Source organism: Ascaphus truei, chromosome 3 (genome assembly GCF_040206685.1).
Source record: "Ascaphus truei isolate aAscTru1 chromosome 3, aAscTru1.hap1, whole genome shotgun sequence".
NCBI classification, from domain to species: domain Eukaryota; kingdom Metazoa; phylum Chordata; class Amphibia; order Anura; family Ascaphidae; genus Ascaphus; species Ascaphus truei.
In genome coordinates, this window is record NC_134485.1 from 102,006,046 (window position 1) to 102,115,854 (window position 109,809).

At 44.6% G+C, this 109,809-nt stretch overlaps 1 protein-coding gene across 1 annotated transcript; it reads left to right on the forward strand.

Moving 5' to 3' along the window:
- The first annotated feature begins 17,003 nt into the window (after nt 1–17,003).
- On the forward strand, nt 17,004–90,499 carry LOC142490658 (acetylserotonin O-methyltransferase-like). Its single transcript, XM_075593075.1, has 8 exons — nt 17,004–17,124; nt 20,232–20,359; nt 22,772–23,008; nt 58,958–58,976; nt 67,749–67,895; nt 68,719–68,859; nt 82,937–83,059; nt 90,150–90,499. The coding sequence occupies exons 2-8, from the start codon at nt 20,288–20,290 to the stop codon at nt 90,359–90,361; spliced, it is 951 nt and encodes a 316-aa protein (XP_075449190.1). The 5' UTR covers nt 17,004–17,124; nt 20,232–20,287; the 3' UTR covers nt 90,362–90,499.
- The last annotated feature ends 19,310 nt before the right edge of the window (nt 90,500–109,809 follow it).

Below are 109,809 nucleotides of genomic sequence, written 5' to 3' on the forward strand. Positions count from 1 at the left end.
TCCAGAGACCCGCCCGCCATGAGTGTTCAAGTGCAGCCCGCTTTCCAAAAACCCGACAGAAGTTACGCGTATTTGATATGGGCTGCGATTACGGCAACAGATGATAAGATGGCAATAGTTGCTCAAATTTATTAGTATTTTATCGAAAACTATGACTTTTACAAATTTTCGCCAGCTCCTCATACGTGGAAGCGTGCAATAAGGAAAAGGTTATTAGCGATCCCTGTTTTTATCGTATTGAGCCACAATTTGTTGGAGGGTATTGGTGTGTATCACCGGCTTTTTCCTGTATCTATGATCATGCAGACAGCAAAAGGCGAAGGGTCATGTTAAAACCAACTAAGAAACGACAGTCGCTGCCAAGCAATGCACCAGCACCTGCTTCCAATGACGGTCCCGCCGTCAGTGACAACACTGAGCCTGAGCCGGATTTTGCGGGCAGTTTCGATCAAGCTTGCATGTACCTAAGCAATTTCCAGCCTCATCAGCTGACAACAGGTGGACTAGTCCCGCTGCAAACTATCGACATGGATGATCAAGAACGCTGGATGGCAGTGGACCGGCGCCGGCGCCAGCTGAATGGGAAATTCTATGGTGAGTATTGTTGCCGTATTATTTTCTGTGTTTTTTTTATTTTGACAATACAGTATCAATATCGGTGCGATTCAAAAGTCAAGCGATTCTCCTGTAAGCAATATTATTGGCTGAGTGGCTTCTACAGTACTGTACTGCAGATACTGAATTATTGGTGGAACGCTAGGCGCATGCGCATTGGAGCCTTCTTGAAACGCATACAGTATGCGTGTCATTACATCGACGGTAGGCGCATGCGCATGTGAACAGAAGACGCCCCCCGAGAAAATTATTGGTGGGACTGGCTGAGAACTTCTTTAGACCATTACAGTAAAACTTTTCTTTTTGTTTTTCCTCAGAAAAGAAAACGGCTAATGGAGGGATTTCGATGGATAATATCGCTTTGTTTAACAATGCCTGCACATTGCTGAATCGGATTTAAAAACCCACGTACCGGAGTCTACAGTTTAGTGGCTGATGTACACTATGCTGATGTTTCCGGCCGTACAGTATACAATACCTTTTTATAAACAGTATAGAGGCATACCCCACATTAACGTACGCAATGGGACCGGAGCATGTATGTAAAGAGAAAATGTACTTAAAGTGAAGCACTACCTTTTTCCCACTTATCGATGCATGTACTGTACTGCAATCGTCATATATGTGCATAACTGATGTAAATAACACATGTGTAACAGGCTCTATAGTCTCCCCGCTTGCGCACAGCTTCGGTACAGGTAGGGAGCCAGTATTGCTGTTCAGGACGTGCTGACAGGCGCATGCGCGAGCTGCCGTTTGCCTATTGGGCGATATGTACTTACTCGCGAGTGTACTTAAAGTGAGTGTCCTTAAACCGGGGTATGCCTGTACTGTGTAATAAACCCGAAAAAAATAAAAACTATGCATTTATTCTACATGTATTACAGTAGTGTACATTCTATAAACACTGTATTTTGTTACAGTAGCAAAGGAGCCAATGGAACAATGTAAAACAAATCAATATGTTCTTTTATTGGTGGAGTAAGTACAAAAACATTTATTTACAAATATTGTACAATGTAGAAACATTTAAGTGCACAGCAATTCTAAACATCAACAGGTGTATGGTTTACTGCTACAGTTGTCAAAACATTTATGTATAGAAAGTAAAAACATTTACAGTCAGTCAGTATGGTTTACAGTCACATGTTTTAAAAACAAATTCTTTATGCATAAAATATACAAAATGCAACATCTCCTTTATTAAAGAACGGCAAGTCAAAACATATACAGTGGGATGGTGTGCAAAACAGTCTGCACCAGTACAGTCCTCGAGGGCAGCAAACAGGCCCGGTTTTCAGGACAACCTTGAAAACCGTACCTGTTGTGGCCCTCAGGGACTGGAATTGTGCAGGTCCTGTGTGTGTGTACAGCAAGTTAAAACATTTCTGTATAAATACAAGTTAAAAAACACACAACAACATCTTCTTTATTTAAGTACAGCAGGTCAAAACATGTACAATACAATTCAGCACAACAGTATGGTCTTACCTGTGATTAAAAAAATTCTTTATTCATAAAATACAGTATACAAAACGCAACATCTCCTTCATTAAAGAAACATACAGTATACAGTACAGTAGGATGGTGTGCAAAACAGTCAGTCAGGTCTGCACTGTACAGTCCTCGAGGGCAGCAGACAGACCCGGTTTTCAGGACAACATTGAAAACCGTGCCTGTTTGCGGCCCTCAGGGACTGGAATTGTGCAGGTCCTGTGTGTGTGTACAGCAAGTTAAAACAGTAAGTTAAATACAATACAGCAGGTCAAAACATCTCCTTTATTTACAGTAAGTTCAGCAGGTCAAAACATGTACTGTACAGTACAGCACAACAGTAAAGTCTTACAGTTCCCGTGATTAATCCAGAAAGTCCACCACATTGTCCATCTATTGCCGATTCCTTGCATGGCGCAAAACGCCATTAATGCCGTCTCGAACGCCTTTCGATCTGTAATTGGATAAAAGCGCCGCATTTCATCCAGAATGTTCTTTCTGAAATTGGCAGGAAGCGCCTTTTTTACGCGATTTCCGTCGTAGTTCACTTTGAAGGCCCAGTCGCAGTACAACGAGTAGGGAACATGGTGCTTAAAAAGTAACAAGGCATACTTGTGGGGTGCACCGGCACTCATCACCCTATACTTCTCCCTGAGCACCAGTGGCAGATCGCACAGGGTGATGTCATGCACCGTATCGATGCGAGCGAATGTAGGTCTTCTGCGTGTGGGTGTGCTTGAGGCGATGGGCGATGGTTGGTTGTCTGGGAGGAAGCTTTCCTCCGGTCTTGGTCGCTGTGTTGTCTTCTGTCATGGTCTTGATGGGGTTGTCATGTACTCCTCAACGGCATACATGTACACTACATCTTCTGGTGGAGGGGGTGCGCTTGGTGATGGAAGGGGGTCGATGCTCCCATTCATCACATCCATGTCACCCCCCTGCTCCGGCGTCGGGGAAACAAGGGCATTAACACAGAGCAAACGATGTATACCCGCTATGTCAGCCTCTACCTTCTCCATCCGTCGATCCACCCGTTGATCCATATCTAGCATCCGTTGATCCATATGTATCATCCGTTGATCCATATGTAGCATCCGTTGCTCCACATTTAACATGGTCTCCAGAAGCAGATCTATCTTTGCTAGCACAATAGAGTTCCCGGGGAGATCCACACTTATCCCATTCAGCATCCGGTCTAACGAGCTGCTTCTTGTGCATCGCATGTGGACATCTGGGTGGATGGGTGCAACGGAGGATGAGATTCGGGTTCCATGGAGAGAAGCAGCAGCGACATCGAAGAAGGGGGGAGGAGGTGACCTGTGGATATCCGGTAGAGGAGAAGCGGCAGCGTCATCGAAGAGGGATGGAGAAAGTGACCTTTGGATTTCCGGGCGAGAAGCAGAGTCATCTAAGAGAAAAGGAGAAAGTGATCCTTTTAACTTGGAAGGTCATTTCACTTGCTGCAGGAACAAGACCCATTATGGTCCTTCCCCTCTCACAGAGGTAAAAGGAAGGGTTCACAGGGTTCACAGTGTAGTGTAGGACCTGCATTATTTTGGTTATACCTTGACATTGGTATGCAGGCTTATGACGCCTTTGGCCAAAGGGTTAACTAAATAACCAAGTATTTTATTGTTATTATTGAAGTATTTTACTTTATACCTTTCATTATATATGTTTTGTCAATTGGATGCAGCATTGGGCACCCCCTGTCTCTTGTTATATACAATTGCCACGCTCAGTAGCTCTCTGGTTGACATAAATATATATTCACTTTGTGGTGGGTGTGGGTTACCCTATGTCTGACTGCTAGCAGTCAATTGGAGGCTGTGGCACCTCCCCCCAGTGCTCACTCCTCCTCCTTCACCCTTTTAACTTGGAAGGTCATTTCACTTGCTGCAGGAACAAGACCCATTATGGTCCTTCCCCTCTCACAGAGGTAAAAGGAAGGGTCCACAGTGTAGTGTAGGACCTGCATTATTTTGGTTATACCTTGACGTTGGTATGCAGGCTTATGACGCCTTTGGCCAAAGGGTTAACTAAATAACCAAGTATTTTATTGTTATTATTGAAGTATTTTACTTTATACCTTTCATTATATATGTTTTGGCAATTGGATGCAGCATTGGGCACCCCCTGTCTCTTGTTATAAAGAAGATGAGACGCAGCATTGGATGGAAATGTGGACGTGTGAGGTTAGTACTGGACAGTACAGGAGATAAAAGTGTTGTTTAGGAAACTGTACTGTACCGCTAAAATTATTTATTCCTTTTCATTACAGAGCGTACCTGTAAGGAATCCGCTCCTCGACGGCTCAGGAACAACTCCTGGTCCCCCAACTCTATGAGTGGTCTTGTTCGCCCGTAAGGAATCCGCTCCTAGACGGCTCAGGAACAACTCCTGGTCCCCCAACTCTATGAGTGGTCTTGTTCGCCCGGAGGTCTCACGTGAAGGGGGGGGGTACTGTAAGGAATCCGCTCCTCGGTTTACTGTTTCCCTTGCCTTGCGGACTTGTGCAGTCCTGGAGCACTTCTCCTGGTGTTTGCTGCAGCCTGGATTCACTCACCGAGGTAATGCTGCCACGCGCCCCTTCTGCCATTGGTTCGCGGACCTTTGAGTGTTGCCTTCCCGTGGTGCTCCCGGCCGAGCATAGTCCTTCCTGGATGTCTCTGTGTTCTGCCATAAGCCTTGTCTTGCCTGTCTCCTTGGTTCCTGAGACCGGCTGCTAGTGTCACGCAGCGGTCTGTTCCTGTGCTGAAGCGGAGTACTCTCCTTGTTGTCTTCAGCTCTCTGGTTCCTGTGACCGGCTGCAGGTCTCATGCAGCGGTCAGTTCCTGTTTCCTGTGCTGAAGCTGAGTACTCTCCTTGTTACTTCAGCTCCTTGTTTCCTGTGACCGGCTGCTATATTCATGCAGCGGTCTGTTCCTGGTTTCCTGCACTGAAGCGGAGGTTTCCCTGAGTATCTTCAGCTTCCTGGTTCCTGGGGCCTACTCTTTCCCTAATCTAGAGAGGCCGTGTCCTGGTTCCTGCGCTGAATCGGAGGATTCCCCAGCCCGCTCAGGACTCTTGCGCTGAAGCACTGGTTTACCAGTGCAGCTAGGCGGTGTGCTAATCTGGTCTGTCTACCACCTCCTGAGACCAGTACCATGGGCCATGGTCACCGCACGCGCAGAGGCCACTCCCGCACTCCTAAGCTGAAGCGGGGCTCTCCTGACTACCTGTTGCCGAACTCCTGCTTGAACAACGTTTACCCTGATGTCTCCAGTCCTGACCCTGGCGTGTCCACCGACGATGCTGTCTTCTCCTATCCTGATCCTGCTACGTACGACTACGAACTGCGCAATCCGGATCAGCCTGCGCGGTCTCAGGTCGGTGCTTTTACAACCCCACCTCAGCCACGCGGTCCGACCCAGGTTTGTGGCGAGCACAGTCGTGACAGTATGCTCGGCCCCACAAAACCGGACCGCGCCGTGGCGGGGGTTGGTAAATTTTTTACTGTCCCAGGCTGCGGACCAGTTCCAGTTTGGAAGACCATACCTGTTTGAGAGACTGCCTCCGCCTGAGAGTGCGTTCTTGTATGAAGGTTTAACCCCTCAGGAAAGACTGATTCGTAAAGAACTCCTTACTAGATCTCAGCAATTTAAAGAGGAAAGAAAGTCTCAACAGGCCCTGCTCTCCCAACGGTCCCGGGTTTTATCCTCCTCAGAACGAAAGACTCTAGATCAGATTCTAGATGCCGCCTGTGTGTTATACCAAGATTTTGACTTAATCATAAGTGAGCGGGATCCTCTTCTCGCTGCCTACGCACTTTCTAATCACAATTTCTATGCTGCCAGTCCTGTTACTAAACCTGTGGGGTTACCACCTCCTCCTAAGGAAGGCAAAACCATCTCTCTGTCACTCCCCGCTAAGGAAGAAGCTGCCACGGACCCTAGTCCTGAGTTAACTTCCCTGGGTTCTGTCCCTGAGGTTATTCCGGTCTTAACCCCTGCTGGTCAGGCCTATGAGTCCCCCACTGTAAATCCCTGCATCCCCCAGGTCAGTGTGTCTTCCCTAGCACCAGAGAATGAATCCTGTTTGCCCTCTCTTTCTAACCCAGTATTTCTAAGCTCTGTTCCTGAGGTTTTTCCTATGTTAACCCCTGCAGGTCAGCCCTATGAACCTCCCTTGGTAAATCCCTGTAGTCCGCCAGTCAAGGACACCTCCTTAGCTTCAGAGGATAAACTCCTTATGTCCCCTGACTCAGCTAAAATTCTCGGGGCTACGCCCCCTGACCTTTCAGCTATAATACTGGCTCCAGTTAAGAGTATTCTGGAACCGTTTGTTTCCCTAAGCCTGTTAGCAGAATCCCCACTCCTAGGTATGTCGCTGACCCCGTCTGTCACTCAGAGAGCTAAAATCCCTGCTTTTGAGCATAGACCCCTTTTCGTGGAATCTGTAGTCGTTTCTGATGTCCCAGACACACTTTCCCAAATACCCACTTCAGAGACCAGCACAGTTGTGGTTGCCCCCCTTGTACTGTCTGTGTTCTCCTTTTCTCAAAGCTTGGGGTTAAAAGCGTACAGTGGTCAGTATGCCCCTCCTGGGGTTCATGTGGGGTTCCCAGGAATGTTCGCTGACACACTGTTTTCACTCAGAAGTGATGCTTTTTCATATGTGCTAGCTAGAAGCCAGTACACAGTTTCCCCTCTCTCTGAAATTTGCCTTGACGGTCCGGATACTCTAAGAGGTAAAAACCTCCCTTCAGAGTCAGAATCTCTTCCTATAGAGGCCGTCCTTGCTGTTGGTTCCCCTGATTTCTCTGCCCATGCAAACCCTCCAGGGATCGGCATATCTGTTGTTACGCCCTTAGTACAGTCTAAAAACCTGTCCCGGCCTGAAAACCTGACCCTGTGGGAAAAAACGACACAGTCTGGAAGATGGTTTACACTCTCACGCCAGAGCGTGGGAGAGATGGATCCCCCTCGGGCCAGCTACGCTGCCCTGTCTCAATCCCTTAGCACTGCGTCTAAATATGCCCCAGCAACCGTTGGGTTACTTGGGGTAAAAATTAAAGTTCCTGTCTTAAAGGGTATTTTTTCACACATGTCCAGCAAACCTAGAACCTCAGTGATCGATTCTAAGTCACTTATCATTATATCTGATTTTCTCACTAGTCAAACCCAGACACTCTCACCACTGGCTAGGAGTCCTGTTATCAGAATTTTTGCACTAGTAAACACGCCTATTCATGTTTTTGTCATGTCAAGTACCCCTGTTGTTAGGGCCCTTGCAGTTTTGGATAAGACTCCTTGTGCTCCTAAGGTGTCTGCCATTAAGAGTTTCCCTGGTTCCTACTTGCCGCTTGTTGTCTCTCAGGCCCCTGTCACTGAAGTACAGACTTCAGCTTCTGATGTTGGCTTCCCTCCCGCCGCTACCCTTGCTCTGCCTTTTTCTCAAGCTCCTGATATTAAAGTCCCAAAGCCTATTCCTAATCCCCAGACTGTACTGTCTCCCACTGAGGGTTCCCCAGTATTTTGGAGCTCCACTGCTGATTGCTTCTCTGCCTCTGCTAAACCATGGTTTTCCCCCTCGGAACCTTCTGTTGCCCCTGTTATGTCCTCTGAGTTGGAAATACTCTGTACGTATCCCAAGATTTCGGTCTCTAGGCCTGGTTTACTGCTTGCCTTGTCACCTTCCATACCTATACCGGGAAATGCTCCCACCCACCCTATACCCTCGCTGACCACTACCTGGGAGACCTCTGGAGGAGAAAACCCCCTCAAATTCCTACATGCAGAGGTCAGCCAAGACTTTGTCTGTCCCGAAGGTCGCCCTGGTATATTCGATCATCTATCGATGCCGCTTATCCTAAACTCTGGTCCCATTACTAAAAACTGGGCTCCCAGTGGGGGTTCTTCTGCCGTTTCTGCTCCGGAACCTCCTGGTTCTTCACAGCCTTGGATTCCCAAGCCATCTCGCGTGGCGAGCCACATACCAATGATGTCTCTACCACCACTCTCATATCCTAGAACAGTACTCATCAAGGAACTGCTCGTTTATGGATCCCCTTTCCGCCTAAAAAACTTTAGGAACAACTCGATGTCCCCGAGACCCATGGATGGCCCTGTCTGGCCGCAGTTCTCTCCGGGGGGTGGGGGTACACAAAGGAGTGACCACGAGTCTCTGGACCTTGACTCTAACACCAATCCTAGACAGCTCAGGAACAACTCCTGGTCCCCCAACTCTATGAGTGGTCTTGTTCGCCCGGAGGTCTCACGTGAAGGGGGGGGGTACTGTAAGGAATCCGCTCCTCGGTTTACTGTTTCCCTTGCCTTGCGGACTTGTGCAGTCCTGGAGCACTTCTCCTGGTGTTTGCTGCAGCCTGGATTCACTCACCGAGGTAATGCTGCCACGCGCCCCTTCTGCCATTGGTTCGCGGACCTTTGAGTGTTGCCTTCCCGTGGTGCTCCCGGCCGAGCATAGTCCTTCCTGGATGTCTCTGTGTTCTGCCATAAGCCTTGTCTTGCCTGTCTCCTTGGTTCCTGAGACCGGCTGCTAGTGTCACGCAGCGGTCTGTTCCTGTGCTGAAGCGGAGTACTCTCCTTGTTGTCTTCAGCTCTCTGGTTCCTGTGACCGGCTGCAGGTCTCATGCAGCGGTCAGTTCCTGTTTCCTGTGCTGAAGCTGAGTACTCTCCTTGTTACTTCAGCTCCTTGTTTCCTGTGACCGGCTGCTATATTCATGCAGCGGTCTGTTCCTGGTTTCCTGCACTGAAGCGGAGGTTTCCCTGAGTATCTTCAGCTTCCTGGTTCCTGGGGCCTACTCTTTCCCTAATCTAGAGAGGCCGTGTCCTGGTTCCTGCGCTGAATCGGAGGATTCCCCAGCCCGCTCAGGACTCTTGCGCTGAAGCACTGGTTTACCAGTGCAGCTAGGCGGTGTGCTAATCTGGTCTGTCTACCACCTCCTGAGACCAGTACCATGGGCCATGGTCACCGCACGCGCAGAGGCCACTCCCGCACTCCTAAGCTGAAGCGGGGCTCTCCTGACTACCTGTTGCCGAACTCCTGCTTGAACAACGTTTACCCTGATGTCTCCAGTCCTGACCCTGGCGTGTCCACCGACGATGCTGTCTTCTCCTATCCTGATCCTGCTACGTACGACTACGAACTGCGCAATCCGGATCAGCCTGCGCGGTCTCAGGTCGGTGCTTTTACAACCCCACCTCAGCCACGCGGTCCGACCCAGGTTTGTGGCGAGCACAGTCGTGACAGTACCCCATGATAAGGGACGCAAACAAAATCAAAAGAGTGGTCCAGGCCAGGCATGGATCGACAGTGGGGAAACTTTCCAGGATTGCATCTTCACTGACGAGTCTACTGTGTCGCTGGAGAGATTTGCAAGCTTTGCATTCCACATAAAAGGCCGCATATATTTGAAGTCGCGGCCAAAATACCCCGTTAAGCTGTATGTGTGGGTTGCCATCTCTAGGTGTGGAACAGGATGCATTGTCATCTTTGAAGGTAAAATATATCAAATATAATGTAGCCTTATGCACTGTACTTTACTAGTGTAGCCTTACTGTATGCACTGTACTGTACTATTGTGCAGTTTTTTGAGCACTTTTCTTTTCTTGCTATAGGAATCATGAATAAAGCTTTCTTCCATGACAACATTGTCCCTGAGATAGTGCAATACATCACACGCGAGTTCCCGAATGGTCACCGCTTCTACCAGGACAACGATCCGAAGCACACCGCGTCAACAGCGCATATCCTTGAGCGCGGTATCAACTGGGTGAAGACGCCAGCGGAGTAAGTGCGGTAACCGTGTCTCATTTGTTTCCCACAGTTTTTACTGTGTACTGTATCTCTTAAACTAATTGTCCTTTTTTTCCAATGAGAGATCGCCAGACTTCAATCCGATCGAAATGGTCTGGCATCAGCTGAAGGACCATATCCGGAAAGTGGTGAAACCCTCCGAAAAGGATGAGTTGTTGAAAGGCATAATGAGTTTTTGGAACGATGTACTCACCGTGGAATGCTGCAATAAATATATAGACCATATTGCCACTGTGTTGCCCATTGTGATCGCGCATAATGGGCAAGCATAAGGAAAGTAGTACTGTGCTGTAGTATTGTAAGTACAGTATGATACAGGTAAGTATGGCACAGATATTTTCTTTCCAAATAGTCAGAGTATACAGTAGTTACAGTTTTTTCTTTACAGAGAGATCAGCACCAGCCATCTGGTTACATAGTATTTAACAGTAGTCAGAGTATTCAGTAGTTCCAGTATAGACTAGTTTGGCAGTAGTACAGTAACTGCCTACTAACTGCTCAATTTTTTTCTTTCCAGAGAAAGCAGCACCAGCCATCTACAGTAGTACTACACATCACACAATGCCATAATACAGTACGCATATAACTGCACTAATTTTTTGTTTTCTCGTCGTTTTAGGAAAAAAAGTGTGGCCTGGGGGGAGGTGGGGTGTTGTGTCCAGTCTAATCTGTCTGTACTGTAAAATGTACAGTATATAAACAGCAGTAATCATGTACACAAAACCTCTCCTCTCTCAATGAACTACTGTACTGTACACAGAATGAGGAACAAGATAAAGACGGAATAAATAATATTACTATATATATATATATATATATATATATACAGTATATTATACATTACAGTATATATTATTAAATAATAGTCTTTTAAATGTGCATTATTCATGTTTCCCCATGTTTTAGAAAGGTTTTCTAAATGTTTATTCAATTTCAATCTGTTTATTCAATTTCAATCTGTGGGGTGTTGTGTCCAGTCTAATCTGTCTGTACTGTAAAATGTACAGTATATAAACAGCAGTAATCATGTACACAAAACCTCTCCTCTCTCAATGAACTACTGTACTGTACACAGAATGAGGAACAAGATAAAGACGGAATAAATAATATTACTATATATATATATATATATATATATATATATACAGTATATTATACATTACAGTATATATTATTAAATAATAGTCTTTTAAATGTGCATTATTCATGTTTCCCCATGTTTTAGAAAGGTTTTCTAAATGTTTATTCAATATTCAATCTGTACTTTATAAAAAGTACATTATGTATTATTCATGATTATTTTTATATTTGTATTTTTTGCTTCCTGATAAAATAAAATAAATATTTATTTACATTCCTGCTAGTCATAATCATTTACAACAACCACAACCCCCCCCCCACCCCTACAGTACACCAATGAATAACAATGAATGACAAAACAACATGAATCAGTTAATGGTTTTTTTTAACTCTCAATTCTCACAATGCTGTGCAAATCGGATTTACATTTCAAAATCGAGAAGGGATTTTCCAAAGCGTTACCATAAACAAAGCCTCAAAGGGTTGGGGGGAGGGAGTGGCGTGATTACATGCAGGCGCACTGAGGCTTTGTAGCTCAGCTATGGACGGATTAAGAACACAATGGCAATATTCAGAAAGATAACGACTCTGTGGAGAGAGGGGGTTGGGTGACTCATGCGCAGTAAGTAGCATGCTCCCATCTCTAAAAGGATTAGAGTACACGCAGGCGCAGTGAGGCGATTGATGCTCGGCTAGGGATGGATTAAAAACACAATGACTAACTAACTTCAGAAAATGAATAACTCTGTGGAGGTGTCTGTCGATAAGAGTTTGTGTGTGCGTGGAGGAGGGATGAAGGATTAGTTGTGCAGCAGTTCAAAGAAATAACATACTGTACTGTACTGTAGAATACAGTAATTTCAAAAGGCAGTTCATCATAATACTGTAATTTGATCCCTACACCCCCAAATACAGTACATAAAAAGCACACAAATCAACCATGTGCAGGCAAACGCACAGATTTAATATCGTAATATCAAGATTGTTTTTGCAAGCTTGTGGATAAAATAACAGTTAAAAAATCATAAGTTAAAATTTTTTGGGGGCACTCAAGCAAGCAGTGGTGGGTGAAGTTAGAGGCGCATGAGCAGGAGTAAACTAGCTCCCATCCGAAAGAGGATTACACACAGGCGCACAGAGAGGTGATGCTCTGTGCAAATCAAATTCAAGAAGGGATTTTCCAAAGCGTTGCCGTAAACAAAGCCTCAAAATTCCCATCTCAAAGAGAATTACACGCAGGCGCAGTGAGGTTCTGTAGGTCGGCTATGGACGGATTAAGAACACAATGGCAAGATTCAGAAAATTAACAACTCTGTGGAATTTCAAATCCTTGAGCTAGCATTCGTGGGGGAGGGGGCTGCAGGGTACAGCTGCATGAAGTTCAAAGCTAAAGACATACTTTGATTTCAAAAGGCAGTTCATCATAATAATACACCCCCAAATAAAGTACGTAAAAAGCACACAAATCAACCATGTACACTCAAACGCACAGGTCGCAGTCAAAAGCTACAGCGCAGATTGAGTATCCTAATACAGTAAGATGGGTTTTGCAGGCTTGTGGAGAAAATAAAAATAAAAAAATTACAATAACATTTTTTTTTTTTTTCATTTTTTTTTTGGTCACTCACTCAGGCAAGCAAGCAGTGGTGGGTGAAGTTACAGGCGCATGCTCAGTAAATTCCTGCTGTCAAGCAGGAATGTGATTGAAACCAGACACACGTTCAAAGGAATGGTGTGGGAGAGATGTACTGCATTGCACAGAAGATAAGAAGTTGAAATAACCTGCAGTGCAGTTAATTATCCTGAGCGAGGGGAGAGCGCTGTATATGCCGAAATGTGACACTGTTACAGTACTGTACACGCCAATGCGTTTCAACAATTTTCAAATGTGACATACCTTCATTACTGCTTGGGACATCCAGACGCTGGTTGCGGATACCATCACAGACGCAGATGACTGCCAGAGCCAGCAGGAGATGATCCACCAGAGCTACGCCCTCCAATCATCCACTCTGAAGTTTTGCTGTGTGGTAACTTTCGTGTATTGATACACGTAAATGCGAATTATATATGTTTCAAATGTACGCAGAATACTCACCATTTTTTACTAAATATAGAAATTGACATACTTCACTATTTGCGTTTTGCGCTTTTTTCTTGTTTTTATCTTTAGTTCTTGAAAGTGCTGAGCCACTCTCTGTTTAGAGCAGCATATGCCTATAACCAACGGTTTTGTATGGTTTTTTCACTTTTATCACTTCCACAGTAAGGTTGTGCAAGATACCATTCACCAATTAATCACCTAGTGTTTTTTAAACACAAATTACTAGTTTTGTATGTCTCACTATTAGACATTGTCTTATACACTATTAAGTTGTATTCTGGGTTGCGCACTTTTATTTTTGTTTATATTACTGGCCAATAATGCCCTGGCTGGAAGAGTTGAAGGCCTAAGGTGAAGCCGAGGGACTTTAATCCAGCCAGGGCATTATTGGCCAGTATTGCCCTGTTCTGAATGGATTATTACTATTATAGGCTAAATGTAGGCTTATTTATTTATTTTTAATTTTTCATAAAAAAGATACATTTTGTAGTCATTGATTTTTATCAGTGTATATACCTGTGTAGGAAAAAGAAGTAAAGTAGAAAATTAGAGTGCTGTGGGGTTGGAGAGAGAGAGAGGTGGAGGGGGGAAGAGAGGTGGAGGGGGGGTGATAGAGATTTGGAGGGGGGGGAGAGAGTTGGAGGGGGGGAAGAGAGTTGGAGGGGGGGAAGAGAGAGTGAAGGAGCGGGAAAGAGAGAAGAGGTGAGGGGTGAAGAGAGGTAACGGGGAAAAGAGGGAGGTAAGGGGAGAAAGAGGGAGGTAGGGGGAGAGAGGTGAGGGGGGAAGAGAGAGGTGAGGGGGGAATAGAGAGGTGAGGGGAGAGAGAGGAGGGGTGAGGGGAGAGAGAGGTGTTTGGGGGGAGAGAGAGGTGTTCGGGGGGAGAGAGAGGTGAGTGGGGGGGGAGAGGTTAGCAGGGTTGAGAGAGAGTTGAGGGGAAGAGAGAGAGGAGAGGGGGAGAGAGAGGTGAGGGGGAGAGAGGTGAGGGGGGAGAGAGGTGAGGGGAGAGAGGTGAGGGGGGAATAGAGAGAGAGGTGAGAGGGGAAGAGAGAGGTGAGGGGTGGGGAAGAGAGGTGAGGGGGAGAGAGGTGAACGGGGGAGAGAGGTGAGCAGGGGGGAGAGAGGTGACCAGGGGGGAGAGAGGTGAGCAGGGCGGAGAGAGAGAGGTGAGGGGGGATAGAGGTGAGGGGGGAGAGAGAGAGGTGAGGGGGGAAGAGAGATAGGTGAGGGGGGAAGATAAAAGTGAGGGGGAAAGAGAGAGCTGAGGGGGGAGAGAGTTGAACAAGGGGAAGAGAGAGGTGAGCGGTGGGGGAGAGAGAGGTGAGCGGGGGGAGAAAGAGAGAGGCGAGGGTGGAGAGAGGTGAGGGGAGAAAAGAGGTGAGGGTAGAAAAGGGGTGAGGGGGAGAATTGGGGGGAATGGGGGGGAGGTGGGTGGAGGGGAGATGGGGAGAGAATTGGGGGGACAGTGATATTAACTACAACTAAATAAAAAGAAATACAAATTACCTTACTGTAGCACAGGCAATAATGTAGATGTGGTGAGAAATATTACTTTGTTGCAAGCAACAAAGTTACCAGTTTGGACATGGCAGCTTCTGACAGCACTAGCAGCTGTCAGAGAGTGAGAGAGGCTGCTTGTGCTGCCATGTTCAGTGTGCTCAGTGAGGAGAGGAGCGGAGGGGCTGCAGTTAAGTTTTAAACTTGCCTTTTTTTTTTCTCAGCGTGAGCCGCTGCATCTCTGCTTTGATGTGACTTGGCAAGTTGTCAAAAATTCCGGGCATTACTGAATGAATAATGCCCAGAATTCTGACTAATCAGAGAGCATGGATTTCAGTAATGCCCGGAATTTTACTGCTTTAGCCTATAATACTTATTATATCACTAATACTCTACACAACCTGGTGCATGGCTTTCTCTTAGTATATACAATTAATCTCATATTCACTTTAGAACTTTTATTGCTATCCTGATTTGTACTACCCAGCTCCTGTGTTAGATTGCTGCCAGGGTGGCACTGAGTGTGCAGGTGCTCATCCGTGGCAGCACAAGCGGCAAATTCAAATTTGCTTGCCTGGCAAGCAGCTAAGCACCACGCATGCTCAGGCGCTTGCTCACGCTAGGCACACACATTGCCGCAATGTGTTTCATGGCGGCCAGCATGTGTGCACCTGCCCGCTCAGTACCACCCTGGACAAAGCCTTATGTTCACTATACACCTTTGGTCAGGTGTTTATCTACCTCTGCGCAGCAGCTATCTACTTGTTCTCTATCAGCTATCTGCAGGGATATACTGCGTTAGATTACCCTAAGTCTAGAGATCATTTGTATATAGACCCTGTAGGCTCACTGTCGTCCTACAGCCTCCTACACACCAATACTTAGACCCTGGCACTTCTCTTGCTGCTGTTTCAGGGTCAGTAGAGTGTCGATCGTCATCATTTTCCTCTATTATTTTAATTCAGTTCTATTAAAGTGTTTTCAATAGTATCGTCATATCAGTAAACACACAATCACAGCAAGCTCAAGAACCCCAAAACCCACCACATTTATACAGCATATATATATATATATATATATATATATATATATATATATATATATATATATATATATGTCAAAAAGGAGTGCTAATGAGCGTGGCCAAATGTGTACAGCAAAAGACAGAAATGCCCAATGCTACATCCAATGTGACAAAATACATACTACAATACTTCAGTGCTAATATTCTCATGAGTAAGGGTCATTTAGTTAAACCCTTTGGCCAAAGTGTTTTAAGGCTGCAGCCATGTCACGGCATAACTAGTTTTGCAGGTCCTTATACTCTGGTAAAAATTATTATTTTCTTCTGCTGGAGGGAGAATGACAACATTGGATCTGTCATACTCAGGAACATGAAAAATCTACTACTTGATAAGTGGGGCTTGAGCTTGCTGGGATTGTGTGTTTATTCATTTTGATGTTCAACTGGTATCAGTTGTTTGGAGGTTGGTGGCCCCTCCCCCCCAGGTTTTAAGCTCGCCCTGCCCCGTTTACCAAGTAGCCGTTTTTTATGTTCCTGTGTATAACAGATCCAATGTGGTCATTCTCCCTCCAGCTGAGGTAAATCAGAATTTTTTCAGGTAGTGTAAAACCCTTGTGTAGTGTCACCAAGAAACTACAGGTATAGGATTAACTATGATCCTAGTCTTTTAAGACTGATCTTTATTGTACTTACTACAAATTAACTTATATAACTAACCTTTTGGTTCAAAACTCATGGTCCTATAATAATAAAGTTGGCAGACATTAAACATACCCAGTTTCATACAAAATGAAAAAGAATAAAACAAGGTAGATTCTTATGTCATGTAGAAAGGAGTACTCTGGTGTACTGAAGATCAAAGAAATCCCTTAATGGTGCACTACCTGTGTACACCTGTAGTGCACCATTAAGGGATTTCTTTGATCTTCAGTACACCAGAGTACTCCCTTCTATATCCATTACTTCCCAGGTAGCACACACTGATTCTTTACATATCATTAAATCCAAAAGTCACGAAACAAGAGTCTCGAATTAGTGCTACAAAGCTGAAGCAGAATCAATGCAATAACAAAAAGTCAATCAGTAGAATTAAAATAGATTAATAGGGAATGCAATCCAGGTGCAAAGTGAGTATGAATGTGTGTTGAGCTGTTAACAGTGTAACTTCTGTAATCCAATGACTAAATGTACACAGTCCAGTAATCAAGAAAATAATGAGGTTTAAGCAACAAACACTGCTGGAGGGGAGGGTAGAGATTTGGTAGAAAGTCTTGGCAGTCTGGTATGAATTCAGGATGGCCTGAAACCACTACCTCCTCCGCAAACAGTCATAAATCATCCCTGCTGAGCCAGATAAAAAGCACAAGAACTTCACAGACAATGACATATGAGCAGTGTATGCTTGTGATGCAAAGCCGTACTTACTGCCCCTCTGAGAACCTGTAAACCCGACTTTGTTGGCGTGGGATCCAGATAGGATTTGCCGGTACAACAGGTAAGTTTATTTGCAGGAAGGAATCCCTTGCAACATCGGGGTCGCAAAAAAAGCTAGTCCTCTAGAATTCACAAGATACATAGTGAATATGCATCTTTGATTAGCTCCTTTGCTCTGTCTTGTTTACGTTTCTGTAGACATAGTTGTAGGTTGCTCTTAATCTGCTCAATTTGTAACAAATTTGTGAGGTGCATGTCTCTGCCGCAGAGAAAGGCCGCGCTTATAGTGACGGCGACAGCATTGCGACACTGACGTTACACTGTGGTTGCTGTAAAAATCAAATTGAAATTACTTTCAGCGATCGTGACCAAGCCGTCGTGCTTACTATGAGCGCGCACGACGGCGTCAATGCATTTTTTTTGACACGACATTGCGTCGCTGTCGCCGGACTAAAGTGCTGTGAGTTACCATTGCCTGCTTTTTGACAAAAGTACGCTACCCACAATACCCAACAAGCCAAGTACTGTATGTAGAAAAACACAAAAAATATATGTCTCATTATTTGGCATGACGCATCACTTTATTCTACTTTGGTTATGCATAGCAATAATTATTTGATGTATTAAAAGACATTTTAATTAAAATGTGATCTTACCAATACCCTATACATCCAGGTATTGGTAACTATGAAAACTTAACCCATTACCAATCAGTCAAATCTTTGTTAGTCCCAAGTAATATGTTTTTTAACGGTGCAAAGAGATACATTAGCTTGGACGCATATTTTTAGTAAGCCAGATAAAATGTAGGTATATCTAGGAGTGCCCCTATCTAAAGGATATATCGCTTTCCTCTTCCCCATTTCACTTGAGTTTTCTTGTGCAGTAACTAAGCTTGCTAGGAAGCTTAAATATTCTGGGTGAGCACAATACAGGTACAGTAGAGCGAGCTATTCCTATTTCCTTGGTGAAATGTGTTTTACTTCTGTCTATTATATCTTTGTGTAAGCACGAGACTTTTCTTCCATTAACACTTGTAAGATAAGAAGCTTACAATGGCAGATGGTGCTGGGGATAAAGTTATGAGGAATTCCATATGATTACAGATTTCCCTATTATGATGAATATGTACATTTTGCCTGATAGCTAGAGTAGGTAATGACGCTTCATGCATCTTTCATTTTGCGATAACAGGTGATCCACTCTGGTTCTTGCAGGTGGCTGGTTCTGGCAGTCTAGCTCACCTTTGTGAGAGGCTACAAAGAGACAATTCTGATGACATGTCTCTTTCTTCCATCAGAGATACACAGCAGTTATAAGCAGAGGTATTTGCTTACTGTTGTTTCCATCATTAAAAGACCAACTCCTGGTTTATCCTGTAGGGAATTTCTACTTAAATATACAGCCCACCCTGTGCCATCAATAAATATTGCTTTTGGGGAACAACAATCTCTGCTCCTAATGTAACTGGGGGTAGTGCAAGGAAGATGGAGCAACTTTTACATAAGTTGTCAGAAATGCAGCAGCAACAAATACTGACACTTCAATACCAACAGCAGCTGTAACAATATGAAGAGCAACAGCAGCAGTTTCTGTTTACAGCTTTAGTCCTCTGTTACGAAAGCTGTGTCGTAGAGAAGCATAAGGCTGAGATTATACCCAAAAATGCGTGCGGCATTTCGGTAGCAGCATGGCGGAACAAGAATTACCTTAGAACCAATAAAACTGCTTATACCGCAAGCGATGGTCGTGGTGCATCGTACTGCAAGGCGGGCGGCTTGGGAAGAGATTGAGAATTGTTTATTTTTTTTTGCGACAGCTCGGCGGCAGCGCTGGATGACGTCACAGAATAGCGCTGCCGCCTTGCAGCACTAGGTATAATCTCAGCCTTACTCTTAACCCATCAACATAAATCAGAAGTAAATTGGATCCTAAAGAAGACATTGAGGTTCTTCTACTTAATTTTGAGCATATAGCCAGAGAAACTTAACTGCAGCACTAGCAGGGCCGCCGAGTGCGGGTTCAGAACCCCGTGGGAAAAAAATTTGGGCCCCCCAGCAGCTCTTTTTTTCCTCACATAGCCGTTTCCTTGCTGCCGCCCTCCTTCTCAAATATTGCATCATGTTCCCATGGTAACGCAACATCCATGGCGTCATTTGACGCTGCGGTTCAGAAAGAGGAGGGCCACAGCAATGAGGCGGCCGCCATGGCCAAGTGCTTTCCTATCAGGCCCGATAGGCCCAAAAGCGCAGCAAATGTATATGTAGTCAGGCCCCCTTCTGGATCACAGGGCCTGGTCATTTGTACCGACTCCTCCCCTCCCTCGTCGGCCCTGCAGTCTACTAACAAACTGAAACTACAGCTGCGGCCGCTTTAATTTTAACACTCTCGGTTATTTTCCGGTGACTTTTTCAGAATGCCACGCGCTTGACCGCGTTCATGCCCCATTCATGCCGTATTCATGCCGCATTCATGCCGGACGTCACCCGCGCTTGATCTTTTTAATGAAAATGGTTCGGATTTAATTGGATGCAATTTTTCACGTATCCGCCAGGTGGCAGATATTCATGAATTGTAATGAATTCTAATATTTACACTACAGTACTGTACATGTGCTTCAGTAATGTGTTGACTTGCAGGTGTTTAAAAAATACCACAGTGGTTCATTGTGAATTGACCTTGGTACTGAAGAAGTTACAATACTGTATCAATTTAGGCGTTTCATATTAAAAACTAAATGCACAGTGTCTGGTGTTCTACAGTATTGTTCAGAGTTCCGAGATGAAATATGCAGAATGTTTGCAACCATACATTGGCCCTCCCTCTAACCTTTTATGTGCCACTGTGTTTTCAATGTTTTCATTATTGTTGTGGCACAATAATGCCATTTTAAATTGGCAGCATTAGTCAGAAGTGCCACAAATGTAAAATGTTCGTCCTTTCTATCCCTATCCTTTATGGGTTAATTGTTTTGTTGTATGGTACATTGGGCCAAAAGATAAAAGCATTAGTTATTTTGCCACACTATACTGTATGCACGAGGAACATGTGCTAAGCTCTGACGGGGTCAGCACATACCATATGCGTTTACAAATACAAAATAGGCAGGGTTAAGTTTGCAACTGGCTGATATGCTTAGTTAATCATTGTATGCCTATACATCTCTAGGTATAAAACAGCTTACACAGATAAAGAACAGCAGAACTGTTGTAAACCACAACAATATGAACTCTTCAGAAGATCTCGACTATCCAAAGCAAATCCTTGAATATATGGATGGCTTTTTTATCTCTAAGGTAAGAAATAAACCTCTTCCTAAACTAGGATTATTCTATGCAGCTGATGTTATAAATTACTGTTAATACATACACACGAGTATATGTTATCATGAACCACTGTTACTTGCAACATTTTGATCTAATTGGATGGCTTTAAACAATTTAGTGTGACAGGTAAAAAGCTTGTGAAATTTGTCATTGTTAGTTTCAACAGAATGAGAAATGACGCTACTACATACAGGGCCGGCCCAGGACTAGAGTTACGACAGGGGCCCCCCATGTCAGTAGTCTTGGAAGCCCCTCCATTTCACAAATTGCGACCCCCCCCTCTTCCCATGTATTTCTCTGCCCTCCGTCTCACTCTTACCCACTCTCTTCCACACTCACTCCCACCCCTGACTCCCTCTCTTACACCCCCTCACCCCTCTCAGTCTCCCCCATCCCTCCATCAATTACCCCAATCTCACTCAATCCTGCTCGCTCAATTATTCCCTCCTAGCCCCACACACACAATCGTTCCCACAAAATACATACAAAAAACTTCCCACCCACCAAAAACATACAACACCTCCCATCCCCCAAATACATAAAAAAAAACACAAATCAAATACATACAAAAAACCACTTCACCCCTCAAATACATTTAAAAAAACCATCCCCTAAATATATATTAAAAAACACCCCACCCGCCAAATACATACAAACAAACAAACAAAACCTCATCCCCAAATACATACAAAACACACCCTCACCCCCCAAACACATACAAAAAACACCCTCCAATACATATAAACATACTGAAAACCACCCACCTGCAAATATATCTAAAAAAAACATCCCAGCCCCAAATACATACAACCCCCGCCCAAAAATACATACATTCCACCCCCCAAATAAGTACAAACTTACCTACCTTGGGGATGGTCTCAAGCCTCTGCCGTCCCGGCTCAGCCTCAGCTTCTGTAGGCCTCTTGCTGGGCTTCCCTCTCTCCCACGCTGTGTGTGGGCCTTGCTCCCTCCCTGACTGTCCTGCCCGGCCTTTTCTCCCATGCCGGTGCTCATGCCAATGTCAGAGAGAGGCCCTGCGCATGCCAATGCCAGAGAGAGGCCCTGCGTGGGACAGGGAGGGAGACAAGCAGCAGAGGGGAGCCGTGGCCCGGCGGACCAGACAAAGCAGTTGACTTCTTGGCCCAGCTGCCGGTACTCTCATTGCCACCAGGCCCCAGATCTCCCCAGCATCACGCCACCATCACTGACACTGTCCCCCACCAAACCTATGAAGCCGGTGCGTGCTCAGCCTATTTTATCATGCCTGTACGCACCCGAAGCTGGGCCCAGCTTTCTTCCGATGCGTGTCGACATCAGAGAGCACCGACGCAGGCCGGTCTCAGAGGCTCAGTGTGGGAAAGTGTTAGTGAGGAAGGCCTGCAGCTGGGGAGAGCTGGGGCCTTGCGACAACGAAGTTACTGGCAGCTGGGACCAAATTCCAACACTGGCCCCCCGCAGCCACCAAGCCCAGGACACTTGTCCGGCTCTGCCACTCTCAGAGGCTCTGACTATATAGTATCTAAAATTAGACTGAGGTGAGGAGGAGGGGGACTATTTTAAACAAGAGGAATTACTCAACCATATCTTCAGAAACATATCACACCTGCTTTGATCTTTGTAGAATGGGAAGCCTCTGTCTATACATACAGGTTGAGCTTGATGCCAAGAGACCTCCCCTGGTACTGCAGTTTGGGATTTGGCGACTGTAAAAGGTGGTGCACATTTGCCAAATTCAATTCTATGTTCTGTTTTTAGCATCAAATACACTGATGTTGGGTAACATAAAGCTCTCTCTGAAATCCTTGTCCTCCCTATAATAAATGTAAAAAAATAACTTTACCAAGTTTAAGGTGGCATAACTTTCTGTCTTCTAAAGATCGGCACCTAAGATATTTCTTGAAGTAACTGTGTTCCAAAAAATTGTAAAATACATCACCAAACACTTAACTAAATCCAAAATTACTTTACTACAGGCATACCCCACATTAACGTACGCAATGGGATCGGAGCATGTATGTAAAGAGAAAATGTACTTAAATTGAAGCACTACTTTTTCCCACTTATTGTTGCATGTACTGTACTTCAATCATCATATAGGTGCATAACTGATGTAAATAACGCATTTGTAACAGGCTGTATAGTCTCCCTGCTTGCGCACAGCTTCAGCACAGGTCGGAACCTGGTATTGCTGTTCAGGACGTGCTGACAGGCGCATGCGTGAGCTGCCGTTTGCCTATTGGGCGATATGTCCTTACTCGCGAGTGTACTTAAAGTGAGTGTGCATAAACCGGGGTATACCTGTATATAGGTACAATGCTCAGTTTATTGAGAGTGCTAGATATGAAAGAAAATATTACTTAAAGTGATTCTTTTCTCTTGTAGACCATGTTTGCAGCATGTGAACTGGGAGTTTTTGATGTGTTGCATGAGTCAGATCTAGCCTTGTCTGCAGCAGCCGTCGCTGCTCGCTTGGGTACCAGTGTGGATGGGACAGATCGGCTGCTCAGTGCTTGTGTAGGATTAAAGCTCTTGAAAGCAGACATGAAAAATGAAGAAGGTAAAACCTGTTTTCTTGTAAACTATACAGTCTATTCGCATGCTTTGCAAGACTCATTTACTGTACAGTATATTAGGGGTTATTAGGGGTTAGTATACTTTGTTAATAAAAGGAAGACCAATGTACTTATGTGACCCATGCTTTTAATGACTTTCATAAAATGTATTTGCTGTAAACAAAAACCATCTCAAATACATACATAGAGAAATAGAAAACTTAATTACCAAATGCCAAACCCAAGGTGTGTTTGCCAATTCTAAGATTCAGTTTATACCAAAAAAACAAAAATTACCCCCCCCCCCCCCCCATGTTCTCCCCCTACACACAACACCAAGACACTTGTGGGTGAAAATAGGCACAGCATTTCTTTCACATTCTGATAAATTAAGAGGACCTTGCCAGCACACAAAAGTCTGTCTGTCTATCTGTCCCAGAATAAAACCAGACAAGCCCAGTGGGCCAATCCAAATTCTATAACCAACATTCCATGACAGGACACCACCACTCCCTGATGTTCAGCATTAAGTATTAGTACTGCCTCTATTTCTATAAGGGGATAACACCAATATGTTGCATGTTAATACAGTAACCTTAATTGGTATAAACAAAATCATAGAATTGGCAAACACACCTTGGGTTTGGCATTTGGTTATTAAGTTTTCTATTTCTCAGTGTATTGTTGGTCTGGGCACAAGCCCAGTGTTATTCTTTGCAATCTCGAACTCTCATTTTTTGTACGTTGACGTATTATTTTAAACTGTAGAACATTGCCATTAATCCAGAATTGCATACATACAAAGGGCATGTCATCCCTGTTCCATAAAAGCTTTACAATATAACCTTCTACCTTACTACTTCCTGCCTAATAAACAATTGTAATGACCCTAGCGCTCAACCTAATACTCAGATATTAATTAACAGGATGCAATAGGAATATACTGATATTGATTTACAAGTTAGGTCTCAAAAGTGGGACTTGAAAAGATCCTATGTATAGCACACTCTGTGGAATATAATATATAGACTAGTAGTCCATGAGATATCAATATCTCCACAAGGGGGCAAATGACCATAGGCTGAATTAACAACGATATATATATGATGCAGAGGTATCAGTACCGTGTTTGCCGACCTTTAATAATCAAAAAAGAATAGACGATATCGTTCTGTGGCTAACGAAATGCTTTTATTCTTGCAAGCTTTCGAGATACACTGATCTCTTCTTCTTTTGTTTAGCCCCTGTCCCGTCTCACATATATATATATAAACTAACACAAACAAAGAGAAGCGCTAAATTGTGAAACTAAACCAGGTGTTACTAGAAATATGTGCATGTACAGTATTGTTAATAAATGAATATTGAATAATCAAGATAAATCGTGCAACACCAATATATATATATCAAAATATAATAAGTGTAATAAAACCAAACACGTAAAGTTTGCAGATGAAAAGTCCAGATCAGGAACCAGTCTGTATGGGGAGGCAAAGCTTCTTGATATGATCTCGCCAGATCACAGATATCTACAAAATACAAAGAAAAAGAAGTGCCAGCTCCATAGCATAATACTGTAAAAATCGAGGAAATCTTTATTTAAGCATAGAGTAGTCACCAGGACCTATACTCACATGGTGGGTAAAAACACAATCATTTGAGACAATCTGTGACAGCAGTGGGTCAGCGCAGCTGGATGGACAGACAGGTTGCCAGGAACAGTGGGTTAAAAGAAAGTCACTAATCGTGACGAAAATGTGTTGGTGTGTGATGTCAGCACGCGGTTACGCGCAAACGAGAGGTGGAGCTAGGCCAGGACCGAAGTTTGGTGTGTTACTATCAGGAAGTTTTGCAGTCTCACAGCTACCTCTTCCCTCTGCTCCTCGTGGTGCCGCCATTGTTGTGAGGCACATTGATTCACAGCAGCCTTGTTTACCAGCTGCTGCTGATGAGAACGCAGCGAGGAGATATCTTATCATCAAAGGAGGACGTGCCACTTCACACTCCACAAGCTGGAGGGAGCAACATTGTGCTGCATAGATCATCACTGCATTAGAGGTATTCTGTGGACTGTTCTCCCACACTGACTATTGACTTTTTTATCCACTGTTCCTGGCCACCTGTCCATTCATCTGCGCTGACCCACTGCTGTCACAGATTGTCTCAAATGATTGTGTTTTTACCCACCATGTGAGTATAGGACCTGGTGACTACTCTATGCTTAAATAAAGATTTCCTCGATTTTTACAGTATTATGCTATGGAGCTGGTGCATTTTTTTCTTTGTTTTTTATATATATATGTATATGTAGCGCACTTTCCCCCACCCTATGGGAGATATGGCAGCTACCGTGTATGTGTGGTGCAATACCTGTGGCTCACAGAAGGCCAGAACCTCTGTGCTGGGAGCCTGGGGTGTACCTGATTTATCTGGTGACAGCACCGCCACCTGCAAGGGATCCCAACTTGGTGGGATAAGCCCCTTACAGGAACAATACCAATAATACACACACAAGTATATACCAACAATCTTTACTGAACACACTAACAGAACCCTGTGCCACACAGTAGAATAGGCCCAACCCAGTACCACCAATGAGTGTTCCAAAGTACATAGGGTGCTTAGCACCAATACACTGATGTCCTTTTCCCACAATGTCAGGGCCACCCAAAAGTGTTGGTGATAGCACTATCCGGTAAAGTGTTGGTGCACTTAGTTGGGTACCTGCCCGGGGCTCCACCACCCGGGTAATGCAGATTAACAAAGGGGATCATTCTGATCCAACATTGTCGTCCGCCTCTGCGTGGGGTGTATTCCAGCATGGATAATATCCAGCAGTGGGATTCAGCCGGTTCGCACTGGTTCGTGCGAACTTGTTCCTAAATTTTCCTCCGTTCGCAGAACCGGTGGGAGAAGGGAGAGAGCAGAGCTTCTGCTAAGGGGCTGGGCAGCTTGTGCCATCCTGATTGGCTGCTTCTGTGTAATGCAGCCAATCAGGAGGAGATGGCAGGAGCCTGGGGGTAGGGCCAAAGAGCAGAAAAAAAGCGTGCAGCAGAGAGAGGTGAGGATGTGTCCTGCGTGTGTCTCCTGCCTGTGTGCTGTGTGCTGTGTGCTGTGTGCTGTGTGCTGTGTCTCCTGCCTGTGTGCTGTGTCTCCTGCCTGTGTGCTGTGTCTCCTGCCTGTGTCCTGTGTGCTGTGTGCTGTGTCTCCTGCCTGTGTGCTGTGTCTGTGTGCTGTGTCTCCTGCCTGTGTCCTGTGTGCTGTGTGCTGTGTCTCCTGCCTGTGTGCTGTGTCTGTGTGCTGTGTCTCCTGCCTGTGTCCTGTGTGCTGTGTGCTGTGTGCTGTGTGCTGTATCTCCTGCCTGTGTGCTGTGTGCTGTGTCTCCTGCCTGTGTCTGTGTGTTGTGTGTCTCCTGACTGTCTGTCTCCTGCCTGTGTCCTGTTTGCACTTTTTGTAGGCTGCACTTATTTGCTGTGGTTCCCTATGGTCTGTCTTCTCCCCCTCCTGGTCTCTCTGCTCCACCCCCCTCTCTCTCACCCCTGAGAGATGTGAGGGGGTCAGGGAGAGATGTCAGGGGAGGGGGGGCTAGGAGAGATGTGAGGGGGGGGCTGGGAGAGATGTGAGGGGGGCTGGGAGAGATGTGAGGGGGGGGCTGGAAGAGATGTGAGGGGGGGCTGGAAAAGATGTGAGGGGGAGGTGGGAGAGATGTGAGGGGGAGCTGAGGGAGATGTGAGGAGGGGCTGGGGAGATGTGTGAGGGAGCTGGGGGAGATGTGTCTGGGTGGGATGTGAGGGGGGCTGGGTGAGATGTGAGGGGGGCTGGGGGAGATGTGAGGGGGGGGCTGGAAGATATGTGAGGGGGAGCTGAGGGAGATATGTGGAGGGCTGGGGGAGATGTGTGAGGGGGCTATGTGAGATGTGTCTGGGAGAGATGTGTGAGGGGGCTATGTGAGATGTGTCTGGGAGAGGTGTGGGGGGCTGGGAGAGATGTGAGGTGGCTATGTGAGGTGTCTGGGGGAGATGTGAGGGGGGCAGGGAGAGATGTGAGGGGGAGCTGGGGGAGATGTATGGGGGGACTGGGGAGGATGTGAGGGGACTATGTGAGATGTGTCTGGGAGAGATGTGGGTGGGCAGGGAGAGATGTGAGGGGGAGCTGGGGGAGATGTGAGGGGGAGCTGGGGGAGATGTGAGGGGGAGCTGGAGGAGATGTGTGAGGGGGTCTGGAGGAGATGTGTGAAGGGGCTATGTGAGATGTGTCTGGGAGAGATGTTGGGGGGCTGGGAGAGATGTGAGATGTGTCTGGGTGAGATGTGAAGGGGTCTGGGGGAGATGTGAGAGGGGGCTGGGGGAGATTTGAGGGGGAGCTGGGGGAGATGTGAGGGGGAGATGTGAGCGGGAGCTGAGGGAGATATGTGGGGGGGCTGGGGGAGATGTGTGAGGGGGCTATATGAGATGTGTCTGGGAGAGGTGTGGGGGGGCTGGGAGAGATGTGAGGTGGCTATGTGAGATGTGTCTGGGGGAGATGTGAGGGGGGCTGGGGGAGATGTGAGGGGGGGCTGGGGGAGATGTGAGGGGGGCTGGAGGAGATGTGAGGGAAGTTGGGGGAGATGTGAGGGGGCGCTGGGGAGATATATGGGGGGACTGGGGGAGATTTGAGGGGGCTATGTGAGATGTGTCTGGGTGAGATGTGAGGGGGGCTGGGGGAGATGTGAGAGGGGGCTGGTGGAGATATTAGGGGGGGTTGGGGAGATCTGTGGGGGGCTGTGTTCTGTGTGTGTCCTGCCTGCCTGTGTCTGTGTCCTGTGCAGTTTGCCTGCTTGTGTAGTTTGCATGTGTCAATTTGTATTTGCACTGGTTGCAGGTTGCACTTATTTTCACTGGTTCCCCCTGGTCTCTCTACCCCCCCCCCCCCAACCTGGTCTCTCTAACACCCCCCCCCCCTGGTGTCTCTGCCCCTCTGGTCTCTCCCTCCCTGGTCTCTCTCTTCCCCCGTCTCTCTCTGTCACTCCCCCGTGTCTATCTGTCTCTCCCCAGTCTCTCTCTGTCTCTCCCCCCAGTCTCTCTCTGTCTCTCCCCCCAGTCTCTCTCTTGCTCTCCCCCATCTCTCTTTCTCTCCCCCGTCTCTCTCTCCCCGTTTCTCTCTCTCTCCCCCCCTCTCTCCCCCCCCCCCCCACATCTCTCTTTCTCCCCTCCCCTCTTTCTCCACCCCAATCTCTCGTTCTCCCCCCCACATCTCTCTTTCTCCCCCCAAATCTCTCTTTCTCCCCCCCTCACATCTCTCTTTCTCCCCCCCCCACATCTCTCTTTCTCCCCCCTCACATCTCTTTCCCCCACATCTCTTTTCCCCCCACATCTCTTTCCCCCCACATCTCTTCCCATCCCCACATCTCTTTCCCCCTCCACATCTCTCTTTCCCCCCTCCACATCTCTCTTTCCCCCCTCCACATCTCTCTTTCCCCCCTCCACATCTCTCTTTCCCCCCTCCACATCTCTCTTTCCCCCTCCACATCTCTCTTTCCCCCGTCCACTTCTCTCTTTTCCTCCTCCATATCTCTCTTTCCCTCCTCCACATCTCTCTTCCCCCCCTCTTCTTCCCCCCTTTTCTTCTTCCCCCCTCTTCTTATTCCCCCTCTTCTTCTTCCCCCGTCTTCTTCTTCCCCACCCCTGTTCTTCTTCCCCCCCTCTTCTTCTTCCCCACCCCTGTTCTTCTTCCCCCCCGTCTTCTTCCCCCCCCCCTCCATGAGAGAGAACCTGTTGCTAAAATTTTTGAATCCCACCGCTGATAATATCACCATTGAGTCTCTTACAACCAAGGTGCTCTGGTCCCAGACAACAGGCCACAATCACCATGTGGGGTCTTCCTCTGTGTCCTTGACACTACTCAGTAAATGGGGAAGCGTCCCTATATAGTGCCCTCCCTGAAGCTATCACAAGCTCACTTGAGTGGGGGCTATCTGGGACCTAAGCAGATTCTGTGGCCTAGTCTGAGTGCCACTGACACTCAGACCCTACCTTCCCTTTCTCTGTCCTAGCTCCGACTGACTAGCGTGGTTGAAGCGCACCAAGTGTATGAATCACTGTGCAGGGAAAAGCGGCAACCCTATTGGCTGTGCTGGCTCACATGATCGGCAGCCCTGGTGCATCATGGGGCATGTAGTTCCCTTGAGGACCTCTGATGTAATGGCCACCGCTTCTGCTGTGTCTCTGCGCATGCGCAAAGCACTCCAATGGCCGCCGAGGTCGGGAACAGGTCTGCGCATGCGCAATGAGTCTCCTGCACTGGTGCCAGTCCCAAAATGGCAGCCCCCGCTAGCCGAGTGCGCCGCAGAGCCTCCAGAGCACTCCCTGCTTATGGCCTCTGCCTTTCTGCCTAGCCGCCGGGTCTGCCGCTGACTCCGACTGCTCTCTTACCACGTGCCGCACTCCCGGAGGTAAGGTGGGGGCAACAGGAGCCCAGAAGGGAACATAGCCACATTCTCCCCTGGTTAAAAGACCAATGTCCCCACTTGGGAACATTGCACACAACCATCAACAGATATTCTATAATAAAAATGCATAACATGTATATACAACTTAACACACATTGCTATGAACATCACAATCACAGATTGGATTTTGCTCCGAGACCATTGCTGAGCCTCATAGTGGGGTGCCCCAAATGTATCGTAGGCTATCCAATTGGGATGGCGCCTTACTCTTTGGCTTCTCCGAAGCTCTTCCTCAACTCTCTCTGGAGAGAAGTACATGTAGTCTTGAGGCTCAGCCTCCCTCATGGGAGGTACAACTGTCTCTGAACTGTCTCTGGTTGGTATGAAACACGGACTACTTGGGTCCAGAGGAGGGCTCATTGGAGCCACCTTAGTCAGTGTCTGTGAACTGGGCCCATTACCCGGAGCTTCTTTGGGAAGTGCCCCTTGATTTTGTTCTGTACTACTACAGAGTCCTTCCATAGGATCCTCGCTTGATTCAATTACTGTCTCTGAATTATCGTCTCATCCGTCGGCCTCACCGGCCAATGGTGTAGTTTGTACTTCTGGATAGTCATCCCTCACTTGTGGGATTGGCAGGAGATGATTGTGGTGCCAGACTTTACCCGCCCATCCGCGCCTTTTATGTGGTAGACCGGGAAGCCCGGCATCTGTGATTCGACTTCATACACCCCATCACGCCATCGGTCAGCCAGATTGTGTTTGCCAGGGATCCCTAGATAGTCGAGGAGAACGGCGTCTCCGGGACGAATTTCCCAATGGCGGAACTTATGGTCATAGTGCCATTTGTTACCAGCGTTCAGATGAGCAGATGTTTTCTCTGCTAGTTGTAAGCTTGTTGTAGGCTGTCTTGGAGCCGCTCTACATACTTGAAGTGCGTCCTGTTGGGTACCCCATCGGTAGATACAGTAGAGGCAACGTTTATTCTAACATTTGCCGTAAACTAGCCGGGTTACATTCTGGGTATGTGCTGGGTATGTGCTGGGTATGTTCTGGGCTAGTTTGAGGCACGTTTAAGGCATTTCTGCATTGACTAACGACCCATAGGATTAACACAGCAGGGATCCCTGGCAGTCCAATTCAGTTTGAATGGGACTGCCAGGGACCCCCGCTGTTAATCTGATAGGCCATTAATCAATGCAGAAATGCTGGGGCTAGTTTATGGAAAGTTTAAGGCATGTATTCAGAATGTACCTGGGTGTTTCCTGGGTTTTTTGGGGAATTGCCACTGGTTTTTGTTCGAATAAGTGTTGCCTCTACTGTACCATCAGACGTACAGGATATCCACCGGTAACCGTGCTTCTCGCCCGAACATCAGAAAGTAGGGAGTGAATCCCGGTTATTCGTGGCGGGTGCAGTTATAGACATGAACCAAGGACTCCACGTGTTTACTCCACTTGCTCTTTTGAGAGCCTTTCAGGGTGCCGAGCATGTCAAACAGAGTTTGGTTGAACCTCTCCGGCAGAGCATCTCCCTCCGGATTGAAGGATTGTTCGGGTCTGCCGCTGATTTTGACGGCACTAACGCCACCCGCCGCAGTCCCGGAGGTAAGTGGGGGCAAGAGGAGACCAGAGGGGAACCTGGCCACATATAATATATACGTCCACATAGGACTAAAAAAAAAATAATACCATTTTAATAACATCAAAAATAACTACATGTGAACTAATATACAGTGTGCAAATTAAAATCTTCTATGGGGTGGTGATCTTGGATAAATGCAATCGGGTAAGTACTCTGACACCAGAATTAGGTATTAGTATAAGTATGGTATCAGAACAGTATATGTGTGTACAAATCAATATAATATATGGAACGGTGTGGGAGATTTGGCCATTACTACGGTGTATGGTACGTAAAACTGCTGGTAACAGGAGGACTGAGTCATCCGCCGATGGTAGCGGGGACACAGGACTAGGCTTCTGGGGTTCATACCCTACATATTTTTTAGCAGTGCAGCGACTCCATCTGCCATAGGCTCCAGGGAACTGACGATGATCTCCCAAGGTAGAACCGATGTACTTCTCCCCCTAGTAAGATCACACACTAGGCCGGAGGTATATGCAAACAGGAACGGTTTATTGTCTTCACTGTACAGCACAGTAACAAGGCAGGTTTCTGCCAATGCAGTCTCCCAACTACCACTGAATGATGGTCCCTAGACCTTCACTGCAGGCCAAGGGCACCCCCAGCAGACTCAGCTCTTCTCTGCCCCTCTAGCAGGGGCAGAAAACAGATGCAGCCACCAGTATCCGATCGATTGCCTGGGTAAAAACTAAGGCATCTCACAGTAAATGCCTCAACATTTTTGTGAGATTCGTAATGGCCCATCGGATTGAAAAATCAGGGGTCCCTGCAGTCCCATTCAGTTTGTATTCAGTTTGAATGGGACCGCAGGGACCCCCTGCTGTTTTAATCCGAAGGGCCATTAGGAATCTCACAGAAATGTTGAGGCATTTACTGTGAGATTGTCCCGGATATTCCAAGGCAAGTGATCTAATACTGGTGGGTGAATCGTATGGTACACACTCACTCAGGGAAGAGGACTGGAGAAGGCCCAATAATCAACCTCTCTAATGTGTGACCTGCCTTCCTCAAGTGGAGGAAGGCACTACTGAATTTGGGGCAGCACTGCCCTTAAGTACAGCCAGGAGGAGGGCACCCCGTCTGACTCATGACTGGTCATGCCCAGGCCTGATGTCACTACCTCCTGCTGTCACTCAAGTGCAGCTCCTTGGAGGGGGATAAGCTCATATCAACTACTGACAGCCTGATTGTACCATGGCTTACTGTCAGGAGGGAAGCAGACTAGTAGCCACAGATGGCATGGCTACATATAATTGAGGCAGCAACAGTATAGTATATGCATCAACAAATACAATTCCTAAAACAGACCATAATAACTTCAGCACATACAATCTAAACCATACTGTATATAGCAGATACTGGTATGGAAAATGATCTCTGATATATAGTAGACTATAAAGATGGCATATAAATAGGTGCCACAGTTGAAATATGTAATCTAACACAGGGCCAGCAGATCTATCCCCATAGGTAATAAAGGGAATGTGTATGTAGTGAGGTGGCTGATTCAGCCTAGTAGGCTGTGATACAAGCTGTGTTCCTGTACCAAGATGGCATTGCCGTGCTTCCAGACATCACCGTCGGGACGATGTTGTTTCCTCGACGCGTGTTTCACTTCACAAAGTCTGCATTTCACTTTAATAAATAGTGAGGGACCCACTTGCTCAGTGTCACGGTAAGGGGGTAACCAGGCCATCAGTAAAGGTATTAGGTCCGGCTGGCTACCTCTGAGCCATATTTGGGAGTTCAGCTCTTGGACGCATTTGTTGTACATGAAATGAATGGGATTGTGCAACAATAAAGAATGTATGTGTTGTGCTTTTCCAGGTTGCCAGCAAGCAGAGATTGCTGGCCTGTGAGTTTCAGGGGGATTTTTTTTTAGAGAAAGTCTTATCAGATTGTGCCTAGATAGTCGGGGTCCAGAGTTGTTGGCCACCCCAATAATGTCTCCTCTGAGATTTTGAGCGCCAAGACAGCAGCGGGAAATTTGAAATCGCAAAGAGATGTTCTGAAAGAAATAGCAGCGAGCCAGCTTCAGAAAATTCAGGTCGAAATATTTTCTAAGTCCAACTTTCGCGGCCACGTTCTGAGAATTGAACGTAGCGGTCGCGGCTGGGGATTGAAGCCAATCTGAGTTACAGGACGTTTGGGATTTACTCGTGGTCAAGTTATTTCAAGGCTCCGGAGCTCGTAAGTCCCGGTCAACTAAAAACTTTGTTTTACGTCCACAGAAGCTAGGAAAACCTAGTTTTGTAGCCCAGACCCAAGTATATGTGTTTTCTCTTGTATTTTGTAATCCACTGTGTGTAGTCTGTTTCTATGGAATAAATAACTATTTGTTTTATTTCTCGTTTTGCTCAATGAATGATCCTGATAAAAAGGTGTACATACCCGTGACACTCAGCCTTAGGAAGGAAAGCAGTCAGAGTGCACTAGGGTTATTTAAGTAGCACAGGGAAAAGGCATGTCTCTCCATAGACAGAGAGAGTGTAGAAACACTAGTAATATGCCCTCTCTCTAGACTTTCTATAATTTGGAATAATCATAAGAGCATACCAATGTACTGAGACTAGCGGGAAAGAAACTGTAAAGGGAATAACTTGATCTTATTGGGTTAAAAACTTGACTTTAATGATAAATATAAAATAAATGGGGCAAATTAAAAACACATTTATGGGCCTCGCGTAATTTAAGAACAGGCCACCACGGACTGGTGCCGGCCCCCTTACACAGTTTTCATCTCACTTTACCATATGCTATCCCTTCTCCTGCCATATCTGATCTATTATTTATTTCACCTTGAACCTAATCCTTTTTGGCTACCGGTCATTTGAACCCGCACTCATTCTCTCTGTGCGCTTATGGCTCTCATTTCTCCAGTATCCCATTCTGTCTGTAGTCTCTATTTTTATTTGCCCCAGGTTACTTTGCTACCTATGTTTCCAGCTACTTTAGTACTAGGGAGTTACAGAAGTGAACAGCAATAGCAGGACCAATGGCATATAGAAGCAGAAGAAAGGGAGATGACCTGTGAGCTGTAGTTTGTTTCCTTTCTATTACTTGTGTAGATGCTGCAGTTACACTCATAAATATAGGATTTAGTGATAGTTGTTTTTGTATCTTACTACAGCAACTAATCCAGCTTTATATAAGGAAATGTAGCAGATAAGGGTTTGGAGTCGCCTCTGTCAGTACACAGTTCTAATCTACTTGGAATTCTTTCCTAATCCCTGTATAAACTTTCTTATTGATCTTTAAAAAATGAAAAGTGAAGAAGCTCATGTCCTAGGAGTTCCCTAACAAAATACAGTTGCACTGCTTTGTGCAATGGACTAAAAATATACTTGGCATCTAACAGTGACATGAAAATGACGAGGTACAATTATACATGTATAATTGTATAAAAGGCCTAATGTCAGTTTTATTCCCCAAACATCATTGAAGATCTGGGTCTTGATAATTCATAACTTTATTAGGAAGAAATATCATGCAAGCAATTTAACATAACTTAATTTATAAACATACAAATGTGTAGATGAGCAGTGTTTTCAGTGCACTATAATCTTTCTTGGATAAATAACAGTATGTTACCCCTGCTTCCTATCACTAGCAAGCTGTTACTATGTGCTGTGTTACCTGCTGGCTCACAGGGCCTAAGTTTATACCACGGAGAGCCTGGGGTGCATGCAATATATATATATCAGGTGCAGCGCCTCCACCTGCGACAGATCCCGCCAAAGGGGGAGGTAGTCTTCGCAGGACGTATATACAAGAATTACACAGCCAAGTTCTAAAACCAATCTCTTTTACTGATAGGCCAAACTCACGATATATTACATGCCATGACATTTCGGTATGCAGGTACACATTATATAACACGCCACGGCGGACGTCACAATAACTTGCGCCTCGGCGGACGCCAACAATAACTTGCGTCAGCGGACGCCAACAACAATCCCCCAATCCCGCCACCGGGTGATCCCACACCGTGTCCAAAAGATGCTACTCAGTCTCCCGCTCACAACAGGCCTTATGTGTGTGTATGGGTGACTGCGCAGCCACTATGTCTCGGGTGAATGAAAGTTACAGTTGGTGCATTTGATGAAATACCTGTCGAGCACTCCGGTGCTCGGAACTGCCACAATCTTCGAAAAGGGTCTCTGTGTTGACAACGCTCTTTCCCTCGCTAGGGTCCGGGCGCTCCCTCTCGGACTCTGGCAACTCCAAAGGGGTCTAAGCCCAGATCTCCCTCTCGACAGAATAGTCTGGGCAAAACTGACAGTACGGGGGTAAGACCCTTACTAAGGCAGTCCCTAGCTCAGCTTGTCTCTAAGGTGACTCAGAGCTAGCTAGGCCTGGGGCACCTGGCCTGCGCCTGGGGGTACAATCTCCCCGTGCAGTATCTCCATCTCCTCGTCTCTCAAAACAGCTCTGACTCCACGTGCGCGCAACCACTGCCTATATCTCTTGCAACTCCTCCGCCCATAGGCTAAACGCTCTCACCTGACCCAACCCATAGGGCTGCTGACTCAAGGGACTGCTCCTCTCCCGCCAAATGTACTCTCCTCCTTCGCGGGCTTTTGCAACTACTCTTTGCAAGCGCAACCTCCATTCCTTGAGTGAATCAGGGGTCACGGCTACATCCTCCCCCCTGTGAATTCCAACTTCCCCGAATGGAAAACGACAACAACACAACCATTTATATAATAAAAAACACTAATACATTGGTTTCTCTATCAACTTGTACATTTCACTGAACATGATAATCACTGATTGAACCTGGCTGCGAGCCCACTGCTGAGACTCATAATGGGGTGCCCCGGACTGATCATAAGCCAACCTTGTGGGAGGTTGGCCAGCTCTTTGGCTTCTGCGAATTGGCTCTTCCGCTACCTCCTTGGGGGAGTAGCAATTCTCATCGGGTGTTTCCAACTCGGCCCTTGAGGGGCGGGGTAGGTCTGTAAAATCTCTTTGTGGCACAAAGCACGGGCTCTGGGGATTTAGTGGCGGACTCACTGGAGTCAGTGTCTCTGTCATGGGGCCAAGGGGCTCTTTGCCCATAGCTCCTTCGGGAGATGCCCCCACGGCCGGAAGGTTCCTTTGAGAGGTTCCTTCCTGTGGATCTTCCAGATTTTCATGTCCTGATGACAGTTCCCCACTCAGGGGAGATGTAGGCCACTCTAAAACTCCTTCTTCTATTTGGGGAATGGGGAGCAGATGATTTCGATGCCACCTCTTTATCCGACCCTCCGCGTCTTTTATCCGGTAGACTGGAAGGCCAGGCATTTGAGAAACCACTTTGTACACCCCTTCTCGCCAACGGTCAGCCAACTTATGTTTTCCCAGTACTCCCAGGTTGCGGAGCAGTACGGCATCGCCAGTTTTAATGTCTCTATGTTTTACTTTGTGATCATAGCGCCTTTTGTTCCCGGCATTCAATTTTTCGGTGAATCTCTCAGCTTGCCCATAGGCCTTCTGTAGATTCTCTTGCAATCTTTGTACATAGCAAAAATGGTTGGAATTGTGCACCCCATCGGTGGAGACTCTTAACTGTATATCAACTGGCAGACGGGCTTCACGGCCAAACATAAGAAAGTAGGGTGAGAACCCGGTAGATTCGTGTCGGGTGCAATTATAAGCATGGACTAGAGTTTCCACATGGCGACTCCACTTAGTCTTCTCGACACCTGTTAGCGTGCCCAGCATGTCCAGCAGAGTGCAATTGAAATGTTCGGGCAAAGCATCCCCTTCCGGGTGGTAAGGAGTAGTACGGGACTTTTTAATGTGCAAGAGGTTCTTTTATTAGTCTTCTTTCAAAGTCCCATCCCTGGTCGGAGTGCAGACGTTGAGGTAGTCCATAATGCATGAAATATTTCTCCCAGAGGACCTTAGCCACCGTAATAGCTTTTTGATCCTTGGTTGGAAAGGCCTGGGCGTAGCGGGTATAATGATCAGTGATGACCAGCACGTTCCCTAAACCATGGGTGTCGGGCTCGATGCACAAGAAGTCCATGCAGACTAAATCCATAGGTCCCGTACTCTTTAGATGACCCATGGGGGCAGCTCGGGTGGGCAGAGTCTTGCGTTAGATACACCGCACACACCTACGACAGTGATGCTCTATAGATTCTCTCATTTTTGGCCAGAAAAATCTATCTCTTACTAGTCCGAAAGTCTTGTCTACCCCCAGATGTCCGTGTTCATCATGGAGAGCTTTCAACACTAAGTATTGTAGTCGTTTTGGCAACACTAGTTGGCGGCGATCCGGGTGGTCATGATACTTCACCACTCGGTATAACAGCCGATCTTGGATTTCAAATTTGTCCGCCTCCCGCATTAGTATACCTCCGACATCCCCTGGAGTCTGGCGAAGCAGGCCCCGTCGCTTTGTCGAATGGCATCCCGGATAGTTCCTTCGACCGGATCTTGTTCTTGATAACGTACCATGTCTTCCCAAGCAATGATCTGATTGGGGGTAACCTGCATCCCACTCGGGTCCCGATAGGCTGTAGGTATAGCGGTGGGGGTGCACCCTTGGGAGTCAGCCACCCGTAATTCCGAAAAGGCTACTTGCTCATCTATGATGGCTGCCGTGCCACAGAGGGCTCTTATTCCGGGCCCGGGGATCTCTTCCCACTGATCCTCGTCATTGGTAGGGATCAACCCCGGTCGCCTCGACAAGGCGTCCCCCCAATGTTTAATGGCCCAGGTTTGTATTTCAATGTGAAGTTGTAATTGAAAAGCGCGGCCAACCAGCGATGTCTGGTCGCATCCAGTTTGGCTGAGGTCATGATGTAGGTTAGAGGATTATTGTCGGTGCGTACTTCGAACGACACCCCGTACAGATAGTCTCGAAGTTTATCCACTATGGCCCACTTAAGGGCCAAGAATTCGAGCTTGTGTACAGGATAGTTCTGTTCACTGGTGGTGAGGCTGCGGCTGATGTACGCTACGGGTCGCAACCCCCGGGATATTTTTGATGCAACACGGCTCCTAGGCCACTCAGGCTGGCGTCCACGTGCAGGATGTAGGGTTGGTCGGGATTGGCGTAGGCCAAGACCGGAGCAGCCGTCAGGCTCTGCTTCAGGTCGTGGAAGGTTTGGTCACACTCGGGGGTCCATTTATCCCCAAAGGGCTGTTTGGCAGAGTGGGTCTTCTGGCCCGTTTCAGACGGGTATATGCGGAGCAGACTGTTGAGGGCTTTGGCCCTTCGTGAATACCCCTCCACAAATCGCCGATAGTAGCCGCAGAAACCCAGGAATGAGCATAGCTCCCCCACATTCTCGGGACGAGGCCAGTTAATGACAGCTTCTATCTTAGCGGGATCAGTGGCGATTCCGGCGCTGGACACTATGTGCCCTACATACGTTACTGAGGTCCGACAGAACCGACATTTGTCCAGAGAGAGTTTGAGGCCTTCTGCGGACAGCCTATCCAGTACCTTCAAGAGACGATTCTCATGCTCCTCCAAGGTTTTCCCGAAGACTATGATGTCATCTAGGTACACCAGGCATTCTCGGGGGTTGAGGTCACCCAAGGTCTTCTCCATTAAGCGCTGGAAGGTGGCGGGCGCTCCGCATATGCCTCGGGGCATGCGGGTGAACTGATAAAACCCAAGGGGGCAGACGAAGGCTGTCTTTTCTTGATCCTCTGGGCTCATCTGGACATGATAGTACCCAGACCGTAGGTCCAGTACGCTGAACCACTGGCTCCCGTGTAGGGCATCTATGATCTCTTGTATACGAGGGAGGTTATACTGATCTGGGAGCGTCCGATTGTTCAGCGTCCGATAATCTACACACAGCCTCACAGTTCCATTTTTCTTTCTCACCACCACTATTGGGGAGGCGAAGGGGCTTCTGGACTCAGTGACAATCCTTGCGGCCTCCATGTCATGGATAGCGCTTTTACATTCTCCACATCCCGGGGAGTGAGTCGACGAGAACGTTCTCTGAAGGGCTTCTCATCCATCATGCGAATGGTGTGCTGGGCATTGCGGCTACACCCCACATCCATCCCCCGGTAGAGAATACGGACCGTCTTTTTTCCAGTTGCGCCCGTAACCGGTCCTTCCAGGTTCCAGGCAATTCGGCCGAGCCAAAATCGAAGTCCAGTGCCGTCCCTGTTTCTTTCACTCGGGTCGTATTTACTTGCACGGCTTCTTCCACTGAACTAACAGGATAGATTCTTCCTATCTGCTGGACCACATCGATGACCAGGGAGAAGGGTGATAGATTCTGCACCATCACATCAATCCATCTAGGAATGGTGCCCTGCCAATAGCGGAATTCGGGTACGAGCCGATACCCTCGCCTCACATCTTCTCCGGGAGTACTCTCGAGTGAGAATTGTTGGTCTTCGGCTAGACGCTCTGCATAAGCACACCAAGCGGAAATTCTTTGCGTTTCTCCGGGAAAAAGCTTTGTCCACCCCTTTCGCCCACAGAACAATTGTCCGTAGTCATCTGGAGGAGAGGAAGGCTGGGCTGGGTCAGATTGAACCAATTGCAGCTGTAGACTGGACATGGGGAGCTCTTTAGTTTCGTGCAGATAGGCCCGGATGACCGCTTGTACAATATCGGCATTGGTGCCGAGGATAATAGGGTACTTGGGGGTGTCTCGGGATTCCGGACACACCAAGGCATCCACTTTCATGGGGTGAGACTTTCCCATGTTGAGCTGTTGTATTTCCAGATCCACTGTCACTAACCCGTCGATGGGGTAGTCGTCATTGCTCAGCCCGCGTGCCGGTCGCAGCGGACGCTTCTGAAGATGACAATCATAGAACCCTCTGTATATGATGGTAACTTGGGATCCGGTGTCTAGTAGTGCAGAAGTGTAGATTCCATCCACTATAACTCGGATCAGCGCTACCGGTCCCACTCGATTCCCATCTTCTACCGATTCGGCCCTCCGGACGGGGTTCCGTCTGTATCTGCATCCGTCGCATACACCCTGCAGACCATAGCCTGGGACGGGAATTTTGGGGGTGAGGGGCTCCGGGGTCGAGAAGTGGCCAGGCGGCAATCGTATGATAGATGTCCTCGCTTCCCACACTTGTAGCAGGACATATCTCTGGGGATAGCCCGGCGATCCGGCGGAGGGGACGACCATCCCGCGAAAGGCGATTTCTCGGAGCCAGGCTGGTCCGGTGGTTCCTCTTTCTTCTCTGTACTTCCTCTGGATTTAGCGCCTCTGCTAACTTTCGGCCTCTGAGGAGAGTGAAGCATTAGATGCGTCTCGTGTTCCTTCACCTGTTGCAGTAGATGGATGAACGAGGGGGGGGGGCCCGGGTGAGGTGATCACAAATCATGCTGGCTATTGGGTGAGAAGGACTGGATCAGTGGAGGTACTGCTTCCGGAGATACTCATTCATCTGGGAGGGTAGTACATATTTATAATGCAGCAGCGGTTCGACAGATATTTGCACACGGTGTATATAGATGGATAGCTCTTCCCCATCCTTCTCGTTTACATCATAATTCTTGGCCCACAAGGGCCCATCATCCTCTTTCGCGCTATAGGCTTCAGCCAGGAACTCTATCATCAAGCGAGAGGTTAGATCGGGGTACTGTTCACGGTGCATTCCGATCAGAGTGGCCGCCGGGGGCCGCAGGCACTCCATGAGCCTCTGGCGTTTTACTACATCGGTGCACGACAACTCTTCCATCACTCTCCTCTTGTGCTCTTTCCACGTTTCTAACCCATCTTCCCGGTAGGCACAGGGAGGGTCCCCGAGAAGGCTTTTAGCTTCCGGTAGTTCTGGGCGTGGGTGGCTAAGGTAAGCGCTTCGACTAGCGGCGGAAAACTAGGGGGGCTAGATAGCAGGTCTATTTTGTCATTCAGTTTTTTTTAGGATATTACTACTCTCTCCCGCCTCCTTGGATGCGCTGGATCCCGGGTCACTGGACATGGAGCGGCAGCTACCGACCTCACTCTCGGCATAGTGGATCAACGGGAGAGTGGGGTCGTCCTCATCCAACGGACGTACGGGTGGATCTCGGAGGGGGTAAATGAAAGGACTACCGCCGGGCGGTGCATAGGGCAAGACCAGGAATTGCGGAACGGCAGGTTCGAGCGCTAACAGGTTACGCCGACAGTCTACAAGTAAGGTATTCCACTTGGAGTCGTGGTCTACCATTACATCTACCAGGCGAGCTTTGTCAAATCCCGAGAGTTTTCGCAAGGCCATCTGTAAAGTCTCTAAGGGTAAGGCCAGGGGCACTCATGCCAGCGCTACGGCGCAACGAGTAGGCGTGCGTACTTGACGGGCCCAGTCTCGTATCTCGTGATGGGTGGGCAAAGCCATGGTGATCACAATTTAGGCTCGAGGGGCACCCCAGGTCTGAACATCTCAGCAGCGCCTCCAAATGTAACCCTGCTTCCTATCACTACCAAGCTGTTACTATGTGCTGTGTTACCTGCTGGCTCACAGGGCCTAAGCCTCTGCCATGGAGAGCCTGGGGTGCATGCAATATATATATATATATATCAGGTGCAGCACCTCCACCTGCGACAGATCCCGCCAAATAGGGAGTTAGTCTTCACAGGACGTATATACAAGAATTACACAGCCAAGTTTTAAAACCAATCTCTTTTACTGATAGGTCAAATTCACGATACATTACATGCCATGACATTTCAGTATGCAGGTTCACATTATATAACACGCCACGGCGGACGTCACCAATAACTTGCGCCTCTGCGGATGCCAACAATAACTTGCGCCTCGGCGGACGCCAACAACAATCCCCCAATCCCACCACCGGGTGATCCCACCCCGTGTCCAAATATGCTACTCAGTTCTCCCGCTCACAACAGGCCTTATGTGTGTGTATGGGTGACTGCGCAGCCACTATGTCTCGGGTGAATGAAAGTTACAGTTGGTGCACTTGATGAAATACCTGCTGAGCACTCCGGTGCTCGGAACTGCCACGATCTTCGAAAAGGGTCTCTGTGTTGACAACGCTCTTTCCCTCGCTAGGGTCCGCGGTGCTCCCTCTCGGACTCTGGCAACTCCAAAGGGGTCTGAGTCCAGATATCCCTCTCGACAGAATAGTCCCGGGCAAAACTGACAGTACGGGAGTAAGACCCTTACTAAGGCAGTCCCTAGCTCAGCTTGTATCTAAGGTGACTCAGGGCTAGCTGGGCCTGGGGCACCTGGCCTGCACCTGGGGGTACAACCTCCCCGCGCAGTATCTCTGTCTCCTCGTCTCTCCAAACAGCTCTGACTCCACGTGCGCGCAACCACTGCCTATATCTCTGGCAACTCCTCCGCCCATAGGCTAAACGCTCTCACCTGACCCTCCCCGTAGGGCTCCTCTCCCGCCAAATGTACTCTCCTCCTTCGCGGGCTTTTGCAACTAATCTTTGCAAGCGCAACCTCCCATTCCTTGGGGTGAATCAGGGGTCATGGCTACATGTATAATTGTAACGCTTGCGCTCACCACGAACAAGGCGGGATCCGGTACTGAGGTGTGAAAGTGTAAAACTGCGCACCAACAGCAGCCTGGAGGGTGGATTGTTAGTGTAGCTGGGTCGGAGAGAGCAGTATATATATGTATATGTATATATATATACATATATACTGTATAACAACAACCCCTATAACCCCTAACATACAGTACTGTACATATACAGTACTGTATATGCACATCAATGATACTGTAGGCCGGCGGGGGCGAGATGTGTTTGCAGCAGAGAGAGAACCGCTGCTCTCTCTGCGCAAACATCAGCACATTAAAAATTATTTCAAATACATTTTTATTCATAGTGTAGATGTGCAGGGGGTCTCCGGAGCTGAACCGCGTTGGTTTCAGGTCCGGGGACCCCCTGCTCCCCGAGATACAGCCCCCTTTATGAGGTGCCGGTATCCCTCAGTATTTAAAGGTCCCGATCACGTGACCGCGACATGTAAACAAAGCAGAGGGATACCGGCACCCCCTAAAGGGGCCTGTATCTCGGGGAGCAGGGGGTCCCCAGACCTAAAACCAAAGCGGTTCAGCTCCGGAGACCCTCTGCACACCTACACTATGAATAAAACACATATATAAATAAACACTCGTTCCTTACCTTAGCGGCAATGTGCTATGGTAACGAAGCAGCATTTCTGTATTTTAATAATATTGTACAGTGAGCAGGCGGTCCCCTGAGCCAGAAATTAATGCTCAGGGGACCCCCTGCTCCTGCACAATATTATTAAAATACAGAAATGCTGCTTCATTACCATAGCTGATAGCCGCTAAGGCAATGAAGGGGTTAACCTACCGTGCCCGCTTTATTGTGGGTAGCGGGGGTGGGTGAAGGGGGTATTTGGCCCTTGGTGTGAGTTTAGGACTTGCGGGGGGGTTGCGGGTGCACTTAACCCCTTCACGGCCGTAGCAGTTAATACCGCTACGGTCATGAAGGGGTTAACCCCTCCCGCTACCCCCCGCAAGCCCTAAACAACCATCGTTGGGGCTAATTGCCCCTTCACCCACCCCCACTACCCACAATAAAAAAAACACACAGCAGCCGCCCAAAAAATAAATAAATAAATATAAATAAATAAATAAATATAAATAAATACATTTAAAATACATTTTTATTCATAGTGTAGATGTGCAGGGGGTCTCCGGAGCTGAACCGCGTTGGTTTCAGGTCCGGGAACCCCCTGCTCCCCGAGATACAGCCCCCTTTATGAGGTGCCAGTATCCCTCAGAATTTAAAGGTCCCGATCACGTGACCGGGGCCTGTAGAAGGGTTATCAAAACCATACTGTCCTACAAATAACACTTCTCCATACAGACACACTACATTACAATGAATTTCGTTTAATAATCCTAACTGATCTTACAATCTAAATCATCAAATGACAAAGAAAAACCTCACATTCCAATCCATACATTGCATTTACATTGTATTTATGATGCATAAAATCTATGCACCATATACATTCTGCAAATGAATGTGAACTATATCATTGCAAGCAAAATACAGATAACTCCAAACAAGTCAACTATTTTAACCAATCAAGTAAACAAAAATCAATATATACTGTAAGTACCAACCAGAAAACACAATTTAAAACCAAAGCTAACCCTTACAATACCAAGGATTACATCTATCTAATTGTAAAAAACATTATACATTATACACACATTGAAGCATTGCAATAAACAACATACAGTACAGTACATCCCCTGTATCTCCCTGCCTTGAGTGTAATCTGTGTAAAGCCCCCCTCCCCCCTAATGTTTCTGTAAAATATCTCTGCCTTCAGTGTAATCTGTTTAAAGCCCCCTCCCCCCTAATGTTTCTGTTAAATCTCTCTGCCTGTGTTGCTGTGAGTGCAGTTTATGTAAATGTGGGGAGGGGGAGTGAGTTATAACCCCACCTCCTTGACTGTGATCTGTATAAAGCCCCCTCCCCCTAATGTTTCTGTTAAATCTCCCTGCCTGTATTGCTGTGAGTGCAGTGTATGTAAATGTGGGGAGGGGGGGGGGGACCCGATGTGCATACTGTGAGGTCTAACCACCCTCACCCCCTACCCACATACCGTTACACCCTCATCCTGGCCATGGCCCCTCCGCTTCTGCAAAACAGACACAAAAATTAAAACATCCAAAGTAATGTCCCCTAAACCCTTAATCACCATAGCGGTTATTAACCGCTATAGTCATTAAGGGGTTAACCCACCCTCACCCACCACTCGGGATGCCTACATACCCTCCCACACTAACCCCCCCCCCTGTGAGGCCTAACCACCCTCACCCAGTACCCACAAGGGAGGCCTACCCACATACCGTTGGGGAACCCCCCCCCACCCCCAGTACCCACAATAAAAACAACAGTGACCCACAATAAACATCATTCTATTTATTAAATACATTACCCACCCCCTTTGCCCCCCCATAAATACATGATTTATTATTTTACAAACAGGGTTCATAACGCAGCCCCACGCGAGTCCCCGGTGGGCTGGCGGGGCACCTGGACAGACCTACAGGGTACCAGCAGCCCTTTTCAAACAGGTTCTGGAGGCCTGCTGGTGGATCCCGCAGACCCACAGGTGTCGGTGGGGCCTCGGGTGGTTCCCACGGGGGTCTGGGGAACTCACGGGGGCTCACTACGGGTCCGCGGTGCCCCCAAGGAAGTGGGACCACACATCATCATCCCCGCACCTACGGGTCGGCGGTGCACCCACAGAAGTGGGACCACACAGCTTCATCCCCGCAGACTACGGGTCCGCGGTGCCCCCACAGAAGTGGGACCACACAGCTTCATCCCCGCATGTGTCACCCGTGGAACCACCAGCCTGGTACCCGTGAGATACCCTAGGAAACCACAGGTGGTCTCCAGAGGTCTCATGCGGAACCACGGAACAAACCCTGAATGTAAACAAATAAACCTGGCCTATACATTCAATACATACACCCCCCACCCAACACCTACAGTACAATAATGTGCAAAATAACTATTATCCAGATATGGATAAAAGATTAATTGCCCATTATTAAAACCATTAACTAGCATATTCAAATAAATAAAGTACTACTGACCTCATCAATATGAAGTGTCCGTCGCCAGCAACATCCTTGTCTTGTCCACAAAATACATTGCCAAAACAAAGCCAATACATTGAAATTACATTCAGATATCAATGAACCCCTTAAACACCTTATTGGATAATAACCGCAAAGGTAATTAAGGGGTTAAGCCACACTGGCCCGATACCCACCCTTCACCCATGAATTTGTACAGTGGCTTCATCATGCAACTACAGTATATATACAGTATATATATATATATATACAGTATATATACACATGATGAACCAATATACAAATAAATATAGAAGGGTTATCAATACCATACTGTCATACAAATAACACTTCTCCATACAGACACACTACATTACAATGAATTTCCTTTAATAATCCTAACTGATCTTACAATCTAAATCATCAAATGACAAAGAAAAAACTCACCTTCCAATCCATACATTGCATTTACATTGTATAAATGATGCATAAAATCTATGCACCATATACATTCTGCAAATGAATGTTAACAATATCATTGCAAGCAAAATACAAACACTTCCAAACAAGTCAACTATTTTAACCAATCAAGTAAACAGAAATCAATTAGCAATCATTATTTACATCCCTAAACAATTGACAGTCCATCCCGAACAATGAAACAATTAACTAATTCACACCTCGAGCAGAACAATTCAGCATGTGAAAAAATATACAAACTTTAAAACAAAGGCTAGCCCTGACCTCCCTCAAACACACAATACAATATCAACAATTACATCTATCTAATTTTAAAATACTTTAAACTCACAATAAAGCATAGCTGCATAGTCAAATTAATTTAAAACACATGAAAGAAAGCTTTTAAAACAACATCATTTCTTACCCTGTATGTATATATCTCTCTAGACATATATACATACATACATACAGTGGCAAGAAATGATATACCACAAAAAAAAATAAAAATACACATGTTAAAAAAGCTTTTAAAAAAATTAACAAGTTAAATAAAATACATTTCTTTAGTTCACTTACCATTACTTGCCCCCACCGACTCCCACTGCACAGCTTACTCACGTACCAATCCACGAACAGGAACCCATAAAATAAAAAACCATACAAAAAAATAAACATTAAACTAAAAATCCAAATCAATCCACGGGTCTTCTACTTGTAATCCATCTTTACCTTCAACTGTATTCTTCTTTCTTCTATCTTCTTCCGGGCGGGGCGGGGTCTTCTTTCCATCTGCGGCCACGCCCTGGTCTTCTTTCTTGTCCGGAGGTCCTTCCTCCGCGGCGTCTGGCTTCAAAATGAGACGACATAGGCTTTTAAAGGCCTATGACGTCACATTTTTCGTCATGGTTCCCACGGTCCTGATTGGGCCGTGAAAACCATGTGTTTTGGCCGATAAAAATAAAAATGATGACGTCACTTAAAGGCAATGAAAGCACAGCCAATCAGAATGGCTTTGCTTCAATTGCCTTAAAGATGACGTCATGAAAAGGCACATGGCCACCCTCACATGGTATGGTAGCCAATCACAGCGTGGGAACTCCATCCCTACTCTGATTGGCTCTAGTATACCATGTGACAGAGGCTTGGGGGGGAAAAGGATGTGACGTCATTGAAAGCTTGTCACATGGTACTATAGCCAATCAGAGCGTGGGAACTCCATCCCTACTCTGATTGGCTGTAGTACGTCACATCCTTTTTCCCCCCAAGCCTCTGTCACATGGTATACTAGAGCCAATCAGAGTAGGGATGGAGTTCCCACGCTCTGATTGGCTACATTACCATGTGAGGGCGGCCATGTGTCTTTTCATGACGTCATCTTAAAGGCAATTGAAGCAAAGCCATTCTGATTGGCTGTGCTTTCATTGCCTTTAAGTGACGTCATCATTTTTATTTTTATCGGCCAAAACACATGGTTTTCACGGCCCAATCAGGACCGTGGGAACCATGACGAAAAATGTGACGTCATAGGCCTTTAAAAGCCTATGTCATCTCATTTTGAAGCCAGACGCCGCGGAGGAAGGACCTCCGGACAAGAAAGAAGACCAGGGCGTGGCCGCAGATGAAAAGAAGACCCCGCCCCGCCCGGAAGAAGATAGAAGAAAGAAGAATACAGATGAAGATAAAGATGGATTACAAGTAGAAGACCCGTGGATTGATTTGGATTTTTAGTTTAATGTTTATTATTTTATGGGTTCCTGTTCGTGGATTGGTTCGTGAGTAAGCTGCGCAACGGGAGTCGTGGGGGCAAGTAATGGTAAGTGAACTAAAGAAATGTATTTTATTTAACTTGTTAATTTTTTTAAAAGCTTTTTTAACATGTGTATTTTTATTTTTTTTTGTGGTATATCATTTCTTGCCACTGTATGTATGTATGTATATATGTCTAGAGAGATATATACATACAGGGTAAGAAATGATGTTGTTTTAAAAGCTTTCTTTCATGTGTTTTAAATTAATTTGACTATGCAGCTATGCTTTATTGTGAGTTTAAAGTATTTTAAATTTAGATAGATGTAATTGTTGATATTGTATTGTGTGTTTGAGGGAGGTCAGGGCTAGCCTTGGTTTTAAAGTTTGTATATTTTTTCACATGCTGAATTGTTCTGCTCGAGGCGTGAATTAGTTAATTCTTTCATTGTTCGGGATGGACTGTCAATTGTTTAGGGATGTAAATAATGATTGCTAATTGATTTCTGTTTACTTGATTGGTTAAAATAGTTGACTTGTTTGGAAGTGTTTGTATTTTGCTTGCAATGATATTGTTAACATTCATTTGCAGAATGTATATGGTGCATAGATTTTATGCATCATTTATACAATGTAAATGCAATGTATGGATTGGAAGGTGAGTTTTTTCTTTGTCATTTGATGATTTAGATTGTAAGATCAGTTAGGATTATTAAAGGAAATTCATTGTAATGTAGTGTGTCTGTATGGAGAAGTGTTATTTGTATGACAGTATGGTATTGATAACACTTCTACATTTATTTGTATATTGGTTCATCATGTGTGTGTATATATTGTGTGTATATATATATATATATATATATATATATATATATATATATATATATATATATATATATATATATATATATAGTATATACTGTATATGTATAGGGAATGTTATTATATATATATACTGTATATATATACATATATATTTATTTATCTTCATGTATTTATATATTTATTTAGATTTATTTATTAATTGTGGGGCTGCTGTGCGTGAATTTTTTTTATTGTGGGTAGCGGGGGTTGGTGAAGGGGATGTTTGGCCCTTGGTGTGAGTTTAGGACTTGCAGGGGGGTTACGGGTGCACTTAACCCCTTCACGACCGTAGCAGTTAATACCGCTACGGTCGTGAAGGGGTTAAGTGCACCCGCTACCCCCCGGAAGCCCTAAACAACCACCGTTGGGGCTAATACCCCCTTCACCCACCCCCACTACCCACAATAAAAAAAATTCACACACAGCAGCAGCACAATTAATAAATAAATCTAAATAAATAAATTAATTTAAATAAATACATTTAAAATACATTTTTATTCATAGTGTAGATGTGCAGAGGGTCTCCGGAGCTGAACCGCTTTGGTTTTATGTCTGGGGACCCCCTGCTCCCCGAGATACAGGCCCCTTTAGGGGGTGCCGGTATCCCTCTGCTTGGTTTACAGGCCGCTGTCACGTGATCGGGACCTTTAAATGCTGAGGGATACCGGCACCAAATAAAGGGGGCTGTATCTCGGGTAGCAGGGGGTCCCCGGACCTGAAACCAACGCGGTTCAGCTCCGGAGACCCCCTGCATATCTACACTATGAATAAAAATGTATTTTAAATGTATTTATTTATATTCATTTATTTATTTATTTATTTAGATTTATTTATTTATTTTTTGGGCGGCTGCTGTGTGTGTTTTTTTTATTGTGGGTAGTGGGGGTGGGTGAAGGGGGTATTAGCCCCAACGATGGTTGTTTAGGGCTTGCGGGGGGGTAGCGGGAGGGGTTAACCCCTTCATGACCGTAGCGGTTTTAACTGCTACGGCCATGAAGGGGTTAAGTGCACCCGCAACCCCCCTGCAAGTCCTAAACTCACACCAAGGGCCAAACACCCCCTTCACCCACCCCCGCTACCCACAATAAAGCGGGCACGGTGGGTTAACCCCTTCATTGCCTTAGCGGCTATCAGCTATGGTAATGAAGCAGCATTTCTGTATTTTTAATAATATTGTGCAAGAGCAGGGGGTCACCTGAGCATTAATTTCTGGCTCAGGGAACCCCCTGCTCACTGTACAATATTATTAAAAATACAGAAATGCTGCTTCGTTACCATAGCACATAGCCGCTAAGGTAAGGAACGAGTGTTTATTTATATATGTGTTTTATTTATACTGTACATGTGCAGAGGGTCTCCGGAGCAGAAATGTTTTTGTTTTAAGTCCGGGGACCCCCTGCTCCCCGAGATACAGGCCTCTTTAAGGGGTGCCGGTATCCCTCTGCTTGGTTTACATGTCGCGGTCACGTGATCGGGACCTTGAAATGCAGAGGGATACCGGCACCTCATAAAGGGGGCTGTATTCGGAAAGCAGGGGGTCCCCCGCCCTGAAACCAACGCGGTTCAGCTCCGGAGACCCCCTGCTCATCTACACTATGAATAAAAATGTATTTTAAATAATTTTTAATGTGCCGATGTTTGCGCAGAGAGAGCAGCGGTTCTCTCTCTGCTGCAAACACATCTCGCCAGGGGACGGCCTATAGTATCATTGATGTGCATATACAGTACTGTATGTGTATGTTAGGGGTTATAGGGGTTGTTGTTATACAGTATATACTGTATATATACAGTATATACTGCATTACAATTCATGAATTTCTCGGCTTCAAAGACAACAGCTCGCAAACGCCCCCATGCATTTTTACACGGCATTGCAGTATTGCAGCCAGCGGGAATAAAATGCTTAAATCACTGGCGCGATATAACGCTATATACCCCGGGAGAAAACGACACAAAACCGCAGATAACCGGGATACTACGAAATTCACGGAGCTAGCCAAGTAAGAATAAAGTTGGTCGGTAGTGTCGTTCTCCCTACCCTCCGTGATGATCTTCTGGGTGGTGGGTTGTGGAATATATCTTCTTGTTGGCAGTGTGAGACACTGTTTGGAGAGAAGGAGGGGGGGAGAAGAAGGGGCTAGCCTGCCTCTCCTTCCTATTTCTCCATCGGTTCAATCGCCCCTCTTCAATATGTCCGTGTATCAGTGCTTTCCGCCTCTCCAGACACACTGCTACCCTCTACCTCAATCTCCTCCTCTGTCGCTGAACTAGAAATCTGTACTTCCAGTGTCTCCAGATGTGCGGCTTGCCTAGACCACACTCACCGCTTCTGCATCACGTGGGGGAGCCTCTTCGCGTCTCACAAGACGTTCAACTTAGAAACTGCACCGTCAAGCTCAATCAACACTGCAGTCTATTTCAGCCTAGTCTGCTGTGAAACAGAAATAGGAAAGGGGGACAATCCTCTCACAGTAGTGTTCCTCTCTCAGATGATTAACCCTACGCGTTTCAACTTAAAGGTTTTCATCAGATTTGAGCATTCACTTCAGGCCCGAATAATTTTCAGCTTTTTATGGATGCACAGCGGTTTCTTCAAAAACTGACAATCAAGCGCTTTTTTCAGAGTAAAGAAGTTGAAATAAGAACACATGAAAATCAAAATGTAAACAATCAAGGAATAAACAATATGCCACATGGAGTTATTGCCCCTAATTTATCCATTCAGGTTTAAAATCTGCATCTACATTCAATCCAAAGCACTGTATGGGGAAGAATTTGGATGTTTTTTCCCAAATGATTGTAAGAGATTTCGAGGAGTTCACATCTAGAGATTCCAAATATAAAAATAATATTACAGAACAAGAAAGGGAAGCTCTAAAAATTCTAACAGACGACTCCAGCATCGTTATAAAAGCAGCAGATAAAGGGGGGGGTTAATCCTGAATAAAAGTGATTATCTAAAAGAATCATTAAAAATTTTGGATGACTCTAATGCATATTTAAAACTTACTAAAGATCCCAGCCAAGATTTTTTTAAAGAACTAAGGATCCTTTTGGGCAGAGGTAGGGATGTGGGAATTCTCTCAGAAAAAGAATTTAAATTTTTATGTAAAGACAAACCGAGACCCCCCATCTTCTACTACCTGCCCAAAATTAACAAAGATCAAAAAAAAAACCCGGGAAGGCCAATAATCTCCAGAATCGACTCATTGACCTCTAATATATCTGTGTATATAGAATGTATATCTACAAAAATACATGAGGTCAATGAAGTCGTATCTGAGAGATACTACTGACATCTGGTAAAATGACAAAACAGGTGTGGGAGGGAGACATGCATTTGGTTACATGTGATGTAGCCTCTTTGTACACCTGCATCGACCATCAAAAAGGATGCAATGCCATTCTCAAAGTTTTATCTGAAGATAAAGCGATACCCCCAAAACAGGTTAGGTTCCTGGTGCATGGTAAACGTTTTATACTCCAACATAATTATTTCTGGTTCGAGGACGTATTCTATCTTCAAGTCTGTGGAACCGCCATGGGTACAAAGTTCGCCTCAAGCTTCGCAAACCTCTTCATGAATATCTGGAAGGAGGATAAGATCTGGCCATGTGCAGGGCATGGCGCGGGCTTGGTCCTATGGCAGAGGTTCATAGACGACATTTTCTTTATCTGGAAAGGGGAAAAGGAAGATCTGAAGAAGTTTATTATGTACATTAATGGGAATGACCAGAATCTTAAGTTTACTTGTAACTATAGCAACTGTAGAGTAGACTTTTTAGACTTGACTGTGTACAGACAAGGCCACGATTATCCTAACGCTTGTTTTAAACTAGCCGGGTTACATTCAGGTTATGCTGGGGCTAGTTTAAGGCACGTTTAAGGCATGTATTCAGGCTATTCCTGGGTCTTTTTGGTGATTGCCACTGGTTTGTGTTAGAATAGTTGTAGTCTCTACTGTACATTGATGAAGGGACAATAAAGACAAAGACCTTCTTCAAAAAAGTCGACGGAAATAGTTATGTATTGCCCTCTAGTTGTCACCATCCAAGTTGGACAAAAAATATGCCATATGGTCAATTTAGGAGGGTAAAAAGAAATTGTAGTGACCCAAATGTCTTTGAAGAACAAGCATCCCTTTTACAAGAAACATTTCTAGATAGAAACTACAGTGTAGATGTAGTTCAAAAATCTAAAGAAAGGGTTAATGAACTAGATAGGAAGCAAATTTTGGAGACAAATAAGGTAAAAAAAAGACAATAATAATGATTTTAACTTTGCGTTTTTAACCCAATATAACAGACAAGCCAACCAAATATCAGATATAGTAAAAAAGCACTGGCACATTGTAAAAAGTGATGTTATCTTGGGGGAAATAGTTCCAGAAATTCCAAAAATTATCTTAAAAAGGGCCAACATTAAAAAAAAATAAGTTGGCACCACGTGCACTGCCAAAATCTAAGAAAGCCACAAACATCTGGCTTCCACAAGTGAAAGGCTTTTATGGTTGCACAACCTGCAAGGCTTGTAGCTTTAGAGCCAAAGATAAATTTAATTTTGTATCGAATGTAACCAAGAAGGATTTCCACATTTCATCCCATATAACTTGCCGGACAGATTATGTTATTTACTTAATCGAATGTCCGTGCAAGTTACAAAATGTTGGTAAAACTTCAAGGTCAGTTAAAACTTGAATATTACAACATGTGGGCAATATTAGGAGAAAAGTCACAACACATTTTCTGTCACAACATTTTATTGCACACCATCAAGGAGACCCCTCAGGACTTTAGTTTGTGGCTATAGAACATGTAATGCCACACTGGAGAGGAGGAGACAGGGATATAGAACTTACCAAACGTGAATCATTTTGGATTCATAAACTAAAAACCCTGGTACCCAAAGGTATGAATGTAGATATTGACCTGGGGGTTTACCTTTGATATGTTCTTCTCTTTTATTCACACCCTGCGTGTTCCTTTTTAATAGTGCATGCCTCTTATATTTTGAGGATACACTGTATAGATTATTACAATATCTTCTGTATGTGAGCTCTTTTATGTGTTTATATTAACTATATCTATTTTCTTTTCCATTGCATATATACCTCATGGCCCCATGTATGAAAGACCACAATCGTCAAATCCAAAAGTTTTAAAAGTTTTTAACAGTATTCTTGCAAGTCTTTGTTAGTGGGGAACATACAATAAGTACTGTTTAGTTAACTTTTATTGATGCATTTCATTTTTATATATTTTTATTATTATGTGTATAAATTTGTATGTGTGATACATTTTATTCTTATGTGTATAAATCTGTATGTGTGACCACACACGCATTATTTAGGCTATAAGCAGTGAGATCTCATTACAGCTAGCCAATTAGATCACATCTGGTTAAGAATCTGGGTATATAACCCATGAGCAATGCATTAGATAGCCAACTTGATGAAGCTGCCAATCAAGCGCAGCGAAACACGTTGAGTTTTTGGACTATCCAACGATCCGTAGAGGAGGAGAGAGAGGACAGAACCCGGAAGCAGCTTGCTTGTCAGCGTGGATGTTCAACTCGTGAAGAAGAAGAGACGTCAATCGGGGCCGTGGACGCAGAGAACAGCCACAGCGAGGTTGCGACGAACTGTAGGCTGTGTTGCCTTGTATATCCTATGCCCGATGTTTGCTGACACCATGTAAGCCTCCACTTGTGTTTTATGTGCTGATAAAATTTATGTACTGTCTGCACTATGGTTCTCCCCTTCTGTTTTTGAGCTCGTGAGGATCGTATGCATCATACACACCACTCAGAAGAATCTACTATTGTGTTGGATTTCTGCCTTGATATTCTGCTCCACTTGTGAGTAGATCACCTATAGACCACTTAATTTTCTTATTACCACATTTTTATTGCTATATTGCACTATGTGATTTTTTCTTTATTTTATGATACCTATCTGGCTCCCCTATTGTTTGGAACAAATTGTCTGTTGAGCTTTGGAAACAAGCTTTAAAGGGTAGAAGTAAGATTTGTTTGCCTCCACTTCACTACTGTTTAATATATATATATATATATATATATATATATATATATATATATATATATATATAACAAAACAAAAACATTAAGGAGCGCCTACTATAACAACCTATAAATTGTGAGTGAGTTAGCTACTGTGTTGAAACAACCAATGGGGTGGCCAGGGGGGGGTAATAATATAAGATGGATCCTATGTTGAAAAATATATCACATAAAAACTAATAAAATTTTAATAAAAAATGCTATAAAAAATATATAAAAGTATACAAAAAAATATTTAACTAAAAAATAAAAATGAATAGCTTTAGATGTATACCAAAAACCTTAAAAAACATAGAGTCCCGTTCCAATAGAGTGCATCCAGGTAAAGGCAGCCCGTTTGAAAGGGACACAACTCCCTTGGAAATACCTATGAGAGAAAATGAGAAAAAAAACAGGCGCACACCTAGTGCATTAAAGTATAACAATCATTTTATGGAACATTAAAAAATAGACAAATGCCCACTCACAAATCAAACAATAAAAAAGAGCAGTTATGAGATTGGCCCTCATAAGCCACTGGCAGCGTCTCGATCAGCAATGGAGTTTTCCTCCTCCACACGTGTAGTACAGACTCCTTCACCGGAAGTGACGTCCTCCCGGCGTGTGCCCCGCAACAGGAAGTCCCTCCGGGAACCAAAGATCTTGCCTTCTTTCTTCTGGCTGTTGTACCATCAGGAGTAGTGGAGATCTGCCAGCTGCTTCTTGTCTGTCTCGCCACTCACGATACTGCGTCCGCAATCTGCTGTGTTTAGTGGGAAAGTGCCTCCTCCGTCTCAGCCACGCCCTACGCGTTTCGTCATCAAGGATGACTTCATCAGGGGAACCCATTGGTTGTGACCCCACAGTACTTATAGACAGGTTAATTTGCATACATGATTAGAAAACCTATTACATCGTTAATTACATGATTTTGACCTTTCATAGATATGGTGTTTCCTCATTACACTGATAGCTATAGAAAGGTTATGAGGGCACCACTGTTCTTGCAAAAGATAATAAAATATATATATAAAAAAATTCAATATATAGCTCATTTGTATATAATATTTATTTAAACTATATTTCAATAAATAATCAAACAATATAAAAAAAAGAATATGTTGTAATATAAATATTTAGATAGGGATAACAATTATGATGTCCAGATAAAAAAAAAAAATTTATTTCATATTTTAAATAAAAATTAATTTTTTGAATGAAAATAAAAACAAAATGTTTATGAAGCATGATATAATATATGATTTTAAATTCAAAGTCTCAAGAGTTGGAGAATGATGGTGAGGGCGAATACAAAACTACCCAGTTAACCCACTAGATAATTGGTTTGTCAATCATAATAAGTGAGAATATATATATATACCTGTTATTATCCATTATGGAAAAAATGAAAAAATGAACATCAAGGATTGCAGTAGGAGCCAGAGGACCAGCAAAAAATAGTTGTTGTCAACGACAGAAGAAATATCAAAACGATATGTAATGTATCTAATAGTGAAAATGATTGTATAGTGTATGTGTAATGAAATAAAAATACGCATAAAATATATGTGATTGTGTAACTATATGTATAAGATATATATTGGTGCCTAAGCATATACTAAATGGATGGTGTATGAATGCAAGAAAGTAGTGTACAAGTGTATATGTTGTGAGATGAACAATGTCAATATATGATGAAAAAGAAAGGGCAGGACCAGTCCCCGGACCTGAACAGACACACCAACAGCAAGTTGTAATAAAGTGTATGGTGCACCAGGAAAGATATTTATAATGCACAATGTATTTGAAGACCTGACATGTAACTATAGTTCAGAGGGAGTGCTGCATGAGCACTCAAACCAGACCTCCGAAGGATCACCCACTATGAGTGATCCCACTATAGTACTAATGTCAATGTGTTCATTGTGTCCCTTTGGGTGTAATGTATCCAATATATATATCCAGTAAGTCTCCCTCATGCATAATCTTTTGAAACGATCCCCACCCATAAAGGTTGGAGGGATATACTCGATGCCCATAACTCGTAGGGACCTAGGATCTTTTGAGTGTTTATTACAATAATGACGGGAGAGGTTGTGTGTTTGACACCCATGTATTATGTTTCTTCGATGCTCTAGAAACCTCGTGCTTATAGCTCTCGATGTGCGGCCTACATATTGTAGACCGCACTCACATGATATTAGGTAGATTACGTATTCACTGAGACAATTCATGTATTCCACTATGTCATGTGAAGTGCCGTTGGAGAAAGATTTAAATTTATTTGTTTTAATCAAATGTTTGCACGTAAGGCATCTGCTTCTCCCGCATCCAAAGTTCCCCTTAACCCTAAAGGGAATGGATCCATCTATTCTAGAATTATTAAATACTTTGGATGTTTTTAGTTTGCTGGGTGCAATCATTGTTTTAATATTCCTAGCTTTCTTAAAGATCACAGGAGCATATTTTGGCAATAGATGACCAATTTCTGGATCGCTGACCAGAATGTTCCAATGGTCATTCATTATTTTTTTGATCTGTTTGGCGGATTGATTAAATTAAGTAATACATTTTGGCACCGCACCATAGGATGTGACCTCATTTTTTGTTGTTGTTGTTTTTCTTTTGGATTTTTCCAACAAAGATGTGCGATCCAGTAAACTGGCATCTAAAAAAGATTTGTTGACAATTGCCATATCATAACCTTTCTCCTGAAACTTTAAAGAAAGATTTGTGCCCTGGGTGAAAAAATCATTGTCCCTTGAACAGTTGCGTCTTAATCTGTGGAACTGACTCTTTGGTACATTATCTAACCATTTTTTGTAATGATTGCTACCATACTGTAGGTAGCTGTTTGCAGCCACAGTTTTGAAATGTGTTTTAGTGTGAATGTTATTCTGAGGACCCACAAATAGCTCTAGATCTAAAAATACTATAGTATCTGGGTGAATATTGTAAGTAAATTTTAGTCCCATCTTGTTGTTATTAAAGGACTCCAAAATTGCCTCCAGGGTGCTCCTCTCACCATCCCAAATAATAAGAATATCATCTATGAAGCGGCCATAGAAAACCAAACCCGCCCCCAGCCCAGCATTCTCCCACACATGGGTACTCTCCCACAGTCCCATATATAGGTTGGCATAGCTGGGAGCAAATTTGGCTCCCATGGCCGTTCCACAGATTTGTAAATAATATGTGTTTCCAAAAAGAAAATAATTGTGATTTAACATAAACTTAATGCATGCTAAAAGAAAAGACCTTTGTGAAGAGTGTAAACTGGGATCTGATTGTAAAAAGTGACTAATAGCCTGGATACCTTTTAAGTGCTCAATACAAGTGTAAAGTGAAGATACATCACAAGTGACCCAGTGATAGGTATCCTTCCACTTGATGTCAGAGATTGAGTCAATGACATGCAACGTGTCCCGTATGTACGAGCGCAATTTGATGACATGAGGCTGTAAATAATAGTCTACATACTGAGACACGTTGGACGTCATCGAGCCAATCCCCGACACAATAGGCCTCCCAGGTGGTTTAACTATATCTTTGTGCAGTTTGGGAATGTGATAAAAAATAGGGGTTCTAGGGTGTTTAATATATAAAAACCTGTGCTCTAATTTGGAAATGATCCCCTCAGAGAATGCACCCTGGAGTAAATCCCGGAACTCCTTCTGGTAACACTCAGCAGGGTCCTCGGTGAGAATCTGATATGATGTGGTGTCAAGGAGGAGGCGATGGGCCTCACAGAGATAATCCGACCGATCCTGCAGGACAATCGCCCCCCCCTTGTCTGCTTGTCGAACAATTAGATCATTATTGTTTTTTATATTTAATAAAGCTTGATTTTCTTCTTTTGTGAGATTGTTAAATTTCAGTTCCACATTGTTAAGACACAACTGTTCTAGGTCTCTCAGGACTACTGTATAAAAAATATCGATGAAATTTCCCTTTGATTGATAAGGGAAATATGTCGATTTTGGGACAAATGGTGACGGTTTATATCTCAATAGACTGTCCTGATCTGTTTCACTTGGGCACAAATAGGATTCTAACAAAGGGTTTGTATCTTCCTCATGCATAGTAATATCCAGAAGTATGTTATTGGTTGAAACTTGATTATCTACCATTGATCTTTTTATGGATGGACCCATAAGTGTATCAATAGTACCAAACTGTTGTGTATTCTTATTCCCTAATTGGTCTGATTCCATCAAAAATGAAGTTAGAGCATCTATACATTCTCTTTCTTGTGTGTTAAATACAGATTCCAAATTTTCATCCCCCTTTAGGGCGAAGTGTCGCATCAAGGTAAGCTTACGGATGTATCTGTTCAGGTCCACGAACAGGTCAAACCGATTCGGTGTACTGTTAGGTGCATAAGAAAGACCTTTAGCTAGCAAAGATATGTGATGTGAAGTGAGTGTGTGTGATGAAAGGTTGTAAATACCATATTTGTGTGGTGTATCAACCATCGTCTTTATTTTCTTCTGTCTTTGCTTTTTTGCTCCTCCTCTGACTCCCCTGAATCTCTTTTTCTCCGGGGTGGTTGTTGATTCTGTTTCTCCCACAATGGATATTTCTTTTCCGTTTCTCTCTGTTCTAAAAAAGAGGTGGATTTATTAGATTTAGGTGAGGTATAGTTTTTTGAATTAGAACCCTTAGTGCTGGTTTTAGATCTTGCCCCTTCCCTATATTCTACTGCAACTTGTTCATGGGAATCCCCATTGTCCTCACAACCGTCCCCCAGGACAGAGTAACGATTGGAGGTTGAACAACTTGCAGAGGAAGTGGTAGGCGGGACTTTGTGATGTTCTTTTTCTTTCCTATCCATCCTAGCTTCTTTAATTAATGTGATAATTTCATTTTTTTCTTTTTCATTAGATATAGGTTTTTTATTTGTTTTAGAATCTCTATTTTCTTGTCTGTAACCTGAACTGGATCTCCCATACCTACGATGTTGGAAAGAGTCACCCTTCCTTCTCCAATTTCTAACTCTATCATTTGCGTAGTCGTCCTTATCACGTTTGAGCTTGTTTGTTTTCCTATCTATAATTTCTTTCTCAAATGACAAAACCCTTTTGTGTACTGTTTCATCCAAACGGACGAATTCCTCTGTACCTTCAAATGATTTAATAGTTTCTTGTACTCGAGCTATCTCTTTCCCTACTTTCTCCAGTCTTTCTTTTCTATAAGAGATTAAGAGGTTAATGAGAGACACTGAACATGTTTCTAAAATGGAATTCCATTCTTTAGTAAACACTTCAGGTGCCTCAAACGTGGGTTTCTTTGTAATTCGCAAACCCCTTGGGACTAATTTGATGTCTATATAGTTCTGCAGAGAAAGTAGGTCTAACCAATTTCTTGTTTCATCCTTTGTGTAATTCTCCAACTCCTGAAAATTATTTTTGAGGTCTATATTACTCTCTACAATGTTAGTGGTGTCCTCATTTACAATGTTTGCAAGTTTATTCCTTCTAGCTAATTGCTGATCGAGACGCTGCCAGTGGCTTATGAGGGCCAATCTCATAACTGCTCTTTTTTATTGTTTGATTTGTGAGTGGGCATTTGTCTATTTTTTAATGTTCCATAAAATGATTGTTATACTTTAATGCACTAGGTGTGCGCCTGTTTTTTTTCTCATTTTCTTTCATATATATATATATATATATATATATATATATATATATATATATATATATACACACACACTGTTAGGTCCGGGTATAATTGGACACTGATACAAGTTTTGTTATTTTGACTGTGTACCAAAAATAAATTCAAGTTACAGTTAAATAATGAATATGGGTTTAAAGTGCAGTCTATTAGCTTTAATTTGAGGGTATTCACATCCAAATTGGAGGAAGGGTATAGGAATTGCATCTCCTTAATATGTAGCTCCCTTTTTTTCAAGGGACCAAAAGTAATTAGGACAATTGACTCAAAAGCTGTTTCATGGACTGGTGTGGACTATTCCTTCGTTATTTCATCATCAGTTAAGCAGGGTAAAGGTCTGGAGTTGATTCTAGGTGTGGCATTCGCATTTAGAAGCTGTTGCTGTCAACCCACAACATGTGGTCAAAGGAGTTCTCAATGCAAGTGAAACAGGTCATCCTTATGCTGCAAAAAAAAGAAAATCCATCAGAGAGATAGCAGGAACTTTAGGAGTGGCCAAATCAATAGTTTGGTACATTCTGAGAAAAAAAGAATGCACTGGTGAGCTCTGCAACACAAAAAGGCCTGAACGTCCATGGAAGACAACAGTGATGGATGATCGTAGGATCCTTACCATGGTAAAGAAAAACCCCTTCACATCATCCAGCCAAGTGAAGAACACTCTCCAGGAGGTAGGCATATTATTATCCAAATCTACCATAAAGAGAAGACTTCATGAGAGCAAATACAGAGGGTTCACAACAAGGTGCAAACCATTCATAAGCCTCAAGAATAGAAAGGCCAGATAAGACTTTGCCAAACAATATCTAAAAAAGCAGCCCAGTTCTGGAACAGCATTCTTTGGACTATTGAAACTAAGATCAACCTGTACCAGAATGATGCGAAGAAAAAAGTATGGAGAAGGCTTGGAACGGCTCATGATCTGAAGCATACCACATAATCTGTCAAACATGGTGGAGGCAGTGTGATGGCATGGGCATGCATGGCTTACAATGGCACTGGGTCACTAGTGTTTATTGATGATGTGACAGAAGACAGAAGCAGCCAGATACATTCTGAAGTGTATAGGGATATATTGTCTGCTCAGATCCAGCCAAATTCAGCGAAGTTGATTGGACAGTGCCTCACTTTAAAGATGGACAATGACCCAAAACATACTGCGAAAGCAACCCAGGAGTTTTTTAAGGCAAAGAAGTGGAATATTCTGCAATGGCCAAGTCAATCACCTGATCTCAACCCGATCGAGCATGCATTTCACTTGCTGAAGACAAAACTTAAGGCAGAAAGACCCACGAACAAACAACAACTGAAGATACTATAGCTGTAGTAAATGCCTGGCAAAGCATCACAAAGGAGGAAACCCAGCGTTTGGTGATGTCCATGCGTTCCAGACTTCAAGCAGTCATTGCCTGCAAAGGATTCTCAATAAAGTATTAAAAATTAAAATTGTATTTATGATTGTGTTCATTTGTCCAATTACATTTCAGCCCCTGATGTAAGGGGACTGTGTATGAAAATGGTTGCAATTCGTAAACATTTCATACAATATTTTTGTTCAACCCCTTGAATTAAAGCTTAAAGTCTGCACTTCTATTGCATCTCAGTTGTTTCATTTTAAATCCATTATGGTGGTGTACAGAGCCAAAATTATGAAAATTGTGTCAGTGTCCAAGTGTGTGTGTCCGTGTGTGTGTGTCCGCGTGTGTCCGTGTGTGCGTGTGTCCGTGTGTGCGTGTGTCCATGTGTGTGCGTGCGTCCGTTAGTGTGTGTGCGTGCATGCGTGTGTGCGTGTGTGTGTGCATGTGTGCGTGTGTGCGTGCGTCCATGTGTGCGTCGTCCGGGTGTGTGCGTCCGTGTGTGTGCATCTGTGTGTGTGCGTCCATGTGTGTGTGTGTGCATCCGTGTGTGTGCGTCCATGTGTGTGCGTCCGTGTGTGCGTCCGCATCCGTGTATGTGTGTGCGTCCGTGTGTGCGTCCGTGTGTGTGTGTCCATCTGTGTGTGTGTGTCCCCATCCATTTGTCCGTCCGTTTGTGTGTGTGTCCGTCCGTCCATTTGTCCGTGTGTGTGTCCGTCCATGTGTGTGTGTCCGTCCGTGTGTGTGTCCGTCCGTGTGTGTGTCCGTGTCAGTGTGTGTCCGTGTCCGTGTGTGTCCATGTCCATGTGTATCCATGTGTGTCGGTGTCCGTGTGTGTGTGCGTCCGTGTGTGTGTCCGTGTGTGTGTGTGTGTCCATGTGTGTGTGTCCGTGTGTGTGTCCGTGTGTGTCCGTCCGTGTGTGTCCATCCATGTGTGTGTGTCCGTGTGTGTCTGTCCATGTGTGTGTGTCCGTCCGTGTCCGTCCGTATGTGTTGTGTGTGTCCGTGTGTCTCCGTGTGTGTGTGTGTGTCCGTGTCATGTGTCTGTGTGTGTCCATGTGTGTCCGTGTGTGTGTTTCCATGTGTGTGTGTCCGTGTGTGTGTCTCCGTGTGTGTGTCCGTGTGTGTGTCTCCGTGTGTGTGTGTGTCTCTGTGTGTGTGTCTTCGTGTGTGTGTCCGTCCGTGTATGTCAGTGCGTCCGTGTCCATGTGTGTGCATGTCTTAGACAAGTCTGCAACCCTGTCTTTCCCCATTATCGCCCAGCACACAGCACTTTCACTGCAGCAAGGGATTCTGGGAAATGACATGCAAATGAGCACACAGTGCCACCTTTTATCTCAAGCTCACATTACATGAACAACCCTTAGCCAATGCATGCTGTTTTAAACATAGCTTTTAAGCAAGGACTTGGGAGATGCAAAGTCCGTTAACCCACTCACAGACATGTTTCAACCTTGATGGGTATCATCAGTGTGAGATTGGTTGCTGACATTTGCTCATTTGAGATTAAAGAGTAGGTAATCACCACATTTATTAAGGTTATGGTGGGTAAAAAAAGTGACAAAACCCTCCACGGTATAGCATATAGCAACTGTAAATATTCCTGTAAATTCATTTGCATGTCTTAGACAGGTCTGCAACCCTGTCTTTCACCATTATCGCCCAGCACACAGCACTTCCACTGCAGCAAGGGATTCTGGGAAATGACATGCAAATGAGCACACAGTGCCACCTTTTATCTCAAGCTCACATTATATGAACAACCCTTAGCAAACCTCATGTAATGTGAGCTTGAGATAAAAGGTGGCACTGTGTGCTCATTTGCATGTCATTTCCCAGAATCCCTTGCTGCAGTGGAAGTGCTGTGTGCTGGGCGATAATGGTGAAAGACAGGGTTGCAACCTGTCAAAGACATGCAAATGAATATACAGGTATTTTTACAGTTGCTATATGCTATACTGTGGAAGGTTTTTGTCACTTTTTTTAACCACCATACCTTAATAAATGTGGTGGTATGTATGTATGTATGTATGTATGTATGTATGTATGTATGTATGTATGTATGTATGTATGTATATTGTGATGTCTCAGTCCCAGCGTTGAATCTTTTGTCCAGATCAAAGGCAGGAAACACTGTACTTTCTAAGTAGGGGTTTATTTACAGGGTACAAGGCGGTACAGGGTTAACTCATAACACAAAACAGAAACAAAAGACCTAACTCCTTCCAGGAGTACTGACTAATTCTGCTTAGTCCCTAACTAATCGTGGGAGAACTAAACTCTTTCCCAAGTTTACCCAGTGTACCTACAGCAGGTCTCCTTTCAGTCTCTCACAGGGCTGTCTGTGTGTGTCTTCAGATCAGTCTAGCAGCAGCGTCTCTCCCCCTCTCTGTATAACTCTCAACAGTTTGTGTCTGGCAGCATGGTTGGGGGGGAACCTCTGTATCACTTCCTGACTATACAGGCTAGGCTAATTAGCTCAGTAACTCACAGCTGAACAGACCTAACCAGAATGATTAACTCTATGAAAGCTTCCCTGATGAAGAAACCCTCTGGTTTCGAAACGCGTTGGAAAGTGTGCTAGTATTTTGCCTTAAACATGCTGCCCCACTACTGTGAGCTGATCCAGCAACCGGCGCGAGTACCGGTGAAAACCCTCCAGTGACGTCACCAATCCGGAAGTGCCTGAACGGAGGATAGCGAGAGGAATCCAGCTGGTGTGGAGTTCCGTTTGAAGCAGCCATTCCTGTGTGAGCTGCAGATGTGCTGGACTCTCCATGTGAGCAGGGACTTTGGTGGACTCCATACCTACCCAATAGGAACCGGTGGTCACGAAGCAGTTTCCAATACCTGTGATGACATCTAATCCGGCTTCCACGTGGTGTTTGGGTAACATAAATCCCTGAAATGCTTGTTTAACATCACCTTGATGTACGCACAATACTTACCATATTAATTGTTTGTGTCAATATCATTTTTAATGCACTATGAGCGTTGTGCGCTGTGTTTTTTGTGTTTTTATGTGGAAATGCATAGTTGCTGGGACATAAACACAAAAACAACAGTGAACATACAGGTGTGCAAATAAAGTGCAGCGATGGAAAATACATGGGATCACTGGTAGTCAAATATGATGTTAAACAAAACACAACATGCACATGCAATGAAGGTAGACCGCGCATCAATGTTCACAGAAAGCACCCCAATTTCAACTCTTCATTGAGGCCACCGGGAGCCACCGTCCGTAGTTCAAAGATAAGCCTGGCCTCTTGCTGTAGCAAGGTTTTGCCCCTGTCTCCTCCCCGTGTAGGTATCGGGACCTGCAGAATAGGCATACACCTGAGTGTTGCCAGGGAATGTCTCGCTTCCTTGAAATGTCTGGCGACCGGAAGGCATTTTAGGTCCATGTCATCAGGCCCACTCGCTATAGCTTTTCTGATTGTCGTCCGATGCATCGCCATTCTTTCTTTAAGCATTCGTACGGTCTTGCCAATATACAAGAGTCCGCACGGGCATTTGATGTAATAGATAACGAATTTGGATTCACAGTTTAGCGCTTGATTGAGTTTAATGGACCTGCCAGTGTGTGGATGGTTATAACTCGATCCCAGCTGCATAAACTGGCAGTTTGTGCACCCGTGGCAGCGATAAGACCCGGGTTTCTTAGCCAGCCAGGTTTTTGAGGTAGCGTATTTGTCTATAGGATCTGAGCCAGTGACCATATCCCCTACAGTATGTTGGGCCCACGTCGAAAGCAGAACAATGGAGGTTCCTTGGCATGTATGCCCACTCGCTCGTCGTTCTCCAGGATGCGCCAATTACTGCGTATACTACGCTTGATCCCATTAGACGCAGTACTGAACATACTAATGATGTTCATTCGGTCAATGACCTGTTCAAGGGGTGCTGGTGTCAATAAAACACTCCTGTCAACCAGTGCAACCTTCTGCAACGCGCAGCGGATGTCTTGAGCATCATAGCCTCTCCCACGAAAATGCGCAGCCATCTGTATGGAGTGCCCTCTGCATCTCATCTGGATCAGTAGTGATACGCTTCACTCTTAGGAGCTGTGAATAAGGAAGACTCTTCTTCAGAGGAAGTGGGTGATGGCTGGTGGCACATAGAAATTAGTTCTTATCAGTGGTTTTTCGATAGAGCTTAGTAGCTAACATGCCATCAGATTTGTATACTACAGTATCCAAAAAAGCGATTGCATCGATGTTGTAATTAAGGGTAAACCGTATTGTGGATGGAATACCGGTCGGGCCGTCACAAATGCCAGCAACTCCTTCTCACTGCCAGCCCAATACATGAACACATCGTCGATGTAACGAAATTATTTAACAATGTGCTGTCCATAGATCTCATCATGAATAATATGTGTGCGCTAATATAGGTCCATGAAAAGGTTCGCATAGGATGGCGCCATGTTTGAGCCCATGGCGGTCCCGGTAAGTTGTAGGTAGTGGTGTTTCTCAAATCTAAAGAAGTTTTTCTGCAGAATAACCTCTATCAGCAGCATTAGGAATTCCATTGGTAAACATAACCATATACATAACCATATAGCGGTTAATAACTGCTAAGGTGGTTAAGCGGGTAGGGGCATTAAATTACATTTTTATTGTATGTTTTCTTGCAATGAGGATGAGGACTCCCTTCATGCTGGCAGGGGTAAGTGCAAGTTTTATTTACTTTATGCTGCTGGATCATGTTTAATTTTAAATGGGCAAATGCACTATTATCCATATGTGGATAATAGTAATTTTGCCCATTGCTGAGCTGTATGCATCGAGGGCGGGGGGTGTATTTATATCCATGTATTGCACTTTTAATTTTTTCGGAACAGGGTTGGTACCGTAGGCCAGTGGGCACCCGGACACCCGCGGTGACCACCTGGAAGCCCCTGGACACCCGTGGGAACCACCAGAGGACCCCCAGACACCTGTGGGGACCACCTGGAGGCCCATGGTCACCCACGAGGACCACCCGAGGACCCCTGCCAGGCTCTGGTATCAATCCTGTGCTTAAAAAATAACAAATGCTTTTATGTGGGGGTACAGGGGGTGGGTGGGTTGTGTATTGGTGGTTAGTACATATTGTAACGTTTATTGGGGCAGAGGGGGTGAGTGAAGTTCCAAGTACCCCCTTCACTCACCCCCTCTGCCCCCAATAAACCTGCTGTTGTTCCTTAACCCCTTCATTGCCTGAGCGGTTAGCTGCTAATGTAATGAAGTTGCCTGTAATGCAGTTTTATGACACCTGACACGTAATGGGTGTTTCTGGTACTGATATTAATGTGTATAACCCCCGGCGATTCCCGGCATCAATAAGAGTCAGGAAAAATGCATTTTTTTTTCTATGTCCTCTATCGGCACTTCTCAGTAGTTTCTCACCACCCTCAAAGCAACTAATCCTGGCGGGAGGATTTTGAGAGGAAATCGACATTCTTTAGCCGCGATAGGCCTGATAACGTACTCGAGGCTTCTAGAATTGCACTATGTGAAAACCTGCCGATAAGTGGCTTATCGCCGCTCGTTTGGCGTCAAAGGACCCCGCAGGATCGTGTGGTGTAATTTGACGTCACGCTACCATGGCAACCGTGACGTCACATGACCCTGGACGTCGCATTGCCATGGTCAAGCGTCCTGAAGCCGGCTGATCCTCGGTAAGCAGAGGTTGCAAGGCATAATTTAAATGCCTTGGGGAAGAGCGTGGGACCTCTGCAACCGACAGCACCCCCCAAAAAAATATTGCGCCCCCACAGTTTGCGCACCACTGGTTTATGATATAAGCCCCATAGTTTGTTATTGAAATGATTTTTCATACACAGTGGCATGTTACTTGATACAATTTAAAAAAAAATTAATGTCTATATTTTATTTATAGTCAGTAGTACATTTATGACTCTTGGTACAGTACAGAGGTTGAACATTTTAAGCACTCAAACAAACTACCAATAACTATATACTGACACCCTTCCATGATGTTTGATGTTGACCTTTTTTTCTTTACAATTTCCAAATGTAATGAATATTTAAAAAATATTATTAAGAACTAATAGATTTTATTGATTACTGCAGGTCAGAGGATCAGATGAAAGCCTTCATGGATTTTATGGACTCAATGTGGAATATATGCGGAAAAGATGTGATTGCAGCTTTTGACCTCTCTGTTTTTAGCACAGTATATGATCTAGGAGGTAAAGTCATGTATATTAAAAATTATATTATTAGAATTCCAATAATTAGTGATAGTAATTTAACCTTCTCAGTGACTGAGTTTAGTGCAGTGCACTAATCAGTATCACTAAAGTGCATGTCAGATAAATTAAGAAATTAGATGATGCAAGAGTATTTCTCTACTAAACAATTTTATGAGCAATCACATAGACTAATTTCTAACAGCTCAAAGATCTACTTTATCTCTGTATATCAAACTGGTTAGAAAATCAGAGCTCATTTCATTTTGTGAAAGGATCATTTTTAGTTTATAGGACAGAACATCAATATTTCCCATTAACTCATATGTAATCTGGACATATTTGAACAGTTATAACAGCCGTTATTGCTCCAGCTGGCACGCTGCAGCGGGGGACACACAACGCACGAGTGCGAGCAACCACCCTTCTAAACGCACTATTGCTGGTGCACGCAAGTAGCTGCGATAACATCTACATCTATATTTGTTCATGATGATGAAGCCAGAAAAAAAAACTTTGTGAAGAATCATATATTTTGGGAGTTATTTGCGAGAATAAGGTAGCTTATACTGTACAATATTGGTCATTGCACTGCGATGGACCGCATGGGACCATATTAAATAAGGCTCTTACTGTAAATATTAGTCATTATCACTGAGGTGGCAATTCTGTCTACCTTTAAAAAATCTTGTATAATAGTATCCTCTAACTTGACAAAGATGTATGTTTCCCTGAATTTGTATGACTATATGGAACAGTAGCTTTAATTTCTGTTTATCAAACAACTCAATCCAAAACCCTATCAATTTGTTTGTTTTGTTAGGATGCTCAGGATGTCTGGCCAAGCAATTTGTCTCTGTTTATCCTGAATCAACAGTTACCATTCTGGATATGCCTAAAGTAGTGCAAATGGCAAAGAAACATTTTATAACTGACGAGGAACATCGGATATCTTTTCATGAAGGTAACATTTTATTTGTAAGATAATTCCATAAACTAATACTATTGGAAATACAAACAATGCTGATAATTTAAATGAAAATCAAATCTGCTTCTGTGTTTTTGCCAAATATCCTTTTACTAATGTTTTTATTACATTGGGCATTTCAATTAAGATCCACTTTGTGATATAAATGTCAGGGTTACAGAAATTACTTTTTTTGGACTAATGGCAGTGGCCAGTTTAATCAGTTAAATGTAGTGAGTGAAATTTTTTAAACAAATCCGACATCTATAAGTATTTTCATGTTTTTTTTTATCTTTTAATACTTCCGTAGTAACCAAAAACTTTGGAGTGGTTTTACGATCGTTTCTTGATCTACCTTGTGCCTGTTTGTAAACTGTTGTGTTTGGAGGTAAATTGTTTTTTCTTTTGTTGGTTTGTTTGCCTAACGATGGCAACATAATTAGTTGACTAAGAAGGCCAGTTACACTGATACATTTTATTTTGCCCTTTAATTATATGGCACTGTCCCACTTAGCTTGGAAACATTTTGTAAAATTGGCAATGTAAATAGCTTCCATAAACACATAACCAAGTATAAAGTTGTTTTTTCAAATTAATAGTATTTCATTTCAGAGGACCCTGAAAATGATAGCACACACACAGACACACACAAACACACACACACACACACACACACACACACACACACACACACACACACACACACACACACACACACACACACACACACACACACACACACACACATCAAGAAGAGACACGTTTGCAGGTATTAAATCGGAATCTGTTGGATTCTGGCATGAGATTCAAACTCTGAGTAAAACATGTAGAATAGCGGTGTGCAAACTAGAGGTCGTTTGATTTTGGGGGGGGAGGACAGTTATAGGGGTTCCGCGCTCTTCCCCCAGGCATTAAAATTAAATGCCGGGGGACAGCGTGAGGCCTCTATAATACACTTACCTTCCCTTCCAACGACACGTCGTCCTGGTAACCCGGCGTGAAATTAAACCACAGGGTCACGTTACTATGGTGACATGCCGTCACATGACCCTGCACGTCATTTGACACCTGGGACAATGGGAGGGGGGAGGGGCGTGAGGCACCGAGAAGAGCAGGCAGGGGTGCACAAGGGGAAACGTTTGAACATCCCTGATGTAGAACACTTGAAGTTTGATTTGAACTCCGAATCAAACTTTAGACTGAACAAACTACAGTAGGAATAAAAATTCAAAAAAGGAGCATCCAGTTTAAAAAATAAAATGGTTTAATGTTTAAAGAAAACCCACAAACCTGTGCGAAAAATTCAATGTTCAAAAAGGTTAGACCTAGTTAAGATCTTTTACATCCTTTTTTTTTAATTCAAAACCAACGGCAAAACTAACACACACCCCACAAAAAAAACACCAGTGACAGTACCTACCCGTAATTATATATATAATATAAAAAGATGTATTCAATACAGTATTTGTGTAACAGTATGTTTTGAATACATCTTTTTTTGGACTACCCCTTGCTGTATGCTGTCTCCTTTATTAGTTCACGGACTGGTAACTATGCTGTTTATCTCTATGGAACTAGCATCTGCCTATGCTTTGTATTAGTGTGCTGACTGGCTCTATCTATCTATCTATCTATCTATCTATCTATCTATCTATCTATCTATATATCCCCATGTTTTATCTTTAGACTGACACCTATCTACTATTTCAACTGAATTATATCTCCTACCGAGCATAGGTCAGACAATGGAAACAACACAGTGATGTAAATAACACAGGAGTATTTGTAGCATAACTCTTAGTAAACAAGTAAAGGTACATATAGCATAATCACCAAATGGGAGGATCATTCATCAGCATGAACACTATATAAATCCCACAAGACATTGTGCAGGTGTATGCCAATGTCTTTCCTCCCTAACACCCAACCCTGTACATAGGGGCCTGTATGTGGATGCCAACATACCATTTTTTAGCTCTTTGATAGTGTTTTAATGTAGCAGGCCTGTGTCTTTGCAAATAATTCTGTACCCTTTATTTGTATGTAATGAGGATCCCATCAGTAGCTACTCACTCCTTCTGGTGTTAGGCAAACTGCTGCTCGGCGCTGGCTCCAGTTATTTGATCGATGTGTGATTTGGTCACCAAGCATCTGCTGAGTTGTAGCACTCATGGACTGACTCCTTGATCACCTTGAAGATCCCCGAGATCCCTCAAGGTCACAGCAGAGGCCTTCTGATGAATCATTGATTGCGAAACCGGTAGGGGTCACGAGAGGCAGCTGTGCGCAGGAACGAGATCCCTAGGATGTGGTTGCAGAGAGGTTATCCTGCCGTGTGTTCGGACAGTATTGCGTCTACACTGAGCCCCTGCTGCCACTTCTTGCGGTTAGTTTCGTTCCCCTCAATTGGGTTTGTTCTTTCTAGGAGTTATTAGACATCCTCAGTGGATGTATTTTTAACTCATCTAGTTGTTTACTTCACTGAAGTTATGTTTTGGTTTAGCATTTATAGGGTGTGATTTACCATACCATTTTTATGTGTTTGTTTGGTAAATTTTATTTATTGATTATTGTTTTTTGGTCACAGTGACTTTTATTACATTTTATTAAATTTTGTGATACACCTTTTACTAATCTGACAGAGAAAAAACAAATAAGGTAGCGCTATTTTCTAATAATTAATGATATATTAACTAGCTGGCTGCCTGTGATATAAAACATACAGGACACCTGCAAGCTCATATTGAACCCCCAAAATAACCACAACATATATATATAAGCATATAAGTGTCACAGAGGAGTGCTACTGAGCATGGCAATATATATTTAAAACCAGAGACATAACATGAAACCCAGACAGAGCTCAGTGCACATCCAGTGAAACTTATACACGGTACAGTGCCTAAATATATATGTGTAGCCAGGTCACCCCCTCTGCCCTGCGACCCCCGTTACCTCCGTGGCCGGGATCGATAGTGGGTGCTGTGGAGCCAAGTGGCAGACCTGCTGCCCATTCTGGAGTGTGGGGGCCCAGCAGGGAGCACTCCGGTGCTCCGGAGTTCCACGGGCGGCTCCCGGGCAGGGCGCCGCCATCTTGCGTGAGTTCACGCATGCGCAGTACCAACGTAGATGCGGCGGCCAGCCAGAGACATTGCGCATGCGCAGTGATAGCGCACGAACCCTAGCCTACCAGGGAAGGCTCTTGGAAGGCACTACAAGTCCTATGAGCCTCGGGAGCACCCCAGGTGATGCCAGGGAGTCAATAGGGCTGGAGGATTGCCCTGCAGAGGGAATGGATACATTTCGCGGGGTTTTAAAAGACAGGCAGTCAGGACCAGGAAGAGCTAGGGATAGGACCTGGTAATAGGTTCCCCCTCACTTACACTCTATATGTGATTGGGTGGGGGAATACCCGTTACATTTGGAGGCGCTGCCGAGAGCTCAGACCTGGGGTGCCCAACTCAGTTATTAATTATGTCACCACCGTTACCGTCACCGTCCCGCTCAGAGGTGTATGACTGGGCCGTGGAGCTGCCAGTGCCGCCGCTTCACACGCTCGCGGTGAGCCGGGTCCCTGCTGATACTCCGTCTTCGGCAATACAAATGACCTTGGGGCAGCACCCAAATATCCGGGATGCCGCCAAAATAAAAATGTTGGAACGACGTAAGGATGCGGACCAGGAGTGTTGCTCCATTTTAGTGAGTATAGGGCAAGACATAACCGAAGACCAAGGCCCGTCCAGTTTGTGGCTCGCGAGGTTCCTGCTGTATTGTTGTCTACCCTGAACTACCTATAAAATCTGAGCCGAGCAGCTCTCACACAAACTTACAAGAGGTTGCTATGCATACATCACCCTCCCCCCCTGAAATTTATTGTGGAGGCGACCGGGGTGCTCTTACAGGCTACAGTCCACCTTTAAGTATTGCCAGCTCTTTCTCTAAACATGGGGATGATATCCGAATGCTAACTCAGGCTATCCTACAAATGGGGGCGTCCAAATCCAAATCCCCGCCTCAGCAGCAGTATCGCAAGTTAAAGATCTTTTCCGGGGCCAAGCCAACCCCGACTGGCGAAGAAGTGTTTGAAGTCTGGAGGGAATACACCTTAGGTCCTAGAAGAATGGACATGCCCTGAGTCGGTGAAGCAGCAACGCATATGGAATATCTACGTCCTCCCGCGTCCACAACAATACAGATGTGTAAAGATCAGCATGTGGACGTTACAGCTCATCAGATGATGGAGACTCTGGTGCGGGCCTACGGGCAAACAGGAGACAAAGGACAATTGATGAAGAGATACTACAACCTTTGACAAAAAGAGGGAGGGGATCTGACTTCCTACAGAGGATTCAATCGGTCTTATGGGGACAACGTAAGCGTAAACGTATTACTGCTGCAGAGGTGGATGAGTATCGCCGCGCACAATTCTTGAGTGGAGGCCAGCCCACTCATCCTATTGTACTCATGATGAGGCGTTCTCTGATGCAAGGTGACCCCCCCTACATGGGAGGAGCTAATGGATGAAATAAAAGAACATGAGGTCTACGCCCGGTTACATACTTCCAAGTAGACTAAAGAGTCTCCAAAGAGTGAACCTCAGGGGGCCTCTGCGCCGAAGGTCAAGAAACCTCCAAGTCGGGAAGAGGAGGCCTCAACCAAGATCCCGGTCTCCAAATCCAGACCATTAGGGAAACCATCTTCCACGTACACGGGTCGGCCTGAACCCAGCGAAGTCGTCTGCTATGGATGCGGTCAAAGAGGCCACTTCCTCCGGGACTGTCCGAAAAGGAAGATCCAGACGAAAAACCTCCAAGTAAGGGAATTTACGCTAAGTCCATGATCTGCCGGTTACAGACCACAGAAGCCAAGACATCCGAAGCCACCCCTGCGCCTCCGAAAGCGCCTACTGACTTAAGCCCCGACGATGGGACTCCGCCCGGGGATGCTTACAGTCAGGTAGGCCCCTCTGCTATCATGCGTGTTAGTAGAAGGAGTCTATGCCTCTGCTCTACTGGACACCGGATCCCAAGTGACCATAATATACCAGCAATTCTACGACCAACACCTCAACCACTGTCCCATGCGGTCGGCGGAACATATAAAGTTGAGGGGGTTAAGTAACGAAGATTACGCGTATGCCCCAAGGTATATGTGGAGCTCCTGCTACCTTCCAGCGACTGATGGAGAAAACAATCGGGGACTTGAACCCTTCAGGAGTGTCTTGTCTACCTGGACGACATCATTGTTTTCGGAAAGACCCTGGAGGAGCACGAAGAGAGGCTGCTTAAGGTGATAGACCGTCTTGGAAAGGAAGGATTGAAGTTGTCCCTCGACAAGTGTCAGTTCTGTCACACCTCAGTGACTTACGTGGGACACATTGTGTCTGCTCAAGGAATTGCTACTGATCTGGCCAAAGTAGAAGCGGTAGTGAACTGGCCGTGTCCCGAGAATGTCACGGAACTGCGATCATTCCTGGGTTTCTGTGGGTATTACCGTCGCTTCGTGGAAGGGTACTCTAGTCGAGCCAAACCACTGAACAATCTTTTGAAGATATACCCCGAAGACTCAGGAAGGAAGGCCACGTCGGCCCATCAAGCGTTTGGCGATACGTGGACGTCCGAGTGTGAACAGGCCTTCCTGAACTTGAAGAAAAGCCTGACCGAAGCACCAGTGCTTGCGTATGCTGATCCCGAACAACCATACATTCTGCATGTGGATGCCAGTCTCAATGGACTGGGCACTGTCTTACATCAGAAGAATCCGGAGGGTCTTTGGCCTGTAGCCTATGTCAGTCACAGTCTGACCCCCAGTGAACAAAAGTACCCCGTACACAAGTTAGAGTTTCTGGCTCTCAAATGGGCAATCACAGAAAAACTCCACGATTACCTCTACGGTGTCACGTTTGAGTTAAGGACGGATAACAATCCCCTCACGTACATCAATACCTCTGCCAAATTTATGCAGCAGGGCACCGATGGCTGGCAACCCTATGTAATTACAGATTCTCTCTGAAGTATAAGCTGGGGCCTTTGAACATTGGAGCTGACGCTCTATCACGACGACCAGGACTAAGTGCTACTCCCGATGATGATGAATGGGAAGAGATCCCTGGACCAGGGATGCAAGCAATGTGTAGCATAGCAGCCATCATCAATGATCAAGTGGCCTTCTCAGAACTACGGGTTGCAGATTCTTTAGGATGCCAGTCGCAGGCTATACCTGCCACCTACTGCGATCCCAAGGGAATTAACATAACGCACGATAAGGTCATACGATGGAAAGACCTAGTGGACTACCAAATGAGAAATCCGGTAATCAGCATCATTCGGCAAGCTGTTCAAAGAAAGACTCCAGCCCTACTGAAACGTGCTCCCAGAGATCTGATCGCTTTGCTAATGCGTGAGGTGGACAAGTTTGAGATTAACAATTGCTTGCTCTATAGGGTAGTACAATATCACGACCACCCTGATAGGTGACAACTGGTTCTACCCCAAAACTTAAGATACAGTGGCGACACACATTATCCTTAGTTGGCAAGAGCCGCAAGCTGGGAGGTGTCCCGGCTTGCTCGTTTAGTTCCCTCGGCGTGCCGCGCGTCATCGATGCGCGGTCACGCTTCATCGGGAGCGTGCGCGCATGGCGCGCGTGCCCAGGGCTCCCCGAGGGAGCCCTGGTGTCCCGCGACGTGGGGGATTGCGGTGGGGGGCTCTGGGGGACCCGGCGGACACGGAGAGGGGAGGGGGAAGCCCTGATCGGAGGACCGATCCTCCAAGGCTCCGGCGCGCGCCCGGGACACCTCGGCGCGCGCCCGGTTTCTGTTGCGGCTGAGACCGGGCAAAGGTAAGAATAAACTCGGCCGCAACAGTATATGGTGTTGAAGTCTCTACATGATGAACATGGGCATCTCGGTGTAGAGAAGAACTTTGGGTTAATCAGAGACCACTTCTTCTGGCCCAGGATGCGGGAAGAAGTAGAACAACACTGCCGCCGTTGTTCCCGGTGTATTCAACGCAAGACCTTGCCTACAAGAGCAGTGCCCATGGCCCATCTGCAGAGTTCTGGTCCAATGGACCTAGTGTGTATGGTCTTTTTGTGCATTGAGCCCGATTGCCGAGGATTATGCAACGTGCTGGTCATCACGGACCATTCACCTGGCATGCGCAAGCCTTCCCCGCAAAAGACCAGAAAGCCATCACAGTGGCAAAAATACTATGGGAGAAGTACTTCTTCACTACGGTCTTCCAAATCGGCTTCACTCAGACCAAGGTAACGATTTTGAGAGCACTCTGATCTGGGAATTGCTCAAAATGCTGAACATTGCTAAATCAAGGACGACTCCGTTCCATCCCAAAGGAGATGCTTTGCCTGAACGATTTAATCGGACCTTATTGGACATGCTCGGGACACTAAAAGATGCTCAGAAGACTGAATGGAGTCGACACGTGGAGGCCCTGGTCCACGCGTACAATTGTACCCGACACGAGTCAACTGGATTCTCCCCATACTTCCTTATGTTAGGACGAGAGGCGAGACTGCCAGTAGATGTACGGATTCGAGTGGCAACGTATGGGATACACAATGCTACCCATTTCAAATATATACAAAGACTCAAGGACAGTTTGCAGCAAGCCTACCAACAGGCTGAGGAGTCTACAGCTAAACTAAATGCTGGCAATAAAAGACGATATGACCATAAAGTCAAGTATCGGGAGCAACGTCCTTGGGACGCTTTGTTACTTCGTAATCTGGGAGTCCCCGGAAAACATAAATTGGCGGACCGATGGAGAGATGGTGTTTCTGAGGTAGAGTCCCAGATGCCTGGCCTCCCGGTCTATCGCATCAAAGCCACCGAAGGCCTGTTAAAGGTTTGGCATCGTAATCATCTTCTCCCCATTCCACAAGTGGGAGACAAGGAAGCAGAAATACTGGCCACACCGCTGAACGGTGAATCCGATTTCTCAGAGATGGGTCAAGAGACTGTAAATAACTACCCCCACTCTGAAACTCCTGAAGACCCTATGGAGGGACCCTCTCAAAGGGACTATTCCCCTGAAGGGGCATCTCCCAGAGGAGCTACGGGTAAAGGGCCCTGAAGGCCAATGCCTACTAAGGTGGCACCAACAGGCCAGCCTTTGGACCCACAGAGCCCGTGCTTTGTGTCAAACACAGACTGTTCAGAGACATTTCTCCCCTCAAGGGAAGAGGCTGAGCCTCAGGACTGTACTTATGACTCCCCAGAGGGAGTTGCTGAAGAACAGATCCGTAGGAGCCAAACAGTAAGGTATCCTCCAAACCGGGTAACCTATGATCAATTGGGGCACCCCATTATTAGTCTCAGCAGTGGTCTCGGAGCAAAATCCAATCCGTGATTGCGATGCTCACAGAATTGTGTAACATTGTTTAAAGTCGATGCAATGTGCCAAGTTGTATTCGTATTGAGATGCATTTTTATTATATAACGTCTGTGTATAGTTGTAAGTTGCGTCCCAAGGGTGGTTGTTGGGGTTTTTACCAGGGGGAGGATGTAGCCAGTCACCCCCTCTGCCCTGCGACTCCCGTTACCTCCGTGGCCGGGATCATTGGTGGGTGAAACCGGAGCCAAGCAGCAGACCAGCCAGCTATTCTGGAGGGTGGGGGCTGAGCAGGGAGCGCTCCAGTGCTCCAGAGGTTCCCGGCGGCTCCCGGACAGGGCGCCACCATCTTGCGCGAGTTCACGCATGCGCAGTACCAATGGAGATTTAACGGCCAGCCAGAAACATTGCGCATGCGCAGTGATAGCGTGCGAACCCTAGCCTACCAGGGAAGGCTCTTGGAAGGGACTACAAGTCCCATGAGCCTCGGGAGCACCCCACATGATGCCAGGGAGCCAATAGGGCTAGAGGATTGCCCTGCAGAGGGAATGGATACATTTTTAGCAGACAGGCAGTCAGGACCAGGAAGAGCTAGGGATAGGTGAGTGCAGGGGTCTGTGACCCGCTGCATTAGGCCAGCCGCCCCCCTAGGCCCCAGAGAGTTCCTGAGCCACCTTATAGCTTGTGGTGCTGTAGGGACAGGCCCTAGGTTAGGGACCCAGCCCCATTAGCTGTTTGCTAGTTAGGGACACAGTGGACGCTGCGCTTCCCGCCCAGAGGCTTGGGCTCAAGCCTACGTCATTTAGAGAGCTGGACTATCTTCAGGGTGGGATCGCCCCTGACGGATTACCACGCGGGTGAACCCCGGACGGCGTGCAGGAAATCACCGGATCCTTTGTGAAGATCTTTTAAAGCCAGGTGCCGTCACCCTGGGCAGGTATCGTTATAAAGTGCACCAACAGAGTACTCACACATAGTGGCAGCGCTGACCACGGGACAAGGGTTATACTGTGGACACAGGTGGGGGTACACGGTGGTGGGCATTGGGTACACACTCCTAAGCAGGCGTGAATAACATTTGGGACATTGGTACAGAGTGGTACAGTTATTGATAGTGAGGTTATATGGTTAACGCATGTGTATTGTGTATGTTATATTCTTCATATAGTAAACGGTTATACTTATACTCCAGTGTATGTGATTACTATATGCGGGTCCTGTGTGAGGTCCATTCTACATTCCTAGAACCCTACATAGGTGGAGGCGCTGTCTGGAAGATCGTTACAGAGAAGCACCCCAGGTTCCCATTAACGGAGGCTCAGGCCTCCTGTGAACCTACAGGTATACGCACCACACCTGGTAACAATAGGTTCCTCCTCACTTACACTCTATATGCGATTGGGTGGGGGAATACCCGTTACATATGTACAGATATCTATTAAATAAAATGGTCTTTTAGTTTAACATTCTGAACAAAGGGTTGTAAGCCCCTGAGCCACTACACGGCAGACCACATCTCAAGGGTCCCTAAAACTAATATAAATTCCTAATAACCTGTGCATTACCAGGAAGAAGTATTTATAATAAATCTGTCAAAATTAGTTGCATAGTTCTAAGTCTGATTGAAGCTTTTATTAACCTTTACATTACCAGGAAAAGCACTCTGTATTAGATTTGTCACAATCATACTGCAAGCAGGCAAGTTCCCCAGAGAGTGGGAGATGCTATGGAGGCCTCTATAATACACTTACCTTCCCTTCCATCGACGCGTTGTCCTGGTAACCCGGCGTGAAATTATACCACAGGGTCACGTTACTATGGTAACATGCCGTCACATGACCCGCACGTCATTTGACACCTGGTTCAAGCTGGGGGGGTGGGGGGCATGAGGCGCCAAGAAGAGCAGGCAGGGGTACGCGAGCGGAATCGTTTGAACATCCCTGATGTAGAACATTTGATGTTTGATTTGAATTCCGAATCAAACTTTAGACTGAACAAACCAGGAATAAAAAATCAAAAAAGGAGCATCCAGTTTAAAAAAGAAAATGGTTTAATGTTTAGAGAAAACCCACAAACCTGTGCGAAAAATTCAATGTTCAAAAAGGTACGACCAAATTTAGATCTTTTACATCCTTTTTTTTTTTAAATTCAAAACCAACGGCAAACCAACATACACCCCCCCCAAAAACGCTAGTGACAGTACATACATACATACATACATACATACATACATACATACATAAATACATACAAACATAGTAAATGAAAAAATAGTTTGCACTCACAGTTTCTCAAATGAAGGCAGATGCTCGTCCCGTATAGAAACATGTACAGGGTGACCAGGGAAATCCAGGTGACAAAGAGACAGCACACCGCAGTATAATTAAATAAATAAAGTGTATTAACAACACAGGGCAGCCAACGTTTCGGTCCTCAGAGTGGAACCTTCCTCAGGGCAGTGCAACCAGTGACTAATCCAGACCTCTTAATATACCCCCACCAGTGACTAAAAACACACCAGAACCAAATGAAAACAATCAATAAAACCGCGAAAATCAAACTGCAACTGTGGAAGCACCGCCTACTTTGGCCAGCAGACCAATGAAAGGCAGATGCAGATACTGACAGCCAGACAGTCCAATGCGAGCAGCTCTGCGCGTAGGCATCATGTGTATGTAAATATCAATAGAACGCCGCCATATCCATAGCAACGCGCAATGCAGGGATCCGATGGCATCCATAGCAACCACTCGGCACTCTCGTACATGCCATATGGGAGAGCTTATGAAACAAGCGCCACACAGGCGCTAATGCCCAGCTGCTTGATGATACTGCTGAAGAGAGTCCCGTTCGCGTTCATGGCAACCACAAGGACGCTTGCGCATACTGACTGCGCATGCGTGGGCGGACTCGACATCCTAGTGGCCAAACAACAGAGCTGGTAAGGCAAGGATGCCACCCAGCAAGTAAAACACTATAACCACTGGGACTACTATCAGGACAGAACACACAAAGGAGCTAAATGAGAGAGAGACACAACAATGTCCAACACTAGAGGTTAACCCCCCCAAAAGCATGGCCCAAATGTAGCCTGAGTGTAATCAAAGGAAACCTATAGAATAAATAGGTTAACAATTTGTTATCATGGGGTTACCATATATAGAAGGTTGGACATCGCAGTCCCACAAACAGATAGAAATAGGAACACCTTGGAAGTGCAATATGTGAAGGACAGGGAAAAACACAAGGGGCTTATGGAAGAAAAAGCAGAGCAGGGCAAATAAAACATTTACAAAAAACAACCCAGCTTAAAATCTTCATTCAAACCGAGGGGAGCCATAGTTCTCAACTCATAAATTCATCTGGCCTCTTGTTGCAACAGGATTTTGTTCCTGTCGCCTCCTCGATGCAGGGGAGGCACATGGAAAATGGGCATGCAGCGCATAGTTGCCAAGGGATGCTTGAGTAGTTTAAAGTGTCTGGCCACAGGAAGGCACGCAAACTCAGTGTTGTCAGGACTTACAGTAATAAAGCTTTTCTTATAGTAGAGCGGTGTATTGCAAGGCGTTCTTTGAGCATCTTAGACGTTTTCCCAATGTAATGGAGGCCGCAGGGACATCTAATCATATACACGACAAAACGTGTCTCGCAGGGCAGTGGCCAGGCGGGACTTGCTGCATTAGTCTAAGTCCTGATCAGGAGTCCATGTTATTAGCCCTCATGGTGTGTATTATCTATTAGGCTCATCAATGAAGTAGTGGGCTTGTTTGCTCACTCCGGCTGTGTGCACCCTAGCAGTCTCTTATTTTCCAGTTTCAACAATATACTGGAACATTTAAACATTAGAGACTACTTATTTGCACTAGAAATTTGATTTAATTTATTTTTAAACGTTATCACATTTTCAAATTGGTAATATATGTTTTAAGTACTAACTATTAAAGGTTAAATTTTAAATTTTGGGTAGTGTGCATTTGAGTGAATTTCTTTTGGTGTACAAACCATTGTACCCCTCACTTTTTCCCCTCAGTAGCTACTCACTCCTTCTGGTGTTTGGCAAACTGCTGCTCGGCGCTGGCTCCAGGTTTTGGACCGATGTGGGATTTGGTCACCAAGAATCTGCTGAGTTGTACCACTCATGGACTGACTCCTTGATCACCTTGAAGATCTCCGAGATCTTCAAGGTCACAGCAGAGGCCTTCTGATGAAGCATTGATTGTGAAACCGGTAGGGGTCACGAGAGGCAGCTGTGCGCAGGAACGAGATCCATAGGAAGTGGTTCCAGAGAGGTTATCCTGCCATGTGTTCGGACAGTATTGCACATAATAACCCTCCACCCCGATATCCCACCCAAACTATACATAATAACCCCTATACCAACTTGAAATAATAACTCCCCCCCCCCCACATCCTCTACACATAATAACTACACACAAAAGTTATTTCTGTGACTTCCGGTCAGACCTAACTTCTGTGTTAGAACCACCCTGGTGGGATTCTGCAACCTCTTCCATCACCTCCTACACCTACACCACAAGTCGGGACCGGGACCGGGTAGCGGGTCCCTACCTGTGGCAGACCACAGGTATCCTTCCCCATGGCCACAGATGGCTCTCCGAGGGCCCATGTACAGTGCTGACTGACCCCTGAATATTAAACTTCATTTATCAGTACCTCGCAGAAAAGCGACAGTGACTTTTTCATGAACATTGCTCAGGGAATCCAGCCATTTTGCTGTATATGCACATACAAATGAAGTGATGATATTTCTATAGCGGGTATTCCTGTGCAAACCGTGGTTTGCTGAAAGCAGATATGAAAACAACCACACAAACTTCTCTCCTTTATTTGGGGTGAGGCCTCGGTTCAGTGCAGGACAGATGTGTATGCTGGCGGGCCCAACTTTCGTCCAGTGAACGGGGGTTGTGCTCACAGTGCAAGCTGTACCACAGCGGGGGAAAGCAGGGGCCAGGCAGCCAACAGTGTCCCGCAGCCAGATTTGGATGTTGGGGCCGACCTCTGGCAGGGGCCAATTTCCTGTACCGGCCACCCGCCCGGGCCCCGCGCAACCACAGGTGTCACGGCTCTCGCTCAACCATCCGCAGCCCTAAACGACTGGCTCCCTACCCCTGCTCTAGCAGCAGATGACATTGTTTGATTTATAGTATTACTATAAGATGTATTGTTGAATTTTGTGTGGTATAGAGGAAAGTTAGTAGAAGGTTACATTTACAATTACTTAGATCACAGAGCGGGCATGAGCATTTTACAAAGATTGGATCATAACAATGCTATGGGAGAAGGAATGGGCAGATTTAGCAAGAAGGTGATATAAAAAGAAAACATTTTATTAATAAATTATTTTTAAGTATATTATTTGTATACATTGCTACAGCATCAGAACAATGTACAGATTTGTACATGCACAGTCACTTCATGCACCAACATACCTAGATTCTAATTTGAGGTCTTCAAGCACAGGACGACAATGTGATTTACGCAATGACATGCAGGTCATGTTGGAATTCAAGCAAATTTCTCCCCCTCGAGAAGCAGATACAATAATACCAGGTTACAGAATACTCTATATATCTCTATTAAAATACAATATGGACCTGTTTAATTTATAATGTGTTGTTTCTGCCATTTGTTTTATTTTGATATACATTGTGTTCTATTGTTACTGCATAACGATGACAATTCCTTTATTTTTTCTTCCATAGGAGATTTCTTTAATGACCCAATTCCCGAAGCAGACCTATTTATTATGGCTAGGATAATTCATGACTGGACAGAAGAGAAATGTTCACAGTTGCTGAATAAAATTTACAAGTCATGCAAACCTGGTAAGATCCTATTTGTGGAAAATTCACTATGACTTTTGATACAGGCTTGTCCAGTCATTGTCTAATTAATTATATAGTTGAGTATATCTAGTATCAACTATAGTATTGTAACGGGTATTCCACCCCACCCAATCTCATATATAGTGTGGGTGAGTAGAACATGCAGTGTTACCGGTGTGGTGCGTATACCTGTAGGCTCACAGGAGGTCTGAGCCTCCGCTAATGAGAGCCTGGGGTGAATCCTCTGGAACGAATCTTCTTTTACAGCGCCTCCACCTATGTAGGATTCTAGGGAAGTGTAGAATGACCCTACATAGGAACCCAATAAGAAACTACACACACAGTGATTATATATAACTACTTTACTTACAAATAATATAATAATAACCAGTGTCTCTCTCACGAGGAGACACTACCCTTGACGTCTAGCAGGACGATTCCCCGACACCAGGTGATCCCACCCAGTGTCCCAAGAACCCCCACCCAATGTCCCGTACTCCTACAGAGATAGTCACTGGGTGACTGCGCAGTCACTAAACCTCTAGGCCTGTTGGTGCACATGTGATGACATAATACCTGCCGAGCACTCCAGTGCTCGGGTCAGCAACAAGCTTCTAAAAGGGTCCGTCGACGAGGACTCCTCCAACCGAACTCCTGCAGACAGTAACACAGTCTCTGTGGACCCCAACGCTGGACCAACTGCTTTCCGGGAACAGCAACGTGACACACCCTGCACTATAGGCCGTCCCTATAGCACAGCATCCTTAAGTGGCTTAAGGGTCAATCTCCTAGGGCATTCGGGGTTGCCTATCCTATATAGGTAGGTCTTGTACCCACCCTACTCATAATACGGGCCCTGGGCCATGGATCCCCGGACTGGTTACCGCTATGAACCCCCCCCAGTTGCCTCGTACTACGCGCAACGCCGCCCTGGGCAATGGCTCCCCGGATTGGTTACCGCTATGAACCCCCCCCAGTGGCCTCGCCACTCGCAACACGGACCCTGGGCTATGGCTCCCCGGACTGGTTACCGCTATGAACCCCCCCCAGTGGCCTCGCCACTCGCAACACGGACCCTGGGCAATGGCTCCCCGGACTGGTTACCGCTATGAACCCCCCAGCTGTCTCGTGCCACTAATTCACCTAAACGCCTGCCGCAACGCTCTGCAGACTAACCTAAGCCCCCTTTATCCCTGGCTATTCCCCAGGTCTGACTACCATGAGTGAGAGGGTCCCTCTCTGAGACTATCCCTGGCAACACTCACTAACCTGGGGTAATACAGGGTTAACTAGGGCCTTAGTGCAGGGAGTCTCTGGCTCCTGCACCCTACCTCCTTCCTTCCTTGGGCTCCTGACTCTGACTGAACGTAGCTCCAGCCCGCCAAATGTATCCACTTGCTCCAGGACAATCCTTCAACCCTATTGGCTCCTATGAGGCACCTGGTGCCTCCCTCGCTAAGCACTATGGGAATTGTAGTCCCTAGGTGCCTGTAATAACATTGGGGCCGCATGCGTGCCTTTCCTACACCTACACTAACCCCTAATGGCCGCCGCAACCTCTCCCTGTCTATCCCTACTCTCGCGCGACCCTCTAAAGGCTGGCTGTATTCCCTACCTACTTCTGCGCATGCGCGACTCTCCTGGCCTGTTCCTGCCCTCGCGCGACTCTCCTGGCTGGCTCCTACACTCGCGCGATCACTGCGCATGCGCGAGTGGTGGAGTAATGGCGGCGCCCTGCTCTGCGGCCGCCGGGACCTTAGAGACGCGATCGCGGCCTTAGCAATGGCCCGATCGCGTCCCCGGCAACCGGCCGCAGGCAGGAGAAGCCGCGCTGCTCCCTGCTCCAGCCCCCACCCTTGGAAGCAGCCGTCGGGGTTTTCAGTACCCGCGATCGAGCTGTGCCAGGGAAGGGGGGTCTCCAGGGAGAAAAAGATGACCTGGCTACACTCTCCCCCTGGTGAAACACCCAACGCCCTTGCTTGGGGAACGACATCACATGGCACAATTTTACACAGTGAAAAATGGCATGGCATAACCCGTACACTTAACAGATCGGCTGCAACATCCATGAAACCTGACACATCACACCCATTATTACCCGAGGCCAGCTGAGTATCAGCTGCTTGCTGAGACCATTTGTGGGGTGCCCCTAACTGATCAGATGGGGGTACCTCACTTTTGCGTCCGTGAGCCTCCCTGGGGTGAATCTCTAGGAGAGTACACCCTAAAGCGACAGCTACTGGCTCTTCGCTACTTCCTCCCCCTGGTGGAAGGAGTAGCACAGTGTCTCTGAAGCAGACCTTTACCCGGTCATCCACGGCAGGGATGCGGTAGACCAGGAGGCCAGGACCTTTCCCGCGGTCCACTACTTGGCGAATGGCACGCTCCTTATTGGGCGTAAAGGAGGCCAGTCTCCCTGGATCGTCCTTTACACAGTCCTTGTCCCTATAGTTTTGCGAGACTTCCACTGAGAAGCGAGCACTAGACAATGTCTCGGTTTCACCTGGCAGGGGGGAAAAAGTAGACACCTTACCCCTGCGGTGATTCACGGTGGCCAACAGGTCCTCGGGGACGCTGTCAGTTCCCACCTTGGTGGTATCGGGACCTGTCCCCAACTCTTCTGGGACAATCCACTCACGGACTCGAACTTCGGGAGCGTTGGATCCCAGTCCTGGGACCACTTGTGTCGGAGCGCACGGGCTCACACTCCGCTCAGGAACCGTAGCTTTGGCCTTCTTCACGGCCACCTCCATCGGAGTCTGTGGGGAACAAGGGAGTTCCTTACCACTCGGCTGGCTGACGATGGGCTTCTCCTCTTCCGGAAGGATCGGCGGTAGACACTGGTCCACTCTCTTCTCTGGACAGCTACCTTCTAATGAGGACACCTCCACCAGGACGCGATGCAGAGGGGAGCCCTTCGCCCGGGCGACCAGACTTAAGGAGCCATCGTGCTCCGCGGTCACCTGGAGGCTCACCCCCAGCACCCCTGGGGCAGTCGACTCACCCTCGTCGTCTGTAGGTACTGGTCCCAAGCCTAGGATCGATGGTACCTCTGTAGTAGGTCGGACTGACCATTGTAGGGCACACGGGCCCACAGCAGGGTCCGCAACATCGGGATACACCTCTTCCAGGGTACACGGACCCACAGCAGACTCTGTATCCTCTGCATCACCGCTGGGGTGGTTCACCGGTAGGCGCATCGCCACCGATGGGACTTCCACCTCTTCCCCGGAAGATATCATGACAGTATCCTCCGCAAGGTAGTCACCAAATCCTTCTGTAATACAGCCAGTGGTTGTGGGTACGAAGCTGTCGTGCTCCGGTACCTCCACTGCAGTCGCGCTCTTCTCCGCCAAGGGTTCACTTGGCTCCTTAGCTGGCTCTGTAGGCTGGGGTACAATAGGCGTCAAGAAATTTGCACCGCAACAATCACATCTGGGCTCCCACGCCAGTGCTCCCCTAGAACAGTCACAGGTGGGGCTAAAGCACTGTGTACACGGCTCCCCATCTACCTCGGTGATCCTGAAGTCTAGTGGCACTTGGGATATGTTGGCTCCCCCGCCATAGGCTTCTTGCAAGCAGGGGCACAGTAGCATAAGGAGATCTTTTCCTGGCGCTCGACAGGGCACATACACATTAGGGTGTATCCCCTGACAGTCTATCTCATCCTCATGCATCATCTCATCCTCAGAGATCAGAGTGTCTATCACAGCGTCCACGTATGGTTGAAGTTAACCGTGCTTGCTCCCCCTGGTGGAATCTAAAGGAAGGGCATTTTTTACAAAGGAGTGGTTTTCGCTCTGCACTGAGTCACTCACATTACGGGGGCGGGGCTCTGGTTTTCCCGCCAGTCCCGGATGGTTTTCTGCAAAATCATTCTGCGCCTTGGGAGCGGTATCACGTGCACGCATCTCACTTGGAGGAAGTTGAAATGGCGCGGGGTCAGTGTATACTAAAGGGTAACCCTCAGGGGGACACCCGGGCATAAATAACGTGGACGGTGACTCGGACGGGCATATATCCCTTGAGGATGACACGACAAAAAGCCGCGATCTCCACGGGAACGTGGAAGCTGGCTCTAAGTCTATAAGAAGAGCATGCTGCCATCCAGGGATTTTACGCATATGCTCATAGATCTCATCTTCAGATATATTGGCGGGAACGCCTTCTAAAGCCACCACACGGCGGGGACTAAGATTATTTATCCTCAAGGCCCAGGCGAGGACCTCGTGTCCGGACTTGACAATCATGGTGGACAACAAAAAAATAGGACTTGGACAATTTGAAAAAAAATGGAACAGGGCACCCCAGGTCTCTCAGCAGCGCCTCCAAATGTAACGGGTATTCCACCCCACCCAATCTCATATATAGTGTGGGTGAGTAGAACATGCAGTGTTACCGGTGTGGTGCGTATACCTGTAGGCTCACAGGAGGTGAGCCTCCGCTAATGAGAGCCTGGGGTGAATCCTCTGGAACGAATCTTCTTTTACAGCGCCTCCACCTATGTAGGATTCTAGGGAAGTGTAGAATGACCCTACATAGGAACCCAATAAGAAACTACACACACAGTGATTATATATAACTACTTTACTTACAAATAATATAATAATAACCAGTGTCTCTCTCACGAGGAGACACTACCCTTGACGTCTCGCAGGACGATTCCCCGACACCAGGTGATCCCACCCAGTGTCCCAAGAACCCCCACCCAATGTCCCGTACTCCTACAGAGATAGTCACTGGGTGACTGCGCAGTCACTAAACCTCTAGGCCTGTTGGTGCACATGTGATGACATAATACCTGCCGAGCACTCCGGTGCTCGGGTCAGCAACAAGCTTCTAAAAGGGTCCGTCGACGAGGACTCCTCCAACCGAACTCCTGCAGACAGTAACACAGTCTCTGTGGACCCCAACGTGGGTCCAACCGCTTTCCGGGAACAGCAACGTGACACACCCTGCACTATAGGCCGTCCCTATAGCACAGCATCCTTAAGTGGCTTAAGGGTCAATCTCCTAGGGCATTCGGGGTTGCCTATCCTATATAGGTAGGTCTTGTACCCACCCTACTCATAATACGGGCCCTGGGCCATGGATCCCCGGACTGGTTACCGCTATGAACCCCCCCCAGTTGCCTCGTACTACGCGCAACGCCGCCCTGGGCAATGGCTCCCCGGATTGGTTACCGCTATGAACCCCCCCCAGTGGCCTCGCCACTCGCAACACGGACCCTGGGCTATGGCTCCCCGGACTGGTTACCGCTATGAACCCCCCAGCTGTCTCGTGCCACTAATTCACCTAAACGCCTGCCGCAACGCTCTGCAGACTAACCTAAGCCCCCTTTATCCCTGGCTATTCCACAGGTCTGACTACCATGAGTGACAGGGTCCCTCTCTGAGACTATCCCTGGCAACACTCACTAACCTGGGGTAATACAGGGTTAACTAGGGCCTTAGTGCAGGGAATCTCCGGCTCCTGCACCCTACCTCCTTCCTTCTTTGGGCTCCTGACTCTGACTGAACGTAGCTCCAGCCCGCCAAATGTATCCACTTGCTCCAGGACAATCCTTCAACCCTATTGGCTCCTATGAGGCACCTGGTGCCTCCCTCGCTAAGCACTATGGGAATTGTAGTCCCTAGGTGCCTGTAATAACATTGGGGCCGCATGCGTGCCTTTCCTACACCTACACTAACCCCTAATGGCCGCCGCAACCTCTCCCTGTCTATCCCTACTCTCGCGCGACCCTCTAAAGGCTGGCTGTATTCCCTACCTACTTCTGTGCATGCGCGACTCTCCTGGCCTGTTCCTGCCCTCGCGCGACTCTCCTGGCTGGCTCCTACACTCGCGCGATCACTGCGCATGCGCGAGTGGTGGAGTAATGGCGGCGCCCTGCTCTGCGGCCGCCGGGACCTTAGAGACGCGATCGCGGCCTTAGCAACGGCCCGATCGCGTCCCCGGCAACCTGCCGCAGGCAGGAGAAGCCGCGCTGCTCCCTGCTCCAGCCCCCACCCTTGGAAGCAGCCGTCGGGGTTTTCAGTACCCGCGATCGAGCTGCGCCAGGGAAGGGGGGTCTCCAGGGAGAAAAAGATGACCTGGCTACAGTATACAGTATGTCAACTTAAAGAATTAATACATTTCCAATGAAAATAAACATACTGTAGTATGATGAAAATAATAAACCCACCACAGTTTAAAGCTTCTTCTAACCAAAAATATGTTTTGAGGCCACATACTAATTATTGGTTCTGATCCCCACTGCTTAAATGTTTCTAACAAAACACTCTCAGACAACTCTCCTGCTTAGTGGGAAGGGAAATCAACATGGTATAACTGGCAAGAGTATGTTTAGGGTGCTTAAAGCCATAGTGCTTCTAAAAGTTATGTTTTTTTCCACTCTATGAAAATGGGCTTTGGGTTTGTATAGATATGGACTAATAGCTGTTAACTTTAAGACATAAAATACGTTACAGCCCATTCCATATGTTATTATGGTTTAGCATTGCTAAGTAAATATATGGCCCCTCACAGACCCATTCAAGTAAATTGATGTAAGGTGTCTTAACTTAGTACACATTTGTAAATATGGCCCAATGACATTAGGCTTAGCTTATGGTCTTACTCTGATCGTTACAATTAAGACAATGCAATCTAAAGTCAATGTGTTGACATGCTGCTCAATAAATGGTTCTGGCAATTTATTATAAGAATCAGTGTGTATAGTTTTTTTGAGAAAGGGAAAATGTGATCTCTTTTTTAAAAATTTTATAGGGGTATTGACAGAACTTGCCATAATCACGACTTAACAGATATTATTTCAAAATACATTTATTTTATATCTTCATGTATTCAAAGAAGTATGCATTGATTAATTCCACAATTTAAATTTGCATATGTAATTATTGTTATTTTGATAAGAAAAATGTATTTCATTGTAAAAGTTCACGACAAAAGATGCATTGAGGCATACATTTCATAAAGCAACTAGACTACACCTACTTTTGAATAGTGGGCTATTTTTACACCATAATGTTTCTTACCAATAATTTTGGATCATATTTTCTTTGATACTGTTTTTATTATGTCACATTTAAAGGAGGTGGTTTACTGCTGGTTGAAGTTCTTCTAAATGAGGACAAAAGTGGCCCTCTGACTTCCCAGCTGTTATCGTTGAACATGTTGGTCCATGCAGAAGGGAAAGAGAGGACTCCCTCTGAATATAGCAAGCTGCTGACTGCCTCTGGCTTCAAGGACATTCAAGTGAAAGCAACTGGAAAGATCTATGATGCTATTTTAGGGAGAAAATAAACACGTGGCTTTTTCATCTTCCGTTGAATAAAACAGGATGGTCATGGTTTGTTGATAGAAAAATTGGATACTATTTGAGTAATTGCAGACTGTTAGCATCTATGCAATTAATTATTACTCAGAAAATCATTGAAATACTGTATGTTGAAATACACTAACTTTTAGATTATTAAAATATTTTGAAAGAATTATTGGCATTATGTGAATGCAGCTCAAGGTTTGGTTTTGTATTTAAAATGTCATCTGAAAACATTGACTTAATTTTGTGAAGAAGGTCTGATTAAAATAATAAGTAAGTGTCCTGGAAAAAAAATATACATTTCAACACATTATTAATAAGAATCTGAAACCATGAAAACCTAGTACGTGAACAATACAATGCGTCTTCTGTGATTTATGTATTGAACTACGTGTGCAGGACAGACAGTTGTTTGCTTTATGCACAATTAATAGAAGTTCATAATCACTAGTCTATATAAAACCTGGACCAAAATATCAAATGTGACTAAGGAGTTTATTGACCAACTTGTTGGTCAAGTCTGTATAATTCCTAACTGATTACAGACTGAAAAAAGATACAGATAAATTTGCCTTCCACTTCAAGTGTAACTTCCTAACACATTTAGAAAATGTGCATTGAACTGTCTATATTGTATATTTTAGAATATATTACTTTAAGAAGATAGGGTAGAATGGGGCATACCGATACTCATAGAAACAGACAAATAAAAAAATTATGGCAGAGACATTATGCAGGTTTGTATGTTCAACATCTATGGAAGTGGTAAACATATTATATTCTGTATGAAATAACGATAAACTATGGGCCAGATCCACAGAGCTCCATTAAATCAGGGCAAATAACGAAACTTTACCTAAATAGGTAAGGGATTATTTTCCCTGAGATTAATGGTTATGCACAAAGCTAACGATATGTTAAAAAAAAAAGCATTAGTCGCCAAAAGAAGTATCATGTGATATATGTCTTAGTGGGTATGTTAATAGCACAAAGACATGACAACCAATACAATGCACATGTGTGTTAGGAATAATTTAACATACATTCCAATTAATTCACATGCGTTCCTGCAGATAACGCATGTGTGTTACCTAACTGCAACGCCCACCAGGTTGTTAAAATTTGCAATGCCACTCACACATTGTGCGAGAGCGAACCCTTCACTGTAGGCAGGAGGTGACAGGGAGGTGTGGCAGAAGCATGGCCCATGATGTCAGACGAGCAGTTCGCCATCATTGGCTTAACCACTTAACGTGACGCTGACATCATGCGGTCGTCGCATGGAGAGATAAAATCATTGGTGTCTCCTGGAATCTGCATCTCCGTTGCGCCTCCGCACTGTTGCGTTCATGCGCACTATGTGATCCTTCGACGGATTGCAGGTATTTGCTTTGGTGGTGCGCGCCGCTACGGGCACTATAATCGCGGCCTGAGGCGCATTAAGTTCACAGATGCTGAATTGGAATTAATCATAAATTAGTTAGTGGATGAAGACCCTAAATTGTTAAGAGAATTGTGTCCCAAAACAAGCACAGCAGAGAGAACCAGGATTTGGAATGAAAATGTATTCTAAATTAATGTCCATGGCAAAACTGTCTAAACAGTTAATATGCTCATAAAAAGATGTTCAGATAACAAGAGGAAATTGAAAAAGAAACTGTGCTGATCATTGTCACGGCACCTCACCCTCAGAGATCCCAGAATTGTGCCCTGACCCCTTACTGTATGCAGCCTCCAGAGTCTGTAACTTAGGCTCAACCCTGCTATATTCCCTATGGGCTTCCCTAAGAGAGAGGTCATAACTAGCCAGACACAAGGAGCTAATAAACGTTAGTTTATAATGAATAGGGTAGAGCAACATGGTAATCCAACATCCCAGGATAGCTACAACATAAATGGCAAATACCCACTAAAGGGCTAGTAACTGTTCTCCACGATGCCGCAGAGGTTTACAGATCCTTGGCTCTTTTAGTCAGTGTGATTGGCTCAAGCTGAATCAAAAGTATGGTCCAGAAGTGAAACAGTCCTCCAGTCCCCCCAGACTTCCAGGGAACAGTGGTAGAAAAAGTGTCTAGTAGTGCCTTGGAAACAGAGGCCTGTGTTGTTGGTAGCTTCCTGGCTACTTAGCTGGTGTGGTAGGGATCGCTGCCTGCCAAAAATAGATGCCCAAAAACAGGGACAATTCTGTCCAGCAAAACAAAAAAAAGTCTCTTGGTTACCAGTACCTCGTCCCGTGTGTTGGGGACCACCACCTGCCAAAGAGGGATGGAAACCAAGAATTTTCCACTGGAGGCCACAGAAGCTTGATTCTCCAGGTAGCTCTCCTCTAGCAGATACTATTGATATCCGCATATGTTCATGGTGGTTTCTCTCCGAAAAGACTCACCCCCGACTTCCGAATACTCAAATCGGCTGACGCCGACTCTTCACACAGAGACCACAGCTTCTGATGAGAGAGGATCCTCCCAGAAAACTCTCTGTTAGCTCTTCGTACTTTTCTCCAGATCCTGAGCACACAGCTCCGCTGTCGCATCAGACCCAAACCTCTTCAGGATCCTCTCCTTAACTCCCCACAGGGTCTCTCCCAATGTACCCCATCAGCTCTCTGCTAGTCCATCAGGTCTGACCTGGTTATCTTGGTTGGAGATTCCATTCACATAATGGGAACACTAGGTGTAGCTAATTACAGACAATGACTAGGTACAGCTTGGCTTTGAGCTATTTGGGTAGAGAGTTCAAATTAATGCCTTATTGCCTTCACAGACTGAAAAGTAAATGCACTCACATACTTTCTCTAGGGAAACATCGTTTTCACAGTGGGTTGGGGAATTTGGGGAAGTGAAAGATCCCCTTCTTTTACTTAGCAGATCATACCTCAGAGATATGGAGAAAACAAAAGATCCACAAATGGTGCAGAAAGTTTATGTTCTTTATCATATTAAACTGTAAAAACAATAGAATGCACACTTACAATGTGCATTCAGATGAAACACACATAATACCAAAGCTTAGCAGCTTCCCTTACCCCTATCTCTTTCCCCCTCCCTCTCTCTCCTCATCCCTCTTTCTCCCTCCCCTTCTATTTCTCTCGCCCTCTACCCTCTCTCTCTCCCCTCCTTCTATCCCCCTATCTGTTTCCACCCTCTCCCACTCTTCCTCCCCCTCTCACTCCCATTTCCCCCCTCTCGCTCACCCCCTCCCTCTCCACCTTCCTCTCTTCCCCTCCTTCTCTCCCTCCTGCCCTCACTATCTCCCCCCCCCCCTCAGGAACTCCCAGTGCATCGGACGGGGTGGTGGTTTACATGGGGATTAAGGTGGGGGCATGCTCCTTTAATTTGTTCTGGGCCCCACGATTTCTGTTGGCAGCCATGAGTATACATATCCTCTCTACACCTCATTCATGGATGGCTACAAAAGAGCACAATTCCCCAGCTATACTAATCTTCTGAATACTTCACTTTCAGTTACAGACCTCTGCGGAGATGAATCTCAAACGCTATTTATTTAGGCTTCACATCTTCAGTTTCTAAATCACATTTCATAAAGAGACCACTACAGTCACAAGAAACCCTCGCACAATTCCTATGTTGGTCTATTTAAAGGTACCCCAACTTCTTTTGACATAAATGCCAAACTAATTGAAAAAGTTATTCTCACACACTGTAAGGATGAAAAAGTGTGTTGGAAACTTCTTTAAAAAAAACAGGTGTCTGTACATATATAAAAGGTAAGTAAAACTGGATACTTGAGAAAAAGGCGCACCAAAGTATGTGTTGGTAAATATTAATTAGTTAAAATTTGTTAAAATAAAATTAAGTTAAAAGAAAACTTTACTTTAATTTGACTTGACTAAAATAAATGGCACCCTAACACAAATAACTATAGATAGTACCAATGGTGAATACAATAATGAAAGTTCAGAGCTAGGTGTATGAACTTATCAACCTGTTTGGACTAGAGTTCACAACTGTGGGGTTAATATGGTCAACGATGATTGAACAACATGTGTATGGTGCAGACAACCCCCCTTGGACTATGTATTGTTGTTATCTACTGATCCCTGAATGGTATACATACGAAAGGGTCTACATAAATACTCCAAATAGTGGAGTGTAGATAGTTAATGCTCCTGTAATGGGACACAAACAGTAGTATTTTAATCTGTAGTGCTGTTTTGATTCAAAGTGGTACAAACATTAAGGCTGCCTATGGAATCATTTTCTCAAGATACAAGTAGAAAAAGTGCAATATCTGGTCAGAATACCATGTTTAAAGAACATCAACTGAATAAAATACAATAATAAAAGTCCAGAGCTGGGTGTATGAACTTATCAACCTTTTTGGACTAGAGTTCACAACTTTGGGGTTAATATGATTGTAAGAGATGTGTGCAGAGGTACGCAATGGAGACTGGTTTTAAGGTGAAATTAAATAAGGCTTTATTGCGCCTGTTGCTTTAAACACAGCAAACATGTGAAAATCCACAAACAAAATCTGATCCACGTTGGATTATATTTACACTTGTAGTCCAGCGATTCACCAGCCCAAATCATAGAGACATTTATATATATATAGACAGACATAGATAATCAGTCTTATAAGAAAAGACTTACCTGTCTCGTAGTTGTAGGGGGAAGGCTTCTCTCTTTCCTGGGTGGCTGCCTTTTCCTCAGGTTATCTCAGCATTCAGGTGTTGAAGTCTTGTGAGCTCCAGACATCTGTGATATCTCTATCAGTCTTATCTGTGAGACTCAGGAACCTCTGCTCTGTCTGTTTCCTTGGTCAGCCCAGCTGTGGACTAAGGAATTTCTCTTCCTGTCTCAAAGGCAGGCTTTTCTAACAATCCTCTAATCAGCAAGGTGGTGTTGGTTAATTGACTACCAGCAGTTAACCACCACACTGCTGGATTAGAGGCACCTTTTTGAACAGGGACAAATCCCCTGTTACAATGATCGACGATGATTGAACCACCTGTGTATGGAGCATAGAACTCCACTTGGGCTGCGTATTGTTGTTATCTACAAAGGTTAAGGCTACATATGGTAGTCATCTTCTCATGATACAAGTAGAAAAAGTGCAATGTCTGTCAGAATACCACATTTAAAGAACATCAACTGTTATAGATGTCTTAGGGCTCTATGCAGTAAGCGTTGATAAGGGTTTTTACGCCATTTTACTGCCAAAATTGGGTTTGAGATTCAGTAAGCGCCGATAAGTGCTTGATTTCGGCAGGTTTCGTATCCGATAATTTTGTTATGGCCAGTTGGCTGCCGATAAGCCGGTTTTCGGCACTTATCGCCACTATTTTAATTCGGCTGTATTCAAGTAGCAAAATCAGCTTATCGGGGCTGATCGGCACTAAGAAATTGAGACTTTACGGCCAATTTCTCCCGCCAACTAAAGTTGGCAAGTTGGAGGGGAGAACGACCGCTAAGGCTGCCGGAACGGCACTTAGAAAAAAAAACTAATTTGTACATTATTGGAGTCAATGGAGTGGGGACGTATAACAGTATACTACTGTTTACGTTCGATTGCTCACAATACAAATGTGTTTAGCATTACAGTGTGGGGGGCATTCACTGCATTGTGTCACACCTGACTGATTATTTGTATAACATAGAACTTTTATATGTTTTCATAATTTGCGTGTCACATTACTCATCATGTGATGATGTGTCAAGGGAAAAACCTATACTCAACTCTTATAGGAGAACATCACATCATATCAAACATGTTAATGAACTGTGCGACAATTTATGATATGATGTTATCCATGTCACACATGTAACACATACAACGTATGTTCATGTTGCTTTACATTACACAATGCTTGTAATGTGTAACGCATCTTTAAACGTTCATGTACATCTTTCTTCTCATGTTTACATGTACTTTGGGTCCTCCCTTTTTTCATGACGTCCGTTATTGGACAGTCAATCACATTCCATGTTTACATTGTAAACGTTGCATTACAAGCACTTCAAGCTAACTTATACACTACACTAGTTAATCATTGTTACACCTTTCAAACTGATACAATAGCAACTGTCCTCATTACTTAAATGTATGCATATGCACACGAGAATTCATTGTTGTGAACATGTGACACTAACATGGCTAATTAGACATGTTACAGCAAACTTTTTCTACGTCAATCTCAGGCTTTTTGTCTAATTACATGACTGAGTGTTGCGTTCAGAAGTGTTACATGCATTACACATTACACTAATAATTTTCAATGAATGCTTGTACAAAGCTTCACGTTACATCATTGTCAAATATCATGATTCCCTGCTGAATACACAGAACAAATACTTCTTAGATCAAATGGAGACAGCTTGGGAGCCAAGTACTTTAATATGTTAATGTAACACCTTGCATTTTACTATGTCACCTGACATCATCACATACCTATTTAAAGGACGCCCATTACCTGCTCATTCACAGCTACTCATTTCAAAATGTTGCGATTGTTTAGGAGACGTCGGAACATTATTTTGCATGAGTGGCTTGCAGATGAAGAGAATGACATAGGGCAAGGGAGGGACAGAGCCAGGGACAGTGACAGGGACAGGCACGTGGATACGACAGGGAGAGGGACAGGGCGAGGGACAGGTAGAGGGATAGAAGATCAGAGGAGAAGACAGAGGAGACAAGTTGTGCCTCGTCCGCGTGTGTACAGGGAGAGAACCCTGTTAGATGGGATGAGTGAGGAGGAGATAGTAAGTCGCTATCGTTTGAGTTCAGCAGCAATCTTATCTCTTATATGAAGAGATAAGGGGAGATTTTGATTTTTTGACAGCCAGAGGTCGTGCAGTCCCAGAGGTCGTGCAGAGGTCGTGCAGTGGGCGGGGTCTCGCAATCTACATTCTCGCGGGCCTTTACCCAGTTTCTCTATGCACTCAATAGACGCGCTAGGAATTATATTCATTTTCCTACAGAGGTGACAGAGTGGCTGGAAGTCAGGAATGGCTTTTATAACATAGCAGGGATACCATGTGTGCTGGGTGCAATCGATTGCACCCATGTTGCTTTGATTCCACCTAGTCAGAGTGAGCATGTTTACCGCAACCGTAAGCACTACCATTCACTGAATGTCCAGGTGGTATGTGATGCCACGATGAGGATAATGCATGTGGTACCCAAATTCCCTGGTTCCAGTCACGATTCTTCTATCCTGAGGAACTCTTCAGTCTTCCATGCTTTCGAACAAGGCCATTTTGGACATGGTTGGCTGCTGGGTGAGTACATATTTGGATGTTGTAACACCAAACACATTTTTGTTTAGGAATGATTTCATTGTAGAATCTTATCACTAATGTAAGCTTATGTGTGCTCCATTGATTATAGGTGACTCAGGATACGGAATTAGGCCGTGGATCTTGACTCCGGTGCTAAACCCTCAAACTGAAGCAGAGGAGAGGTACAATGCAGCCCATATATCTACGCGATCTGTTATAGAGAGGACATTTGGCCTACTCAAGACCAGATTTAGGTGTCTCGACAGAACTGGTGGGGCTCTTCTATACAAGCCACAAAAAGTGTCTGATATTATCATTGCCTGTTGCATTTTGCACAATGTGGCACTCACACATAATGTACAATCAGACCTAGCTGAGGCTTTGGTAGAGGAGCATCCCACCCATGTAGCTGCTGAAAATGAACAAACAGCCAGTGGTGGCCAGACACGCCAGAATCTCATAAATTCGTTTTTTTCTTGTAAGTAAAAACATATATTTTAATAGTACTACTTTTATATATTAATTATGTTATATTAACACTAATTTTTTTTTACATAACCTTCTGTTAGGACACAGATGAATATGGGTTGCACACCTTTCTCTTCTCTGCTGTGTGCACAAAGACATGTGGCACCGGTATGTTATTGTTGCACAGGTTATATAATCCTTCTTCGATTGTAAATTAGTTGTGTGTATGTGAATACAACTGGTGTAACAAATGAGTAATTGTTTAGCATTGTGTTGTTGATGATGCTAACACAATACACATAGTATGGCCATAGTCATTCATTCTTGCAGTATGGTTACATACAATGTTATTGTTACAGTGTAACATGCGCATCCATATGATGTGTACACCAACCTGCTTTTCATTTTTTATGTGATAAAATATACATGGTGTTTCACATTTAACACCAAATACACACTTTGCTGTGTTGCTTACGTTAGTAAAGATGTCATGTCAATGTTTGCAATTTATATATTGTTCCATTGTATTATAGGTATATCTCCTCTATGACTGATCATGGTATGTATATTAACTGACATCTGTCATAAGATGTGCCTACCTCAATATACGTTTAATTATACGATGTAAAAACCCAACATATTGGTAAACGTGAAATTTTACATACATGTAGTTTCTGAATCATGTACATGCGTTTAGCTACTATTGAGGTTTCATGAGCATTGTATTAGAAAATGATTAGTGCCATTACATCACATTTAATGTATGTTCCCTTAAAAATTCCATTAATCTAATATAGAGGTGGGTGGAGAGAACGGGATAAATGCTGATAGTTTTTTCCTTACGGGAGATGATTAATCACGGATGCAATTGAGTGATCATAACACTCCATGCATGAATGCCTGTAATCACACCAATGCTTTGTACATCTTATATGTTGCAATGTATGTGATTAGTAATGCTGTAAATTATTAGTAAAGATTACTTTAACATTGTCACATGTGTATGTATAAGTCACACATCTGTGTTGATGTGACCTACATGTAACAAGTGTCAAACTGTTAACACAAACCCAATAGTGTCTCAAATTTAAGTGTAATTTTGCATTATTAATTTCACACAATGACAATGTTGTTAATATAGTTGTCATGTAATTCATGTCACTTCATCATTATTATGATGATCATTTACAAGTATTCTCAACATATGAACGTCAATCACGTGCACATTTGCATAGGCACACTTTTCAAGACAACTGTTTGTGTCTGTATCAATTTGTGTATGATGCATGTATAACACCGTCAAATGATAACATCAGGTTTATTATGGTAGCTTATATCATCATATTCACTTTACTATGTATGTGTTGAACGTTTAATAAACACAGAAAACTACAGTTAGTTTGGTACATGAAATATACACATAAACGTAATTGTTTACATGATGTTAACCTAATATTCATAACAGCATGCATTGTAGTTGACCACTACATCTTGGCAATAACATTATTTGCAGCAGTCCCAAACCATTTTAACAACATTCCCATGTTACAAGCGAATTTTTACATGAAATGGCTAGTTGGTTGTAGGTCTCCTTTACATAGTTTCTACATTCATACGTTCCATTAGAATTTATACTACACAAATGTTTGTTCAGAGTGGGTATGGTTGTTATATATAAAACAGACCATGGCATACTGTATAATGTTAGTACTAAATAAAGAACACACATTACATTTTCTAACTGCACTGTTTAGCAACATCATTATGTTAATTAAGTGCTTATGCAATATAGGCATAATTGGATCACATTTTGTATTGTTATTTAATATGCGCTGCAAGCAATATCAAAATAGTTCCATATGTAGTATATTAGTCGGTCGCTCCTCCTCACAATCATCTCATATAACGTTAGACTCTTCTGAAATCATACATTGATCCCATTGAATCTTCCCCGACATCTCTGAAAAATAGGAAACACATGATGGTCAAAGATGGCACCTTAATATATGTGTAGCCGTGACAACGCGTTACACATCCTTAATATATGTGTAGCCGTGACAACGCGTTACACATCTCTATATGATTGTGTATATCCACACTTATATGTTAGAACTACAAGGTTACAAGTAAACATCATTATTTATCATTTTGTTAATTGTGTTGCACGCATAACTATGTATATGAACTTTCCGTTGGCTGTATACATAAAAATGTGCGCGCACATCTTACTGTGCGCACGCACTTCACGATTGGGTCGACAAAGTGTTAGCGCATGCGCAAAACAATGCGTACGTTGTGCGTTCAATACATGTTGTAAATACCATTAACCATAAAATATTTATTTCAAATCCAATGAAGGCGAAACTACATTCGTTCTAAACGCGTACTTCTATAATCTTTTTAAACAGACTTTGTTAGACGGAAAGAACGGCCGATCACACAATGAGCGAATCCAATACGTGTGACGTCATGTTAAGGCAGCGTGAAGTGCACGCAAACACTCCTCCCACAGAATTAACATTGGGCTAACGCACAGTGCACGCCCACAAACACAGACGCGCATGCATGACACAGTGCAGTGACCGTAACTATAACAAACCGACACAGCCAATGGGCTTTGATGCGCGCACGGCGGTTGGGGGCGGGCCTTACATCCGTAATCCTTTTTAAGGACGCCTTGGCACATGACAAGGGTCCCACGTCATATGTGGCCGACCCGTTTTTTTTTAGATGTTGCATGATAAAGAAACAGGTGTGTGTTACAGTTATGGTAACATGTTGCTATTATATGTTTTAAGAGATAGGAAAGTAGGAATATGTATTCCGTGACCAATGTGTACTAATCTTTCTGGTTCTAGTATATTGTAATAGGAAACAATGTGTTTGTGAACGCTACATGTTATGCAGTCTGCAATGTAACGCTGTATCCACGCATTTAAAGTAAAAATGGTGGATAGAAAAAAGTTTAAACTTTTAACGGTGAGTCAACGCATAACGATTGTTATATTTACCATTCTTGAAGAAGTAACACTTCGTCTGGCTGCAACTGCTCGCTCCAGAAAGACAATGCATTTGCATCCATGGTTGAGCAAACCGCTGAATCCTGTATGACACATCTCCATGAGGTGCTCATAGGAATCGGCACTGCCTTCTTCAAACAATTGGTCCGGAGGTACGTTCATTTGTTCGTGTAGCCATTCGAATGCGTTTGCAGCAGAAAGGCTTTGTAAAACATCATAGCAGTTATGTTCTTGTAGCATGTGTGTTTCAGGAATGGAGGGTGCAGATATTGCAGCAGGTATCAATTCACACGGAACAGTAGTAGCGGATCCATTGCTATTGTTATTAGGAATAAATATGCTATTTATCAGAAGATATGTACCATGTTCCATGGTGATTTTAAATTGCGGTGCAATCTGCCAAAATCCATACCTTTCATGTAGGTTATCCTGCACACGTTCAAAACATTCATTTGTTGATAAAGTGAATCTTACAGAGGATTTAAAATTTCCAGCGCGGCCCGGGTCTTGGTAATAAGGATATTTTCTTCTGATCAAATCATAGATCTGGCCCACGTTGGCTTTGTTTTCTTGAGTTGATATGATCGCCTCCGCAATCATTACTTTATACGCTTTGTGTGGATGGCTGTAGAGAATTATATCCTCAGCCACTGCAGCGTCTCAAATAATGTGAGTGGAGTTGTAGGTTCTCTCTTGAGAATGTGAAAGTATGTAAATGTTATTTGTTTTGTGGGTTTGTAGTCAAGGTCAGCAGAAAAGTTACATGTTTCACTCCTTTTTGCAACCACCAATTCGATTGTGTAGAAATAATTGGCAGACATTTGTGGGTTCTGATTGCCATTTCACTGTGAAAGTCAAATTAAGGTTTTTTTATCTACATTCTCAAAACAAGTGTCGGATTTTCATTAAATAACAATGTCGGTGAGGAAATAAACAGTGTTGACATTATGAAAATAGTGCTCACACAGACATATAATGAGATATACACACACACACCTGCTAATGTTTTTTTTGTCTCTCTTTTTTGCAACATTTGACTGTGTATCTTTCTGTCTGGTTAACTCCCTGTCTGTGTCACAGAGTTTAACTATGTGTGTATATGTAGGTAGATATATATATATCATAAACACATATACATATGTATATTGTACAATATATATATATGTCTCTAAAACAAATATTTAAATGTGTGTGTATATTACTGTATTTAAGGGCTTATATGTAAACAGGGATTTTTATATTGCTCAGACTTCTTGAAATGTTTAAATATTACAGGGTTAGTATGTTTGAGGGCCTATTACATTCAGCTGTGTCCAATTTAGATTTACCATCAAACAAGGCCTTTTGTGAGTTTAGAAGGCCTGTAGTGTTAGAACCTATAATATATCTATTGAATCCAGTTGTACACTGAACATATTGATGGCAGTAAGTAGGCCTTGTATGAAACCTATTTAAATGGTGATCAAGATGAGTGAATTATGTGATTAATAATAATTTTAGGCCCATAGTGTTATAGGCTCAGATTATGTATATTTCACTAACATTAGGCCTTTATTATTATAATACTGTGTTTTCACAAGGAAGAATCAAGTGAATGTTGTGAGAAAATAAATATATACCATTTTAGATAGTTAAAAAAAAATATATATATACATATATATATATATATATATATATATATATATATATATATTACACTGTGTGTGTGTGTGTGTGTGTGTGTGTGTGTGTGTACATATATCCATACATACTACATATATATTACTAAACATTCACAGATATGGGATTGAAACCAGTACTCATACATGATGAAAGGACAACATTAAGAAGGTTCAAGCAAGGTGAAGGTAAGTAATATTTAACACTTAATCCTGCTCTACACAGACAATAAAGATGTTAGCAGTTAAATAGATGTTTGATTTAAGATGCATGTGAATAATATTAACATGCAATGACTACCTAAAATACCTATCAAACATACCCAAATACAATGTTTTGCAGCTAAGTGAATTGCAGCTTCTCTAAACATAGCAAGTGGGTAATGTTGGACCATTACTGAACAGATGATAAATACATAAATATTAATAAAAATATTCATTCATTAGGACTGTTAACATTTCCAAACCTTCACGTGTACAAGGACATACTTGAATGTTTGGAAACAACAGGTCTTCATCATACATACAATATTCATTAGATAATCTCAAGTGAACAAAACAAGGCCAAATACAGATTTAGTTAATTATAACATTTATTCCTTTTTTTCCTTTTGAGACCGAGTCACAGGCCTGCTTGTTGTCTCTTGGATTTTTCTTTTCCGTTTGGCTACAACTTTAAGCACAACAGAGCCACTTTGACTGGCCTGTGGCACTTCAGGGGCACGGCTTGTGGCCTGTGGCACTTATGGGGCAGGGCTTGTGGCCAGTGACTGTTCACGGGCAGGGCATGTGGTCAGTGACTGTTCACGGGCAGGGCTTGTGGCCAGTGACTGTTCACGGGCAGGGCTTGTGGCCAGTGACTGTTCACGGGCAGGGCTTGTGGCCAGTGACTGTTCACGGGCAGGGCTTGTGGCCAGTGACTGTTCACGGGCAGGGCTTGTGGCCAGTGACTGTTCACGGGCAGGGCTTGTGGCCAGTGACTGTTCACAGGCAGGGCTTGTGGCCAGTGACTGTTCACGGGCAGGGCTTGTGGCCAGTGACACTTGTGAACAAGTTGGTACACAGTGCACAACTGATGCTTGCTCCGTTTCATGTTTGGGTTTTTTGGTTTGTGTCCAAAAACTGGTCAGTAGTAACTGCTTGTGCATTTTTCTTTTTGGCGCCTCCTTTGTAGGTGTCAGCTCCAGAATTTCTACAGATGGCAGCGGTAGGATGTTGTCAGGAACATGCACAGAACTTTCAGCTACTTTACCGGTAACATCCCGACCTGGGGAATGAAGATCAGATGAATGGGGTGAAAAAGTAGCAGCATGTAAACATCCATCCTCTGATGGTGTAAAGCTGAATTGATGTGCTGCTGTAGTCATTCTCAAGTGATTAGCTTGGGTTAGCTGAACAACTACTGCTTCTAATGTCGTGTTTAATTTTTGCATTTGTTTAGGCACTTCAATGAAGACTCTGTGGAGATGTGACAATTGTGATATCGTTTCTTCCTGCAGTGATATCATCCTTTCGTGCACTGACATCAGATCTGAATGGCGACGATTTTCTGCTTCAACAATTATTTTTTCAGAAGCTACTATTGCAGCGTATGTGTTACATGCTGTAGGATTAGCCTGTGTAACTCTTTGAATGGGAACCTCTTCATGGTCACTTGATTGCATTTCTGTGTCTTTGGCGGCATCATCATCATCATCATTATCATCATGTGCTAAAAATAAAGGTACACATAATGAAATGGCATGTTAATCTCAGCTGTTTTACTATGTAATTATACACTGTGGTAACTAACACCTAACATGTTTTCATACGTTTTATAACGTCACATTAAAATGTACCTTGACTTACGAATTCTGTTTGGACTCAGTGTGAAATAAGAATGAATGAAAAGTTGTTCAAAACTCACAACTCCTACATGATACTTAACATCACAAACACAATACATGTTGTCTTAAAAAAACTTCATTTTCACTGACAGTAAGTAATCCTATTTAAATAACATGTGCAAAACAAATAATGAACATGACAACATAACATATAGAAGTGAACATATTATAAGTCCTGCACCTCATACACTCTTCTTCCAGTTGTGATGAGCTGCATGACCCAGGTGAAGACACTTGTTCCGTCTCAGGTGACACATGTCCTCCAGGAGCAACTATATAGAACAATAACATCAGTTGTTAATTGACATGTGTAAATATTGAAGATAGAGTTACTGTATGTTGAGTTTTTATGGCTAACTAACAGCATCAGTTCCTGATCTGAAAATGTGTGTGGCAAAGTGAACATAAATATTTGTAATTACAATGTACATGCCAGTGTACTTAGGACTTTTTAGCTCTGTAACATACAACATACTATGTTTATGCAGTAATGCGTTAGGATAATATAATTAATATTGGACATACACTGCATATGTTGTGTACTTATATCACAATAATAATGTACATAACTATCATGAGATGAACTTTCACAATGCTTATCATTAAGAAGGTCATATTGGAAAAGTAATAGTTTTTGTTAGAGGATATGTGTGGTACATTAATAGAAGCTGTTGCACGGCTGAATGTGGCTGCCACTCAACAACACAACACATGCAGTGTGTGATAAGGTGGTGTTGATATCAGTTGAACTATAGATCTGAGTGAACGAATGTGTGACGTACGGTTTCATACCTAATGGCTTGTTGGGTGATTTAGTACCTAGAGTTAACCTTTCAAATGACTGTGATTACGTTCTGTTTTGCTAGTCAGGTTGTAAGAACGGTAGTCCCTCCCCCAAAAACAGGAATCACCCAGACCTTTCAATTACTTCAAACAGGTGAAAATGGTGTCAACAAAGTTGACCGTAACATGACCCTGTTATTTGGCTGTGTGCTGAACCCCAACCCCTCTGTTGACGTGTATGCTGTGATGACATATTAATTGCAGTTGCTTTAACACAATGGTAGATGAGCAAAATAGTAGTCTGAAGTGTGCAAGCTATGAACACAATGACATAACATATGCTACGTGTGCCTCATTATGCTGTCTGTATATGACATGAAGCAAAAAAGGACCTTTTAATAAACCAAAACACATTTGTTAGTGCAAGTGATGTTTGTTGGCCGTTGCATGCAATATATTCGATGCATGATTTGAAGAGGCAGTAATGTCGTGTTTGTAGGAGTTAAATAAATAAAATACACATTAATATTATATATATGTATGTTCGGCACCAGTACCTAGTAATATTTTCTCATTAGCATGTCTTACACATGTGTGCTACCCTGTTGTTCCCCATATTCGTCCACCATAAATTGCTTCCACTGCAGCAAAGGATTGTGGGAATTGACATGCAAATGAGCACGCAATGCCACGTGGTATATTATTTACTGCTTTTAGTAGGATTACAACATATATGTATATTTTGATATATATATATATATATATATATATATATATATATATATATATATATATATATATATATATATATATATATATATATATAGAGACACAGACATATATATATATATACACTGGCGACACACTTTATTCGAGCTCGGCTAGTCCCACGAATTCGGGTATACCCGGGTGTATTGAGGTTTGTGACTGTTTTCTGCCCGAGTGCATTGAGGTATTTTCCAGGCAGGGATTGAAGCATTTTATTCCCGCTGGCTGCAATACTGCACATCTGGTAGACACGCGAAGCATTGCAGCCTATTAAATCCTAATCATTATCATTTAACAGATCAGCCGCCCGTCAGCCAGGCATGAACCCAGGCTGGGAAGGCAAACGCAACGGGGCTTGTCAGAGGTGAGGAGCGGCGCATTCCAGGTATCTGCCAGGTACATACTGGGTATTTGCTCGAATAAAGTGTGTCGGTGCAGTAGATGTAGGTATGCTTATATTGGGAAGAAAGTATAAATAGCAACGGAAATGTGTAAAATAACTGTAAGCAACGACACGCCTAGTACAGTAACATTTCTCACCTGGTGGAAATTGTGAGGAATAAATTCCGATGTCTCTGTCACCGGGAAAACCCTCCACGACGACGGGAAGTAATTTTTCCCGAAGCAGCTCCTCCAATGGAGTTAAGATGAGACGTTGTGCTGGCGGCCCACCTCCAGTGGCAGAAGCATGCATGCATTGGTCTTGTATTTTCTTTTTTAATTTAGCCCTAATATCGTCAAATCTCTTGCGACAATTCATCTTGTCCCTGACCCGATTCCCACACGCATTCACACCAATTATTATTTTGTCCCACATTTCTTTTTTGCTTGATGAACTTGTCCGCACTAGAAATACATACAAAATATATGACGTTAATTCATAATAATACAACCACCAGTTTCCTACACTGCTAGCTGTTCCAAGAGATAGCAAACATGCTGTTTTAGGTGTAATATGTGAAGCACATGAGCATTCACTTCTAAACCTAGACATGTAAGGAAGCTTGCATTAATGTTGTATGCAGTTACCGTAAATTGAACGCCTGATTTTTCTTGTCGTTGTAACGCATGATAAAAAGATGTGTTTCCACAATAATTAACATTGATAGATATTATGGACCTATATTTGCATATTAACAAAACTTACATGACCTAGGATCACATGTATTTGAAGAATGAATGGAAAGGTACACTTACCTGCTAAATGGCCATACAGACTGTCATAGTGCTCCAGAATCCCAGTGACAAGAGCTGTATTTTCCTGGTCATTGAAGCGAGGATTACGTGGATGCTCCACACGTTTCTTCCGAGCACGTTTAGGCTCAGAGCTTGCCTGCTGCTGACTGGACTCTCCTTGTTCCAATGGAAGAGACTCCAAAAGCTGGCCACCAGCAAGCACGAAACCACCAGACACCCCATCAGCAACTGAGCCACCAGCAGCACTCACACTCCCAGCAACAGCACTCGCACTCCCAGCAACAGCACTCACACTCCCAGCAACAGCACTCGCACTCCCAGTAACAGCACTCACACTCCCAGCAACAGCACTTGCACTCCCAGCAACAGCACTCGCACTCCTAGCAACATCACTCCCCTGAACAGTACGTTCACTCTGACGCGTACTCGCACGAGTAGCACTACCACTCACACCAGCATCACTCTTCCCATACATTGCGGCCATACCTCTAGCACTCACAAAAAACAGAAAACAAATGTACAGCCAATCACACGAAACACTTCCACATACAAAACAACACAAAGATGTAAACAAAACAACAAAGGACAAAGCTCTCACAATACACAAAAACTCTCTCAGTCAATATGCAAATATTAAATCGCCCAGCTCTGTGCGTCTCTCTCTCTCTCACTCTCAACAACACAGAGAATGATTAACAGTACACGTTGCCTTTAAATATGGCGCGCTATCCAATACATGCTTGCTTCGCCTGATTCAGCAAGAATTTTGATTGGCGAACCTAACAGCACCCCGCCATGCACGCCGATACACCTGTGTGTGATCAGCAAATCATCGTGAGAGTGGGCGGAATGGTTTTCGGCTTGATTCTGAAGGGATTCGGCACTTACTGCATACGGAGAGGGAAAATTGCCAACAACATGGCTAATCGGTAAGCTTGCCGATTTCACATTTTCGTCGCTTACTGCATGAGGCCCTTAGTGTGGTGAAAAACCCGGTGATACACACCAATACCCTCCAATAAATTCGGGATCAATACAAAAAAAACATTGATCGCTACATAACTTTTTCCTTATTGCACGCTTCCACACATGAGGAGCTGGCAAAAAAATTAGTAAAAGTCATAGTTTTCGATAAAATACTGATAAATTTGAACTGTTGCCATCTTATCATCTGTTGCATTAATCGCGGCCCATATTAAATAAGTGTACGTTCTGTCTGGTTTTTGGGCTGCACTTGCACACTCATGGCAGCGGGACTGACTGGAGAATAACAGAAACTGGTGTTTGTCTTTCTTTAATATGAAAAGCCTAAATTGATACATTATTGTAACCTCTTCCTTCAGTCCCAAGGCCAATTTACAATAGCCCACTGTGGTATCTTTTTTAAATGAAACACTTGCAAGTAGACACATTACTGAAGCGCATGCACATGCGCTTACAGTTCATGAATCTCTGCCATCTGGCGGACATGCGAAGAATTGCAACCTATTAAATCTGAACCATTCTCAATAAACACATCAACCGCGCATCAACCGCGCATCAACCGCGGCTGTGAATGCAACATGAATGCTGCATGAATGCGGCATGAGCACGGTGAAGTGCGTAGCATTCGGAAAAATATCCTGGAGAAATGCGGTGATGTTGGAGAATAAAAGGGGACGCGACAGTATATATAATTTTTGAACAGCCAATTATTTTTAGAATGGCTGGTTAATCATTGAGACTATAATGAAATTCAATTTTATCAGTATGTACAATATAATTCAATCAATTGCAATGAGATTATCTGCTATATAATCATTAGGTTAGTCATCATGGACATGATTCTTGAGAAAGCTTCGGCGAAACATGTTGAATCGTGCCCCTGAGGACTACGTATCCAACTACTGGTAGCCAAATTGATTGCAGATGCCTCAACCGCTTCTTCTGCCAGGAACACGGACGTCACCAGCAGTGACGATCACGGAAGCACAGAGGCACAGAGAAACCGGCAGAAACCTTATTTAACGAGTCCTCTCAAACGAATGGTATACTTTGTGAAAATGTGAGTGAACATTGTTACCACCTTTTGATGTGCAATATAAATATATCTGAGACATACTACCCTATTGTGTGCATATTTCTCTCACTACACTGGAGCCATATAGTAGAAGACTGATGACTACTTAGAGGTGCATTAACCAAAGAGCTCATATCGTAGAGAGGTGTATTTCCGATCTGCCTACCCTACTTTTAACATATGTGAGTGGGATTAGAACATTTTTTTCACTTTTATATTTTAACGAATTGGCTACACAATTATTCATTTTTTATGTTTTACATAACCCTACACGTTATCTGCAAGCGCTTCCCAGTTCTCGATTTATGTGATGTGCCTTAAATGTAGTACTATTATAAGTAACACGTCA

Coding starts and splice junctions, on each gene's coding strand:
- LOC142490658 (XM_075593075.1), top strand. CDS start 20,288: ATGAACTCTTCAGAAGATCTCGACTATCCAAAGCAAATCCTTGAATAT. Junction 67,896..68,718: donor CACAGTATATGATCTAGGAG/GTAAAGTCATGT, acceptor TTGTTTTGTTAG/GATGCTCAGGATGTCTGGCC. Junction 83,060..90,149: donor TTACAAGTCATGCAAACCTG/GTAAGATCCTAT, acceptor TCACATTTAAAG/GAGGTGGTTTACTGCTGGTT.